This window comes from Podarcis pityusensis (genome assembly GCF_964106645.2).
Source record: "Podarcis pityusensis genome assembly, chromosome: 8".
Taxonomy (NCBI): domain Eukaryota; kingdom Metazoa; phylum Chordata; class Lepidosauria; order Squamata; family Lacertidae; genus Podarcis; species Podarcis pityusensis.
In genome coordinates this window covers 87,492,019-87,634,241 of record NC_138033.1, presented here as the reverse complement: position 1 = coordinate 87,634,241, position 142,223 = coordinate 87,492,019, and the positions used below count along the sequence as shown (strand labels likewise).

Below are 142,223 nucleotides of genomic sequence, written 5' to 3'. Positions count from 1 at the left end.
CTGTGCAACTATCCAATGCAGGGGGGGGGGGTGAGTAGCAGCCCCTTGTGGAGTAGGCTGTGCACCCCAACGTTTGCGTGCCTATGAGACTAGATGGAAAGGAGGGTGTTGTAGCTATATTTAAGTTAAGAATACAACAAGTGAAGCCTTCTTCCTTGTGCAAATCCCTTCAGAAATTTTGGGTGTGATTGAAGTTCTGCCTGTATGCAGTGAACTCTTGTTCTTGCTTTTGTTAATGTATTTTGTGTTTTTGGCTTGTATTTTTGTGCTCTGAACTGCCCTGAGATCTACAGATGAAGGGTGGTATACAGATTTAATAAATAATACAAAAAATAAACTGACCAGCAGAGTGCCTCTCCCTGTGACTGGGTGGGCTTTTATGTTGGTATGATTGGGGCACATTGGTGGTGGTTGCAGTGTATTTCTGTGCACAGAGCCTCATGGCACGTTCTGTAGCATCTCTACCAGCAAGGCCTGGGCCACCAGATTGGGGCAAGCAACATTCTTACTCTTGCTGGGTTAATTGCCCTCAAGTGAATTAATGCACTTCTCCCAGTAGAAGTGACTGTCAACCATTCACCTGTATGGGAAAACATAATGATGTGCTGTCCCCAGTCACTGAGAAAACAAGTTGGGTGCTGTCTCTGTATCCTTTCAGTTGCAGATTCATTGTTGCTTTTGTTTCTTGGTTGTACTAAGCTGTGATGAAATAGCTGTTTTTAGGATTAGGGCTTAAATGCTCTGCTCCTCACTTTTTCAGGTGTAGGATCAGCCAGCTCCTCTCTGTGGGAACTTATGGGCAATGCGATGGTGATGACCCAGTTTGTTCGTCTCACTCCAGATATTCAGAGCAAGCAGGGCGCTCTCTGGAACAGGGTGGTAAGGCTTATTTTCCTCTAATTGCCTGCAGGTGGCCTCTAGGGCTTCATTACACCAGAAATAATTGCCTTTTAAATTCTTCTCCTGTTGATGTTATCCTTTCTGAAAATAAAGCAGTGAAAGGTGAGGCAATTCATAGTATGATAATGAAATCCTGTGAGGATTAATATTTAGAGTGTCTGATGTGCCGAAAAATATTATGGAGTGCAGGCAAAATTAGATGTGAAACGAACTATGTTTCAAAGCCAAGTTGTGTTGGTTACAAAGTTCTGTTCATACCAGAGCTGTATATTGAAGAAGTTACTGTGTGGCTCATGTTTATTTTCAAGATCAGAGATGACTTTAAAAGTGAGCTTCCAAGCAGTAAAGCCACCTTCAGCGATCATAATGCTTTTCTGGTGCTGGGCTTGCTGACTGATGTGCCAGTCTCCGTTGCTGCTTTTGTAAACTGGTATTTTAAAACCAAAAAAGCTAGCATCAGACGCCCATGACAACACAAGAGCAGTGTTAGGAACGTTGCCAAATAGCTCCTGAAACCAGGGCTGCAGTCACCAGAACGGAATGTCTAGTTGCCATTTTTGGGTAAGGCAGCTCTAAAGTCTTATTTTTCAAATGATGGACTGATTCTCAGTTAAACATCTGGCTAGTTCAGATGACAACCTTGAGCTAAGGCTTTTAGAAGAAATGACTTTGGGAAGAAAAGTCACCTTATCCAGGGACAGTCCACATATTCCAACCTCTTTTCTTAATGGTGACACAGACCATTCATAACATAAGAATATTCTTCACAACTGTGAGCAGGGCAGTGGGGTGGGGTAAGGGGAGACAAACTGCAACAACAACTAACTATACAGTAACATTGTTCCCTGCTCCTGCTCAGGCCGCACAGAAAAAGCATCTGTTCCTGAAATTCATTCTGATTGTGCAGATAAAATGTAACCGACAGAATTCTACACGATGTGGTATTAGTGTGTGAAACAGTCAAGATTCAATGATTCCCAGGCCTGCATCTCTAGGTAGTGGAGATGACAGGTGCCATTGTGGTGCTCAGGCATCTTCACCTGGTCACAAGCCAGGCTATTCTCCCCACAGTCTTAAAACATAGAGCTGTGACCTTTGTCTCCTTGTTTACTAAATTGGTTTTGCCAGTGCAATATTAGTCACTAAAATGGAAGAATACCGGGGGGGGGGGGTGCAAGTTGCTGGCAGAAAGAAATGCTCTCAAGGAACAAGCGATTCTAGGGAAGGCTCAGTGAAGACCTTCAGCAGTGGCACCAACTCTGTGGAGTATCTTTTAGAGTATTTTGGTTGGTCCCTCATCTTGCTAAAACATTTTTCTTTGCTGCTTAAAATGTTAGTGTAATTTCCCGTGCTTTTAGGTAGCTCCTTCTGCTTAGGTTTGTTTTGCTTGGTGTTTTTTTAATGCTTTGCACAAAGTTAGGTTATTGTATAGTTTTTAATTGCTGTGCAACACCTTGAATATATTTTTTAATGCAACCTTTTTGCTACGCATTTGCTGTCTTGAGGGATTCCCTGTTTTGCTTCTAATTTTAAAGCTTTCGCTGCCAATTATATTGTATCGTTCTCATTAACTCTGTGTTTCTCGGCTCTGTACTCTGCATGGCTTTTGATCACGTATTTTGCAAGTGTAAGACTTTTTGTACCTTAAGACCAGGGTTCGAAACTGGAAGGGCAGGCACATTTTGTGCCTAAAGATTCTCCATTTGCGAGCACCTCAAAAAGTCTGGGTGCCATTTTTTGTGCCTGGCTGACACTCAAGGATTACGGAAATTTATGTGCTTTGAAGCCTAAAAGTATATGTTAAAGACAGACAATATGTTAAGGAGGTTAACAATAAAGAGTAGAGTGTTTTGAAATCTGAAGTATGGTACCAATATTTTTTATTGTAAATACCAAATTAAATACGTATTAACAATTTATGTTAAAAGGTAAAACGTATCGGACCCAGGGACAGTTAAGTCCAGTCAAAGGCGACTATGGGGTTGTGGCGCTCATCTCACTTTCAGGCCGAGGGAGCCGGTGTTTGTTCACACAATTTGTCACTTATGTGAATTGTGCATTAGTTCATGCTTATCAAAATAATAAATAAAAAGTGTTGCCAACCCCAAATGGCACCTAGACATTCTGTTTTGGCTCCTAGCTTTTCTATCCCAGTTTCTAACACGGCTTAAGACAAAGATGTGTTTCTGAATCTCTATTAATTGCTTGTTTCTGCCCAAAGAATATAATTTAAGATAAAAATCAAGCATGAGCTAAGCTGTAGTTTAGCTTAGCATGCTGACTGAACATGGCATCTCTGGAGGAAACAAACCATAGGAATTCAAACCATTTTGTAAAAATGTTGCAAACAAAAAGTGCTAGAATGAAATAGGAACATCAGCAAAGAAAAGTCAAGCAGCATCCACCCTCTAGTTGATTATTTTCTTTTTTCTCCAACTTCCTTTATGCTAATCTTCACAAACAATTTCAAAACTTGAAAGCCTTGTTATTACTTCATTCACTTGCCAAGGCAAAGGTCCAGCAGATGTTATTGCTCCTGTACTGAAAATTCCTGGAGGTGTGCTCCCTCTCCACTGCATGGCTACCTGTAATAATTATGCTGAGGAGGAGATTTGGGCAGGGTGTAGGTTGTATCATAATATGAATGATTTCCTAATATCCAGAGCCTCTGCTTTTCAGCTTCCTAGGGAAGTCTATCTGAAAGCTTCTGGAAATAATGCAGGATTGGAGGGGCATTGGTTCTGATCCAGCAAGACCCTCCTTTTGTTCTTACTTCAGTAAATGTGATAGTGAATATCGACCCATTAAGGTATTAAATGACCTGGACTTTGCAGACACCAGAAACTGTTAGAAGCTCAGTGTTTATTCATACTATCCAAAAGCAGACTGGGTTTCATCATTTGTGTGTTAGGGTTAGGGTTAGGGTTAGGGTTAACTCCCTTTTTCTGCCTGCTGTCCCAGAGCTTCAGCAAAACATTGGCACTGGCCACATTCAGTGTAGAATTTTTCAGGCATTTTACCAGCTGGCTGCCTTAATACTGTATTTTAGTGGCAGAAGGTTCATAACTTGACAGTAGTAGGTTGTCAGCTGTTTGTGGAGTTGACTATCAAGGCACTGGGCTAGTCAGATCCTGAAGTCTTCCCACTTGGGAAACTGTCTTGTCTTTTCCTTAAACTGATGCCATTTTGCTCTGTTGTTATGCCTGTGTGCAGTTCCCCATATCTTAATAACACCAGCTGGGATTAATTTCCTTGGCACTCAGTTGGCAAGGGAATGTATAGATTATTGGCAAGAGGAATCACGAAAGCACTCTTCTTTGCTGTTTGCGTTTTGTAAAGGTTGATGCTTGTTTCTGCTAATGCGCATTTCTTCAGCCTGCTTCTAAGTTCTACCTTTCCTTTCAGTAGACGTAATGGAGACAGTTGAACTCCTTTATAATTCCACTTGTGCGTATTCAACAGACTTCAGAGCTGTGAGAAATCGAACCAGGTCCAGGTCCCTGCTTGATGGCTTCCAATCAGTGTTGACAAGGTGGAGCTAGGGGTGGCGTGTTAAGGGAATACTACTGTCCAAATTGGAGCCAAAGTTGCCAGCTTGCAGTTAGCGGCTGCTTTCTTGGGCTCTTGCGCATCGGTAGCTTGAGAAATAAAAGGACCTTGTTCCTTCTGGTTTACAAATGCCTTTCCCTCCCTGCTTACTGGATCCTTATTTTCTTCAAATGAGTAGCCTAAACAATGAATGCCTTATTTGTTCTTGCATCTTCACAAAATTGGCAGTTTCTACAAGCTGATGGGAACTTCCTTTCTCCCTCAATTTTTTGGTGTTTGTTTCTTTTCAGAAAAACAACAGAGAAATATTTAGGGGAGAACAGCATCAGGGTTGAGGGGCATTTCTGTTTCCCTTCTAAAACTAAAGAGGGTAGCATACAACAAAGGGGACGCCATTCTGAATACTGAATTCTTCAACCCACCTGCACAGTACACACTTTTCAGCTGCACTGTTCTTCATTGTTGGAGTAACAGAAACATCTGTGCTACAGATTCCCAAGCCAACCTCATTCACGTTTACTCAGAAATAAGCCCTGCTAAAACTTCCTCTTGAGCTGCCTGTGTATGTTGGGTTATAGCCTTAAAACTCCTTTGAGCTGTCATGGCTCACCACAAACAGCATGGGGCCCTGGGCTGGATTTGTGCAAGGGGACTAAGGATGTGCCCTTTCCCCTTCCAAGGTCTCTTGGAACAACTGTGGGATGTCGTGCCATTTTACTGCTTCCAGAAATCTCACCACTTCTCTCTTCCTTCTTTTAACCCTGGGCAGTGGGGTGGGGTGGAAATTAGGGCTGGATGATATATAGATACATCGGCCAAAACTGATTTGAAGTCCATATCATGATATTGGGGGGGGGGGGGAGGCGGTTTGAGTTGTTTTTGTTCAAAGTATTTTATGGTTTTATATTCTGATTTTATTCTGTGAATCATTCTGAGACATGTGGGTACAGGGTGATAGATAAATTTAATTAATGTTAATAATAATAAAATTGGTTTCAGAATTTTTGACCCAGCAATATATCGTAAATCATGGTGTGTGCACGCTATGCAAAAGTCACAATGTGAGGAAAACTGTGAAGCCAGCCAATGTCTCTTCATAGCTCCATCCTTATTTCAGACATTGTGATACATCAGTATATCATGATGTTTAGCTGTTGATATGTCATGAGGTTGAAAACCAAATATTGCCTAGCCCTAGTATAAATTTCTCCATGCAAAATTCTCCAGTGCTTTTTTATTTTTGACAAAAAATATTGTTTCTTTTTTAAAGCTTTGTTTTACTTGCATTTAGTCAACAAACACACTTAATTAGATCAGTCTGTAGGGCATCAGAAAAAATTCCAAAGCAAATTACCCCAGCTTGCATAGTGAAATTTTCCAGTTGAAATTTTAATTCACAATGCTCTGGAAAATCCACATCACTGTCCTATGCCAAATTAGATGGTAAGCCTCTCAGGGCAGAGCCTGTCCTTTTGTGCTATGGGACACGGGGAGCTTCCTTGCTCAGAGTGTCTAGTTCAGTACTGCCTACTGCCCAGGGTTCAAGATGAGGTCCTCTTCCTGCCTTACCTGGGGATGGCAGAGATTGAACCTGGCACCTTCTGCATGCAAAGTAGATGCATTCAAAGTATATTAAAACTAAGGGTTGATAACAGAATTCGCAGTGCTTTTGGAATACTTTTCTTCCTGGCAGAAAGCCATTTAACAAATCTGGTTTTAAAACCAAATTAAATTTGTAGTGTAAATGTGACCAAAAGTCTCCTTTTTTCCTTACGTGCTTGTGTGGCAGATGTTGGAATAGTTGTCCCTGATATCACAAATACATTGTCTTCTCCCTGTCCCCTTTCCGCTTTTTGCAGCCTTGTTACTTGAGAGACTGGGAGATGCAGGTACACTTCAAAATCCACGGGCAAGGAAAGAAGAATCTGAATGGAGATGGCTTTGCAATCTGGTACACAAAGGACCGTATGCAGCCAGGTAAACGACTTTTCTCTCGAGTGCATTGCCAAACCACAAGCCTCTGCTCAAGGGACCGAATGCATGCAGATGCATAGCAGTGAGCCACCTGGCTGCTTTGCGCCCGTCTCTAGATTCTGATAGCACAGATCAGCTTGCTGTGGATTGGGGTTTGTGTGTGTACAGTGGTGCCCCGCAAGACGAATGCCTCGCAAGACGAAAAACCCGCTAGACGAAAGGGTTTTCCGTTTTCCGATGCGCTTCGCAGGATGAATTTCCCTATGGGCTTGCTTTGCAAGACGAAAATGTCTTGCGAGTCTTGAGATTTTTTTCTCTCCCCCCCCTCTTTTTCTAAGCCGCTAAGCCTTTAATAGCCGCTAAACCGCTAATAGCGCTAAGCCGCTAAGCCGCTAATAGGGTTGCTTCGCAAGACGAAAAAACCGCTAGACGAAGAGACTCGCGGAACGGATTAATTTCGTCTTGCGAGGCACCACTGTATATTCACATCTTCTCTTGCATTTGCAAGGGGAGACGACTTGTCTTGTGTAATGGATGGGAAGTGAGCTAAAAGCTACCTCAAACAAAGGCTTGAGAACTTTATTGAATGGAGTACCATTTTTCCAGTTTAGGTTTTCTTCTTTTATAGTGGCTGTAAGGCAATATACTTAAAGCTGCTGAGTTAAAACCCCAGCTCCTGCATTCCCCCCCACCTTGAGTAATAATAATAATAATAATTAATAATAATAATAAATTCCTTCTTACTGTTTTCTTGCTGCAATTGTTTTGCACTGCTAAAGTTGGCAAGCTAGTACTAGTTTAAGTTGTGAACATATCCGGGAAGCAGGTTGCCTCTTCAGTATGTAGTGGGAACCCCAAAGAATCTCTTCAGATTTTTTCATTGTGATGTCAGGGGATTCAACTGAAAGTGCACTGGGAGATAAGTAATGGTTCCCACACCAACGTCTGCTCATCTGGTTCTAGGCTAGTGGCTCTAGAGTGTGAGGAAGGACAACCCCTGAGATCCTGTGCTTTGCCTAATGCCACATGATAAATTTGTTTTGGCCCTAAATGGATGCCGATCACTTCTCCTGCCCCCAGTAACTGGATGCATTCACACTGTCTCTCTCTCAAACAGGTTAATGTAGAAGAGCCCTGAAGAAGCCAGGAAGTTGGCACTTAGGACGTCAGTGGGGAACCTCTTCTTAGGCCCTCCCAGCCTCCACGTTAGGCCTTTGAGGCTGCTTTGACTAAGCCATGCCCAACCTCCCTTGCATCTGATGGCGTCTATGAAGTTGAGTGTAGGGCAGGTAAAGGCACGGCTGAGTCGAAAGTGAGTTTGCAGGCACCTGAACAGTAGCACCTGCAAAACCCCTAAACAGCACTTTGCTTTCATCTGATTGTTAGGGCTTGCAAAGCACTGTGCACACAATGGTCAGCTGATTGTTGGCTTTGCAAAGTACAGGGCTGTGCCTTTGACCACATGGTTTGGTTTCAAACTACAAAGGCAAAAATAGATCACCTGACATTGTGATGTCAGAGGAGTGACCCTGCCCATCTGTCAAACTTGGCCTGTGGGCAGGTGGCAGGTAAAGGAGAGAGGAGGGTTTGGCCTGCCTGCTGGATCCTATTCCTGACCCCTGACTCGGGGGATAAGGTGGTATTTTTTTCAACTAAAACCAGTTTGACTGAGCTGTAGCTTTAAATGGGAGAGGCAGACCTGCATTCTCAAGAACCATACTTTTCTGGGCAGTGAGCCAGAGTCCTAAAGTGTGAGTTGCTGCACAATAGCCATCTCCAACCTGGTGCCTTCCAAATCTTTTGGTCTGCCTGTAGCCCAAAACATCTGGAGGGCATCAAGCTGGAGATGGCTATTCTACAAGAACAACGTCCATGAATGACTAGGTTACTGCCCCCTCCTTGATTAATGTACTTGTATTCATAAGCATTTGAATGTGGGTGCTTTTATACTCTGAAAGCACTTCCCCTTGGAGTTAAATTTGTATCTCTTGCTCAAAACCTGACTAAAGTCTGGTAAACCCACCAAGAATCATGTTGGATTGCTCCAGGGTCCATTTCAGGGTTAGCCATCACTGACTTCAAAATGTGCTGATTTGGGAGATGGATGACTATTGAATACAGGCACGAGAACCTTGCACTTCTCTGCTGTAGATTTGCATTGTTCAAAATAAGCTATAAAGTTGAAATGTGTTGTAATGGGCATCCATTAATAAGTCTTTCCAAAAGTTGTGTAAATGGGAAGCCAGGTCTTCTGTAGTTTGGTTGTGGGGAATAAGCCTGCTTAGCTCAAACTTCTGCTTGCTCCACCAAGTGGTGGAGTAAAATGCTAGAAAGAAGCAGCTGGTGGAATCTGATGGTGAACACACTGACATCTGTTCTAGGGCCTGTCTTCGGGAGCAAGGATAACTTTCTAGGGCTGGGAGTGTTTGTAGACACCTATCCAAATGAGGAAAAACAGCAGGAGGTAAGGTGGCTTTGGAACAGCGGTTATAGCAGTGAGAAAGCGGGGGGGGGGGGGGAATCCTTGTTGTTCAGTGTCCCGGGGTGTCCATTGCAATGGGATGAAGGTTTTGGTTTTTTAAAGTGCTAAGTCTGTTTTCTGCTTACTAGCGGGTTCAGGGTCTGTAATTGGCCATGAATGACATAAAATGAACCACAAATAGCATGATCTGTGTGTTTAGAGTGCAGGATTTTAATACTTCCAGCACAATGTAAATTTGTCGTGGTCTCCATCAATTCAGTTTTTCATAAGCATTGCTTTTTGCTACTCATCTGAAGGGCTGAGAAACTGTGCACTGAAGCCACACACCCCAATGACAGGAAATATATATTTAGCTTTGCTTCAACCAACTTTGCCCATGTGCTTCCCTGTATAACTTTATATCCATTGAGCATAGCTCAGCTTTCTTGAGCTTCATGTCCACTCAGTGTTTTGGATGACAGCTCCCCACAGGCTCCACCAACATGGCCATGGTTCCTCATGATCCCCAGCAAAGTATTATTTATTATTAAATACGTTAGTTGCTCTGTCTTGCCCAGGGCAACTTAAAGTGACTTACAACCAACTAAACCCCCATTAAAACCAAGAGGAGAAAGAAATACATTAAAAAACATCTGGCCCACCTCTAAAAGGCCATAGATAGTTAAAGGCCAAAGACCTGGTTGAAGAGGAACATTTTCACCTGGTGCCTTAAAATGTATAATGAAAGCGCCAGGTGATTCTCCTTGGGGAGAGCATTTCACAAATGGGCCACCACCATAGAAAAGGCCCGTTCTCGCGTTGCCTCCTTCTGGACCTCTCATGGAGGAAGCACACAAAGGGCCTCAGATGATGAGCATATGACCACGTTGTGGCTGGTGGTAGATGCAGTACCAGATACCTCCTGGGTACCAGGCTGACAAGGGCATGACTAGAATTGTGGTAACTCCTCATTTAAAAAAAAGATGGTCTAGCCCAGGGGTCTGCAACCTTTAAGACAAAAAAAGCCACTTGGACCGAAGAAAAAAAAACTGGGAGCCGCAAAACCATTGCGACATTTAAAACAGTGGGGAGTGTCGGGGCACACAGTGCGCCTCCTCCCCTCGCTAGTATCCGCCCCGGAGCCGTGGCAAAGGTGTAAAAGAGCCACATGCGGCTCCGGAGCCGCGGGTTGCTGACCCCTGGTCTAGCCAGCTATTTAAAATACGTTCCTTAACTTGCAAGATCTTTATTGGTTTCTGCCTTCTTTTCTGAGATTGATGCAAATGTTTTTGTACATGGAAGTGTGCATGCATCGTATATCTGAGGAACTATGAAGGAACCTTGTCTTGAATCAGTGACTATTATATCTGCCTCTTTTTCTTTTTACCAAGTCAGAATTGAGGAGCTTCTGTCTGGTGCCCTAAAGGACATCCTGCTAGCAGGTTTGCTGCCATATTGCAGCTTCTCTGTCAATGCGAAATCTTTTCTGAGTTTAATCCCCAACTCTCATCCTATTACTGCCCTGTCTTGGTTGAGATACGATAATGTGTAACCTGTAAATCCCAAACCCATCTGACTAGTTATTCCAAGCCAATGCTGCTTGCTTTTGATTCTACGTTTTCAATTCTATTTTTGTATGTGCAGAGAGTTTTTCTTCATTGGAATCAAATGTTTTAATCCCTTCCTGCAACCTAAAGCTGTACAATCTCGGGAAATTTTACCATCCGATTCTATTCTAAAAGTTAAACTGGTTGGAATTGCCAGATGTTCTGTACAGCTGTGATGTGCTATGTTGAATATTCTGTCCAGTGTTCTGAAATTGCCATCTCCAGCCTGGTGTCTTCTAGGACTGATGTGAGTTGTAATCCAAGGCATCAGGAGGGCACCGGGTTGGGGAAGGTTGTTCAGAACAAGGGTGGCCAAGTTCAGTAATACAGTTGAACTAATGACCCCATTCCAAGGCCATGGAGCAGGGTCTCCATCTCTTTCTCTCCCTCCCCTCTGTCTCTCTCATTCCCTGTCCACCACAGGTCACTTTAAATCAAGACCTCTGAACATGGCTTCCAGAATCAAATGGTTTCTACCATGGACCATCCTTGGCAGCACGTGGCATGCCCTGTAGCGGCTCACCTTATTGTGGAGCAGAGCAGCTCTGTGACAACAAAACTACCCCTTCCCATCTTTACTTTGGATCTCTCCTCTTCAAATGGCAAGCAGACTTGCTGCACAATGAGGCTCTGCAGTTTCAGACCTTTTAAAAAAAAATCTGGTTGGCCTTGCTGTGGAAATACTGAGCAGTTGTTTTCCCCCCAAATAAGCCGATATTTGCTCAGGTTTTCTAATACTATTTGAGCTTTGCTTTTGTTTGGCTACCTGAGGAGGCTCTTTGTATTCCCTTTTGAAATGTCTCCCTTCAGTGGAGCTCTGAATTTGCCTTAAATGGCAGTGAAAGCCATTCTTGAACCTCTGGTAGTAACCCTGCTGGGCCCTCCCATGAAAGGAAGTTCAGTTTCTCTTCCTGCTCCCCGTGGTCTTGGCCAGTGTGAACTTGGGTGGGGAAAGTGAAGCACCTCCTCCCCCCCCCCCATTGAAAAAGAAGGCTCATTTTACTTGTACGCGCAAGAGAGTTTTATTGTAAAGTCACTTGCCTGCCTCAGAACAGCCTCACCTGCTGTGCCTCTGCATGAGCTGCTGATCTAGGCATACCTCAGGCAGGGAGCAGGCAGCCTCCTTGAAGGGTGAGTCACTTTGGTTCCTCCCTGTAGTTAGGAATGAGGAGAGTGATCCAGTTGCACCAGATTCAGGAGTAGCAGCATTGCCTGTTGCCAGTTGAGGCCAGCAGTGGATGGAGGTGAAGACGCCCCTCTGGATGAAATGCTAGTCCAACAGGGAGCCATCACTGTAGGCGGATCTCTAGGGCCACAGGTGTCCTTGGCCATCTGATTCAGTTGATTTCTCCTGGACGTTGTCTGGTGCATCTGGCAAGTGTGCAAAGAACCTGGTGCACATGACTTGCTGGGGGATGGCGGCACTGCTTACGAAGCATTTGGCTGGTAAGCTCTGTGGGTCAAGAAGTATCTTGATACTGTATGCAACATTGAAGTCTGTAGAAAGGACTTCAAGATCTGAAAACAAACAATATGTACTTTTGTAACCCAAGAAGATATTTAATAAAAAATTTTAAAAATAAAGTATGCTGGGCAGGATTTAAAAGCTGTCTTTTTTTAATGTCAGGATTTGCAGTTTGAAAAACACAACCCGTTCCATTGCCTATATGCAAGCACATGGTTTGGCTGGATTCCTGCTTGGTAGTGTTGGGTACTTGAGTTCATATCATTGAGCCCATTTGTGGTTAAATTTCCTCACCTGCGCTTTTAGAGTTTCTTTAGATTTGTATCAAAATATCCCTGACCATCAATTCCAGGAATATGAATAGTTGCCAAGGCTTTCCCCCATATGGATCTTGGTCACGGTTGAGTGGTGGTGTGTAGTTTTACAGGTCAATGTTTAACTGTCTGTTGGATGACTGTCTCTTGCTTCATTCCCTCCCTCTCTCCCTTGCTTTGCAATAACTGTTCTGGATTCTCAGGCCCAGAAGAAGAGGTATTCCTCAGGAAACCAGGTACTTGAAGATGCTCTCCTAGCCTTGCATCAAGCTTATAGCGTTCTCTTTGCCAGTCTGCCTCTCTTACTGCTTTTGGGTTTTATGTCTGCCAATATCCCAGGTCGGAAAACTCCAGTGCTTGGAACCAGAGCGACAATTATTGAATGACAGCCTGTTTTACTGGACCACCCTCTATCTTTCCATTCTTCACCATCCTTTCCCTGCAGATCTGGCTTTGCTATATGTTTAGTTACTGGGATATTTTCCCCTGCCTTCTCTTGTGAGTCTCATCAGTTTAATGCATTTGGAGCATAGGGACCTCTGGGTTCAAATCTCAGACTCCTCAGCTGGCCTTGGGCAAACCACAAATTTCAGGCCTCATTTCATAATCTGTAGATGGGGCGATTGTCCAAGATGAACTTGGACTAGTAAAAATGAAAAGTGACACACTGTGACCTTCCGAGAGCCACTTCCACTGTTAGGCAGGGCACAGTTGCCTTTGCAGATACGTAGTAGGGTCCTTCTGTGCTAAGATGCAGACAGGGCTTTATGGTGGTCACCTAAAGTGCCTGGGAAGAGGGAGAGGTCTTTTAACCGCTTAAGAACATAAGAGCCTGTTGGATCAGATCAGTGGCCCATCTAGTTCAGCATCCTGTTCTCACGGTGGCCAACCATATGCCTTGAGGAAACCCACAAGCAGGACCCGAGTGCAAGAGCCTTCTCCCCCTCTGTGCCTTCCAGCAGCAGACTGCCTCTGGCCTTGAAGGCATCAGTAGCCCCCTCCTCCATGCATCTGTCCAGTCCTCTTTTAAAGCCTTCCAGGTTGGTGGCAATCACTGCCTCTTGTGGGAGCGAGGATGCTCCGTGTGAAGGAGGACTTTACTTTATCCATCCAGAGTCTTCCAGCATTCAGCTTCATTGAGGTCCATGAGTTCTAGCGTTTTGAGAGAGAGCAAACTTTTCTGTTTGCCTTCTTCATGCCATGCCTGAGTTTATAAACTTCTTCCTTCTCACCTCTTCCCTTTAGCAGAAGACCTTGCATGGTGGCTTTAGGACAGACAAGTGTTTTGTTAAAAATTATGAAACTCACAGTATTCAAAGTGTGGCGATGGTCACTGCTTTAGATGGCTTTAAAGGGAGTTGAGGCAAATCCATAAAGGAGGGCAGGTCTAACGGTGGATTATCCAGTAGTCACAACAGCGAAACAGAATCTGTGCTTTTGACTGACTTGATGCTGCCTGGGGGATGGGGCTCTTACAGGCTTTCAAGCATATTTTTTATAAACCATGGCTTAGAAACTTGAGGATTATTATTATTTTAAAAAACTTGAAGTTTTGAGAAATGGAATTCTGTGCCCAGTTCCATAGTCTATATGTTTCTAGGCTTGTGCTGAAAGGTGGTGTACCTAACAACACTTGATGCAGATATCAGAAGTAATACACTAATGTTGCCTGGTTAGAAATGTATAGTCTAAAAGGGCAAGATGCATCTCTTAGAAGAATTTCATGGGGCACAAGCCTCACGGTTAAGTTCTCCCGTGAGGTTGGCAAAGGGCCTGTGTTCTCTCACGACAATCGAACCATTCATGGAGAACTGCACTCTACGTCTGTAGCCATCTTGCAGTAACCAGGAAGTCTCCAGCCTCTTGTTTAGTCAAGTGGAGCAGCCTGTTGGCTCAGGCGGTGCTACTGTTGCTTAAGCTGGTGGTGGGCATTTTATATCTTTGTACATTAGTTAGTTTTGTACCTATTTGCTAGGTGAGACTCAATGTGTTTTGAGAGCATCAAAGCACACCCTTCCAGAATTTGGGGTGTGCCTCTCCTATTTCTGCTGTGCCTGTGGGTAACCTGCAAGTAACTGAGCACAAGAGCACACTCTCCTGTGACTTCCAGCAACGGGCATTCAGAAACATTACTGTCTCTGAACGTGGAGGCGGAACTTTGGCATCATGGCTGGTAGACATTGATAGCTTTCTTCTCCATCACTGCCTCCTTTGGGAGTGAGTGCTGTTGTCTAACCCTTTTTTAGACCTTAACTTTTGCTCAGATGTAGGAGTAGTTTGTGCTGATCTGTGCTTGCTTGTCCAGAGTAAGTCCCAGCCCTGCTAATGCTCATTCTGGGTTCTGTCTCTGTCCTGCTTGGCTCCCTGCATGCCTGTTTCCCTTCCCTTGTCCACTGGATGTGACCAGACCTTTGACAGAGCAGTGTGCAAATAGCTGGCTGACCTGCAGTTCCTCCCTTCTCTTCCAGCGGGTGTTCCCATACGTCTCTGCCATGGTGAGCAATGGGTCCCTCGCCTATGACCACGACAGAGATGGCAGACCCACTGAACTTGGTGGATGCACAGCAATGGTGCGCAACTTGAACCACGACACATTCCTGGTGATCCGCTATGTGAAGAGGAGGCTTACGGTGAGTCTTTCTCTGTGCACTTTGTCCTCTGCATTCCACATTCCCACCGGCATTCCTCAGGTGTGGCCTCAGAAAGGAGTAGGTTGGATTGAGTCTTCTCTCTTTTCAGGTCTTGCTTGATATCGATGGCAAGCATGAATGGAGAGACTGCATTGACATCCCAGGAGTACACTTGCCACGCGGCTACTACTTTGGGGTCTCTTCTGTCACCGGGGACCTGTCGGGTACTGCTTTTAAGGCCGGCGGAAAGCATCCTCCTCCTCCTGCTGCTGTGTTTTTCAAGAGTCCAAAGCCAGATCTCCTAGAAGCAGAAATGAAGAAGTTCAGGGAAAAGTGAACCCATAAATGGCTGCTGGCTCTCATGTTTTCCTGCAGTTCTGTTTGTAGATGCCTAAAATATCTTTAGTCTTTCTCAGGCATAGGCAAACTTAGCCCACCAGATGTTTTGGGACTACAATTCCCATTATCCCTCATCACTGGTCCTGTTAGCTAGGGGTGATGGGAGTTGTAGTCCCAAAACATCTGGAGGGCCGAGTTTGCCTATGCCTGGACCAGGCGAGGGCAGACTTCAGGCTTGTGGGATCTACATTACAACTCACAGATGCATCAGCTGTAGCCAGGGGCTAAAGATGTGCACTTAGAATTAAGAGAAAATTGCACCTAGGAACATCTTGAGTTTCAGAATTAGAACTGAGCTCACAGTCCTTACACTTGCAAACATACCTGCTGTATTTTCATGGGTCTCATTTTCAAATGGGCATCACTCATGTGCCTTGTGTGGGTTCCTCTCACTTAGACATGGCCTCTTACGTGCTCCTAACTGGGCTCATTCACCCTTTTTTTACTCATGTCTCACCAAAGTTTCTATGATAAGTTATTAATTGCTTAGCGGTGACCTCTGTCTGCCCATTGCACCCCAGTGGCCTAAGGGCTGCACAGCTTCTCCTCTGAAGATGCAAATCCTGTCCATAAGTCAGAGCTGGTTGTTCCTCTTTAATCTAAAGGAATGGCTGGCTGTGCATGGAACATGGGGAGGACTCCAGGATGGATGCCTCGCCCAGGGCCAACTGCCATTGCACAGTGGGAAGGAGAGGGTGGATCTAAGTTGACCGAAGGGATCTGCTGTGCAGTTGTGTGCTCTTGCCGTTCTGTGAGCATGTTAATGAAGTCTAGCTTAAAGGACTGCCACACAGCCGCTGGTGTTGGGTCTGTTTAGGCAGCCTAGTTCCACAAAGTTCGCTCCAGTCAGTGATGGGCAAAGTCATTCCTATTTGTGAGGAGTTTGGGATGAGCTATCTGTCTACTCTTCCCCAGATAGAATTGACAAAATAGAGTTCTTGAACAATGGTCGCAAGCCATTCCTGAGATGTCTGTGAGAGCCAAGTGGGAAGGCTACCTGGCCAACCAGTAGAGGTTGTGCTCCCTCCCACGCAAGGGGGAATTTCAGCAGGTGTGAGGGGAGTGCCTGCCTGCCTGCCTGCCTGCCTGTTGTGCTCACACTCTTCCTTCTCCCTATTCCTCTTTTGCCCCAGATAACCATGACATCATTTCCCTGAAGCTGTACCAACTGACTGTTCAACGAACACTGGAGGAGGACAAGCGGGACAAAGAAGTCTTCTTACCTGTGGTGGAGAACATGAAACTGCCTGGAAGTAAGTGTGGGTGGGTGGGTGGGTGGGTGGAGTGATGGGGCTTTAGGGCTGGAGTTTCAGGAAGAGATGCTTTAGGGATGCAGATTTTTGGTTGCTTGCAGAGGAGTCCTGCTCTTTTGATCTTAAGATACTGATATCACACAGTTAATTCTTACCTGTGCAGCAGTGGGCCTTGTCTGCAACACTGACAGAAGGAGGTCAGTTTCAAAGGTCAGATGTTAAGTCCCTGAAGGCTTAACTTAAGAGTTGTCCAGATAATTCACATGTGCGTCTGCAGCATGGATGCCACTTCCCTGACTTGTAATTCAACACTCCTTGGGACCAGGAAGATGAAGCAACTTGGCTGCTGTTCGTGGGGAAGAGCCACAATTCACTGGCATAGCACATGACTTGCATGAAAATAGTCCCAGCTTCAGTTCCCAGCATCCCCAGGAAAGAGTTTGCCTCAAACCCCGGAGAGCCACTGCTGTGCAAGTAAGTGAAAGCCAGAGGTGGGGAGCTGTGGCCCTCCAGATGTGGTTGGATTCCAACTCCCATGAGCCCCAGCCAGCATGGCCAGTGGTCAGGGGTGATGGGAGTTGTAGTTGAGAAACATCCAGAGGGCCACCAGTTAGGCACCCCCTTCCCTGGTATAGAAAGCACTGAGCTTAGATGGACCTTTGATCTCTAGATGAGCCCCTGCTGCTGCTCTTCCCAGAATCTGTTACTCAAAGGCACAATACATCTGAGATTTAGATCCCATCTAGGTATTCTGGCTAATAGTCAACCACAAGCTAAATTTGTCCTCCATGCCTACTCACTCTGCTAACCTTTCTTGACGTGAAGCTAAGTTTGGCCAAGGAATTCAGCCAAAGAGGCACAAGGTTTTTCATGGCTATTTCTTGGTAGCTGAGCCTGATCTGTGTTTCCATCCTTTGCAGTAGAGACTCCAATGGAACCAATGAGTGGCCTTGCTCTCTTCTTGATAGTCTTCTTCTCGTTGGTTGCCATCGTGTTTGCCATCGTCATTGGAATTATAGTCTACAACAAATGGCAGGAACAGAGCCGGAAACACTTTTACTGATTTGGAGGCGTCCTGTTGCATTCCTCCTCCTTTGCCTTCTGGAGGGTCATTGGTTTTGTTGGCATGGGTGGTTGCCTATGCAGGCAGCTAGTTTCCAGAAGCCATGCTGTGAGGACTCCTGTCCATCTGGATCTTATACTTCAATGGCAGCCTTTGGATTGGTGGTGGGCCCCCAATGATGGAGGCAGCCATATCACTCTGCTCTACTTTGACTGCTTTGAACTGTGAGTTTTCAACACTGGCATTTCTACAAGACTTTATAGACATATCCTTGATCATGCAATGTGAAGTGAACATTCATCACATCGCTCTATGTAGATGGGAGAGACGTTTAGCCAATGAGATCTGGATTTGGTAACCTCTGCTGTTCCCTGTGGAGACTGGTTGGAAACCAGAGTAGTTGGGTGGGTGTCGACACACTGGTATGTTGATCAAGGCTGTTTGGTCTGGATGTTCTACTGCAGGGGGTGGCTAAGCTGAGTTTTGCAGATGTTGTATTCCAGCTCTTGTCAGCCCCAGCCAGAATCGCCAGTGGTTGGGGATGATGGGAGTTGTAGTCCAGCAGTATATGGAGGGCCACAGGTTAGCTAACATTGTTTTACTGGGATGCCTTAACTAGCATGTAGATCAGTCTTTGGCAACCTAGCACCCTCCAGTTTTGGACTACAGCTCCCATCAGCCCCAACCAGCTAGCTTGGCAAGGGAAGCCGGGAAGCTTGTATCTATAAGAAACCAAGGTATCCTTACCTTATGTCCCACAAATATACCTTTACTCTTATTTTTCCTCTAGTTTACAAAGACACCACCCTGTAGAATAAACAAATGTGAATGCCCTCCCTCCTAAAATAAATGGCAGCCTGTCCCTCCCACTCCAAATTGAGACCTTCTGGCTTTCCTAACTGGACAAACTGCTGTATGTTTTTATTCAGGTGCTACAAAGCAGTTGACTCCTACAGCAGCTAAAAGGCAGCCCCTATGTGTTCTTTCCTCTTTCCCCTGGTTGCTCTGCCTCTGCTAATGGAGGTTGGGTGGGGGAATACTAGCTGCTCCATTGACAGGAGCTCAGCTGAGGGGCCTCCCTTGCCAGTCTTCCTCTGAGCCTTGCTAGCCAGCTGTGTGATGGAAAGGACAGGATGCCTCTTCTTCCTAGGTCCCACCAGAAGCCTGGTGGCTGGTGGTTCCAGAGATCAGTACTGGGAGCAGTGGCAGACTTGAGGCTAACGTTTCAGAGGCACTCTGTGCAATGCCAAAATTTGGTGCCCCCGCCTCTTGTCTTCTGTTCTTCCTCATTGTTGAAGCACCCGCTGTGGAGCCCTCTCAGCTCGGCGCCCAGTGCAGGCGTTTCCCTAAATCCGCCTCTCCTAGTGGCCTCACTTCCCTGAAAGTCATCTTTTGCCTGCTGTTGTTTTCCTGAGCACACAGCTGATCTGCCGAGTAATGTGGAAGGCAGTGCACTATGCCAGAGCACCTAGAAGCTGATGTGAAAAGTGAAAGGTAGACAGGATGCTGAGTGGGGATTTATTTTCTTATTGGCGAATTACTGTTTCAGACAAAATGCTGCTGACATTTATAGCTGCTATTACCTCCTTTATATATATATGTAAGGTGACTCTTCCCAGTTCTCTGGGGAACCTGACCTCCATCGCTCTCCAGCACTGAACACACTCCATACAACTCAGAAGTCCCCTCTTTCCTCCCTACTGATGGGCTCCCCCCCCACTTTTTAATGGTCAGATTGGTGTCATCATTTTAACGTTTGCCACGGTTCAGCATGGCAGGAGGAAAGGCCCATTGGCATCAGGACCGTTTTCCACCTGAAAACTGATGCTTGAAGGCTTTATTATTTACAGTGAATTTGGCTGCCTGACCTGACCTCTGACCCCCCCCCCCGAGGCAGAGGAGCCTTACCTTGGGGTGTGCATGGGTGGAAGGGAGGATGCATCTGCTTGCACAAATGTTGACTGTGAAGTGGGGAGAGCCTGGTCACTGTCACACTGCGCATATTTTCATCTTTGCACCCCTTCCAACTTCTAAAGTTTTATAATGACATTCAGTGACTTTGGTGTATTGGAACTCAGGTTGTGCTAAATATTCTTCATTTCAGCTTTGAGAGAGCAAGGAAGGGCAGAAAGAAAAACGTTTCCCTAAACCTGTTCATGGTCATCTTGCCTTTAGCATGTTAATTTTCTTCCTTAGTTACCATTTTTTAAAAGCTGGCTCTGTGATCTCTTTTCTCAAGTAATGCCAGGCAATCAAGGATCATGTAATGGACCTGGTGATGGCCAAATCTGAAGGGTGAGAGCAAAGAAGTCCAGTTGAGAGGGAGGGCTGGACTTCCGGATCTGGCTGTGTGGGACACAGACTGCTTTCCCTGCACACAGCAGGACTTGCTTTTCAATGCTGCTGAAAACAACCACAAATCCTGCCTCTGCTCTTTTGGCTCAACCCTAGTTTGAAAGGAACTTAAAAATGCTTTGACGTTTGTCCAGATCATAATTCACTACACCTGGTTTTTGTTTTTTTAACACGTAAGTTTAAAATGGAATGTGAAAAGTTATGAGCCAGCTGCTTAGAAGATCCCCAAGATGGAGTCAAATAAGCCAAAAACTCTGAAAAGGCCAATGCTTAAAAAGAAAAGCTCAGGATTTTGAGAGAGCCTAAGTGTCTTATTGGTTTGCATCTTACCTCATCCCAATTTAGTTAACAAATTATATTGCTTTTCAGGAGCCTTTTCTATTTAGCGATAAACATGGGCTTGTCTCTATCTCTGATGCAATTGACCTTTTGTATTAACTGCAATAAATACTATGTTCATAAACTTGTCCTAGTTAAAGGGGAAACAGGAGAGAAGTGGGGGATCTCCAGGAGAGCCTTAAAGAAGAAAACCACGTGCACTGCCCTGAATAATTGTGGGGTGGAGGCACATTGTGACCTTGCCCCCAAATGTCTCTGGCCCATGTTGTCTGCAGTGATCCTGGGCTAGATTGCTCTTTTGCCCCGATCCCACTTGCCCTACCCACAGGGAACACTTCTTATGAGGGAGCCTCTGAGGGCAGAAGTGTGGAGTCTGCAGAGTGGTGAGCTTGACTTGATTATAAAAATAGATCCTTTGTGGAAAGAAGAAGAAACCACATGGGGGGGGGGAGTCTAGTTACAAGGATGATTTTGAGAGTTGCTGTGCTAAGCAGAATGATCTCGTAATAAGTTTTTTTTAAAAAAAAACTTTAACAGCCTTCAGAGCTGGGATATGAAGTACAAGTATTCCCTTGCTCATAAATGATTGGTGAAGTTGCTCAGAAGCAACTAGTGGATTTTGGGGAATTGGCCTGAGGAACTCACAGGGAGCTTGTGTTCTTCTCATTGGGGATGTGTTTTAAATCTTGCTGCTATCTGTCACAAGCTGCTTTTCAGAAACAGGCTGTAATTTTATAGGGTCCTTAATATAAACAAGTGAATGTATTTTTTATTGTTTAGGGAGGCACTTGGTGGTGGTCACATGAGACAACAGCATTCTGTATTGGCCTGGTCCACACGTCTTGCAAGCCAAACTATGGCTTAACGCAGTTACGCAGGCTGTGCAAGAAGAGCTTTGATCCTCCCTGATTGTGTTGCTGCTGTGCTGTGCTGAGTGAACCCATAGTTTGGCTTAGTGTGTTGTCAGATTTAACTCTCTCCTGGCTAACCGCAAGCTGTAACCACGGTTTACCCTATGGTTTGCTGCTTATGGTTTGTCCAGGTGTGCTTAGCTGGGCAAAGCCCATCAGCAACGTGCCCAGGCAGGCGCACAATGGTTTGCAGAACCTGCATGCTCACACCCTTGGATGTTGGATGCTGCACTCGACAGCAGCTCACCAAGGTGAGGTGCAGCTTCCGGCCCAAGACTCAGCAGATCTTTGTGCTATCAAGGGGGAGCCTCCCTGGTTGCCTCCAGTGGCAGTTGTGATAGTGAGCAGTGGAAGGAGGAGGAAGATGGCATGCTTTCCCCATTGTTTCAATAAGAGTTCTGGATTAGTGACAGTGGATCCCTAAGGGGTGAGACCTGCCACAAATGCTCAAGTGGGTTGCGCAGTTTACTTCTATATCAGTGTTGCAACCTCCACAAACGAAGGTAGAACTAGGGTTGCCATATTTCAAAAAGTAAAAACCAGGGCACCCCAAAAGTTGAGCTTTTTTTTTTACACAAAAAACCCGAGATTTTTCAATTGACTTACCTAAGATCCAGCAGGACAAAGCACCACCTTTAGGAAATTCCCCCCAGATATTAATTCCACCTTTGAAATCCTGGTAATGTCCAGGAAGACCTGGATGTGTGGCAGCCCTGGGGAGATCACATGCTTTGCATACAGGAAGCTTTGGATCAATTCCTGGCACCTCTAGTTTTTAAAAACAAAATGCTGCTTTAAGGCTTTGGAAAAACACTTCATTGGGTGGGCAGACTTCAAGCTTCCAGGATCTATTTTGTTTTATTTGAACCCCCCAAGATTCACCACCTGCGCTAAGTGGAAGACTAGTTGCTTTAAGAGCTGGGTGCACCTGCATGAACAGGGTGCCTTTTGCTCACTGCACAGTGCAGTAATTTGAATTTAGTAACAAAAGTGAGCTTCTGGGTCTTGTGACCCACAAACACCAAGTGTTCTTGAATTCAGTGGCCTAATTTGTAGTGAAGCAGCCTTTTGCATTTGTTGCCATCGCTAAAGGATTGAGAAGCAAACACTTGCCAAACCGGCCAGAGATCTACTCCCCCCCGGCCTAGACAGACTAATGCTCAGCCTTGGTACGATGTAGAATTGGGGGAGCATGTGAGCCTCCAGAAGCTGCTCCAACAATGCCAAGCGCCTTTCTGTATTCTGGTCCTGGGTCCTAGAGCATCAAGCAAAGCATGACACGAGGGACGCCAGTACCTTCCTTGCTAAAGGAAAACACCCACTGCAGTGTCCTGCTTTTTTAATGTGGGGGCTTCACTTTCACTGACGCCCAAATGCTGTGCTTCAGCAGGGTCAGCATCTGGCTGTGGGGCTGCTGCTGAATTAATGGCTGCAGGAGGACCCTTCCTCTTTCTGAAGATAAGTTTCCTACATCAGCCTTTGCCAACACGGTGCCCTTTGGATATTTTGGCTGACAACCCTCATTAGCTCCAAACAGCATGGCTGGAGCTGATAGTAGATCTAGGCTCAAAGATCTACTGAACACCTGCTTGGTGAAGGCTGCTTGAAATAGTGATGAAGCAATATTGTAGCCAGGAAGCATTGCCTCTTTCAAAGACCCCCCCCCCTTTTTTTTTGCCTGATCTGGTAAAAAGATTGTATGCTCGTCTGCCTTTTTCTCTGTATTTGTTTTTGTGTCTTGACAATAAACACAGATGCTGAAGTCTCTTTGCTGCTGTATGCATTGGTGGCTTAATTTAGTTCTCTTTTACTCTATCACAGTTGGGATCTCTAAACAGCTCACAGAATGAAGAATGAGACGTTAAAATACAAAAAGCCCAGTAATTAAAAATGCAGCAACTTGTAACATAGAAACTTCACTTTCCAGTGGAGGAAAAATAAAACTAGTTAGCAGCTTGGACAATCAAAGAAGCAGAACTCTAACGTTAAAAGAGCACAGATCTGTTTTATTTTTGTAAAGAGTATGGGTTGCTCGTGCGTAAGTTGCCGCCTCTCCTGGCTTAGTTGCCTTGTTAAACCTTTCAGTCTGGACAGCCCTTCACTTCGTGGCTGCCTCAGTCGCTAGCAGAATCCGTCAGTGGGCGTTTCTTAAACCGTTTCCAACATAAAAGTTGTTTGACACCCAGTCTCCTCCTGCTCTCCCTGCGCGGAAGTCTTCTGCGCAGGGAGGGCGTGGGTAGCGGAGGACCCGTGCTCTCCCCGCTGGTGTCCGGTGAAGAGTCTGGGAGCCCTCTCACCGATTCCCCCATCTCCCCCTCTTTATTCCTGGTGTTGCGCTGAATTGCTTCCCCATCTGCTGAGCTGCCTCTCTCCTGGCTGGGCCCTTCTCCAGCATCATTTGAGAGCCTTCCCTCCACCTCTAGCTCCGATGTCAGTTCCCTGACAATTTTCAAGTGTAAGTTTTTTACAATGCTTGGGTGGATAAAAGGATCTTCATCTGGTGCCGAAAAGAGCAAAGAAGATGCCAGATGTGAGGCTATTCTGTAGCTGAAGTGCTGATCTCTTCGCAAGGAGCCATGCACATCACTTCACTAGAGTGTTGGCACATGGATCAAGGGCTTTGAGGAGGATAATACGGTTTGGGTAAGTGTATGCAGGAGAATGTGATGTTCTGAGTAACCTTTATGCTGTTAAGGGCTTTCAACCAGCCCCGGAAGCAGCCTGGCATCCAGTGTGGCTGATCAGGTACTGGCATAAGATTGAACAGCTCAGTCCAATTAATAAATATACTGGCCTATTTTGAACCAGCTGTAGTTTCTAGGTAGTTCTACTTACAGTGCACTGTAGTCCTAAAGGGAGGTGACCAGAGTGTCCCGGTCTGTCTAAGCTGCCATATCAGTTGGAGCTGATAAGAGGCTTGTTGAGCTATGACAGGGAAGGTGAAGCCACTGGCTCTCCAGGTGTTCCTTGACTCCAGCTTCCATTAGCCTCAGCCAACATGGGGGATGGCTAGATGTCACCAGTCCTGATTCAGGGGTTGCTGCAAAGCAAGCCCTCTCCTAGCTTGCCATGCCCCACATTTGTGAGGGTGGTAGAGTTCCCAACAGGGCAACTCCATAGCCCCCAGCCTCCGCCAGGGGCACCACATGGAATGAACATGTGTTGGGACTGACTGAAATCCCACAGGCAGTCAGGGGCTTCCACCTGTCCTGGAAGTTTGATACAGTCTGCTTATTCCAAAAAACCCCCCTCAAAATGGGACATCTTTCCTTTAAAAGGGGAAGGGGAATCTGCCTCTCTCTCAAAACGAAGAACTCCACATTGAAAGCTCATATTTGAATACCTCCAATTTCTCTCTTCTGTTGCTTCCCTGTGTCTATTTTAGATTGTGTCTCCTTTGGGGCAGGAGCCTGTTAGGACTGCTCTTTGTTGTCTTGTGCACAGATGGTGCAATATAGATAATACATTCCAAATTATTTTAAACAATGTTTTAAACAGCACTCAGTGTAACCTTGAATATAACAGCAGCAGGTAAATGTTTGCTTAAACATAAGCCCATAAAGAAGCTGTCCAGAGTGGCTGGGGAAATCCAGCCAGGTGGGTGGGGTATAAATAATAAATTATTATTATGTCTGCATCAGAGCCAGTCTGTAAACATTGCTCAGTCTCAGATACAAATTCATGTAAATATGTTTCAGTAACAAGTATCACCTACCTGTCTTGCATGTTCCATCTGACAAGAGCAGTGAAGAGCAGGTAGGACTCATCAACCTGGGAATCTAGAAGCAGGAAAACTGATCCTAAACCTCCGCTGCTTTGCAGAACATCTTTGGGAGAAGAAAAGGCTCAGGAGTAAACCCTACGCAAATCTGGAGTCCCTAAGTCAGTTGGATGGTGCCTCGTACGCCGCCTTTAAGCAGCTCCTGCAGCCAAGCTGGTGCCAAACATCTTGCTCTTCTTGGGCCCCATCAGTGAGGCCGAGAGGATCACTTTGTCTTGCACCTTGGGGAGGTGACACTGGTGCTACTAATGCAATGGTTTGAGCTCATCCCTGGAAGCACGCTCCATTGTCTCTTGAGACACACAGATGCGGTCCGTGAGTGTGGTGGTGTAGTGGATTGGGTGTTGGCCTAGGGCCTGGGAGACCAGGGTCCAAATCCCCACCCAGCCATGAAGCCCGATGTTGGGCCAGTCACCTACCATATCTCAGCCCAACCCACGTCACTGGTTGTGGTGAGGATAATACAGGGAGAGGGAGAGCAAATATGACACCTTGAGCTCCTGAGAGGAAAGGGGGGTTATTAAACAAACAAAAACAAACAAACAATAAATAGCTGCCTGCCCTCCAGTGCTGTAGAGGACACCAATACTGAAGGAAAAGTCAGCTACTGGAATGAGGCATGTATGGACTTTCACCTCAGGCAGGAGGATGTCTCAGGCAGGTTTTTATGAGTGCAGAGGACCCTTCAGATAACCTGGTCCCAAACTAAGGTTTAAAGGTCAGTGGCAACACCTTAAACTGGGGTCAGAAGCAAATAGGTAAGCAACATAACTGGTGCAAACAGGTCCCGTGTGATCCAAGCATTTTAGCTCCCACATATGCCACCAAATAAAGTTTCTGAACTGTCTTCAAGGGTTACTCCATGTGAAGCTCATTGCAGTAATCTAACCCCATCCTGTATCACTGAGGCAAGGCATGCCTTCTCTTTAGTAAGGCCACAGACGTTGTTAGTAAGACATGGCTGAAGATGTTGTTCCACCCCAAAGAGTGCCAAGCCAATGACCCCCCCCCCACCGCAAGCTGCTTGCCTGACCCTTTAGGGGGAGTGCAGCCCCACCCAAGCCAGTTGCACACCCCACAGGATTGCTCAGCAAATACCAACAATCCCACTTCTAGAAGCAGCGAGACTTAGGGCTTAACTTTTATTTTTTTTATGGGAATATGATAGTCTGTGAGAGTGAAATATGCTAAAATATATGGTGATGGATGGGCGGGAATTGAACATAAGTTTGTTTGGATAGTCTGTTTCTACAGTGGTGCTTTACCCCCTGCTTCCCCACCCCAAGCTAGTTTTATTCAGTGATGCTGCTGTAAATTTGTGGTTGGGATCAGAAGGCCTTCATAATTGTAGGAAGGCAAAGATTAGGTGAGGATTGTCTGATGTAGGCTTATGATTTAGAAGCAGCTATGCTCCATTTTTGCCAGATATCTGGAGGCAAGATGGAGCATGAACAGAGTGGTCCTCTGGTGCAAGACATTATAAGCAACAGCATTTGGAGATATAATTTGCTTCCACTGCAGCTAACTACCAGGTACGCCTTTTTTTGCGAATCAGTGGTGGCTTCTTGGGAGTGGATGGTTGCTTCTTGGGAGCTTTGGGTGGTTTTGTGGGAGCTGGAGGTGATTTTTTGGGAGCTTTGGGTGGTTTCTTGGGAGTTTTGGGTGGTTTCTTGGGAACTGGAGGTGATTTTTTGGGAACTGGAGGTGATTTTTGGGGAGCTTTGGGTAGTTTCTTAGGAGCCTTGGGTGATTTCTTGGGAGCTTTGGGTGATTTCTTGGGAGCTTTGGGTGGTTTCTTGGGAGCTTTGGGTGATTTCTTGGGAGCTTTGGATGGTTTCTTGGGAGCTGGAGTTGATTTTTTGGGAACTGGAGGTGATTCCTTGGGAGTTTTGGGTGGTTTCTTGGGAGCTGGAGTTGATTTTTTGGGAACTGGAGGTGATTCCTTGGGAGTTTTGGTTGGTTTATTGGGAGCTTTGGATGGTTTCTTGGGAGCTGGAGTTGGTTTCTTGGGAACTGGAGGTGATTCCTTGGGAGTTTTGGGTGGTTTCTTGGGAGCTGGAGCTGGTTTCTTGGGAGTTTTGGGTGGCTTCTTTGGAGCTGGTTTCTTGGGAGTTTTGGGTGGTTTCTTGGGAGCTTTAGGTGGTTTCTTGGGAGTGGGAGGTTTGAGAGTAGTGGGTGTTTCCTCGGGAGTTGTGAGTAGATTTTGGGGAGTGGGTGGCAACTTATTGGGAGCTGGGAGTGGTCTCTCAGCAACTGGAGGCAGTGTTTCAGGAGCTTCTTCAGGTGGCCTCTCAAGAGTTTCCTTCTTCTTTGGAGGCATTTGGTATATTATGGAGCGTCTCCCTCCCATCGGATTGATTATCTTCATTGCCAGGTAGCCCTGAAGGGGGAAAAACAGGTAATAGCATCCCACCCAACTGCCCCAATTTTACTGGGATATCATGGATTTACAGAAGCCACCTTGGCTTCTGAAAGTAATCCCATTTGTCCCATTTTGGGCACAGTACTATGGCTTCTGCCTGTGGCCCAGGCCACTATCTTTTCCAGAAGCATGCTGATGATGTGCTTCTGGCATGCTGTAGCCTCTGTTTCTACAGTTGGCAGTGTGGGGAGAGGGACAGATGGCCAAGGTGAGGTGGGAGGGGGGCAAGTGGTGGCGGCAGGATGGGGGGAGGCTGATGTCCCAAATTCCTCTCAGGAAATGTTGCAGCATCAAGCAAAACTGTATTCTCAAAACAATGGACCACAACAGGCTTTCATTGCCTCCAGAGGCCCATTCCTACCAGCAGATGAGACCAGGTTTCAGACAAGCCTGTGAAGCTTTCCTGGACAATTACTTGAGGACACAGTGGAGGCCATGCCCTTGATGCCACATGGGAGGTGTGATTATGCACTTTAATCATTGTTTGCTAGCCCTTGGAACAAGATCTATACCACCAGCACTATAGCAGTCATCTAGCCTGTTTCATTGCACACAACTCCGTAGAATACCGGGGGACATTGCAGGCTCCACAGTGCCGAAGAGGATACTCAGGAGTGATCATGTCAGTAGTCCTCTGCAATAGTTCTCTTCATTCCATAGTGAGACAACAGCCTCAACAGGATCACCTGCTCTGTCCACCAGAAAGTGCCCCAGAGCATTCAGGAATCCACCAGAATCCGTAGCTCTCAGAGGGTGGAACACCTTAATTGCAGAGAGGGATAGCTGCTATGAGTCCAACCTGCATCAGGACGTGATCCAACCATAATGATGGAATGACATACCCAATTCCAGATCACTTTTCATCCCTTTTGGAGCAAAGACCAAGTCAAGGGTAGGTCCTTTGTGCATTGGGTTGAAGATGACCTGAGACAGCACCATGGTTGCCATGGAATCCTGAACCAATGACCCAACGGCAGCATTGGCGTGAAAGTTGATGTCACCCAGAATTATCATCTGGGATTCCATCAGCACACTGCTCAAGACTACCTCAGCCAGCTTGGTCAGGGAGGATGTTGTTGGTGCTAGTACACCAACAGCACCCCTAAGTCTCTAAGCCCAAACATGAGATGCAGGCCCTGTAGTCCTGCTCTAAGGCAGAGAGATTTCCCACTGAGGATGAATGAAGCCTGGTGAACTACAGCAACCCCACTCCCAGACAGTCTAGCCTGCATTGATGCTGCAATTAGTCGGGCAGAGCTGGGTAAGATCTAGCAAGGTATGTGGCTGAGCCCAAGCTGCCTGATCCCCTTTGCTCTTCCTGAGCAGACTCACAGGAGCTGCGTAGATGAAGGCTGCGAACAGCAAAATCACCAGCACACAGCAAAGGAAAATGAAGAGCTTCCATTTGCTCTTCTGCCACACAACGAAGTGGATGCTCTTCAGCGGGGCTGTAAACCACAGGAAAGAGGTCTCTGGTCTCCTGGTCACGGGGAGAAGGAAGGGGCAAGAAAAGTTAAGCAGATGTTGCCCACAGCAGCTGTCTCCATCTTCCCTGGCTTAAGAACATGGGGAGCTGACGTACACTGAGTTAGACTGTTGGCCCACCTAGTTCAATATGGTATACATCAGGACCTCTGGGCCTCCAGATGTTGCTTAACTACAACTCCCATGATACCTGCCCATTAGCTGTGTTTGCCTGGGGTGTGGGAGTTGCACTTCAGCAACACCTGGAAGACCAAAGGTTCCCTGCAACTGTTCAACGCCGACTGGCAGCAGCTCTCTAGGGTTTCAGGCAGGGGATGCCCCCAGCAGGGGTGCCAGCTTGAATAAAACAACAATTTTAAAGTCAAAGACACAAAACAGTTATAAACAGTTCCATGCATAAAAACAATGCAAACATATAAAAACTATACCATGTAGTTTCAATATGTTTGCATATAAAAACGGGATACCAAGCAGTATCCAGAACCTAATGTCTCTCGTGGAAAATTCAAAGGGTGGCTGCACCTAGGTGCCCAGTGCTGCTTAGAGCGGTACCAGTACAGCTAGGAAAGGTCCTCAGGGCCCACACAGATGCCAGGCAGGCATGGGCAGGGAGAGTGCCAGAGGGCACAGTGCTCAGAGCAGGCTAGCCAAACTGGATGCATGTGGCTTAATTGGTGTAGCTCTCATACTGAAGCCTCCCAGCCACCAAATCTTTGGAAACATGCTCTGCCACAGCCTTTGCCAACCTGGTGCTCTCCAGATGTTTTGGACTGCAGTTCTCATCAGCCCCAGCCAAGCACAGGGCTGATGGGAGCTATAGCCCCAAACACCTGCAAGGTACTAGATTGGCAAAGGCTTCCTTCTTGACACAATGACATCCCCTTCCCCATTTCTACCTCCCCAGTAGTTCATGCAGCAGGGGGCACCACAGGCGCTGCAGTCTTACTCTGGTGGCTTCAGAACTGGGTTCATGTTGGGCTCCTCTCTTCCTTTCCCAGCTGGCCGCTCTTCAGCCTCCTTTTCTGTCAGCAGCTCCAAGGACATTTCCACCTTGCCCTAAGAGAACGAGAGAGGATGGGCAGAGGGGTTTCCAGGGTATTCAACGGAAAAGAGCAATGACTCAAAATTGCAAAGCGTAACTTCTACTTTCTCCCCACTCCCAACTGGCTGGAGAAACCTGTGGATCAGATTTAGGTGGTGGTGGTGGGGAGGGCAGGGAATGGGGGTGTTAAATTGCATAGCTGAAAGTCATTACACTAGTGTAACTCCTCAACTAAATACCCAATGTATGCATATTTTTCAATATATGGGTGTGGTTCTTCTGTTCATTGGGGTATCTTCTCTTCCAGCAATTGCATAGAACGGTGTGTCTATAGTGCCACCATTCTTAATTTGGCATTTCCTGTTAGTCCTGTTCAAGGCATGCCCAGCCTTGAATACTTGGAGGGAAGGAAAGGTGGAGAATGGGACACATGGTACATTTGGAAAACCTTTTGCTACGGCAGAGCTGGGAAGAGTTAGAGAAGGCCCAGAACAAGACAGGCAGAGCTGAGAGCCCTCCAGAGGCTCCACCCACCAGCCCCAGCCAACGTGGCTGTTTTTCACAGTCCAAAACTTCTGAAAGGCTGGCTTAGGAGTCCATGAAGTGAACTCCTCCACTCCCCTCTGTTCTACTTGCTATTCTTTGCTCCCCAGACCCAACAGGCAGAGGTGTGGTAGATCTGGCTTATGATGCCTTACGGACCGACACGCGAGGCTTGTCTTTCTCAAAGACGATGCAGGGCCACCATCCCCTCATTTCCCTCTGCTTGAACAGGGAGACAGGTTTCCGTTTGCGGCGATGGAAAAAAGAGGTGGAGGTGGTGGCCCCGGTGTCCTCCAGCAGCATCTTCACGGTGCAGTCGCGCGGACGCTTGGCGGGGCTAGGCATGCTGTTCAGGTTCAGCTCCAGGATTCCTGCAAGTGGAACCGGGTGCTCAGTCTCCATGCTTTGTGAAGGACAGGGACAGATGGCATGTTTGACGGCAGGGGAAGGCAGGGGAACCTCAGGCCAGGGGGGAAATGCAGCCCTCCATCTGGACTCTCTTCAGGCCGCATCCTGGCCACAGCCACAGCCACACTCCCCAGGCCACACCCTGCACCCTCCATGAGTGTTTTTGCCTGGTGTCAGGAGCAAGCCAACAATAAATCACACTGTGCAAGTTGAAGCTAACTTTTTATTTGGAAGAACATGATCTGCACAGACTTGGTGGCGTATCAAGCCCAATGAGCACAGCAGCCCGTCCCTGGTAGGTCTTGCCCCATAGTTCAGTTGCCAAGACTGAAAGTCCATCCGTACCCCCCCCCCCCGGTCATCTGAGTATCCTCCTCTCCAAGGTTTTTCTCAAGCATTTAGAGACTCTGCCTCCACTCTTTTCATGCGTCTTCTGCTTCTGGGAGATCAGGCGGGAGAAGAGCTTATCTCAGCAGAAGGGAGAGGCCCTCTTGCTTCTTCAGCAACCTGACTTCTCTGCCTCTTAGAATCATAGAGTTGGACGAGACCACAAGGGCCATCGAGTCCAACCCCCTGCCAAGCAGGAAACACCATCAGAGCACTCCTGACATATGGTTGTCAAGCCTCTGCTTAAAGACCTCCAAAGAAGGAGACTCCACCACACTCCTTGGCAGCAAATTCCACTGTCGAACAGTGGCCTCCCTCCTCCCCTGCTTCAGCTCTTGCCTCTGATTCTGGACTTCTGTCTGCCATAGACTCCCTCCAGCTCACTAAGCCCTGTTACCTCTCCAGCTTCCGACACCTGATCCTCCCAGTCTTCTCCCTCATCCCCTTCTGACCACCCATTGCTGTCCCATCACCCCTCCCTGGGCTCTGAGCCTTCTTCCCTTGGAGGGTCCCTCAGCTGGTTCCTCCCACTGCGTCCAACCAGTCCATGATACCTGGCTAGAATGCAACTAGGGTCTCTGTTAATGCTTCTTGCATCTCTGGGTGGAGGACAGTGTGCATGTGTGCATATGCACAGGGAACCTAGCCGACTATACAAGCCAAAATCCAAAGCTATGGCTTTGCCCACTGTTGGCTCTGGCCCTGCCTGCCACTTGCATGTGGCCCCTGGGAGGCTGCCCAGAAGGGAAAGCGGTCCTCAGGGTGAAGAAGCTTCCCCACCCTGAAATAGGACATGGGGTGAAAAGCCTTGTCTTGCCCCCCAGGTGCAGGATTCTTTTTACCTATAAAGTCGTCAGCTGAGAACTTGTCATTGTCCCAGATCTGGATGATGAGCTTGGGGGGCACTTTCTGCATGGTCTCGTCAAGGCTCCAGAAATGTTGCTGCAAACAGGGTAGAAGAAGGGCTGTTGAAATGGGAGACGCAGGACAGGCGTCAAGGCAGGACCAGCTCAAGTCAGGACCAGCTCCACCACACCTGGGAGCTGGCGCCGAGGCTGTGGGGCAGGAGCAGAGGAGAATGTGCACAGAGGAGGGCAAGCAGGACAACTAGGGGTTGGAAACCAAGCCTTATGAGGAACGGTTGAGGGAAGTGGGCATGCATAGCCTGGTAAAGAAGAGAGTGAAAGGAGATATGATAGCCATGTTCAAATATCTAAAGGGCTGTCACATGGAAGAGGGAACAGGCTTGTTTTCTCTGACTCTGGAGGGTAGGTCTCAAACCAATGGCTTCAAGTGACAAGAAAGGAGATCTTGACTAAACATCAGGAAACACTTTCTGACAGTAAGCGCTGATCAACAGTAGAACAATCTCCCTCGGGAGGTGGTGGACTCTCCTTCCTTAGAGGTGTTTAAGCAGAGGTTGGATGACCATCTGTCATGTATAATCTCGTTGAGATTCCTGCATTGCAGGGGGTTGGACTAGATGGCCCTCAGTGTCCGTCCCAACTCTACAATTCTATGATTCTATAATATAGCAGCATAAAACAGTGCTTTCCAGAGAAAGGAGTGTGGTAAAACACTTGACACTAGGTGGCAGCACCAACTTGGAGTATTCAAGTTTAGTAGCTAGAGAAGCCGGCCAGTTGCTCCAGGGCTATTCACTAGAGGAAGCACATTGGGCCCCCTGACTATTTTCACAGAAATTTAGATCATGAAGCTGACTAGGGACATGGATCATATTCCTGGTGATGAAGCAAGTTTTTCGTTTGCTTGCAACAAAAACGACCGCTGTGTGTTGTGCTGGGGTGACTCTCAAAATTCACAAGTGACATGCCAAATCATCATCATCAACAACAGTATTAAAGTAAACTGATGAAATGGAGAGGGAATTGTTTCAAGAAATGTGCATTTCAAGGGGGAAATGTGCATTGTGAAAAATTAACTAAGGCCCATGCCACCGCTGCTGCTGCCATGATGTGCAAGATTTTGATCTGTGGCCTGGGACTATTGGGAAAGAAGGAATTGGCAACAGCAACCAGAATGGAATCTTACTTTTGATATGTGCAGCGCACAATGTTGTTATTACCAACACACTCGTTCAACAACAAAAAATAAATTTAAAACATCTTGGAGGCATCTTCGGTCAAACCACTGGCACCTCTTAGACTATGTTATTGTCCGTGCTAAAGATCGCCGTGATATGCTCCTTACCAGAGCTATGACGAGCGCCGACGACTGCTGGACAGATCACCGACTAATACGCTCCACGATGGCTATCAAGATTATATCTCAATGCAGGCTTCAAGGAAGGAAACCAAGGTGCAAAATGAACGCTCAAGCCCTTCAAGATCCCATTAAGCAGGATTGCTTCCAGACAACTCTTAAGGACCACCTGCTTTCAGAATTCCCTGATAACATTGAGGAACGCTGGACCAAGCTAAAAACATATTGCAGCCTGTGAACAAACTATTGGATACCAAACCGAAACACCAGGACTGGTTTAATGAGAATGACAGTGAGATTGGACGCATGATTGACAAGAAAAGGAAGGCCTTTCAGATCTGACAAAGAGATAGAAACTGTGCCACTAAGAAAGAAACCTATGCCAACGCTAAGGCTGAGATTCAAAGAAGAACCAGAGAACTACAAAACACCTGGTGGATTAAAAAAAAAAAAAAGCTCAAGAGATCCAGCACTTAGCTGGCACTCATGACGCACAGAATTTCTTTAAAGCCACAAAGACCATCTATGGGCCAGTAAATCATGGCATATGCCCCCTACACTCAACAGATGGTACCACACTTCTAAAAGATAAAGAAGCTATTGCACTGCACTGGAAATAACATTACCAGCATCCCCTTAACCGTAACTTTCCTGTAGCTGCTGAGGTCCTCTCACAAATTTTGCAAAAACAAATTAGAGATGAGCTTGCAGTATCTCCAAATCTGGGTGAGTTATGTACAGCTATTAATCAAATGAAAAACAACAAAGCCAGTGGACCTGATGGGATACCTGCTGAAGTCTTCAAAGTGGGTGGAATTGAACTTACGCAACAACTTCACAAGCTCATCGAAAAAATGTGACAGAACTGATTGCAGAAACTATTGAGGCATCTCTCTGTTAGCTGCAGCCAGTAAAATTCTTGTAAGGATCTTAGCAAACCATCTCTTAACAATATCTAAGGTGACCCTTCCTGAATCCCAGAATGGTTTTAGACCTTTTAGGGGGACAGTGGACATGATTTCCACTGCTCAACAGCTTCAAGAAAAATGCAGAGAGCAAAGCCAATCCATGTATATGGCATTTATTGACCTGACTAAGGCCTTCAACATTGTAAATAGCAATGCGATTTGGACTGTGGACTGTTCTTCTGAAAACTGGCTGCCCAGATAAATTTGTGAACATCATTCAGCTCCTCCATGATAAGGGAGAAATGTGCTAAGAGGAAGGCACATTTGGCAAACCCTCATTGTGATCTACTCCTGCCCAGAAACCTATGTCCCCACTGTGGAAGGACGTGTGGATCCAGAATTGGCCTCCACAGTCACAGACTCACTGTTAAAACAGTGTTCATGGAAGACAATCCTACTCGGCTACCAGGGATTCCTGAAGAAGAAGAAGAAGAAGAAGAAGAAGAAGAAGAAGAAGAAGAAGAAGAAGAAGAAGCGCTTTCCATATAAAGTGCTTTGTGGGACTGGAGCATCCCCAGAGACAGAGCCCCTGTGTTTCATGAGGCAGCTCCAGATTCTCAGCAGCAGCTAATGGGAAAGATTCCCTGTCTGCCAGGGAACCCAGAGAGCTCTTGCCACTCAATGCAGAACAGGGTTTAGGAGCCATTTTCAATTCAAGGGCCAAATTCCTTAAAAATCAGTCTATTTTTTGGGTGTGTGTGTGTGTGTGTGTGTGTTAGAATATGTCATATGAAAGCCAATGTTATTATTCCACACTTTCCAGGGCACTTTCCTGTCACTTCCTTTATTGCAAAAAGTCTGATCTTTTGGGGGAAATGGTTTTATTTACTTATTTGTTGCATGGGACCTCCTAATCAGCTGTGATTGCTGCTACATGATTGAAACCCACTAGGCAACAGCCTGGAAGTGCCCTGCATCTGAGAACTATAAGTGCTATTAAATTTACATGGACTAAGTGTGCCAGAATATGAATGAGAGTATCCATTAAAATGATGTGTGCACCACAGAGAGCCGTGTGCCTGTCAATGTGCCTCTGATTATCCTCCAGCAGATGATATGCAGAGAGATATTTTCTGTGAACCACCCTGAGACCTCCAGCTATAGGGCAGTATATAAATTCAAGAAATAATAATATAATCATAATCTCTTGAGTTGGATTTGTGAGATGGAGGATAGGAAGGGCTCTGCTGGTTGTCCATACACAACCCTCCTTCATTCATTCATTCATTCAAGTTTAACAAAATTTATGTACTACTTAGTCAAAACAAATAATAATAATCAAAGCAGTTTGCATAAATGAATATAAAATATTCACAAGAAAACACCAATAAAATAAACTGATTTTTAAAACAAATAAAAATATTAAAATGTTAAAATGGGAGAAAAAAACTACATGCTATAAATTTTCATATCTGTCTAGGCGTGGCCTACGCAAAAAGGATTTTTTAAAGCTGGTATCAACAAGAGTGCAGCAAAGGTGCCTACAGAGAGTTCGAAAGAATAGGTGTTGCCACACATTAAGAGATTGATTCCTTGCAAGTGCAGAGCAGGCCTGATATGTCAATTGTAAAGGTGCCAGTTCTGGCGGTCCACGTGGTTGAGGGCGCTCCTATGGGGTAAGGTAAGCTTTGAGGAAGCCAAGGCCACCTCCCTTTTTCTAAATTGGAGCAATGCTCTGTTTCAGTTTCCACCTACCTTCTTGGTGAGAACGCAGACCTGCTCCATGGGCAGGTACTCCAAGGTAAACACAAAGCGCCAGTTGAAGTTGCCTTCTCCTGTCAGGGACCTATAATGGATATCTGTCTTCTGCTTGTCCTCCTCCAGGCCATCCATCCACCTGGAACCAGGGCAAAGGAGATGCTGGAGTTGTTCATAGGAACTCTTTTGCCCCATCCCAGATTTCTAGGGCACACTTGGGTACATTGGCAATAAAAAGCTGCATCATCTAGTCCCGCTGGCAGCTTTGGGAGAGATGTCCCTCTTCCTCCATGACCCTTAGGCAAGGGACAGGCGGGAGCTGAATGCAGAGCAAAAAGTCCAGGTTCCCCTGACATCTCTGCTGCTGGAGTGTATCATCCAGCCCAATCTTCCCCAACCTGAGGCCTTCTGAATCTTTTGGACTCCAACTCCCATCAGCCTCAGCAACACAAGGCCATGCAGGCTGGTGATGATGGGAGTTGCATTCCAGAACATCTAGAGGACACTAGGTTGGCAAAGGCTATTTTTCACCCCTTTAAGGTGCCAGAAAACCCATCTTTTATTTCTTGCATTAGACTATTGGGGCAACCCTTTCTGAAGGCTGATGGGAGTTGCAGTTCAGCTACAAATGTGGCAGAGGAGCAAAGGTTCTCTATACCAGGAGAAGGAGAAAGTTCTGGTGCACAAGTTGATGCAGAAGCACCAGCCAAATCTTTAGCTACTAGTCTCTCCTTTGTGAACTGCTGCTTCATTTGATTGTTGTGAATCACCTTGGTTCTTTGGAGAAAAGCAACACAATTGATGAATGAATTCATGAATGGTTTTGTTATGCAAATGGGGCTATAACAGTTTGGGAATCATAGCTCCATGACACCTCAAAGGAAATATGGCTAGGGTTGGTAGATAGCTCTCCATCTCCAAATAAGACCAGTTGTTGGTCACTTGCCACCACAGGAGTTGGGCTGCCATAAACCTTCTGCCTCTGTTCTCTTGTACCCTTTCACATAGATGTCACTCATCCTGTCTCCAAAAATGTTGGTGTCTTCCAGATCCACATCTTTGGTGTTCCAGATGATGCAGCGAAGTTCGTGCCTACAGAGGAGACGAACAGGAGAGTCTTGGTGCTACTGGGAGGGTGCTTTAAGGGATTCCTCTTCCTTCTATATACAAGAACAGGGCAGGCTAACAAGGACTTTTACTGGAAAACTTTCTGTGCAACCCCGCTCTAGTCCAGTGTGGAGATGCCAGTGGGGTTTGGAGCTGGAACCTTCTGAATGCAAAGCAAATGCTCTAGCACTGAGTTGTAGCCCTTCCCTAAGAGCAGGGGCGCCACCAGTAGATGCCTTTGTGAACCAGCTTCCCCCTTGTGTCATGCTCTGGGATTAGAAACAATGACAAGTATGCAACAGCGGACACGGGGTGGTCAGATCCAGCATCCACGTCCACCTGCACCCTGACACACTCATTCAACCATCCTGAAAATGTGCTACGCTGGTGCAAATAGTTCTGGGTCTTTAAAAGGGTTGGGGTGGCTGTGTTTGGTGCACCTACTTCTTGGGCTTCCTTGGGGTGATGTCAAAAGGAGGTCCTGGCTCACCTATGTTTTCTGGGAAGATGTCGACCCACATCTGCACTTTCCCCTGGATATGAAGAGAGGCACATTCTTAATGTTTTTCAGTTGGTACTTCAGTGATGTACATAAAGTATAGTCACAAAACAGACAGTGAACATAACAAGAGATAAAAAACAACAACCACATCCTCCTCCCTATGCCAGAAACCAGGCAAGTAATTGTATTCTCATGTATACTCACTGTTGCCTATTTCATTCATTTTCTCTGCTGTTCTTGCAGGGACCTTACAGAGCATATTGCCAGGATAATGTCACCATTTTAACTGGCCAGAAGAGACTGAGATGTCCAAGGACAAAGTTAGGAGCAGAAACATAACAATGGCATCCGGATTTGTGCTGCTGCTGGTGACAAGGTGTTTTGTAAACCATATTACATGTTGGCCTATGTAATAAACTGCCGCCAAACAGCCTGCAATGCAACTGGTTTCTTTTTCCCCTTCAAGATTGCTACATCACATCTTATTTCTTCAGCAATTGCTAACTTCCAGACTTTCTTAAGCCACAATTCTAGTTCAATGCCCTGCGGGGTCCTCCAGGTTTGGGCTATAGGGCACAAGATTTATAAAGGAGTCTGCAAATTCAGACCTGCAGGCAAGAAGGCTGGTCTTTCTTTCCAATTCCAGTGTGTGCCACTCTGCTTCAAAAGGCAGGTTCCATTTCATCTACCAGCACCTATTTAGGATATTACAGTACTTCAGCTTGTCTGAAATGTCTCCTGGGGGTCAGTGCCAAACTTATCCTTGCCTCCAGCAGCCAAATGGGGAGGAAATGGGTCTGGGGCAGGAGTATTTAGGGTAACATCTACTATACTGAAACCAGCTTCAACTCCCACCCAAAGAACTGGGAATTGTAGTTCTGTTGGATGACGGATTTCTCACAAAACTATAATTTAGACTTCTGCGTTGGCGCCTCTGGCAATGGCGGATTTCCTCCGATCGGGAGGAATCCGCTCCATGGAAAACAGGGTCTGAACCGCCACGGCGAGGCGGAGACCCATCAAAAACCACAGGCGGGAGAAGCCTGTGGATGTGGGATTCGGCTGGCACCTTTGCGCCCCCCCTACTCGCGGGGAAACCCGGTTTCGGGGATCCGGAGCGACGTGGGGTGAGTGGTGCGGTGCTTTGAATCGACTGCTTCTTTCACGGAGTGAAGCCGCATTGCTGTTGCCGGAGAGCGCTGACTTTTTCCTGTGGACAATTGGATTTTAAATAACTGCCCGTGAGTAGAACGGAAAATTGGATTAAGAAATTACTTTTAATTTGGCACTGAAGCAGGAAGGTCTAAACAGGAAGTCCGCCTTCCGCTTTTGTAGATAGATTGAAGCAAAGACACGGCAAGCTAGAGTTTAGAAAGTCGTCTGTAAATGATCAATGTTCATCATTTAAAATTACTGAACCCCCCTTGGAAGCTGGAGAAGAGGGGGGAACTTTTTCTGGACTGTTTAAACCTGCAGAAGAGAGAGTAAAGAAAAGCAATTTTCCACCGTCTTGAACCTGGGAGCGGGGTGTCAGGACAGACGTCCTTGGGAAGTTCATTGACTATAGACAAACGTTTTTGACAGATAGTTAAAAGAAGAGAAACATATTGATTCCATTGTTCCCCTTCGCATCTAAAAGGAACAAAATATTGACAAAACATCTGAAAAAGGAAACTTTGTTGTTAGATCTGCTTTAAAAAAAAAAAAAGAGATGGATACAAATAGAAGCTTTTTCCCCTAGAGGGAGCTTGTGAAACTGTTATTAAATATTTAGATATTTCTAGATTTGTCTGGCAGGGCAAGAAGCCTAGAATAAAATTTAAAATACTAATGGATGCAAAGAAAAGAGGTGGATTTGCCCTGCCAGACCTTAAACTTTATTATGAATCAGCAGCTTTTTGCTGGCTGAAAGAATGGCTGCTTCTTGAAAACACAGACATTTTGGATTTAGAAGGCTTTAATAATGTATTTGGATGGCATGCATATCTGTGGTATGATAAGATCAAAGCACATAAAGCATTTAAAAACCATATTGTCAGGAAAGCATTGTTTAATGTCTGGATAAGATATAAGGACCTACTTGAAAATAAAACCCCAAGGTGGCTGTCACCGATGGAAGCGAAGGCTCTGAAAAAGCTCAATATGGAGGCCAAATGGCCGAAATATTGGGAAATTTTGGAACAAGAGGGAGATAAATTGAAATTGCAGAGCTTTGAAAAACTAAAAAATAAAGTGCGAGATTGGCTTCATTATTATCAAATAATGGAGGCATACAATCTGGAAAAGAAAATTGGCTTCCAGGTGGAAAAATCAAAATTGGAAACAGAACTGTTAGAACCCAAAACCAAGATTCTATCAAAGATGTATAACTTGCTGTTGAAATGGAATACTCAGGATGAAACGGTGAAATCTGCTATGATTAAATGGGCACAAGATGTTGGACATAACATCATGTTTGCTGACTGGGAACAGTTATGGACCACAGGTATGAAATTTACGGCTTGTAATGCCTTAAGAGAGAATATAATGAAAATGATTTACAGGTGGTACTTAACCCCAGTCAAGCTAGCAAAAATCTATCATTTGCCAGACAGTAAATGTTGGAAATGTAAAGAGACAGAGGGTGCTTTTTTTCACCTTTGGTGGACATGCCCAAGGATTAAGGCTTTCTGGGAAATGATATATAATGAACTGAAAAAGGTATTTAAATATACCTTTCTGAAGAAACCAGAGGCCTTTCTTCTGGGCATGGTCGGCCAATTGGTGCGAAGGGAGGATAGAACTTTCTTTATGTATGCTACAACAGCAGCAAGAATACTCATCGGGAAGTACTGGAAGACACAAGAATTGCCCATCCGAGAAGAATGGCAGATGAAAGTGATGGACTACATGGAACTGGCTGAGATGACCGGCAGAATTTGAGACCAGGGAGAAGGGTCGATGGAAGAAGATTGGAAAAAATTCAAAATATATCTTCAAAAATACTGCAATATAAAAGAATGTTAGAAAGAGGTTGGAAAAAGAATACTAGGTCGTTCTGGTAGATATGATATAATGGACTAAGCAAAAATGAGTTGATGAAATTGATGAAATAGAGGAGGTTTAATTACATTACTTTAATTTTAAAATACGTGAATGAAAATAAGGTTAGAAGGATTTGCTGGAAATACGATTTGAACTAGAATACAAAATTGGGAGGTGAGAGGAGGTCATGGAAATAAGTTAATGGAAAAGGTTATGTAAAGGTTTAATCTGTTTTTGTTTTATGTTTTTTTGTTTAATCTGTTTTTGCTTTATGTTTTTTTGTTTAATCTTTTACTGAAATTTTAATAAAAGTCATTTAAAAAAAAAAGGAATTGCTGAATTAACTAATTGAACTGGAATACAAAAAAGGGAGGTGTGAGGAGGTCAGGGAAACAAGCAAATGAAAGATAAGATATGGAAAGACTGATTTGTTTTTAACTGTTTTTACTTTGTATTTTCATTTTTGTTTCTTTTTTCCTTTTTTTTACTTTTTTCTCTTATTTTTGTAATATCTCGAAACTTTAATAAATATTATATATATATATATAAAAGAAACTGTTATTAAATCCGAACTAGGGAGCTTTGCAGCTGCAATAGATTAAGATCGTGGGACCAGACTTTGACCTTGAACAAGAATGTACTCGGAGGCTCTGGTGCTTGCCTTTTGCAAGACAAGTGCTTTATTGGAGCAGTTACATGAGAAGATGGATTTGATGACTGTTGTGATTGGAAATTTTGGACAGGCAGTGGGTACCTATATAGAACCCACTCAGGAATTAATCCAGGAGTGTGCTCTGACAGATCAGATGAGGGAGGAGGTTGTTGCTGGAGCCTCGGGAGGCAGAGATGGAGGGAACTGTGGCCCAGCAGGAACATGAGTTGTTGGATTTGACGAATGAACCTGGAAAAAGCCAGATTTGGAGAGATAGTGTTTTGTTTGGCTTGGAGATGGGGGGCTGGATAGACCCCCCCTATGCAGGGATGTTTTGACCTTTCAAGTCTGGCTTTGGGCCGGGAGGAGTTCGGAGTTGTGGGGGCCCTTAACTTTGGAGGGACCTTGAAACATGCTTTTAAATACCACATGGAGTTCAGTGTTGACTATGGAAAAGGGGTTGATCTGTCGAGAAGGGACAAAAATATTGTCAAGCTGGAGTCTCCCCGAGTGAAAGGAGCAGAAGACAAAGTAAAGTACAGGTATAAATATGAAGAAGACCTGCGGAAGGGACATGGAAGAGAATTAAGAGCCTCGGACATAAGGTTACCAGGTTAATGGACTAGATGGATGGGATAGAAAGGACTGACAAAACCCGAGACCAGGAGGAAGAGACGTTGGTTGAAGATTGGAAGAAAGTTTTAAAAAAAATTATTTAGGAAAGTTTTGTAAAAGTAATGAGTACAGTGGTGCCCCGCAAGACGAATGCCTCGCAAGACGGAAAACCCGCTAGACGAAAGGGTTTTCCGTTTTTGAGTTGCTTCGCAGGACGAATTTCCCTATGGGCTTGCTTCGCAAGACGAAAATGTCTTGCGAGTCTAGAGATTTTTTTTTCCGCTTCCCCCCCCTTTATCTAATCTGCTAAACCTTTAATAGCCTTTAATAGCCTTTTAGCAGCTAATCCCCTAAGCCTTTAAGCCTTTAATAGCTGCTAAACCGCTAATAGCGCTAATCCGTTAAGCCGCTAATAGGGTTGCTTTGCAAGACGAAAAAACCGCTAGACGAAGACTCTCGCGGAACGGATTAATTTCGTCTTGCGAGGCACCACTGTATTAGAAAAATGTTGGAATGAAATTATTTGGCTTTAGCAGAAATGTTAAAAAGAATTATGTAAGAATATGTTATGGTTAAGAGAATTTGGTATACATAAGATTTAAGTTTTAAATTTTAGGGCTTTTTATGGTAAGATAAGGTTAAAATAGATTAAGGTAATTTAATGACAGAATATTATGAAAGATGGAAAGGATTTGCTGAGACAACAACTAGAATAAAAAAAAGGGAGGTGCGAGGAGGTCGATGAAATAAGGTAATGACAGTTAAGGATTTGGGAATATTGCATCTGTTTTTAAATTTTTTGTTTATTTTTGCTTTTTGACTTTGATGTATTATGTGTTTTGTTTTCTCTCTTTGACTTTGATTTTTATTGATTTGTATTGTTTAATTGTTACTTCTTCTTTCCTTCTTTTTTTCTTTGTTTCTTTGTAATTTTAAAATTCTCAATAAATATCATTAAAAAAAAAAAAATTAGAGTAATCCATGACATATACTGGGTTCAACCAGATGTAGATTTTCTTGGGCACCAGTAAAATTGCTGGTTGTGAGGCAAAATGGCCTGGGACCATCTTGGCTGAAGGATCAAGTTCTCCTGCACAAACCAACCCAAGTCTTGAGATCTTCTTGAAAGGTCCCCATCTCAGTCCTGCCTAAGGCATGTAGATAGCATCTAAACATACTGTCTAAGGCATGTTTGGCAAGGGTGCAATGAGAGGCCTTCCTCACTCACTGGCTGGGCCTTACCTCTGGGATTCTCTCCTTAGGGTCTCTGCAGAAGACCTATTTATCAGGCATCCATCCTGATCCTCCTGCACAAAGCTTATGTGGAAATTTGGTTTTGGTTTGTCAAGCTGCCTTGGCTTTTTAAATGCATGGCTTACTTTAATATCCTTTAACAGGGCAGTTCTTGTTGGTTTCACCTGTTCTTATTTTATCATCACACACTTTTAAAAATGGGTTTATAGCATTTTTAAAAATCATAACCATCATCACTTGGTAAGCCACTTTGAATGCTTTGCATAGAATGGTTGGATATATATTGCAATTATAATAAATGAACAGTAAGTCAGACCTGCAGGAAAATCTTGCTGACAGATGTGCTTCTGTTCAGATTTCCTGCCAGCCACCCCTTTTACAGGATACTATTCTTTTTGTCCCTCCATCAACTCCCAGCATTCTGGGGTTTAGCCAACCAACTTCTACTCAGTGAGACCCATTGAAATTAATGAACATAATGAACATGCCTATTAATTTCAATGGGTCTACGTTGAGCACGACTGGCATTGGACACAGTCTTTGCCCGCTGAGCATGCTCAGTCCTTATTGTGTTGTTTTGGAGACTCCTTGCCCCCGATCCTTGGGATTAAGCTCTCTTCTGAGTGGATGGTACTGTTTGGGCTACGTAAGTGTCAGCACTTGGAGAATGAGTTTGCTGTAGTTTTATGTAGGATAAATGAACATGTCAGCCTAGTGTGTAGCTGCTCTAAGCTTCCCACCTGTGAAAGGGAGCCAGACTACAGGGGCAAATAGTGAAGCTTCTCTCTTCCAGCAACCACCAAATGTGTAGGCTCAGCAGCAGCTAACTTGGCACCCTTCAGCAGTTGTCAGGGATGGTGGGAGCTGCAGTTCACAGCAACTGGCTACTCCTGGTGCAGTGGGGAAATGGAGGCAGGAAATTTACCTGCTGGATCCCGGGATTGGTAGCGCTGTAGATGCCACGAGTCTCCACGTGTTCAGGCACCAGCCCACAGGTGTGGAGGAGATGGAGAGCCATGCGCTCTTTTGGAGGCCCCAGGAAGCCATGTGAAGGTAGTTTAGTCTCTGAAAGGGGAGTGTCAAGTACAATAGAATCAGCACTTATTCAGCCAAATGTATCACAGACTTCCATGCAGGGCAAAGGGGGCCACAATTATAAATAAAATTCTGCTCCAAGGCAGCCTGTGTTCTACAATTTATATGCATTGTGCAACATGAGCACATTTGCAGAGTGCTTCTTCTGGGGGAGCATTTTCCCTTGCATTATGCTCTTCCCACAAACCTTTGTGGGGATTTATTGGGTGGGGATTTATTGGATTTATTATTATTATTATTATTATTATTATTATTATTATTATTACTATTATCATCATCATTATTATCTTTCTTTGTTTGTTTATTGTGATTTTATGTTGTAACCACCCTGAGGCCTGTGGGTATATGGCAGTATACAAATGTTAATAATAATAATAATAATAATAATTTGCTGCTTGGTGAATGTCAGACAAACCATGGTTAAGGACAGGTGCTGGGTTCACACATAATACCAAGCTATAAATAAAACAAACCATGGGCCACCAAATATCCATGGCTTCAGATCATGCTTTGTTGGCAATAAACAAACCATTTTGTGAAGTCATTGGGCAGGGTTCACACATAATGCTAAGGCATAGAGTAACAAACTATAGTTTAATTAATCTTCCTTTAGCATTAAATATGTGCCGAACCATTGCTCTCACACCCAGAGAGGACAGGTGAGCAGGAAGCAACAACGAGGAGGAGGAACAGCAAGCCAGAGCTTCAAAGGATTGGCAGTGGGCTCCCTTTTAGCAGGTGCTTAGTGATGCCAGTGGCAGGTGCTGACCTCGGGCTCAACCTTCAGAGCAGCTCAAGCCCCCTTCTCTCTTGCTCTGTGGGAATATTTTGAAGTACTTACCAAAGTCAGACAGCTGATAAATCTTGCTTCGGAAAGTGGCTCTGCTGCCATCTTCACTTATATCTGGCTGAGGTATGTTCTTGGTCCGAGCGTAATTCTCCAAGAGCTGGCTTGGAAGAAGCTGGTCTCGCCACTGGGTGGGGCCACATCTGTACGAGAAAGGAGCGATCAGGAGGTCAAGTGGCATCTGCAGGGGGGGCTACCTGAGGGATTTAGTTTCTCCTAGACTGCAGAAAATGTTTATTTCATGAACTGGTTTAATGCCCTAAAAAAATGTCTACAGGGCAATTATTTTTCTGCTCTGTTGGGAAGAAAGATTAGCTAATTGTTCATTTTCATTTCACCTACTTCATTCCTATCTCTGGAAAAGTAAATAGAGACTTTAAAGAGAAGGAACTTGTTAAGCTAATATTAATATTGCTTGCTAAAACGGTAAGATGAACACATAGTGGAAATATTTCTGGTGCTCCAGGGCAGGTATATTGTGGATCACAGAGAGAAGACAAACATGACCTAAAAACCGAGTGTTTTGTTGATGAAACATTGATATGTAGCTTATGAAATGACCACTGGCAGTTCATTAGTTAAGGCTGGTGCTCCTGCCCTGCCAGGGGACGTGGCAATGACACTGCTGTTGGGGAAGGCATCTCTGTGGGGCTGCCCCCTTGAACTGGCTGCTCCCAGCTCTTGCAGCAAAACCATGGGCTCTGACAATGAGCCCATCTGAAGCAGCTGCCTGCATGAGTCCAGAGGGCACCCGCTTAACACCTATGCTCATTGCTACTTACACGCAGTAGGACTGTGGAAGGCCACAGTTGGCTCCATAGCGGGACAGGATCCGGTCCTCCAGGTCAATGGTGGTGTCTCCAATTACATCATCAGGGGAAAACATGTCAAAGTCATAGAATGAGATCTTCAATTCCTTTTCTGTTGGGATGTTGCACATAATCTCAAACATCCTGTGGCGGTCAAGGAAAAGAGTAGAGGAATAAATAAATATGTATGTATGCCACTACTGCGGCCCGCGTTTTCTTAGCTCAAAAATGGAAAATGAGTGAGGTCCCAACTAAAGAAGAATGGAAAGCATAAGCTGATGGAATATGTGCAGCTTGTGGACCTAACATAGAATAAGAGAACAAGAAGAACATACATTTAGAGAAGATTCGAAAATATTTATTGAATATACGGGGGGAAATTGTGTACACTTGAAAACGTTGGCAACATTAAGATAAATTCAACAGTGTAAATAAGTTTTGATGGGTGTAATAATGGAATATTGAATGGTTTATAGTTTACGTAAAATATGTGGTGCTGTGGGTTAAACCACAGAGCCTAGGACTTAGAATCATAGAATCATAGAGTTGGAAGAGACCACAAGGGCCATCGAGTCCAACCCCCTGCCAAGCAGGAAACACCATCAGAGCACTCATATGGTTGTCAAGCCTCTGCTTAAAGACCTCCAAAGAAGGAGACTCCACCACACTCCTTGGCAGCAAATTCCACTGTCGAACAGCTCTTACTGTCAGGAAGTTCTTCCTAATGTTTAGGTGGAATCTTCTTTCTTGTAGTTTGGATCCATTGCTCCGTGTCCGCTTCTCTGGAGCAGCAGAAAACAACCTTTCTCCCTCCTCTAGGTGACATCCTTTTATATATTTGAACATGGCTATCATATCACCCCTTAACCTCCTCTTCTCCAGGCTAAACATGCCCAGCTCCCTTAGCCGTTCCTCATAAGGCATCGTTTCCAGGCCTTTGACCATTTTGGTTGCCCTGCTCTGGACACGTTCCAGTTTGTCAGTGTCCTTCTTGAACTGTGGTGCCCAGAACTGGACACAGTACTCCAGGTGAGGTCTGACCAGAGCAGAATACAGTGGCACTATTACTTCCCTTGATCTAGATGCTATACTCCTATTGATGCAGCCCAGAATTGCATTGGCTTTTTTAGCTGCCGCGTCACACTGTTGGCTCATGTCAAGTTTGTGGTCAACCAAGACTCCCAGATCCTTTTCACATGTACTGCTCTCAAGCCAGGTGTCCCCCATCTTGTATTTGTGCCTCTCATTTTTTTTGCCCAAATGCAATACTTTACATTTCTCCCTGTTAAAATTCATCTTGTTTGTTTTTGCCCAGTTCTCTAATCTGTCAAGGTCGTTTTGAAGTGTGATCCTGTCCTCTGGGGTGTTAGCCACCCCTCCCAGTTTGGTGTCATCTGCAAATTTGATCAGGATGCCCTTGAGTCCATCATCCAAGTTGTTGATAAAGATGTTGAATAAGACCGGGCCCAAGACAGAACCCTGTGGCACCCCACTAGTCACTCTTCTCCAGGATGAAGAGGAACCATTGATGAGCACCCTTTGGGTTCGGTCAGTCAGCCAGTTACAAATCCACTGAGTGGTAGCATAGTCAAGACTGCATTTTACCAGCTTCTTTACAAGAAGACTTGCTGATCAGAAGGTCGGCGGTTCGAATCCCCGTGACGGGGTGAGCTCCCATTGCTTGGTCCCTGCTCCTGCCAACCTAGCAGTCTGAAAGCACTTCAAAGTGCAAGTAGATAAATAGGTATCGCTCTGGCGGGAACGTAAATGGCGTTTCCGCACGCTGCTCTGGTTTGCCAGAAGCAACTTAGTCATGCTGGCCACATGACCCGGAAGCTGTACGCCGGCTCCCTCGGCCAATAAAGCGAGATGAGCACCACAACCCCAGAGTCGGTCATGACTGGACCTAATGGTCAGGGGTCCCTTTACCTTTAAAATATGTAGGGATTTATGGTATGCAAAATGAACCATAAAAGAAGAAGAGAAGTCATTGATATTTTAAGGATGTTTAAATGTGTATTTAAAATTGTAAAACAGAAAATTTAATAAAAATTATATATAAAAAAACGGAAAAGAGGAGAGGAAATAATCCCTTTCCCTTCCCACCTCTGAACGCTTGTTGTGCTCTGTACATTCCAAGGATAAGTCACGGTAGGGATGCACCTGTGTCTTAACAACCCTTTCCTATCCCAGTAGCTTCCTGCCCTGCCCTGTACCAGAGGTGGGGACAGCATCCGCAGAATGAGCGCGAAGAGATTAGCCTTGGCAGGCAGAGGCTCTGAGGGAGTGTGCCAGACCTACCTCCCAAAGACGGGCTCCAGAGTGTTGGGAATATACTCCTCCCTCTCTCCAACCTTTTTCTTCCCGACCTTGATTTTGATGTAGGGGTCACACTGTAAGGGGACACAGTTCAATGCAGAATGTTAAGAGACCAGACCCTCAAACAGGGTCCAGCCACACCTGCTGTAGAGGAAGCCTCCTATCACATAACACGGGGAAGCTCAGAGCAGGAAGCGAGAACCGCAGGCAAGCAAAGAACACAGCTCTTGTGATTACCAGACCATTGCTGTCCTTTGGCTCTAGGTTAAAGGCTCGGATGATGTAAATCCGGACCAGACATGACTCGCAGACGTTGTCGGGAAGTTCCTGGAATTGGCGTGGAGGGGGTGGGACATTGGGATCTTCTGGTAAAGGATAGATCCGGAAAAGTCCCTGCCGGAGAAAGCACTGTTTCATTTAGTTACCAGCTCCACTGCCCCCACCCCAGAAGTAGCAGCTGGCAAGGCCACATTGTTCTCCTGGCTGCCCAATGCTCATTGCTCTGTGCTCCTGTGCCTGTTCCATGCTGAGCGCCCTGCTCTTGGCAAGGGGTGCAAGGTGTTGGGAAGCTGGGAGAGCAATGCAGCCCCACCTACACCCCCCCCCCCAGCCGCTACTGCCTGGAAAGGCTTCAAGAATACAGCTTGTTGTTGCTCGAAGCTGCCATAATCTCTCCCCTGCTGATTTCCTGCTTCTCATGCAGATGCCAAGAGACCAAGAAGCCTTGCACAAAGAAAACTGGACTCTAGTCCATGAAAGTGTGCGCCACGACAATTTGTTAGACTTTAAGGTGCCAAAGACGTTGTGCTGCTTTTGCTGCAACACTGGCTAGTCAGGCTACTCCTGGGGATGAAACCCACATGCAAAACTTGGCAACTCTGCTTCTGAAGACTATATGTTGTTTAATATACACCTGAAGCAGAGTGGGAAGTCAGTCTCCTGAAAACAGTCTCCAGGGTGGAATTTCTGTGGATTTTTATAGATGGCTAGAAAGCAGGGCCACTTGGGGCAGGCCCTCACCTTGAACTGACCCCCCACTCTGGGGTCATCATCTTTCACCAGCCCTCGGTGCAGCTGAAAGGTCTGGCAGAAATCCTGTAGGCCATGGAATTCAGGCACTTCTTCCAGTTCACAGCTATACATCTGGGAGAAGGGGACACAGACGCTGGCTTAGCACCTTGGCTGGGTTCCCTGCAGCGTGTACACCTGCTCAGTGCTTCAGCCATCTTTCCCCAGGCATTGAGTTAAATTCATTTTCTTACATTTAAGAACATCAGAATGTAAGAGCCTTCTGGGTCAGGCCCAGCAGCCTGTTCTCACAGTGGCCAGCCAGAAGCCCGTGGGAAACCCGCCAGCGCAAGAGCATCCCACACAAGGCCCAGCAACTGGGATTCAGAAGCAACTGGGATTCTGCCTCTGACTGTAGAGGCAGAACACAGCCATCATAGCTAGTAGCCATTGATAGCCCCCTCCGCCATCTTTTAAATTCATCCAGATTGGTGGCCATCGCTGCCTCTTGTGGGAGTGAACTTCCCAGTTTAACTATGCAATGTGTGAAGAAATACATTCATTTGTCTGTCCTGAATCTTTCAACTTTCACCTTCCTTCAACATCCCTGAGTTCTCGTATTATGAGAGAGGGGGAAATACCTTTCTCTAGCCACTTTCTTCCCAGCACCCACAATTTTATATACCTCTATCATGTGTCTTCTTACTTGCCTTTTCTTTAAACTAAAAAGACCCAAATGGGTATTTTGTTGCCCTTTTCTAAATATTTTCCAACTCAACAATATCCATTTTGAGTTGAGGCATCCAGAACTGTACACTGTACTCCAAGTGTGGTTGCATCATAGATTTGCATCATGGCATCATGATATTGGCAGTTTTATTTTCAATTCCTTCCCTAATGATCCCTATGTGCATCATTCACTCTTGTTTACACAGAATGGCAGCGTTTGCCATTTTGCTGCCCATTCATTCAGTTTGGAGCGATCCTTTTGGAGTTCTTCACAATCCTTTTTGCTTTAATAACCCTAAAAACAACAACTAGATCCCTGCAGTATCTCTACAAACATGAGTTTGGGGACAGATGTTAGTTGAGGAAACCTGCCGTTCTGCCTTGCATTCTGCTTGGGCTGCTACCCCTCCCCCCACAGCACAGGCACCTTCAAACTATCAAAGCCCTTCTCCAGGTAATGTCCACTCTTTGACAGATCTCCCATAGTCACGTAGTACTTGCTCCACCAGTCCACCTCCTCTTCCTCTTCTTCCATCTCCTATATGGGGAGAAGTAAATTCAGTTCACCTCCACATCACATGCTCTCAGAGCAAAACAACATTCGTTCGGATCCAAACTTGACTTGTGGGATCTGATCTGTAGAATATGTTCAGATTATAGGAGGCAGCACAATAGCCCAAACATTTTGCGATGCTCCCTCAGCTACTGTTTCTACACAAGTTTTTTACTAAAATTGGAAGAAGTCAGAGGGGTGGGGCTTGTGGGTTTTATGACGGATCCTTCTACGCCCCCCCCCATCTGAATTGTCACCAGTCTTTGTTTTGATGACTGAAGCACCACATCACAATTTACCCCCCTCCCTAATCAACAAGAAATCAAGCAGGGGAGTGGCTTGGGAGCCTCCAGATCTGTACGGATCCAGCACCCACGATCAAGATGACCCTTAGCTTTGATGGCATCATGACTTACCTTCTCTTCTTTCCTAAAGGGCCTTTTCCAGAACCAGGCCTTGTAGGCTTTGCCCAGCTCCTGCAAGAAGCAGCAGAATAACTCTCACAAGCCCAACAGCCATCCGACTTTGTTCCTCCTTCAAGGGAACCCCATAGTTTCTCTCTTCCCTGGGAGACTAGGCTTTTTTGGCTACCACTACTTACATGGCAGCATCTGTGCCATAGGCTGTGGCCTGAAAAGTGGCTAAAGCTAAGGAAGTGAAATGCAAAACCAAAAGACAGAAGCCTTAAAAAGAGAGAAAAAGGGAAAGGAAGGCAAGGAAGAAGAAAAACAGGAAGTTTGGCAATAGCTTAACCTGCTTGGATGAAGGACCTAGAAAGAATTTGCTCCGTTCCACCTGCTATGGTGGCTGAATGAGAACTGAGCAGGAAGGTGTAGGATCTATGCTTTGGGGCATGCACACAACACAAATGTGTAGGCTACTCCGCAGAGCTTCCGAGCCAGCACAATCCTTGGGGGTTTGCAGCCCACCACTCTCTGTCCCCAAACATCTGCTGCCTGAGGTGGGTGTCTCACTCTGTCTAATGGTAGGTCCAGCCCTGAATGAAGAAGACCTGAGCTTCCCTGGATGAGGCTTTCCCTCCTGCTACCAATCCATTGCAGAGGCATGTGCGGTGTGCTGTTGGGGGATCACTCATAGTTGACGCAAGGTTATGCTGAGGCCCAAGAAGCCCAGCCAGCACCCCATGTGAACATGCTTGCAAAATTCATGAAACCAAGAATACTTTCAGAATCTCAGAGATACCAAAATACATTGATATAGAACATGGGAAGTTAGGGCTCACCCACACTTACCTTCCACCCCACACTTTCTAGGCACAAGTTTGTGCTTTAATAAATTGCCGTGTCCAAGCACTTTTTTGGCCCACTGTTTCCCCCAGGAAAACCTGCTCTTTAACACTAATTGGAACAAACGGCAATTTGGATGGTTGTTTGCTCCAATTCAGCAGTAAAGAGCATGTTTCCAAGGAGAAAGCACTGGGGAAACAAACAAACACACACACACACACACACACACACACACACACACACACCTGTGCCTAGAAACATGGCTCAAAAGGAAGTATCAATTAGCCCTTGGAAACCCACCATCGTAGGAGGAGACCAGGGCTCTTAAAGGTTCATTCTTTCCATCGGCCTGTAGAGAGCCTGATAAATGTAGACCTTCTTCAAGGAAGGAAGGAAGGAAGGAATTGAATCAAATAGTGGCAAAACAATGAGATGCAGCAACACTTACCTTCTTTCTCTTTGTCTTGGCAATGGCTGTTTGGGGAAGGGAAAAATTGAGAAGACGTGGAATTAATAATAGCAAACTTTGAAAGGTTTGACAGTGGAAACAAGCAGGAACAAAATTGCTTGCAAATGCTTTTAGGAGGTGGACAGCCATTAGTTTAGTATAGCTTGCTCATCCTTTGGAAAGCTCAGAGAGGCTTCCACGAAGCTCCCTGGTTCTCTCAGGCAGGGATCAATGTTGCTGAACTGAAACTCCCATCATCCCTGGCCATTGTCCATGCTTGCTGTGGCTGATGGGAGATGTAGTTCAGCAACCATCTGGAGGGCTACAGGTTCCTCACACCTAAGTTACAGCAACAACCGGTGTTCCCAGACCATGCAGCTGGCATGCAAGGCCAGGTAACCCACAACACAGATGTGGAAGCAACCCATAAGGCACTTCAGACCCACCCTTCCCAGGAGTGACTTGGGCAGTGGCGCAGCAGGAGTAGCCTCCTGGAAGTGGCATCGCTGCCGCTTACTGGGAAGGACAAGGTGGCAGTGAGGTCAGGGTTGTGCAGGTACACTGGCAGAGCCAATTCAGTCCTTTGGCACAAACCAAACCTTGCTAAGCGCCAGTGGCACTGCTGCTATGGGCTATTGCTGTGGCTCTGCTCCACTGGGCAAGGCACTCCTGTTCCCCGGAGCTGACAAAGACATACATGAGGCTATCCTTTTTCTGTCCTTGCAGTGGCCTTGAGAGTGTGTGGCTGGCATGGAGACCTATATTTCCTGTGCTGCAACCAAAAGCAGCTGGTGGAAGGAGGAGGAGAAGTTTGCAGGGAGAAAGTGACAGGTGGGAAAGGGTTAAGCACACCCTGCGGCTCCTCTGCAGCCTCTCTCCCCAATTGCCACTTTGCAGCTGTTTGGAGGCAACTGGGGAGTCCAACGCCATGTTTGCAGCCAGGAATATAGCTTTGTTCAGCCCTAAGAATAAACTCTTGCAATGGAACTCAGCAGCACTTAAGTTTGTTTTTGGTTGTTAGTTTGTTAATGTGGCTAATATTGTGGATTATGAGTGCTGTAGTGCTTTGTGAGTCTTATAACATGACCTGTGTTGTGGCTGTGCTGTTTAGCTTATTTTTTTAGTTGTTTTGTTAATAGTGTTTTATAGAAGGTGCTTGTTTTACTGATTATTTGTTAATTATTCTATAATTGTGGTGTTCTATCATGTTATTGTCATTGATTGTTTGTGAGCCACTTTGTGACTCATGTGAGTGAAAAGCAGCATAGAAAATGAAATGAACTCACTCCTGTAAGGTGGAGCCTACCTCTGACAGGGAGATTATGGGCCTTCCTTTCTTCCCAGGGGTCACAGTAGTACTGGCTCATGGATCTCACAGTCGCTTGGCCCACCACAGGCTTAAATCCAAACTCTCTGTGGTCTACCACCTTCAGTTCGATAGGAAGCGCATAATCTTCATCCACAGGCAGGTACTAAGAGAGATCAGGGGGGGCTGCATGAGGTTCTTCCAGGAGAGGAACGGCTGGGGGATCCATTTGAGGAATGATGAGACAAAGACAGCTGGGCACATACTGTCATGCTGTTCAAGGGAGGAGATTACACCTCTAAGGTTTCAGTATAGCTAGTAATTAAAAAGATGCCTATTTAAATGAGCATGCCTGGCCTAAAGATGCTTGCTTAGATAAGCATTCGTGGCTCTTGACGACACACGCTACCAATTTGGCTAGAGGCAGGGCAGGCCCAAGACATTTTGTCACCTGAGGCAAACCACAAAATGGCATCCCCTCTCCTCCCACGAGGGAAGAAAGGGTGAGAGAAGATCTACATCTGGAACAAGGGTGGGAGGAGACCAGCAGTGCCTCCTGTTCACTAAGATCCCATATGGGACAGCTGAATATTCCTGCATTGCAGGGGGCTTGGCTGGATGATCCCATGGGTCCCTTCCAACTCTACAATTCTATAGGTTTCTAAGAAGCTACTGTGGAGGTGGCATGGGGGGCCTGCTGAGGAGGCAGCAGATCCAGCCCCCAAGGAGCACGCTGCAACTGTTGGTACACCGTGGGGGCAGCAGTGGGCAATGCATTCCTTGGAGGCCAGATTTGCTGCCCCTGTGAATCCTGCTGCTTGAGGCGGTCGCCTCACCTTGCCTCATGGGTGGGCTGGAGGAAAAGTATAGCTAGTAAAGGAGACATGAGGCAAAAGGTCACAGTGAAAATGTGGATTTCAAAATCTGATTAGCAAACTCTAAAATGGTGGAGATGATGATGATGATGATGATGATGATGATGATTGGAGGAGAGGTTAGTTTCATCTCGAGTCTTAAGATTTGCCCTTGGAAACTGTCTATGCCAGGGGCCCACTCACCACTTTCATGAGGTAGATATTGATTGGAAAATTGGAGTGCTCTTGCAGATTCCTGATGACTGGCGTCTGAAGCGTTTCTCCTCCACACTCTATGATGAGACTCGGATTGCTGATGGCCAGCAGATTGTAGGTCTTCATGTCCCGCAGGCCCCAAGCCAGGATCTGTGGGAAGATAGTGATAAATATTTATAAAAGCAACAGCTCAGCAGAAAGTGGGGCCACAGGGCCTGAGGCTCTGCTTTCTGGATTGGCTGCAGGGTTGGACCAATCCATCCATTTTACTTCCCCTGAACCTTTGAAGAATTAAATGATAATTGTGGGGTTTACACCCCCCCGTGCAATCTTTTAAATTCATGATGCTTTATCCCCCCCCCCCCAATGCATGCTGTAAGCCACCCAGAGTGGCTGGGGAAACCCAGCCAGATGGGCAGGGTAATAATAATAATAATAATAATAATGATGATGATGATAATAATAATAATAATAATAATAACAACATCATCTTGTGGCTTTACACTCACCTCAATGGCCATCAGCCTTAAGATGGGCCGGATTCCTTTTGGGATTATGTATGTCCCATCCTTCCATGCAGGCGGTGGAAGCTTTCCTAAGGATCCATCCTGTAGAGAGGATGAAGAGCTCTGCTGAACAGAGATCTACTTTTCTTTTTTTAGCCAGTGATAAATGACATTTTCTCCTCAGTCTTTAGTTGGAGGATAACTATTGGCTTTACGAGCCCCTGAGAGCAAATCTGGAGAGTAGAAATCTAGAGAGTAGGGTGTAGTAGACAAATTTCTTTTGCCCTGCTTAGACATGCTGGAGCTTTGAGACACTTGGTTGCAGAAGGCTTTTGAAATGATGCCGGGGCAGCAGGTTGCTCCTTCAAACCTCCCAGATGTTTTGAATTACAACTCCCATCATCCCCAGGGAAGGTGGCTGTGAGGAGTAGAACTGATGGGAGCTGTAGTCCAAAATATCTGGAGGGCACCAGGGATAGTGAAGGCTGCTTTAGAGCCTCTGGGAAACTCAAAGAAAATTGTTGCTTGCGACTGCATGACTCTTTTATCCAGTTTTTTAAAGGAGTTGTAGCTTAATTTGGGTTTATTCCGGTGTAACTAAATGTCAGGAGTGAGCCAGCAGTAAATCACACCGCTGAAGCTGGAGTGAACTTTCTGTTAGCAAGAACAGAGTCTGCACAGATTTGGAGGAATGCCAGGCCCAGTGAGCACAGCAGCTCATGTCTGGTAGGTCTTGCCTCCTGGATCAGTTGCCAAGCCTGAAAGTCTCTGCCTCACCACAGCCACCTAAGTTCCCTCCTCTCCAGGACCTTTCTCAAGCAATTGGAGACTGTGTTTGCATGAAGTCAACCTCTCCCCCACCCTTTTCATGCTTCTTGTGTTCCTGGGAGACCACAGGAGAGGGGAGCTTGTCGGAGCAGGAAGGGGGAACGGACTCCTGTCACTTTGCCTGACTCATCTCTGCCTCTTGGCCTCCCTCATCCCACTTTCCTGCTTCAGCTTATGACTCTGATTCTGGACTCTGCTACAGACTCTCCCAGCTCACTGAGACCTGTTACCTCTCCAGCTTCTGACACCACTTTCCAGGCTTCTCCCACTTCTCCCAGTGACCACTCACTGTTGTCCCACCACCACTGCCCAGACTCTGTGCCTTCTTCCCTTGAGAGTTCTCCTGCTAGTTCCACCATTCCTCTGCATCACACCAGTCCATGATACTAACGCATAACCTGCCATAAGGCATAATTTAATTTGTTACCTTCTTGTCCAACAGAAGCTCAAAAGCAGCCAGGAGCTGTCCGGAATCCTCCTGTTCTTTGATGATTGTATACTTCTGGAGGCGGGGTAGTCTTCGTGAGCTGAGATCCAGGTGCACACTTGGGATGCACAAGCTCCTTCCCATGAAATAATGGGAGTGGCCCTGAAAGAGACACAGAACAAGGGGTGAAGGTTTTCCAGGCTAGGTGCGCAAGAGGAGTGGTCAAAAGCCAATAGTAGATTTGGCTGCCTGTATGTGGGCAATAGTGTAGGGTCAGAAAGCAAACAGACAGGAAATGTTGGACATGCTGAAGACTGTACTTGGTGATATAATCTAGTTGTTCCCTTATGTGGAAATTACAGTCTGAAGCAGCTGGAGGGCACCAGGATGGGGAAGGCCAAGTTTAAAAGAGACTGGGGTGGGCGAATCCATCAATTTCAGTTTCTCTCTTTTCTGATCTTACATTCAGTTCTCCCCATTTCCACATTAGTTTGTGATTTTTTTATTTTCAAAAAAGTTCTCATGAAAATTCATATGCATCTCAGTGCAAATTTCTCCTAACTGTATACATTTTTGCCTAACACTTACATTTCTGCAAAGCAGTGTTTCCTAATATAATGCATTTTTCTATGTTATTTTCACATATATTTTTATGAACACTTTACTCAAACATATGCATTTTTGTACATGTTACATGGAGGGAGAACTACATTGCAAAATTCAAAGAAGTGTGAATTCTGAAGGGTGTGTGTGTTTCTGTTTGTGTGTTGTTGAGAAGTGCTGCGAATTAGGTAGATTTGCCTTTAAATGTGAACCAAATCAAATTTCTTCTCCATCCTTACCAGAGAGCAATCTCCATTTTGAACTGGACTTATGGATATTTGTAACATTTAAGGATTGCTTGCCTTATTTTCAGCAGTATAGCTCTTGAATTCTGGCAAGTATTTTGATATGAGTAAACATTGTCTTTTTCTTGTTTACTCAGTAGTCTGAGAGTGATTTCTTTGTTAAGAGGGAAACATAAAACAGGCAGAAGGTAATCCAAGTCTATCAAAAGCATCCTTGGAAATCACAATTACTCTAGAAGGTTACCCTGACCTGTGGCCCCCGGAGGGTGGACCAAGAATGAATTTGGCTCCTGGGCTGGAAAAAAATTAGTCACCCCAAACTAAAGAAAGTGTTTGTTGACATATGTTGCATGGAATTCACTGCCATGAGATGTGGTGTTTTGTCACATTTACAAGTTGACTAATTTATAAAAGGATGTCACATAGAGGAGGGAGAAAGGTTGTTTTCTGCTGCTCCAGAGAAGCGGACACGGAGCAATGGATCCAAACTACAAGAAAGAAGATTCCACCTAAACATTAGGAAGAACTTCCTGACAGTAAGAGCTGTTCGACAGTGGAATTTGCTGCCAAGGAGTGTGGTGGAGTCTCCTTCTTTGGAGGTCTTTAAGCAGAGGCTTGACAACCATATGTCAGGAGTGCTCTGATGGTGTTTCCTGCTTGGCAGGGGGTTGGACTCGATGGCCCTTGTGGTCTCTTCCAACTCTATGATTCTATGATTATGGAGGAGGGGGTCTTATCAGGGACCATTACAAATGATAGCCAAATGGAACCTCCACGTTCAGAGGTAGTCTACCTCTTAATATCAGATACTGAGGATAAATGAAAGAGGAGGGCTGTTGCCTTCCTGTCCTGCTTGTGGACTTCCTAGAGATAGATTAACTGGGAAACAGGATGCCTGAATAGGTGGGTCTTTGGTTTGATATAGCAGGGCTCTTAAATTGTTACTCAAGATAAAAGGCTGGAGGGAAAGCACCGGGAATGCCTTCTGGACTGCCCACGGTGCTGTTATCACAGGTTAATAATGCCAGAAAAGAGATGCCTGAATTTCAGTTGCCCTTTTGCTTGCCACCTTTTTCTGTTGACTTCATGGGCCTGTGAAGAGAGCCCCATGCCTATCTCAGGGTTAGGTCATTGGCTTTGCATGCAGAAGTTCCCAGGTTCAATCCCTGGCATCTCCAGGTAGGGCTGGGAAAGACTGTGTTGGAAATCCGCTGCCAGTCAGCATACAGATAATATCATGCTAGACGGGCCAATGGTCTGGCTCAGCGTAGGGAAACTTCCTATGCACATACACTTGCGTCAAAGTCAAAGACCTCCAAGGCCACCACAGGCGGCTCTTGCTCAGTTGCTCGAGGGTCTCCATAGATCAAGATGTTTTCAAAGATAAGGGTCTGGTCCCAGCAGGGGTGCAGCGTGCCAGAGATGGTCTGGGTATGTTGGCTCATGTGAAGGAAGGAAACGTGGGCCAAAGGATCTAGCAGAGAGGAAATAACAGGAGATGGAGGAATTACTGATACAGAGTCAAATATCACCTACATGTTTTCCAAGATAACACTACGCTATAAGCTTAAAATGGATGAATAGCCATTCACACACCCCTCTTTCTTGGGAATTCTGGGAACTCTAGTTTTAAGGTGGGTGAGTCTAGGGATCTCCAACAGAGAATTCTCAACATTTGCACTCCCAACCCACCACTGGATTGGCCCAACTGTACTGTGCTGTAAGCATCAACTCTTTCCCCCAGGCCACTTTCCTGCTCTAAATCCCTCCCTGCAAAAGCAGCTGTTAAAGCAAATGGGGAGGGAGAGGAGAGAGGAATGATCTACAGATAGCTGTACTTCTTCCTAAGTGGAGCTAAAAGCAACATTGGGAGGGTGTGTGTGTGTGGGGGATGTTAGATGGGGAAATGGCTTTTAAAAAAACAGCACTGTTGCCCTGATCCAGTCTAAGCATGATTTGAGGATAAGAAGACAAAGATGAAGATGATGAAGAAGAAGAGGGCAGGAGATCCAATACTGGATCTCTTGCAACACAGCTTTTTTGCCCTGACCTGAGCTCCAGAAAAATAATAATTACCTTGGGAGGGGACACCAAGATTCTGCCCCTCCTAAATTCAAAGCGTAACATAGGCATTTGAGTGCCTCTGGGGAAATGGCCTCTTGTGAGGAAAGAGATGAGGACAGGGAGGAGTGAATGATAGAGGGCATGGGAGGGCAGAGGACTTGGAATCATAGAATGGTAGAATAGCAAGGGACCCCAGGGGTTATCTAGTCCAACCCCTGCAATGCAATTACTTGTTTCCATTGCACCTACCTGCAGAACTCTTAGCACTAGTTCCAACTAGGTCTCTTGCCTGGTAGATGTAGCAGCGCAACTGGAAATAGACAGGATCTGAAAGGAGGAAGGAAGAAAAAAGAACTGCACTTTCCTTTTAGTTTGGCTACAATATACCACCCAGACTTGCAAACAGGGATGTAGGAAGGCAAAGTTTTTCCATTTCGCTCTGTATTCATAGCAAGCCGCTGCTCATCTTCCACCAAAAACCTCGCTGTCCATTGTGGTGAGCTTATGTAATTGATTAAATAAATTGCACAAGTTATGTTGTCATTATGTTATTCCACCCCATTCATTTCAATGCAAAGGAAATGCATTGCAAATGGTGGAGTGGGGAGCACCGTTCCAGACATGGGATGAATTTGCAAGCACCAGCAATTTCTGCTCCTGCTTTTGTTTTTGTCCGAATTCTCTGCAAACTCCCTACTTGCTCTGTTAGAGAGTCTCCTTGTCCACAATATCATTCCATCTCAGGGGATGAGTTATGCCCCAGAATGCTTGGGAGAACCCCAAGGTTTACAGAAATAGAAAAGAATCTTTCAAAATACAACCACCCCCCTATGGATACGTCTGCCTCAATACAGCCCAATAAGTGCTGAGCATGCTCAGTGGCCGTGGAATGCCGAGTGACCACTGAAAACGAAAAACAGAACAGGGAGAAAATATCCAAAAAGTGGCACAAACAAGGACACTCTAGGCATTTTGATTCATCAGAAGATCAGCTTTCAATTCATGTCAATGTAACTTGCATAGATTTAAAATACATTGGTTTAGCAAACAGGTTTTGCATTTGCTCTTGGCAGGCACAGAACAGCCAAGTGTCACAGCTGAAGGTGATCCAGCAGTTCGGCCAAGTCCTGAAGAAAGGGGAGAACATCTGGGAGGGGTAACAGCAGGGGCAGACTTTGGCCTTTCATATTTCAGCAGTGCCCTATGTGAGCCCAAAGTTCAGCACTGCCCTCCTCTCGCCCTCCGTTCTGCTCAATTCACTATGTTGTACTTGCCAGCCCTGTGTCACCCTCTAGGCTCAGCGCCTAGTGTGGTAGAACCAGATGCGCTGCTTTAAATCTGTCTCTGGATAACAGTCCTTTGTCTTGGATACCCCTAAAGCCCACGCCTGGCTCATCATTTTACAGTTCCTAAATTCATGTTTTATTAATTTTTTTACTTACTTTTATATTCCATCTTTCCTCCAAGGAGTTCAAGGTGGCATACATAGAAACCATGGCACGTATTCTATAGATTTATGACTGCTCCATGTAAGCTTTGAATGCACTATTTGCCAAAGAATTAATTATCATATTTGGGGAAATTTCTGGAGTTCAGGAATCAATGTGGGGTCAATCAGGGCTACCAGTGGTTTCTTTTCTGTCACTTTTCTTTCCACTTGATTCTGTTTCTTGACCATTGTATCTGTCATGGAATCTGATATTTACTTGTTATTTTATGTGCAGTAGGACAGCCTTCTTTTTCCATGTGCTCTTATTTGGACAAACTGTTGGAGAAAAGCATATGCATTTCCTTCTCTTGAGTTTGTAGTTAATGCATGAATTGCTTTAAACTGCAAGAGGGCACTTAGTGTGTAGCTATTTAGCCAACAGTGTTTGTAAGCCTCTATGTCTAATTTAACTCCAACCCTAAAAGATGTTTGTTCTTCTCGCCATAAAATATGTCTGCTGTTTCTCTCTTATATCCACTCATCAGGTAAATAGTTCCTGCATGAATAAAGCCTTCGAACTCCAGAAAATGTAAGTCATTCTCATTCACCCAAGCTGCTAAGGCCTGTTAACACAGACTACTCACTCTTGAACATGCAGAAGATAAGTGGGGTGTTCTTCTTCAGGAGGGTTTGAGAGGGAGCTTTTTCTGGCTCTTTCTCATCTTTCTTTTCTTCTCTCTTTCCTATCTCAATTTTCTTATTTTTCCATTGGCTTTCAATTTCCACACCCTGAAAAGAGATGTCATAATTTTTTTTAAATAAAAAAATATGCCATAAGTGTACACTTTAAAAAAACCCTGTTACCCATACAAATCATGCAAATAAAGCACAGGAGCACAATTTCTTTTATTTTGCATTTTTAAACATTGCCTTTTAGCTATTTTGCCAAATTTATTCCAGTTTTGCTAGTCATGGTATGTGTGTGTGGGGGGGAGAACCCTGAAACCCCACCCCCTGGTGACGGGAAAACTTGTTTACCTTCGTGTGTGTGTGTGTGTGTGTGTGTGCTTGTTGAGAAATGGTGGCCACACAAAAAGCAGTAGAGAATATTCAGAAAAAAATGCAAATCTTTTTCTAAAAGGGTGGAAAAAGAAGAAATTCAGAAACACTTCTAGACATTTCAGCTTAACTCTGCTTGAGTCACACTGTGACTTATCCCAAGACTTCTCTGTTGAATTTTACTGAAATGAATGGAAGCTTCTGTCATGGATGCACTGAGGATAGAATTGGTGATGCTGCTCTTGAACCATTTCTGTCTCTCTCCAGCAGTCAAGATTCAATTTAGGGCTCACCTGTGGAATTGGAACAAATGTCAATCCATGGAAAACCCGTTTGACATTTGGTCTGATTCAGCTATAAATAGCATGTTTCCCTGGCAAAAGCGGTAGGACAAAAAAACCCCTGCTCAGACCCTTGCCTACACATCATGAACCTGTGCCTAGAAATTACGTGGACGAGTCCTTTGAAAGCCAAAAGACTGACTTCGTGTCCTCTGAATCACTTGCCAGCTGTGCCACAGCTGAGGCAGAAGGCACCTGCCTTTTCTTACCAGTGAACCCTCCAAGAGAAAAATGGAGGCCACGCCGCTGGGCGACATCGGGATGAGCTTCCTGTGCCAGCATCGCCGGCGAAAGATGTCGCTGGGATGCCGCTGCAGATGGAACCTCCAGCCATGGAGTGGGGCATATTCCCAAGTCTCTTCTTTCAGCCTTAACTCGGAGTGCTGCAGGAAATAGATGGAAAGAGAGGCTTGAAGTGAGCTGGAGAAAAGATAGTGATTAGGTCACCACTAATGAGATCATGGCTAAACTTCTAACAAACAGGAGAGTCTTCGCTGCTTTATCAGGCTGCTCGCCTGCAGAGGTCCCTATAGTAGGGTTAACATGGAGGAAGAAGAGTGATAACAAATAGTTTGGTAACCCTTCCTAGCAGGACAGCGTACTCTGTGGTCTTAATCCCTTCATGGATTAATTATGTTGGTTATATGAGGCTGGACAGCAAGCACCCTCCCTTTTTACAAGCAGGCACCTCTTGAATGCCTTTTTATGTCCCTTCTCTCTGTGCCAGTAATTTTAATAATCATTTTGTACCCTTTCCATGAAGTATTATATTTTATTGTTTTTATTGTTTTGTGGGCCGTGTCTAAGCTGCACTACCAGCCTGCCTGAGTGTCCTGTCAGTTGGCATCCCCCCCCAGGGGGTGCCAATCCCTGTCCACCTGGTCCCCATAAAAGTCCTGGCCTCAAGAGTTTGCTCTGCATTTATGGCTGACTTTTAATCCCTGACATTCTCTGAACAAGCCCTTGGGCACAACAGCTGTGAGCACCACTGCCAGTTACCAGCCGAAGGAAGGCGGCCATTTTTCCTTCTTGGTTCTCGCTGGCCAGGTTCCGGCAGCGTTTCCTGAGCCAGCGCCGCCGGCGGTGGGTGTGGTAGGTCTTCTCGGCTGCATTCCAAGAACGGGGGAACTCAGCGGGTGGGAGAGCAACGCCATACTCCCAACCTAAGGGAGGAAATGTATTCTCATGAGGCTCCAGGCAATGACCCCAGAAGATATACAGTCATTGTTCTCAGGAGTGGCTCCAGGGCCAAGACAAACACAAATGGAAAACTTGCCAGCATCGTCCACAGCACGATTCTCCTCCACTTTCCAGTCTTCCACAAAGAGCCAGCCTTGGGGGCACAAAATCTCTTCCTTTGGAGGGGCAGGGGAACCACTCTAAAACAGAGAGGGCAGGGGGCAAAATGGGTGTCTAAGCAGCAATATTTAAAATGTGCAGGGCATTGCAAATCTTGGGGGCTCCAGTGCAGGAGAGGGTTTTGAGGTACTATTGAAAGCCAACCTTTTTAGGCTTGAGGGCATGTTAGAATATTTGAGTGAGTGCCATAGCACCCCTGCCCTCACTGACCAGCTCTCTTCTTCCCCCTTGCTCAGTCCCTCCCTCAAGAGACAGAAAGAGAGTCAGTGTACACCTGCATGCACACACTGCACTTTCCCAAGGGATCTGGGTAAAGGTTGGTTAAGGCAGAATTAACCTGAGACTTTAAAAGCACATAAAGCTGAAAGAGAAACTTCCTAAGCATTTTTCAAGGGAGGAAAAGATATTCATCTTCTCCATCTAATGGCTAAAGGGGCAGTGGTGGTGCTTGGAGGCTTTGGGGCACCAGGGGAAGACCACAAGGGTGCCATCGCATTCCTGGGCACCACACTGTTGGTCCCTGAGTCTTTTTTCAGATTATTGACCCCCAGCCTCAGGAGGATATGAAATTTAGGAGTGATGGTGGTGTGTGTGTTCCTGTGGTATAGAGGTATCCTGCTCAGTAGTGTGGCAAGACTCATCCAGGGTGTAGGACAAGGTGAGGTTCATGCTGGACACAAGGCAGGGTTCCAGCTGTGCTCTGGGAAACACAAAGCTCTAGCAAGGGACAACCTGAGCACATTTGTAAAGGCAGCAGTAGGTGTAGTCTAATTGCTAGCACCATCTGTGCTGCAAGAGGCTGCCCTACTTAAAGGGGCCCACCTGTCCCTCGTAATCTCCTACTGCGAAGGAGCCAAGGAGGACCCAGTCTTCTAGGGTCTTATACAATGAAGTCCTTGGAGTTGGAGGATGGCAGAGACATATCCTTGGGCTTGGGGGTGGCACTGGCAGCAATGGTTCTGGAGCTGGCCCTGCATGATCCCAGGAATGGGGTGCTATAGTATGTGTGCCTTGCAGTCTCAAGGAATGTTCTGTGGGGGTGGGGGGTCTCCTCCTTCTTTTGGAAGTTTTCCCCCATTTTGGATATGGCAGGTTCTGACAGGGGGGGAATCTACGGGGAGAGCATCTTCCAAAGGTAAGTTTGAAAACCACTGGCATCTCCCAAGGATGTCCAAGCCTCAAAGAGTCTGCCCTCAGACCCAGGCTGAAGCTGTCTGTCTCTCCCCTCACTCACAGCATTGCTATAGGGGACTGGGGCCGGTCTCCATCGACGCCCAGGTTGCCGGATCTGGTTCTCATACACTTCCTCTAGCACTTCGGTGTGGTTTGTCTCTTTGTCCAGCAAGAGCCTGGTCAGATGCAGAAGGGGCAAAGGTCTGGTATGTTTTTGGTATGGTGTGGTTTATTTACATACTGTTTAGTGACCCAAGGGCCCCAGCAGCGTGAACCACATGAATACATTGCAAAAGGAATAAACAAAGTTTGTATCTACGTAATCTGTGTAGACACATTCTATTTTAGAATCAATGGAGACCGAGTGCTTTTCCCCAGTATGGAGTCCATGCATCACTGAGATCTGTTGCATATTCTTTTTTTTTTTTTTAAATAATTTTTTATTAAGGTTTTAAACAAAGAAAAAGAAAAAACAACACACACACAAAAAAATACAAAATTTAACAATAAAAACACAAAACATAACAATTAAAAACAAACTCTCTTTTCCATTCCCAATTTTGAGTTACTTATTTTCTGGACTTCCTCATACCTCCCTCTTTTGTATTCCAATCTGCATTATTTGTCCAGCAGTTTCTTTTCCACTTTTTTAAACCCAATCTTTAATTTAATAAAATATTAAAATATATAGCTTCAACTTTTTTAAACATAATCCTTGTTCTTAATGTCATATACCTTTAAATTTTTCCCTTTTATTATCAAATTTCCATTTCTTTAAACATCTTTAATCTTGATCTTTAATCTTAATCTATCCTTAACTTTAACCTGTACAGCTGGAAACCACTTATTTTCAATCCAACATCACTCTAACATTCCTTAATTTTGCAGTGTTTCTGAAGATAGTCTTTGAATTTCTTCCAGTCTTCCTCCATCGACTCTTCTCCCTGGTCACGGATTCTGCCAGTCATTTCCGCCAATTCCATATAGTCCATAAGTTTCATCTGCCATTCCTCCAGCGTGGGAAGTTCTTGTGTCTTCCAATACTTTGCGATGAGTATTCTTGCTGCTGTTGTTGCATACATAAAGAAAGTTCTATCCTTTTTTAACACCATTTGGCCCACTATGCCCAGGAGAAAGGCCTCTGGTTTCTTGGGGAAGGTATACTTAAATACCTTTTTTAATTCATTATATATCATTTCCCAGAAAGCCTTAATCTTTGGGCACGTCCACCAAAGGTGAAAAAATGTACCTTCAGTTTCTTTACATTTCCAACATTTGTTATCGGGCAAATGATAGATTTTCGCAAGCTTGACTGGGGTTATGTACCACCTGTATATCATTTTCATAATATTCTCTCTTAAGGCATTACATGCCGTAAATTTCATACCAGTGGTCCATAACTGTTCCCAGTCAGCAAACATAATGTTATGTCCTATGTCCTGTGCCCATTTAATCATAGCCGATTTTACCGTTTCATCTTGAGTATTCCATTTCAGCAGCAAGTTATACATTCTTGACAGATTCTTAGTATTGGGTTCTAACAATTCTGTTTCTAATTTTGATTTTTCCACCTGGAAGCCAATTTTCCTGTCTAATTTAAATGCCTCCATTATTTGATAATAATGAAGCCAGTCTCGCACTTTGTGTTTTAGTTTTTCAAAACTCTGCAATTTCAGTCTATCTCCGTCTTGTTCCAAAATTTGAGATCTGTTGCATATTCTTTGCCCTTGAAAAGTGATCCTTGAGAAACTGGTTTCATTCTGAAAATGAAAGCTAATTGCAGACTGATTCTCCTTTGCCCTGCTGTGGGCCTATTTGAAAACAGAAGTCGGTGGTCCTGGCTTTGGGGTGGGTGTATCCACACCTACCCAAATAAAATTATTATCATTACTATTTATTAAATTTCTATACAGTGGTACCTCGGGTTACATACGCTTCAGGTTACATACGCTTCAGGTTTCAGACTCCGCTAACCCAGAAATAGTGCTTCAGGATGAGAACATAAATCGTGCTCCAGTGGCGCGGCAGCAGCAGGAGGCCCCATTAGCTAAAGTGGTGCTTCAGGTTAAGAACAGTTTCAGGTTAAGTATGGACCTCCGGAATGAATTAAGTACTTAACCCGAGGTACCACTGTACTGTCCTTCATCTGAAGATTACAGAGCAGTTTACAATCATAGGTTTCTCTGGAGAGAGGGTCAGAGCCATGTTTTGGAGCATGTTTGATTTCTGTTGGAATTCAGGATTGGGTCTATGGGAGAAGAAAGACCCTTTTGGAGTGGCAATGCTCTGAACCCCTCCACAGTAGGCTCAGGTTGTTTATATGTGTAAATAAACCATATATCACGAAGACACTCTGCTGTGCCTCATTTCCAAATGGAAACACAAACCCTGGGGAAGCGCCTGGAACCCCTGGAATTTCACGCTGCTGTGGAGATTGGGGTGGTGCATAACCATATAAAAACAGAAAAATACATACCATAATAACAAACAAAATCAAACCTCCCCTCACAGACAGTTACTGTGTTTTATTAAGCATTGTGGATGGGTGTCCACCAATTATTACTTTCTTCTTCATTCACCTGGGGCATGTGCGGTGATAAAAAGGCCTGGATAACCCAAAGAAGGGGGCATCCAACAGCCCCCCCCCTGCCCTTGTGGAGGGCAGGGTCCAGAATCACAATTTAGATTGAAAGAAGAACGCTGAGGACGAGCGCGAATGATTCCAGACCACGTGTGTCTGCAACCTTAGTCATCAGATGTTTCCTGCCCTTCCTCTCAAAGCTGCCCAGCGTGGCAATCATCTAAATGTTAAAACATCTCAGTTTAAAATAAAAAACAAAAGCACATTTAAAGCATTTAAAAACAACTGAAAAACATTTAAAAGCAACAGCATGCCCTCACAGTTGCTAATGTCAAGGTTGTCATGGCCAGTATCTATCAACCATCAAATGCCAGCGTTAACAGGAAGGTCTTTAAATTCCTCTTTTTAAACACCCTGTTTTAACATTCTGTCTCCCACTCCCCCATCTGATGGATTGTTGGTTACTGAGTCCCCCCTGCTTTGTTTTAGGCTGTCATTTGCACTTTAGATTCTACTGAAAGCTATTTTGACGTTTTTTCTAAGAAAAGTGTGGCATTTAGAAAAGAAGAACCATGTAAGTAATCTTGAAATTATTATGCGCACACTTACCTTCTCTGGGGCTCCACGACCCACTCGCCATCCCACTGCCATCCCACAGGCGGTTGGAACTTTTCTTTGGGAAGGCTGACCTTCCCAGTGACATCTGAAAAGGCGGGGTGCTGCATCAGGTCCCTGGTCCCCCATATTCCGTGGGTCTTCTTTTGATTTTCATACTGCAAGCATGAGAGTTAGAACCATGGTTATTTTCATCCCCCTCAGGGCAGCACGCATGGTGTCTATCAGCACAGCCAATTAAATGGCCCAAGCATAGTCCAGAGAGAGAGGTCTGGAGGAAGGGGGCCATTGCTCAGGGGTAGAGCATTTGCTTTGCATGCAGAAGGTCCCGGGTACAAGTCCCTGGTATCTCCAGGTACGGCTGGGAAGCTCCCCAGTCTGAGACCATGGAAAGTCACTGCTACCCAGTGTAGGCAGCCATGAGCCAGATGGTTCAAAAGTTTGACAGCTTCCTACAGTCTTAAAAACATGCTGGTGAGCAAACTGAACAAAAATACTCTATGAGAAAGGAGTCTAAGGAGAAAGCAACAGAGAGGTTATGTCTTTTTTACTTCAGGCTTTGTACATATCATGGAGGCATTCAACCAAACATACAGAAAAAATTCTCTCAGAATTACACAGCCAATCAAAGCACATGATGCCTCAGTGATGTCATGCCACCCTCTTTGCTTGTTAAGCAACACCTCCACCTGTTTCCCTCTTGGCTAGCTGACATTGACAAAATTAACCTTGAAATTATGAACGGAATGATCCTTATGACTGCATTTCCAACAGTGCCTCCCCCACTCCCATACAGCCCCCAGCATAAACCTGTGAGGAAAGGTTATGCTAGGAGATAGTAACTACCCCAAGGTCACTCGGTAAGCACTGTGGCTCAGTGAGGAGGTGTCTCCTGGAATCAGGTTGAAACTGGACCCTTCCCATGCAGCTGCTTGGCTTGCAGTCTCTCACCGTCTCAGCGTAGATAAGGATTCTCCCTTCACAACATTTCAAGAACTCTGCACTATCAGCCAGCTCTCCAAGCCACATTCGCACCCGCAGCACAACAGGAATGGGAGCCGCCTTCCCTTTGTTTTGTGCACTCTGTGGGATAGAAAGGAAAAGAGTTATGCATATGCATTCCTTCCACCACCATCCGGACTGCAGACATAACAGTGGACACAATGGCTAGATGAAGGTCTACCAGGCTTAGGTGGGCATCCAATAATGTGGAGCCATATGAAGAGTCCTTTTTGGCTGATGAAGCCGGTTCCTGTGACACAAGGGCAGTAATGTAAGGAGGAAAGAAAGCACAAGAGGCAGGGCTAGAGAAGTGCCAGCAGCTCCCTTGGGCAGACTCGGAGGGGAGGGCATGAGATGCTTGTGGGTACGGTGCCTCCTGGGTGACCCCAATAGCTTTAATTCCTATGGTTTTTGCTAAGAGAATTGGCAAACAAATGAGCCAAGCTTCATATATCTTTCTATTTGTTATTTTAATTTTATTTAAAGCATTTGTGCTCTGCTTTCCAGACAAAAAGGACTCCTAGAATGGCTATTGTAAGACCAGTAAAAACAAAACAATTCCAGCCTGCAAGCTTACAATCTAATAGACACAGCAGAAAAGAAAAAAGGAAAGAGGAGGGAAGAGGAAAACAAGCAAACAGAGACTCCATTTTCAATGTCAAAAAGTAGTTCTTTTTACCTGCAGGAAGATGGTCTGGGTTTTGCCACACATCCTGCCCCTGGCATGGGGGCCAGCTTTGGAGAACATGATTGTATGAGACCTGACCCGGGTGTGGGCCACCCGCTTGTCATCACACAGCATCCAGATCATGACATCCGGCATGCTGACCTGGGCCTAAGGGCAGCAAGGAGGACAGGGAGCCAGAGGTCACTTACTGTGGTCGTGTTTGTACTTATAACACTCAGGGTATGTCATATTAGCAGCCTCAAACACAGCGCAGTTGTTTCCACCCTGAATGTTTTCAAGTCACATTTGCATGGTGTTGGTCACATCAGAGAGCATCCCTTCCAACATTTCTCCAATGAAAGTAGGGACATCCTAAGGAAAAGTGGGACGTTCCAGGATCAAATCAGAAACTGGGATGGCTTCTCTAAATCAGGGACGTCCCTGGAAAATAGGGGCACTTGGAGGGTCTGAGTGAATGGGGATGTCTTCACCCAACAAGCATGACCTTTTGGCTCCTGCAACCCCCTTTCCCCAAACTCCTATTCATGAATCTGTCATCTGCGTATGTGCTCTTCTCTGTGGATGCGCAATGACTGTCTCAAATGTACACACCATTCTTAAATTGGAGGTGAATGCAGCTTAAGTTTGCTAGTTGGATAGAAGCTGGTTTGAGGGGGGAAACACATTAGATAACAGCATTTGTCAAGAAACTACAGGATGGCCATGGATTGTGGCTAACGTCATGCAACTGTGTCTTTAACTAGCACTAGGAGTGCACGAGATGGGAAGAAGATGCTATAGCTGTTCCGCTAGCTACCAGTTGGTTTCCAGGCACAATTTTCTATGTGATTACCAGTCCTTATTTTTATCTGTAAGCCGCCTTGAGTCCCCTCAAGGAAAAAGTTGAAGTATAAATAAATATATCAACAACAACATTTTATACCACACATATTCTGGGTTTTTTCTTCTTCTGTTGCTTTTGTAGTGCAAGAATGCCCCTGCAGCCAGCAATAATGCAGAAACATTGGGGAAGCATCACATAACAACCAATAAACTGGAATGATGTGTGAATGTTCCAGTATAAATCTACCACTAATGCACTATTATGGCATCCATTACAGGATGTGCGATACTGAGGAGATTTCACCCCTCCCATACCCAAGAATCTCCTGATCATCTCCTGATGGTCTCTGCTGACTCTCCAGAGAAGAGGAGGCGTGTCCTGCCTATCTACTTATTCTGCCCAGCAACATATCTGTGTGTGTGAGAGAGAGTCAGTCAGTCAGTGTATCAGAGAAAGTGAGAGGGTTAGAGATCTTAGAGATAAGATTGCTGCTAAGAGCAGCTGCAGACTCTCAGTGTAGCATTGATTTATGCTTAGAATATTCAGCTCTGTATATAGTTTTGTACCATAGTTGTAGTTATAGAATAAAAGGAAGATATTCTACAGAGCTGCTCTCCGAGTGGTTTATACTCTGCAAGACTCTGCAAAACTCTGCTGCGCAACGACTGTATTATTGAGACAGTGAATCCGGTGCTCTCAGCTCTAAGCTGTGAGTCCACAGCACTGTGACCTGTTCCTGTGGGAAAGGAGGTCTCTGGCGGTGCTACCCAGCTCGCCTAGCCCAGTCGGGGTTGAGGTGCATGAGTCCAGTTGGCGCACTGGCTCTAGGGCGATGCTGACATCGGTTATGGGCCCAGTCGTTGTTCCAGTCGTCTGACCTGGCGTTGTTCCAGTCATCCCAGGCGTCCCAGGCGTCCCAGTCGCCAGAGGTTTCTGTTGCTGATTGCCGGACGGTGGAACGGACGCTGCATGCTGGACTGATTTGCGGTGCCCAGAAGCAGAGCTGTTTTGGAGCAGAGTGTTCAAGCTGCCGCTGTTGCTGTTGCTGCTGCTGCTTGATTTATGGAGGTATGTTGCTGACTGCCAAAGAAAGAAGATAGCATCCCTGTTTGCCTGTTAATTGCGCTCTGAGTGGGAGAGAGAGTGGCTGAAGGAGTCAAGGCTTTATCTGTGTTGCACGAGGGAAGTGTCTTGCTCTAAGTAATAGCAGACATGGCCTGTGCACATTCTGGCCAGATGGCTCTGTCCTTTCCTCTCCTCACGCCTGAAACCTATGCAGTTTGGCAAGTAAAGATGAAAGCGCTTTTACAGAGGGAGAAGCTATTTCACACGATAGAAGATGACCCTCCAGATAAGGATGATGATGATTGGGCTGAGTGGCATGCTGCAGACATGAAAGCCCGAGGGACAATTGTTTTGAGTGTTTCAGACCACTTGCTGGTGAACTTAGAGGGTCAAGAGACTGCACAAGCTGTTTGGCATAAGTTGAGAGATATGCATCTGAGGCAAAATGCTGGTTCCAGTGTGATTTTCTTTAAGAAGCTGTGCAGGCTGCAGTTGGAGAAAGGTGGTGATTTGCCTAGCCATCTATCTCAATTAAAGCGTCTCAGACAGGACCTTGTTCAGCGAGACCTGGCTATTTCAGAGGCTGTATTTGCAATGCTAATGATCAATAGCCTAGATGAGTCTTATGATGGAGTAGCTGCCCAGATTTCCACAATGCCTTCTGACCGGCTAACAGAAGATTATGTGTCTAGCGTGCTTCTGAATGAGTGGGATCGCAGACAGGCTGTTAAAGAAAGCCGGGACTGTGCTGTTAAAAATATGCTTGAAAATGTGCCTGAGTCTTCAGCAGGGGAAAGTGAAAGTGAAACTGCTGCTGTTAAAGCTTTGAAATTGAAGCGGTGCTTTTCGTGTGGAGCACAAGGCCATTTGAGTTTCCAGTGTAAGAAGTCTTCAAAGAAGAAGGGAAACTTCAGAGGCAGAGGGGGAGGAGGACGAAATCCCCAAGCACCTGCTACTTCAAAGGTCTTGATCTCTCGCTGTTCCAGTCAACGTGGGCGGAGTTTCTTCGTGGTCGACTCTGGCTGTTCAAACCACGTGGCCAAAGATAAGAATCTCTTTGTTCAGCTTGAGAAGCAAGAGAAAGAAATTCATCAAGCAGATGGGACAGTTCTCACAAGTGTGGCTCAGGGAACTGTGTTCTTAAAGAGCCTGAATGCAACTATTAAGAATGTCCTGTATGCGCCTGATATTCAGGACAATTTGTTGAGTGTTTCCCAGCTTGATCGTCAAGGGTTTAAGGTGGTGTTTGCTAAATCTCGCTGTGAAATTCTTAGAGATGGCAAGCTCATTCTGTATGCAAAATGTGTAAATGGATTGTACCAATTGCCTTTTGTTTCAGGTACAGGCACTGCAGAAGCAACTGAGAAAGAGTGTTGCAATTTATCTGTAGATAAGAATGAGAAGTTGCATGACCAATGTATTCATTATTACCATCGCGTTTATGGTCATCTGAATTTCCAGGCTGTGGCAAAAATGCCTGATATGGTTCAGGGTATGAAGTTGAAAGAATGTCCCTACCACATGAAATGTGTTTCTTGTGCTGAGAGTAAGGCAAGGCAAGCTCCCAAAGGTACAGAGTCTGGGAGAGAGGCCAAGAAACCATATGAAGTCATTCATGCAGACTTAGTGGGGCCTCTAGCGCTCTCTAGAGGCAATTCAAGGTTTTTCATGGTTCTGATAGACTCCTATTCGAAATATGTTTGGGTCTATATGCTGCAGAAAAAGTCTGAAGCCTTTACCAAGTTTCACCAGTTTTGTAAATGGCTCAGAAATGTACATAATGAGAATGTACGTTTTCTTTTCACAGACAAGGGTGGAGAGTTTTGTTCAGAAGAGTTTGAGAGTTTTCTTTCTGAACAGGGCATTGAGCATAGGACAGCCACGCCCAGATCACCCTGGCAGAATGGTTTATGTGAGAGAGTAAACCAGACTCTGCAGCAAGGAATCAGAACGCTGTTACATGATTCAGGGCTGCCCAATCCTTTTTGGGCTGAAGCTCTTTCGTTTTTCTGTCATGTGTATAACAGGAGATACCAGTCTAGTGTAAATTGCACCCCATATGAGATGCTTCACGGAAGAAAGCCATGTGTAAAGCATTTTAAAATTTTTGGTTCAGAGGTTTGGGTGCACACCTCGCAGGGTGACAAACTGAGCAAGCGTGGAGAACATGGTGTTTTCCTAGGATATGAGAAAGGGTCTTATCGTGTTCTGATCACAGACACGAAAACCATAAGGCTGACCAGGAGTATTGATGACAATCCACAATGGGACAGAGTTGGCGTTTTTCAGTGCCATCCCATTTGTGATGATGGTGCAAAAGGGGCAAAGAAAGTTAAGAGGGAGGCAAGTGTTGTTGGTGATGATAATCCTGATGCCAATGTAGTTCCAGATGATGGCACAGATTATCAGAGCCCAAAAGCCTCAGGTGAGTCTGACGCTGACTCAGACTTAGCAGCTTCATATACTTTAGCTCCCCATTCTCCCAAAGAGGAGGAAGCACCAGAACAAGAGGATCAAAGAGTTCTGCGCAGGTCCGAGAGAACAACCAAGGGTGTACCACCGAAAAGGTTTTCTGAAGAGTTTGCAAAGACTGCGGTCACAAGCAACTCTGGTGGAGTTTTTAAACCTAGCATGAAGTGTGCTGAGAGTAATAGCACAAAACGCTTTATTTATTTCCTTACCTGATATTTGAAGGAAAGCGTGTATTTGAGTTCTGAAAAGTGGTTTGTTCAAATCTGCCTAATTAGAGATGTCAATTTGCATTTGAGAGGAAGAAATGTGTGTGAAGATTTTTCCAGAAGCTGCTTATTCAATGGTATTGTAAAAGTGTTTTATATGCCGGGAAAAGAGATACCTGCAGATATGTTAACCAAGGTTGTAAGCAGAGAACAACTTTTGGAGTGTGTGTGTAAGTTGCAGTTATGTTAAAGATTCTTGAATGGTCGGATGAAATGGGGGAGGATGAGGAGATTTCACCCCTCCCATACCCAAGAATCTCCTGATCATCTCCTGATGGTCTCTGCTGACTCTCCAGAGAAGAGGAGGCGTGTCCTGCCTATCTACTTATTCTGCCCAGCAACATATCTGTGTGTGTGAGAGAGAGAGTCAGTCAGTGTATCAGAGAAAGTGAGAGTGTTAGAGATCTTAGAGATAAGATTGCTGCTAAGAGCAGCTGCAGACTCTCAGTGTAGCATTGATTTATGCTTAGAATATTCAGCTCTGTATATAGTTTTGTACCATAGTTGTAGTTATAGAATAAAAGGAAGATATTCTACAGAGCTGCTCTCCGAGTGGTTTATACTCTGCAAAACTCTGCTGCGCAACGACTGTATTATTGAGACAGTGAATCCGGTGCTCTCAGCTCTAAGCTGTGAGTCCACAGCACTGTGACCTGTTCCTGTGGGAAAGGAGGTCTCTGGCGGTGCTACCCAGCTCACCTAGCCCAGTCGGGGTTGAGGTGCATGAGTCCAGTTGGCGCACTGGCTCTAGGGCGATGCTGACAGATACACACACAACACCCCAAGCCTTCCTTCTCTTTTAAGGCTCAGTGCAGAGCACCTTTGTCCAAGGAACATGGGGGACTATCCCAGAAACATCTGAGAAAAACAGTCCTTGAGCTTCCATTCCTTACAAGAGTTGTCCCCTGGAGGTACCTCGGAAGTGACGGAAGCGATCCTGTTCAGCCAGACCTCTGCTTTGGCAATCAGTTTCTGCAGGGGTGTCTTCCAACTTGTCTTCTCTGCTGCCTTGCTGGTTTTCAGGAGGAGTTGGCTGCGCAGCTTCCTCAACTGCAGATCCAGCATGGTAGGGACTGTTGGGGCTTCCCAGCCAGGAAGAGGTCTCCTGAGCATGGAGGAAGTGGAAAAAGTTCAGTGCTCCGCGTGGGGAAAGAGGTGGACAAAAGCCGTTCATTGCAACTGTGGCTCTGGGGGCAGAACTGAAGGGAAGGTAAAGAATGGACACTACAGTAGTGGCCAAAATTGTGGAAACGTTTAGGAAAAGTTATATATGAAATGCCCTTTATCATGGTTTTCTGTGTATAACATCTTTTATTTTGGCTATAACTTTTGATAGGATAAAAGTAATGCAACACAGCAGAATATATTGCAACAAATTAACTTTCTAATGATATACAAATTCATGGCATTATTCTAAAAAAGGTTTATGGTGTGAGTCATCATACCTCAGAAATACATATTTTCCAAAAAGTTCTCACAGTTTTGATCACTAGTGTCTCTTTCTCCTGAGTACTGACAGGCTCCAGGTTTTGAGGGGACCTTCTCACCAACTACTGCAAGCTAGGAGGTGATGGCAGTGGGTATATTAAGAGAAGCCTGGAGCCAGTGTAGCAGCTGAGGGACTCACTTTAAACATTGGGAAATTTAAATGCACCCACTGAAGAAATAGGAGATTCAAGTGTTTGGAAGTAGTTGCAAGGACACAGAACATGCTTTTGGGATGACTAGTGCCACTTTAAAGTCTCACGCTCTCTATAAAAGCCTGGTTTGGGGAGGGGACACCTTCTGCCTGGGTGTATGACCTGCCCTGCAGACCAGGAACACACCAGCTCTGCGGCCCACTCCCCTGCCAGAACTTCCACAGCCTTCTTCCCATTGCTCACTTGCAGTCTTCCACCAGTTCTTTCTGGAGCATTTTCCAAACAGCACCCACAACTGGGTCTTTGGGAGAGCTGATGGCTTTAAGAATGTCCAGGTTCTTCTTCTGTTAGGGAAGGAAGCACATGGTGATAGCTGGGCAGCCTATAAGCCAAAACCAACAGCATATCATAGTATAAAGTATATTCTATGTGTCTTCTACAATAAATAATAATAATTATGTAAGCCATCTTACTATGCGAATATGGGCCCTGAGAAGAAGGGCAGAGATCATTACATTACAACAACAACAATACAAATAAAAGGATGTATCCAGTGCTATTTCTACTCATAGTAGACCCACTGAGCTGAATGGACATGACTAAGGTCCCATTCACACCATTCATTCAGAGCACAATGACACCACTTCAAACAGCCATGGCTCCCCACCCCCCCACCGAGTCCTGGGAGACAGAATTCAAGACTGTTGAGAATTGTTCAGAGAGCACCCTCTTTCCCCCTAACAAAGCTACAATCCTCAAAATGGTATAACAATTTTTGCACGAGACTCTGGGAATCATAGGAGACCCCCAGTCCCATCCAAGCTATCAATTCTCAGCACCCTTCACAAACTACAGCTGCTAGAATTCTTTGGGGGAAGTCATGAGCATTTAAAGTGGTATAATGGATCATTAAACATGTGGTGTGAATGTGGCCTAATTTAAGTTCCTTAATTCCAATGGGTCAACTCTGAGCAGTGCCTACTTGCATCCAGCCCAGCAGTCACTGGCCTGTTTCAATGCTTTACCTGGCTTTTCACACTGGAGGTGCATGTTTTTAGAAACCACTGTATTTTTGTGGTTGTAAGTTGTTTTGAACTTATTTAACACCATGTTTTATTTAATGTTTTAACTCACCCTGTGACCTTAGGGTGAAAGGGGGTAAATAATAATAATGATTATAATAATATGGCCCAGAATCACACTATATCTGCTCTGCTTCTTCCTTACAAGATTGCCAGTTCTTCTTACTAAGTTATCGGCACCAGGATTTGACCACCTCTGCCAGGTCACTCTGTCAGAACTCAGGAATCTCCTGCGGCTGAGCTCTGATAAGAACCCTATGAAACAACAGTGGGACTTCCCGCCCTCCCTCCGGCATATGTACCCTCATCTGACGGGGCACGGCAACCTGTGGCTTCTTCTGCAGGGAAGCCGTCACTGCTCTTCCCTCTTCAAGCCCCTTCTGGCTCTAGGAGACAGCGGGGTGGGAGATGGCAGGGATTTGACTGCCTCGTCCCTCACCTGCACGGCCTCTTCCTCTGCCTCTGACACATCCTGCATGTTTTCCTCTGTCTCTGACGGCTCTAACCCTTCCTCCTCCCAGCTTCTGTCTCACAGGCAGTGCCAAATCCCATAAATTGCTGGCCCCCTCTTCTGGGTCAATTCCCTGGCCCCTTGCCTCCACCACAAACTGCTCAGAGCCCTACCAGTGCCTGGCACAGGGGCTTAGACTAGAAGACCCTTGATGTCACTCTCAACTCTATGCATCTATGATGCATGGAGATAAGGCAAACCAGAGGCTATGGTCCATGACAGCTAAGGACATAGCCTCCATGCTCAGAAGTACTATGACACTGGTATTGTGGGTGGCGGCTTCCATCATGCAAGGGGTATATAATTGGCAGCCGTAGGAAATGAGAAAATAACCTGGGATACACATCCCTCTTGCACACAGGCCATTCCACCACCCCCTGTTAGGTGTTCATCCCAAACATGCCTGCTCCCTCCAATCACTGGTTCCGGGACTTACCAGCCTGTTGTGAATGAATAGCATGGCGTTCATACTGGCGATTCGGTAGCTAATGTTCTCCCAGAATGAGGTGATGGCAACCATGGGCTTTGTGTCATACCATGGCAAGTAGTAGTAGTGGTTACCTGGAAAGGAATTGCCTGGTTTTGCACTGGGTCTTGTCTTGTCATGAAGCTGCTTCATGAGCAGTCAGACTATTGCTCCATCTAGCCCAGTGCTGTCTACTCTGACTGGCAGCAGCTCTCCAAACTTGCAGACAGAGGCCAGCCACTTGAAAACCTTTGTGGTGTAGCGATCAGACCAGTGCTCTCTTCAGCTACAAAGCTAATTGGGAAGACAACAAAGAGTCTTGTGGTACCTTTTAAAGTGTTAACAAGTTTATTATAAGCTTCCATGGGCTATGCAGATAATGGATGACTTATGCCATAATGAACTGGTTAACTCTTGATGGTGCCAGAAGATTCTTTGCTCCAAGACACTAGCATGAGCACCGCTCTGCAAAAAGTTTATTCGGTGAACTTCTGTGTATCGGTCCCAGCCTCCAACCTTCCTCACAAGACTGCTGTAGGGATACATGGGAGAAACCATGTCTGAGCCCTTTGGAAGAAGGAAGGGAACACACGACACTCATAGCATATGCTCTACCCACTGAGCTCCTGTACCTTCTACCTCTAAATAGTATTTCCCTTCACAGTGAATCCTTTCTTTTCCTGCCCACCCCCATCTGCCAGTTCATTTCCAGGCCCAATTCAAGGTGCTTGTGTTAGTGTGCAAAGCTTGTAAATGATTTAGGCCCCAAATACCTGAAAGACTGCCTCCTTTGCTACAGTTCCTCCCAGGTGTTAAGTTTAGCAGACAGGGCACCTCCTCGCTTTCATAGAATCATAGAGATGGAAGGGACCTGAGGCTCATCTAGTCCAACCCCTGCAATGCAGGGATATGAAGTAGTCCCTTACAGGAACCAAACCAAGCTTTCCAGCTCCCTCAGAGCTTTGGGGTAGATGGGTGTGATGGCCTAGGAGAGGGCATGACCTGTGGTGGCCCTTAAGTTGTGGAATTTCCTCCCCAGAAAGGTGTGTCTGACTTCTTCACTATGCAGCTTTTACTGAATGCTGAAGATCTTTACCCTGGTCTTTGGCACCTGAGATGTGTATTTTCAAGACCCACCCTATTTGGGGGAATGTAACATGCTTCATCTGTTTTTAATTCTGGATTTTAAATTGTTGTAATCCAGCCTGGGATCTGCTGGTGAAGGATAACTAATAAATTTCACCATCATCTCTTAGTCACTTGTTCCTTACCATCATACACAGCATGGCTGTACTGAGTAGTTGAGGCAGAAGGTTTGCAAGTCCCATCAAATTTGTTGCCATAGTTCCCAATGCTGACCTCAAACTGGATCTGTTCCTTGATATCAGCCAACATAGTAGCTGAATAAAAGATGACACATAACCCATACCGGATTTGAGGCAAATAGCGCTGCAGAAACAAACAAACAAATCTGTGGAACTGGCACAGTAACAAATCAACCTCACACACTTTGGAACTCCTATTGACATCAGACAGACACCTTCACTGGACTCTTTTCAGCACCTGTTGAAAACATTTTATGTTTAGACAAGCTTACTAAAATATGTAGTATGTTGACATCTGTTTTAATCTGTTTTTACTTTATCTTGGAATCTAATTATCCTTTGGATGTTTTTTATTAATAATTTTGCTGTTTTATTCTTTTTGTAAGCTTCTTTGGATTCCTGTACCCAAAGAAGTATACAATGTTTTTGAAATAATAAAAAAGGTTTATTATGAGAAGAAGGTATTGGCCAGTATCTCCCACGCATCTGAGCACAAACCTATCTATATACTTATATATAATATAATAATCTTGAGAAGCAATTAGAGTGCATACAAAAGATCCTCAAAATTTTATCAGAAGAAGAACCACCATCCTGTTCTTACAGTGGCCGACGAGAGGCCCCAGTGGAAGCATGCCAGCAGAACTTGAGCACTCCAGTCTGGCACAGCCGGCATGGGAAACCCTCCCGGTCTTCTTGGCCTGCACCTCCCATCATCCTTGGCCACAGGCTGCGCTGACTGGAGCTGATGGGAGTCCAAGAACACCTGGAGGACCCAAGTGACCCAGTGCCTGGATGGAACTTGGGTTCTTCAAGCTCTTGGCCTTGCATTTTCCAGACAGCAGAGAAGGCATGCCAGGTGGGCAGGGAATGACAGGTCAAGAGGCCTTCTCTTGCTGCATGGAGCTCACAAGCAGATCTATTATGTTATTCATTTACTAGAATAATTTATGCCCTGTCTTTCTGCTAAAAAATATAGGAAGCAATCACTGAAATATCCTGGTCCGAGAGTTTTGAGGGCCCACTTGAAAAATTTAGGCCAACATTGTGAATTGGGCCCAGAAACAAAATGGCAACTGGTGACACTGTGATAATACTGTGGTAATATGGTCCAAACATCTCACACCACATAGTCCAGCTTCTGCATTCTGGGCCATGTGAAGTTCCTCAACATCCTCCAAAGACAAACACAAGAAAGCTTCATCTGTAACTAGATAATAAAGACTGTTCCTGTTGCCAGCTGCCCGAATCCTGTGTTTCTATGATACTACAGTCTTCCAGGAGAAACATGGGAAAGTAAGAAGGGAGGAAACAACTACTGCTCCTGCAAGGTCCACATCTTCATGGTCTTATGAAACACCCCCACCCCACCTCATACTCCTGTTTACACATGGCAAGAAAATAACTTGTATATATTTTGTTCTTTGGTTACCTCCATTCTTGTAATATATTGTTCAGGAACAGCTTCTATTCTTTGAACGGGGTCCGGATCCATGTAGGTAGTCAGCTCCACTAGGACTCTTCCCTGGTAAATTATCCCTTCCTTCTAAAAGAGAAGAAGAGTTCGTGATAGAAAGAGCAGAAGGACAGACAATGATGAGGAATAATTGAAAATAAAGAGCAACGTTGTGATGCCTGTGCTACCCTTTCCTTACACTCTTTAGCACAGCCTAAAATAGCCCAGCTCAGAAAGAGTGTGCACATTCTCAGTGTTAAGAAAGAGACCCTTGGAACACAAAAGCTTGTTCTTGCCAAGGTGTACATGAGTGGTACTTTACACCGAGGAAATTATCCCTGATAAACCCTATTCTTTCTCCTTCCACATTTGAGAGGCTGTGGTATGGTTGGTACATACCTCCACATGCCCCAGGGATGGGGATTGCCCCCAGGGACAAGGGTTTTGGAAGCTCGTGTGCCAGGAGACCAGTGAGGCTACTGGTCAATGGGTACATCCATCTCTGACACTGGTCTTGTTAAATATGTTTCTGGATAGAAATTGATATCTTAATCACAAAGAGCGGCTGTGTCATTCACTCTTGGTAATTGTTGTAGCTCAGCATTAGAAAACTATTTTAGGTTTGAAGTGTTGGTGCCTTGCAGAACAATCACCCTCTTGCCACAACTCCTAAGAAGTTGAATGGACAACCAAGAGACAGACTTACACTCCCAACATTCTCTAAATTGTCCTCTTCGTTCATGAGCTCTGGTGGCGTCCTGTAGAGGGTCACAAAGCTTGGCCCGAAGCACGGCAGGAAGCCTGGGAAATTCTCTGAAACCAACAAGAGCTTGAGGGGAGGAAGAGTCTCTGCACCACCAGCCTAGTCACAAGGCAAGGCAAGGGGGCCAGTTTTGGGCGCTCTTCAAGAGGACATCAGACAGATCTGATCCCCAGGGCACAATCCATTGGGAAGTCTTCCTGCATAATCTTCCACTGAAACCAAGGAAGCTAAAAGGCAGCAGAGGGCTTAAACCTGGAGCTCTATGGGACTCCATGCCTCTGGGGTTGAAGACCAGGGGAAGGCACTGGAGGCAGCTCAATACTGGACACCACTACCCAGAATCCTCTTGGTCCTTGATATCATGTGATTGTATAGAGCCAATCCCGTAACACTATCTGCTCTAGAGCATGCCCTCCAACAGTTCCATTCCCCAAATCGGGACATCAGGAGGGGTGCAACTTCCAGTCCGGTGCTCTGGCAATCGTCTGGAGAGTTGGCAGAGTCTTGCCAAAGTACTGAATCAGAAGACGCTTTGGCGTGACCCTGCTGATGAGTGCCAGAATGCACGTCTTTAACAGGACATTCCAGGATCCAAACAGAAGCCAGGATTGCCTTCTATGATGTGGGATGTCCCACGAAAGAAGGTACAGTTGGGGGGTATGATATAGCTCTAAGACAGGGGGGGAAACTGTGGTCTTCCAGATGTTGCTGGACTCAGGAGCAGACTTTGGTAATATGGTGCCTTGAGTGAGGACAAAATTTTGTGCCTCCATCACATATTTCATGTTTTCGCAGTAATACCTTTTGTTACAGGTGCTTTTTAAATGGATCTTCTCAGTAGGTACCCGTAAAAATAATGGTTTTAGTATTATGACTATGGCTATTATTTTCTGCCCCCTTGGCTGGGCACCCTGTGCGGGGAACCAACCGCACTGCCCTAAAACCCAGTGTTGCTGGGCTACAACTTCTGGCATCCTTGCCTGCTGGCCATGATGGCTGGGACTGAAAGGGCATGCAGTCTATTAATACCTCCATGGCCACAGATTCCCCACCCAGTCTCTAAGAACTGCTAATCTTCCTCATTCTGGGCGACTTGGTCACCAGGTGGTCCCTCCAAGCCAACGATTATCCTTTTCAGACTCAGGACCTGGACCTCACCTGCCTTTGGTTCTGAGGGGGACGTAGGATAGTGTGTTCCCACTATTCCAATACATTTCAATGGGGCTTGCACCAGTGCACAGCAAATGCCAGAAGCCCTGTGACCTGGGAGGGCCCACTGTGACTGGTGCCAAGTCCCAGGCCGTCCTTTGAATTTCACCAGAATGCAATATGATGTACATGCAACGGGCATTGCATTTTGGGCAAATTAAAACGGTGGCTATAGCAGTAAGTCCAGTCACACAGCCTTGGAGTCTCTGACAACAAAGCCAGGAGGCCATCCCCTGTTGGTGCCTGCTGTCCAGGATGCCTTCATCGCCCAGCGAAGGGCTTGCTACCAGTGGGGAGGGGCCATGGAAGGCACTTCCTCCAGGATCTTCTGAAACCTGGAACCAGCTCTGCTTGCATAAGATCAGAGCTTGCACCGGAAGATTGTGCCTTATGCTAATTGAGAGGAGTGGGTTGCTGTCAGGTGGCCCAGATTTGCAGGGTGTGTGTTTGTAAAGAATCAAAGCTTGCTTACTTCCCATGTCATTCCCAGCTGAAGAGATCTGGGAAAGGCTGAGAAATGCTGTCCCCAGAACACTGCTATCTTCATTTTGTTCCCTAGAAAACAAAATAGAAGGCTCCGTGGCAGCGGGGAGGGGGACACCCCTCCCCCCCCCAGTGGCACTCCAGGTCTCTTCCTAGCCCCTGGAACTCTTCTCAACTGCACCCCATCTCCCCAGAACAGACTCCTCACTGCTCTGCTCTGTACCATCTCATGTGCCTCTCACTTGCTTGGCTGGGGGCTAGAGCAGGGCATCCATGTGCAGAAACCTTTGACCTTTGAATGACTGGAAAGCAGCAATATATCTTGGACTGGCAATGTCTTTTGGGGGCATAGTATATGGCCTAGATACTGTCCCGCATTTGAGGTGCACTGGCAGCACTCACCCATCAAGAGCACTGAGTTTGATTAGATCACACATGGAAGGCATCTGCAAAGGAAAAGGCAAGTTGGTAAGGAAACCTCTCTGCATCTGTGCTCCATGGACCACCTAAGATTCCATCAGCATCTCACATGACCAAATAACAGAGCCCAACTTCAGTCAAAGTAAGTTAGAGATGATGGGCTGTATGATTAGTTTTACCCAGCTCAGGGAACGAACTTCTCATGCTCCTAATGCCCATGTGTCCCAGAGAAGTTCTTCTCCAGCTCAGAAAATAAAACAAGCTGTTAGGCATGTGCAGATCAGAAAGTAATCAGTGATGAAGTTCAGGTGCCATGGAATTGACACGTCCCAAATCTCCTTGCACCTGGGATACCAATGAACATGCTCCCATTTCAGCACCCCAGGCATCAGGGATAAATGGAGGCCATTATAGCAGCTAAGTAAAGTTTGCATGAGGGAGAGGTGGTGGCTGAGGTCTTGGGCTTCTATTATTGTTATTGGGAACCTAACAATATTCTGCATTTTGGAAAGCAAAAGGACTGAGCTAATTTCTGGTTTTAGGGCCAGAGGGCTCTGTTTGCCAAGGCCAATTCCAAACTGAGCCAGAGCGAGGGTTTGCATGTCAGTGGTGTAAACAGTAAATAGTAGCAGACATTTCATCCTGATAGTAACAGACTGCAATCTGGGAGGACCCAGACAGGAGAGGGGGTTAAGTAACTAGCCCTCCCCTCCCCAATGAAACGTGGTGTCATGAGTGGTAGGAAGCAAGCTCAGCCCCAGCCACAAAGTGCACCCCTGTGCTCTCTCCCTCCTCACCCCATTTCTGCATAACAATACTCACCTGCATAGGAAAGAACATCAGCTGGTTCCACACAGGGTTGGCGTCTCTGAGCACAACTCTGGTCTTTAGCTGAACATGTGGGTAAAGGGAGCAGGTCAGTAAAGAGCCACCATTCTGTAGAAGGTTTAGCTTTCAGCACATGCTAGTGCCAGGTAAGATACCCACTTCTAGATGACAGGGGATAGCTCAGTCGGTAAAGCATGAGACTCTCAGTCTAATGGTTGTGGGTTTGAGCCCCATGCTGGGAGAAAGATTCCTCTATTGCAGGGACTGGACTAGATGGTCCTTGTGGTCCCTTCCAACTCTACAATTCTTTGATCCTATGACTATCTTATGAAACAGGATTATATATATTCACTTGTCTCTGACATGTAAGGCTGAGCTGCAGGGAACCAAGCCTGAAAGCTCTGGAGAACTGAATGAGCAGCGGTTCTTGCTGTCTTCAGGCTATGAGTGTACTATAGATGCAGGAGTAAGTGTGGGCAAGCAGCAGCTCCTTGAGGTCTGGTAGTTTTCAAGGACTTCTTTCCAAGGCTGAGACGCACCCATTTTGGTTCACGGCAAGTTCTCCAATGTGGTGATCAAGGCAAAGAGAAGGCTCCCTGCTACTGTCAGTGTTGCATGGTCAGTCAGTTTGGAACTTAAATGGTTATTGATGGAAATGCATTGCTAGGGTTTTTTTTTTTTTTAAAAGAATGACACTTGGTTGGTTTTTGCTTTGTGCATTTTGGAGAGGGAGAGGGAGTACCATGGAGTCAATGCGCCAAATATTACAGCAAGAACGCTGGAAAGGAGATGTATTTAATTTTTAGCTGTATAGAGAGAATATGGCACATCATCTTTTATGCAGATTATGATTAGAGCTGTCATTCAATTAAATAAATCTTAGTCGATGAAGAAATCAGTTTCTTGTTTAAATCTGCATATAGCTAAAAGCAATGGTTCTGAAGCAAACTTCTTGTGTCTTTAGAAGATAGGTTCCTCTATCATCAATGGCAGGTAATGCCTTCAAAAAGACGTTCCCTCCTATGTGAGGGAGAAAGAAAGGGTCTCTCTTAAGTTGTAGCTTGCCCTGGGATCTGCTGGTGAAAGGCAGGTAATAATTTATTAATTAGCCCCAGCTTGGATAGCTCAATTGGTTAGAATGTGGTGCTGATAGATAACGCCAATATTGCAGGTTTTGATCCCCATAGAGGACAACTGCATATTCCTGCATTGCAGGGGGTTGGACTAGATGATCCCTAGGGTCCCTTTCAACTCTATGATTTTACTAATAACAGTAGTGGTTGCCCTCTGTTGTTTGTATAAACATTAATTTGCTGCCTGAGTAATTGGGAGCAGTTTTCCAGTTGACAAAATGTCTGTTTAATCAATGCACATGTTAGATTAATCAATTAAATATGGAAGCTCTAATTATGGTTTTAGTTTCTAATTTTCCAGATATTAAGTTTGGTTTGCCACAAAAAGCAGGATTTCTACTAAGACTGTATACACATTTTTGAAAGGAAGTTTCTCTAAAACAATGTACTGCACTTTGGTATTATTTTCAACTATATATGCATTTTTATGCACACTTTCCTCCAATAAACACATTTCTGCACACATTTCTTGGGGTTGGAGAACTGCATTGTAAAATTCAAAGAGCTGCTGATTTCAAAGCATAACTACAGTTTAGTTTGTGTATAATTTCAGGAAATATGAATTAGGTAGAATTTCTCCCCCATCCACAATTATGAACCATGTACATTGATAGTGCTCCATAAAAATATTAATATTACAGAGATATTAATAGCCAGGCTCCCAGGTGTCACTGGTAGCTAAAAAATGGCACCTAGCCCATGCTGAGGATAGCTGGAAGGAGGGTGCATTGCTTTGTGTGGGGCTTGATTGCTGCCACCTCCCCAATTTCCTTAGGGTCCTCAATGGCAACCAGAAGCAGCTCACCTGCAGAAAGTGAGTCCAGTGCTATGATTTCCAGCTAAGCCTGAGGCTGAGCATGTGTCAATGAAGCACTACCTGGAAGAAAATGCCTCTCTGTGTGGAAACACCAGGACCTGCCAGCAAGGCACTCGCGTCACTGGCATGCTTGGGTTTCTGTGTCAGCCTCCTTCCAAACTGGCACCAGAGTTTTGCAAAATGCACCCTTTGACAATTCTAACAGACACACCTTCAAGTCATTCTCAAGTTGCATCTTTCCATGCAAGACATAAAAATGAGTTCCCAGGTAAATAGGAGGTAGTTACCCTGCTTTTGTTTTGCATTACTGCAACTTGTCATTTCCACCAAACACTAGGCTTGCAAACAACCATTGGCTAGGCTATTTCTGGTGAGCATCAGGGGCCTTCAGGTGATCAGGCAAAGATGGATTGAAATATTGGCCCTTTCCTCCATTTATGCTACTAGAGATTAACATAGACTGTACAGGCTAGTAAATTCAAAGGCTGTAGAATACAGAACCTTATTGTATTGTTTATAAGTAGCAGATGTTATTTTCTTAAGAGGCTACTGTCTTCCTTTAAGGAAGAATAAAATAATTAGGGCTGCATTTTACATACCAGTTTCCCTGCAAAATCAACTTCCAGAGAAGGGTCAACTGAACCGCCAGTGGGATCAACATCCATGTTGCTCCGTACTGTTGAGGAAAGTAAGAGCCCTATTAAATCTTTTTTGATGATCCCATTTTACCAGGGTGTTAGCCCTTCCTTACTCTCTTATCTGCTAGACAGCTCTAATGGGAATGTGTTGACCGCATAAAGGAACCTGGAGGAACATGAATCTGAACTATCCACCTATATCATTTAGAAGAAACGATTCAAGCCTTCTCACTCATATAATAGCCTAACAGAAACAAACCCTTGTCTGCCTGTGTTTTGACCTCTGAGCCACTTATCTGAATGTTCTTTGTTAAAAATTGTTTTTGTTTTGTTTTGTTGGGTGTTTTTTTTTGAAAAAATTATTGATTTATTTAAGTAAATCATTTCCCCCCTTGTTCTTCAGCCAAAAAGCTTCCTACAGCAAAACCCAGTTGAAATTAAAAAAACAAAACAGCAATTATCCTGTTTCCCAAGTTTTGAGAAAAGGTCAGAAGAAGCACTTTTACTTACTGTGCATGCTTGAACTGTGGAGGCCATGCATGCGCACTAATGCACCACTGCAATGCATGCCATGGTGGCTATGTCCTCCCTCCATGGTTGGAGTCAGTAGGTCTCTAAATACCACTTGCTGGGAATTGCAGGTGTGGAGAGCGCTATCGTACTCAGGTCTGGCTTGCAGGCTTCCCACAAACATCCAGTTGGACACTGTGAGAATGCTGGGTCAGGAGGGGCTTTTGACCTGACTCAGAAGGCTCTTCTTCTGTTCTTAAGCCAGGACAAAGCTTAAGGCGATTCCTCGATTATTGCCTTTCCCCCCTGCCCCTTCACAAGCAAAGGCTTAGTCCACTGTGTCCACCAACACAAGAGCAAAACTGTGCTATTATCCTCACTCTCTGGCCCACCAGTTTAACTGGGACTCCATTGTCTGGCCCAGCCCAGGCATAGAATTTCTGAAATTACAAATTAACAAGCATTTTTGCTTGCAAAAAGCAGCAAAGCTCATTAAGTTCTTTACAAAGCCTGGCATACTGCAAAGACAGAGGCAAAGTCATAACAACACGTGGGGAAGGACGTGGGCTTAGCTCCTGAAAGGACACCCCAGCCCTACTGCTACCCTATGTATTTAATTAATTGCAAATGCATATGAAAAATGCAAAGACTTTCCCCCACTGACCAGGGCTACTTCAAACATTTTTCCATAATAAGTGTGTGGTTTGTTTGTTTTTGTGGGTGGGAAGTTTTGTGGTGCTTAAATCTGTTACATAGCTTTTTAAAAAACATAGCTTTGTTTAAAAACAGCCTAGTATACAAAGGCAACATTTATATCCACTGCTCCACCATCTTTTCCCTGGAGCCCTGCACACGGCTGCCATACAGAAGGCTCCCCAAAGGAAACGTGGCTCTCTGGCTGAAAAAGCTTCCCCATCCTTGTTATACACCACAGGAAGCTAACCCATTTTCACGCCACTTTCAGTGCTCTGGAAATGCTAAGTCTCACATGAAGGGAGAGACCCTCCCAGAAGCTGCCCCTTAAGCTCTTGTCTATTTTTACTGGTCCAAACCTCCTAGGGGTGGAGGAAGGGGGTGCGGTAGGTGCGAGCCACCCAGGGTGTCCCCACCAAGAGGGGTGACAAAATGCTGGGCGGCACTCACCGCAGGGCTTGCAGTGCGCCCAAGCCACTCGTCTCTCCTGGGAGAGACATGGTGGCTTGGGCGCGTAGAGGCTCCACGCTGCTGAAACAGTCCATCCGCTGCCCCCTCCCCAGCTGTAGGGTGGCTGAGTGGGAGGAGGCAGGCAGACTCCGAAGGCCCTGCCCTCACCCTGCCCCTATGGGCGGCTGGTCTTGCCCTCATCCCGCTCCTATGGGTGGCTCACGCTGCCCCTGGGCGCACCGCTCCAGGCGCCCAAGCGGTTTCCTCTGCTGCGGGAAACCACCTCCACAAATACCTTATTAATTTCCTCTTGGTTGCAGCCTGATCAACAGATGGAGGCTGGAAAACATCCTCTGAATTTTTTATTGCAAATTGGTATAAGTGTGTTTGGCATCTCACTCTCATCATGCAAAGATTAACACATGATACGAGGAAACCAAGGGACCAAGCTACATCTACTGATCTTAATGGTTATCACTTCAGTCTATATGAGATCTGTAACTTTAAAAAAAAAAATTGTGCTGCAATTTGCAAAATAAAATCAGTCTCTCTATAGAAAAAGACAAAAAAGAGAAAGGGGCCATTGTCCCTATCTTGGTTTCGCACTGCCACCCCACTGTGACAAAGAGGGCACTTTATGAGTGTGGTACAGGGATGCAGAGTCACCAAGAGGTTTTTCCTTTGTCCATTGTTTACTGCTGAATCAGAACAAACACCCATACTCAAAAACCCGATTGGGGTTTCTTCTGATTTAGCAGTAAACAGTGAGTTTTCTGGGAAAAGCAGATGGGCAAACGAAAAACTTCTCGAACTTGTGCCTAGAAAGCACTGGCCAAACAGAATATTGTGTTTGTGTGTGTGTGTGTGTGTGTGTGTGCGTGTGTGTGTGTGTGTGTAGAGAGAGAGAGAGAGAGCAAACTTACTTGGAGACAAATCTTCTGCTCGGTATACAAAGAGCTGGAGCATGGCTCTGCGTACTGCTGGCATTACTGCTGCCTGCAGGAGGTTGGCCTCCAAATCGCCACTGTCTGGCAAATGGGCTGCATCCTTGGAGAAGAGAAAGGCGCAACATAAACCTGTGACCCAGATGCTGGTGGCTGGTGGCCCTCTAGATGTTTTTGGCTCACAAGCCCCATCAGCCGCAGCCTGCCCCAGCTGTGCTAGTTGGGATGGATGGGAACACAGGAAGCTGCCCTATCATGGATCAGGCCATTGGCCTACCTGGCCACACTGACCAGCAACGGCTCCCAAGACTTTGGATGGGAGACATTCCCTGCCCCACCTGGAGATGCCGGGGGTGGGGGGCAGGACTTCCTGCAAGCAAAGCAGGTGCTCTGTCAGGGAGCTCCCTTCCCCATAATCCTTTTTCAGTCTCAAATATAGGGAGGGCCCTAGGTGGGTGAAAGCTGTCACAGACCATCCCTACAGAACACGGAGGGAGTTTCAGATTCAAACAGGGCACTTTCTGTGTTCATTTCAGTGGCAGCTGCAAAAGGAGCACAAACACTGTAGCAGGAACAAATGCAATGTTGGAACCAGCCCACAGTTTTGCAAGGAAAGCTGTGGAAAAACTCAACCCAGTTTAACAGGCATGCCGTCTCCCAAGAAAACAGTAGATCTGGCATATGGGACCTGCTGTCCTATAGCTTCTCCCTGTGGTGAGCCACACAGGAGGGCCACATGGGGGCAGGGAATGGTGTAAGGTGGGCCTTTTCCATTTGGCCAGGTACTCAGAGTAGAATTCATGGTTCTATTCTCAAAACAACCTTATGAGGTAAGGTAATGAATTAATTATAGGTCTTTTTCCGCTGCTTGTTCATGTCCCTGGAAAAGTTTGCAACAATTCAAATATAGGCACAAACAAAACTTAAATAAAGCTAAAGACTGCTCTGGTGGTGTTTCCTGCTTGGCAGGGGGTTGGACTTGATGGCCCTTGTGGTCTCTTCCAACTCTATGATTCTATGATTCTATAAAGACCACAGAATTGCAAGAGCAATTAAAATTATCTGCAAAAGGTGAGAGAAGAAAAAGCAACAACAAACAAAAGACAGGCTTCAGGCAAACTTCTCTGGGGAGGGTGTTCCATGCTGGAGTGCTACTACCCAAAAGGCCCTTTAGATAGTGGGGGAACCCCAAGCAGCTTTCCTGTGAGGTTCTTAATGTAGGGGCAGGTGCAAATCGAGACAGGTGGTAAGGTCAAGATGGAGCAACTGGACCCCATTCACCCACTGAGCTTCAGGGCAAAATAGGAGTTTGAACCTTGTTCCCCACAGGAATAAGTCTAACACTCCATATCCACCATCCCAGTCTGGCATAGGAATTTGGGTGGGCACCCCACATAGTAGAATCATGGAATCATAGTTGGAACGGATCCTGAGGATCATCTAGTTCAGGAATATGCAGCTGTCCCTTACTGAACCCGCAACCTTGATGTTCTCAACACTACACTCTAACTAACTGAGCTATCAACTGAGCTGCTGTTGGCATCCTGTAGCAGGACCCAGGTATAGATAATATTTATCTTCTTAAGAATGTTGCTGCTAAAATCCCAAGTTCTTCCTATTTAGGCTGCTGGTACAAGGCCACCAAGAGTTCTGCTTGTCTAGTCAGCCTGTCCTGCTCTACTAAACTGTTTAGCAAGTTGGCGTCTGACCTACCAGTCTTGAAAAATGATGCTTTATTCCATTATCCAAACAAGGCACCCCATCATTTTAATAGCTGCCAATGGCATCACATGAACTTGAATGCCCGTGACAAGCCTCTGTTGAGGTGGTGAAGATGTTGTAATGTAAAGATTTTTACCGGCGCCTGATCTCCAGCTCCAAGGACACAGAGGTTAACTTTCACATAGCCCCTTAGTCCGGCATTGAGATTAGCTGGGTCATAGAGGCTCAGCCATTTGCCCATCAGAGCATGACCTAGGGAAAAGAACAAGAGCCAACATTCACACCATCCAGAAGTGCCATCTAATTGTGGATAGACATTCATTTTAAAAACATTAGAAGATCCTGCTGGATCAGGCTTGGCCAGAATCCTGTTCTCACCAGGGCCTGCCAGATCCCTGTGGGAAACCTGCAAGCAGGACCCGAGCCGAGAGCCCTCTCTCCCCCGGGGTTTCCAGCAGCTGGTCTTCAGAGGCCTTGCTGCCTCCAGCCATAGTCATCATGGCCAGCAGCCATTGATTGCCTTTTCCTCCATCGATTTGCCGCATCCTTTTTTAAAGCCATCCTCAATGGCGGCCATCACTGCCTCCTGCGGGAGTGAGTTCCACAGTTCAATATTTTAACTGTTTAACTGCTTTGTGAAGAAGGGCTTTCTTTTATCTGTCCTGAATCTTCCAACATCATTGATTGTTCTTGAGTTCAGGTGTTATGAGAGAGGGAGAAAAACATTTCTCTGTCCACTTTCTCCAGGCCAGGCATCATTTTAGACACCTCTGTCATTTCACCTCTTGCTCACCTTTTCTCCTAACTAAAAAGTCCTCGCAGGGGAGTTGCTATGAGTAACAGTATCACAAGGATGCTTCCCTTCTGTCAAATGTCAATATAAAACTGTGTGACCTGGTCAGAGTCCCTCTTTCCTTACTCTGTAGGTAATATAAGCTGTCAAGCCCTAAATCTGAGGTCTGAGCTGAAACTTTTCACAAGTTTCCATGAATGGTTTTGGTCCTGTTGATGAGGGCTTCCTTTTCCAATTCTTTTAGGCACTCCTTGTGAAAAGGTTAATCTGATTGCTTACATTGCCTCACTAGCTCTCACTCTCAATTGCCTTCAATTGCCATCACCATATACTCAAATCTGACGGGCTCTATAGCGTAGTAATACCATCCCATGTCCTACAATAGCCGGTTTACATTTCATTTCCCACAAATATACATAGAAAATAGGCAATTTAAATATAGTAGTAGCACAACAGCTGTAATATGTAATACAAATATAATGCACTACAATATAAAAAGCATATTAGCACAAAACAACCAGTAGGACAATTAACAGGATCTAACACCAAAAACATCCATGGAGCTTGTGATGTGAGGATGGAGCACAAAGCCCAGTGGAGGGCGGAGGAAGGGAACAGTGGCTGAAGGGTCTTGGACACCCTGCCTCCCAAGAGCCCTCAAACTCGCCACTGGCTCTAGACAAAAGTACCTGGAGATTCATACACAAGCCCGATCTCAATCTGCAGAGAGAGAAAAACAGAAGGAGTTACAGGAATTGTCAAGGTAAGGAAAAATTGAGCTGTGGGAAAATTTCAGGGCAATTCAGAATATTGCAAAGAGTTTGTGGTTAGACTAAATTGTGGTGGTTTTTCCTTTTTGCGGGAGGTGGGGTTCCCTTCCAATCCTGTGATTTTATAACTAAAATGGGGTTCCACAGGAATAGGGGAGATTGCTAAAATGGTCAAATGCTTCTTTATTAAGGAAATAGCATAGGCAGGTCTATTAAGTATCTGTATTGTAATGTATGCTAATGTGTTGTCACAGAAACTCTAAATCTCTGGAGGCTCTTCTGGGTGGTCAGTGGAAGAGGGTGTATCTCCCTCCCTCTCCCTGGCTAAAGGGGATGTCTTCAAGATATCTCTGTGTGGAAAAGGACACAGGAGAATGGCCGTCTAGGGGCTGGAGCTGCAGAAGAGACACAGAGGCCTGACTTGCTCTCTGCAAGAATCCAAAGCTATGGCTTTGGTGACCCACCCCAGGAACCTAAAGTAGGAGGAAGAGATAATCAGCTGGAAGATTAATGCTGTAAACCTTCCAGAACATGCTCAGCCTGTGTTTATAAACCTTCTACCACAGAAATCACCATCAGCCTTCCGTGGCCTTCACTCCAAGGAAACCAACCCAAGGTATGAGCTGGGACTAGGGATTTACAAATTCTGGTTTTCTAAGTTTCTCCTTTTTCCAATCTTAAATTCAGTTCTTCACATTTCTGCAGCAATTTGGTTTCCTTAGTGTGAATTTCCCCTAATTCTTAAATGCAGTTTTGACAAATATAGACATGTTTGCAAGCACACTCCCCTATGGTAATGCATTTTTGTATGGCATTTTCACTGATGTATGCCTTTATAGGCAAACGATACCCTAATATAACATTGCATTTAGTAGTTGTTGCTCTAATGTAATTAGCTGCCATAAATAGAGCCTGTTTAAGCGTTGGATGTTGCCAGATGTTGAGTGCTACCAGTGGTAAAACAACAAACAAACAATGAATGAATGTCAAAAGCTTGGCTGAGAGATCAGCACTTCTAAAAAAGACTCTTTCCCTTGTCTCGGGGGCCAGCCCAGAGCAGCTCAAGGCCCAGTCCTGAGTTCAGGCCCACTGAGCATCACCAGCAGGGAGGCACCTCTTGATTTCTGCCTCTCTGTAGATATCAGCCAAAATTGCATCTGCTCACCCTGAAGACCCCAATGAGGGAATCGGCCCGTATTGCCTTGGAGTTCAGCACCTAAAAAAAGAAACACACATAAATTCCCCTCCCCTCCCACAAAGCTGCCTTGTCTGTCTAGTATAGGGGTTGGCAATGCAGTGCCTCCAGATGTTGAGGACTACAATTTCCATCATCCTTGATCACTGAAATTGCCATGCCGGGGCTGATGGGAGCTGAACTCCAAAATACTATATGTGGAGGGGCCCCCACCACATTGGTTGTGTCTGGTCTGAGTAAGAGGCAATTGTGGCCTCAGTCGCAACTCCACTCTCCCCCAGGCAGTGACTAAAATAAGGAGTGATAAAATAAACTCAACCAGACAACAATCTGGATTAAAAATGGCCACAACTTTACAGAAGTAGGTGGAATTTTGGCTCAGGCATCGGGTGTACTATATATTTGTTTTAGCCTCCTGCTGGAGGGCTGAAACATTTTCAGGGTTATGCCAAGGACTTTGGCCTCTCCAAGACACCAGGCTACTGAGGTGGCCATGCTAAGGCCATTTGCTGGAAGCTCTAAGGCCCGCCTGCCCCATGCCTGGCTTCTGGACAGAGACTTCCACCCTCTAATGGTGTGTCCTGAATACGCTGCTGGTACTGGACTGGGCGATGCACCTTCACCCAAAACATATGGAGGGCACCACACCACATGGGTTGCCCCTAGTCTAAGTGAGATACAATTAGCAGCTGCGTTATCCTTTTGCCACTTGCATTGGGGCTTCTTTTGTATCTTCGAGGAAAAGGAATAGATTTAAGGGTTTAGAATGCAAAACAGGCAACCCAGGAACAACACACTGTCTGCGCAGAGGGTGTGGAAGAATGGAAAACATAATCAATGGGAGCTGGAGGAAGGTGACTCAAGAGCCACCAGCCCACACCACTTCTTCTGGTGTACACACCACACTTGCCTACCGTCAGGCTAGGCGGGGAAAGGGCCACAGTCCAGAGGGAGACTACCTGCTTTGCCTGCTGAAAGTCCCAGGTTCAGGAAACTCCAGGTAAAGATGAGAAAGACATCTGTTTGAAACCCTGGAGAGCTGCTGCCAGCCAGTGTATAACAAATACACCAGCAGCCTGATTTGATACAAGACAACTTCCTATGTTCCTGACTTGAAAGAGCTAACAAAAAGTGTCAGGGTCAAGCTTGGACTTCACCTGGGCAATAGTGTGTTGGTTTTCTATCCTTATTTCTGGTTCCCCTGCCTGATGGCTTCTTCTTAGGCCTCAGTCCCAGGAATGGGTGTCTCCTCCTTTTGCCCTGCTAGCTCTCTCAGCCCACATCCACATCATAAAGTGCTATGATACCACTTTAAACAGTCCTGGCTTCCCCCAAAGGATTCTGGGAGCTGTAGTTTGTTAAGAGTGCCAAGAGTTGTTAGGAGACCCCCATTCCCCTCCTAAAGTTCGGTTCCTACAGTGGTTTAACAATCCCTCTTCACAGGGAAATCTGGGAATTATAGCTCTGTGAAGGGGAGAGGGGCCTCCTTAATAGCACCCTTAATAAAGTACAGCTCCCAGAATCCTTTGGGGAAAGTCAGGACTGTTTAAAGTGGTATTGTAGTGCTTTAAATGTATGGTGCGAATGTGGCCTAACAAGTGAAGGAATTCCAATGGGTCTACTCTGAGTGGAACAACCTAGTTGCTTAACAGTCATTTGTGGCCTTTTAGGTGTTGTGACCTCTTGTGAGAAGGAAGCGTGGCTGGGGAGTGGCAAAGAGTGCCCACAGTCCATGGGCATGCAACGTCTCAGAAGCAGCTCATGCAACCTCTCACCTGGCCAGGTTCCCTGGAGCTGCGATGAATGACCCTGGGACCTTGCAGTGTTTAGCTGAGGATGTGGATTGAGGACAAGGTTCTAGCTAATTGCTGGGGACGGTGGTGGGATGGCCTTGTTCCTATATGCTTGGGAATCTCTGTTTGTTCTTGTATCCACTCCTCAGTTTCTGCTACGGCTCCTTCTGCCTCCTTGTTCCACTAAGACTCTCTGAAGATTCCGGACTAGAAGTCACTTTACATCTGGTCTGCTTCTTCCTTTATAAAATTGCCAGTTCTGCTCCCCAGGTTATCAGCCCTGAGTCCGAATGAAGCCTGCCAGAGCTACAATTCTCAGAGTTCCCTGTGAAGAGGGATTGATTGTTAAAGTACTCTGGGAATGGTAGCTTTGTGAGGGGAGCAGGAGTCTCCCAATAACTCTCAGTGTCCTTAGCAAACTACAGCTCCCAGCATTCTTTGGGGCTGTTTAAAGTGACACGATAGTGCTTCAAATTTATGGTGCTAATGTGGCCCCAGTTGCCGACAACCCAAATTGCTGCTTCTTTACAAGAATCACAAGGTAATGCAATCACAAGACGTGTCTAACCTTTTGTCCTCCAGAGGTTGCTGGAATCCAACTCCTATCATGCCAGACTTTGGGGGCTGCTAGGAGCTGGAGCCTGCCAGCCTTTGGAGAGCACCACACGGGCTGCTCTTGAGGACATGGGATTCTGTTGAAAAGGAAGGACCAGATGTCGCTTTCTCACCTGGATGTCAATGAACTGGTCGAATAGTTGCATAGGTCTCTCATCAAAAGTCTGAACGAATGTCTAAGGAAAATCAAACAAATGTGAATGAAGAGAGGTACCTAGGTTGCAGTAAGACAGGCATAGGCAACCTCGGCCCACCAGATGTTTTGGGACTACAACTCCCATGATCCCTAGGTAACAGGACTAGTGGTCAGGGATAATGGGAATTGTAGTCCCAAAATATCTGGCGGGCCGAGGTTGCCTATGGCTGCAGTAAGATGACAACCTTGCAGCAGAGGCAATATTGAAAAGTCCTTGTTACAGCTTCAAACCCATTAAAGGGCTTTCCACCTGAGTAATCATTCATGCATAGTTTCTACTTTTATGCAGCTATACTATAACAGGAGTTCTCTGGGTACTCACAGGAAGCAAACCAAAACAAACCTAATAAAACAACAAGAAAAGCAAAACACAGAAGCATAATTTAAAACTCAATTATAAATAGAGTGGCCCAGAGGTAAAATGTATGTCATTTAAAAGGTCTGGGTGAATAGGCTTGTCTTCAGCAGGTGCAAAAAAGGACCATAAAGATGATACCACCATCATGCATGTTGTTGAATCCCCTCCAAAACAGTTGTCTTACGTGCTGATAAAGAAAATAGAATATTGTTAGAAGGAGATGCTGTGTTCAGTCAAGCCATGGAGCTTGCTTTCCAGGAGGCAGTGATGGCCACCAGCTTGGATGGCTTTAAAAGAGAATTAGAAAAATCCATGGAGGAGGAGAGGGCTGTCAATGGCTCCTAGTCATGATGGCTTTATTCCACCTTCACAGCTGTAGGCAGCAGTGCTTCAAAATGCCACTTGCTGGAAACCATGGGAGGGGAGAGCGCTACTCTTGTGCTCAAGTTCTGCTCCCTCGTTCGCCACTGTGAGAACAGGATGAATCAAAACAGTCCCCAAAAGCAAAGGTGTGAGCATTTACTCTCATGTCCCAAGATAGTTTATTTTTCACCAGTTCCAACTGGTCCCAACTGCTTGAGCGACTAAAGGTTAATTGGTTAGTCTACCAATTATATCTAATCATTTTGGACAAATGTAGTTGCCTTATGCTGAACCAAACTATCCCAGGCAAGAAAGGGTTTTTCCTGTCTGTTATTTAAATGGAGGAGGCGGGAAACTGTTTAACTGAACATGCCAGTTTGGATCTGATATCTGCATGAGCAGGTTGTTAATAATAATGTTTGATGTTTTATTATTTATTTATTTTAAATGTGTGTTTGAAGCCACCCAGAGTATAAATATTTATTTATTTATTTATTTTTATTATTATTATTATTATTATTATTATTATTTTATCCCTAAGCTCAGTGACAGAGAATGCTATGAGTGCAAAAAAAACCCAGGTTCAATCCCTGGCATATCTAGGTATGGATGGGAAAGACTGGAGAGCTGCTGCCAGTCAGTGTTGACATTACTGAGCTAGGTGGACCAATGGGCTGACTTGATATAAGATCACTTCCTTTGTTGCTTTACCAATGAGCTATAGGCTCTCTTTCATTTTCTTTGGATTGCAGTTGACTATGGTCTGGACAATAACACCATTTACTTATATTGGACCAGGAAAGTAGCTTTCCTCTGCCCAACTGGCTTCCTCCACTCGATTTGTATAGTTATTGAGCTATTGCTGCTGGATTGTAGATAGGAGGAAAGCTGTTCCTCTTACTCTCTACAGCAGGGGTAGCAAACATGTTGTCCCCCAGATGTTGTTGGATTACATCTCCCATCATCTCTGAGCACAGACCATGCTGGTTTGGGCTAACGAGGGACAGAGTCCAGCAACGTCTTGAGGACCACAGGTTCCCCAACATTGCAGAAATGACTGCAAACAGCCTCATAGTGTGTTCATTCTAGAAAGCAGGTGGTTCATAGTGCCTTTCCAAATACAGCATCTCTTCCTCTTAGCAAGCCAGCACCTTCAAGTCCTAAGATCCTGCTACTGCACAATGACTTTTTCATTTGAGCCCCAGACAGGAAAGCCCCTGTCAGCCAAGGACAGTGTTTGTGCATGCCACCCGAAAGCTCACAGAATACCAACCTCATTGTAGTAGGGGCTGATCCCAAATTTAATTCTCGTCCTGAACACGTAATCCCCAATAGAGACTTTGACCACCGGCTTGATGTTGTTTTCTTGCAGCTGCCGGCACTCTATTATTCCAACTCGCACCTAGAATGAGAGAGACAACATGTTGGCCACACTCTGAAAGCATCTGTGATCTGTTGTCATAGTCTATGGCCAACAGGCAGGTGAGCAACACCCAGAATGGAGACATGCTTGGAGAAAGGGCCAAAATAAGAGAACAAAGAGGTGGAGGTGACAAGGGATAGTGGAGCTCAGACTTCAGGATGTAAGCCAGTGGGTAGGAATGGAAGAAGGCAGCATTTTCTGGTTCGCCACGTATATGTCACACGCTCCACTGTTCCACTGCAGTTCATCTTCTGCCCAAGCCTGCATTACTTCTCTCACTATCCACTGCAGTGAAATTACATAACAAATGTAATCTACATAATTAATTAACTGAATTGCATTGTCACTACATTATTACACCCTATTCATTCTGATGCAAAGGATATGTAGTGCAAATGGGGAAGAAACGTAATCAATGATGTATCATTGGTGGACTGAAAGCAAAAGCAAATACTGATTGTATTTACTAGACTGATTTACGTCCCAGATATGGGACAAATAAGTGAACACTGACAATTTATGGTCCCACTTCCATTTTTGTTGGAATTCTCTGACATCTTTACTGGTGAGTTACATCCAAGGGAAAATAGTTGAGATAGAAAGAGGAGACTTTATAGCAGCGGAGGCCAACTAGTCATCATCCAGATGTTGTTGCACCTGATCTCCCATTAGTCCCAGCCAGTATGGCTACAACTGGATGGCATCAGGATGGCAGAGGATGTCTTAAAACAATGATTGTTCCTACATTTTGACCTCAGCAGTTGGACCACCTTACCTGAAAGACTTGCTTCTTGTCGACCAACACTTTCTTGGGTGTGGGCATTGGCGTTGCCTCTTGGATATCTGTTTCCTTTGGAACCAGTTCTTCCGTTTCAGAATCCTTTGCAAAGATGGGGCAGCAAACTGGTGAAGACCAGAAATAACAGTGCTGTAACGTCTATTGTTTCCATAGCTTTCCCCCCTAAATATTTGAAGCAATATAATGCACAGAATCTCTGAAATGATACAAGAATTAATCAAAGGCGAAGAGAAATCTTTCCTTCTGGGGATCTCCTGGGGCAACACACACAGGAGTGAAGGTGGTGTTGCTTACATTGCAGCGCAGTCTGCTGCACACACATGAAATGTGCAGACGTACGTATGAAAAACACAGACAAAGTCAGTGGGACCCGTAAGGGGCATAAGAAGGTGAGCAATATAATCTTTGAGCAATATAATTGATAGAAATAATAATACAAAGGCACAGCAATTGTACATAAAAACACAAGCAAAATAGACTCACCTTGTAGGAAAAAAATCAAATAGACTGAAAATATAAATTTCCCTAGGAAGCTAATGAGGTGTTAAGATTTCATTGCTTCATCAAATCATCTTAGAAATGATGACTTTCTCAGGGTTGGCAGTTGAACTTTCTGGTTCAGTATTTAGAGGCCCATCATGGAATGAGGACCCAAGCTTGTGGGCTGGTAATCAATACTAGGTAGGCATCAGTCCCCAAGCCAACTGCATACTTACTAAATTTCCTGAAATCATGTTTTTTTGATGGCAGATCTGTTACAGGTTCTGCAGGGGAAAAGCAGATCTTCACAGTGATGGTACACTGAAATGTTGAGTCAGGTGAATGTGCATTAGTTTGCAAGCAGCTAAAGTGAAAACAATAAGGGGTTCTCAAGCAAACCCCACCTGAAACCTAAAGAAAGCAGCCTGGCCTGCTCACATCCCTAGATCAACAGCCTGAACTGCAGAAATCACTGGGCAAGTTTTTAACAGTATGGATATAAGAATCCTTATCTTCTCATGTCTGCTATAGCCAGTGTGCACCCACACTGTAGATACCAGGCCCCCTAAGAAATATTTGTGGATTCTTCTCTGAATGTTACGTTTTCCTTTAGAAATAATTATTTTAGCTTTTCTATGCAGGCTGCTATATTCACTCATGGTAAGGAAGGGTTTTCTCAGGGCAACCAGATGAGAATTTTCTGTACGTCAGATGAACGTCAGCTTCTTCTTAATTTCTTTCAGGCTGCTGGTGTGCCTCAAATATCTTCCACATTGTGAGTTTCGGTTGCCTTTATAATTACTTAGAGGGCTATTAATTTTGTGGATTTATCTGCAAGACTGCCTTCTGCACTTTCTCTCCAGCCACACTTGCTCCGGCCTGTCACTATTTTGGCCATTGCCAGAAAAGTTGCTGGGATGGCTGACAAGCACTGAGGCTCTTTCACAACTGGGTCTATGGCTGCTTTTAGCCTTTTACTCTGGGACTGGCATCCTTCACTCACTTAAATTTATGGATAATACAGATCCCATCACCACATAATTGCATTTCAGTGTTTTTATTCTACTTATCCGCCCTGTGGAATGCCCTCCCATCAGATGTCAAAGCGATAAACAACTACCTGACATTCAGAAGGCATCAGGGAAGTTTTTAATGTGTGATATTTTAGTGTATTTTTGGTTTCTATGGAAGCCGCCCAGAGTGGCTAGGGAAACCCAGCCAGATGGGTGGGGTACAAATAATAAATTATTATTATTATTATTATCCTACCTTTATAGACCCAATTTATGGTTTTTGTGTGTGTGCAATAATAAGAAATTGCAGCACTGTCCTGTCCTGTATAGACTGGCAAAATGCTACTGAGGTGTCTTGGGACTCCCGTGCCTTTAAATAAATCTTCCATTTTGCACTTTCCGGCCTTTTTAATCATTTCTGTTCAATTAAAAAGTTGGGCCTACAAAGAGGACATTTTAAATCAACAAGGAATGGACTGTCGCTGAATAGACTTGTGAGTAAATATTATAGGAAGATTTAAGTTATGGGAAGAGCATTGCTGGACAATCTAATGCTATCTTTCAGTGCCATGTCCTTCTTCATGACCAGTGTTTACAAACTTCTAAATAAGTCCACTTCAGCAAAGGTCCCTTCTAAGGCTATTTAAAAGCACCCTGTTAATTCTACTTCCAAATAATTATGGAAAAGCAACACCACAGCAGGGAACGCTAGAGGGGAGGCAACCCACATCAGCATTGTTCAAAATCAAGGAATCTAGAGCAGTATTTTCCTATTTGGTGTCTTCCAGATGTGCAGCCAATTCCTATCAGCCCTTGTCAACATAACCGATTCAGGGATGATAGGTGCTGGAGTACAGAACATCTAGAGGGCAGAAGGTTGAGGAAGGCTGATCTAGAGGGAACTCAATGTAATCTTGTCCTGGGCCCACTGCCTCTCACTACCGCTCAGATGGACACCCAGATCCCCTCATCATTCACACACAGACTCCCCTTTCCTGGCATACCCCAGTTGGTTTCAGATTGTCATCCCTCAGTGCCAGGTTCTTGATGTTGATCAAAGTTCTGGGTCTTTCAGAAGCAGCTCCTAGGGCTATGCTAGCAAAGCCAAAATTCCTAGAGTAGGAGATATAAGGGGAAGTCGTCAAAGAGCTTCAAAGCCAGTGCAAAAGTTAGCAGTGTGTTAGAAGGAGACCCCCTTCCCAACATGGTGCCCCCCAGATGTTTTGGACTACAACCCCACAGCATCTATGCTGCCTGTGCTGCCTGCGGCTGATGTGAGTTGTAGTCCAAATCATCTGGAAGGTTCCACGTTGGGCAAAGTTGGGTCAGGAGGAAGCAGACAGGAGTCAGATCTCCCAGCCCACCAAAATCCACATCCTTCCACAAAGATACAAATATTTTGTAACACGTAAATGGCTGTGACATGCCAGGTTCCCCTGGCAATGTCAAGAAGATGCTAGAGTCAGCTGTTAATTTAATAATAATAATAATAATAATAATAATAATAATAATAATAATTTATTTATTTAAATTATTTAAATAATTTATTTAAATTATTTATTTATTTATTTGAATTATGGTGCTGGAGGAGACTCTTGAGAGTCCCATGGACTGCAAGAAGATCAAACGTATCCATTCTTAAGGAAATCAGCCCTGAGTGCTCACTGGAAGGACAGATCCTGAAGCTGAGGCTCCAATACTTTGGCCACCTCATGAGAAGAGAAGACTCCCTGGAAAAGACCCTGATGTTGGGAAAGATGGAGGGCACAAGGCGAAGGGGACGACAGAGGACGAGATGGTTGGACAGTGTTCTCGAAGCTACAAACATGAGTCTGACCAAACTGCGGGAGGCAGTGGAAGACAGAAGTGCCTGGCGTGCTCTGGTCCATGGGGTCACGAAGAGTCGGACATGACTAAACGACTAAACAACAACAATTTATTTATACCCCACCCATCTGGCTAGGTCCACCCACTATCCCCTGGAATTTGATGGCAGTGTGTGCCTGAGACATTAAACATGGAGTTTACCCTTTTGTACATCTTTCTTAGTATTGTAATAACTATAATTTGTTATTTGTACCCTGCCCATCTGACTGGGTTGCCCCAGCCACTCTAGGTGGCTTCCAGCATATATAAAAACATAGTAAAATATTAAACCTTAAAAAGCTTCCCTATACGACTCAGTAGTTGTCCAGATGAGAACTGGGGCCATGGTGGGCATGGAGGGGCTTGAACTCTGCCACATGCCTGACAAAAGCCCATGACTTACTTGCACCAGGAAGGAAGCTGCTGTTGTTGCAATGTGTAGCTGCAGGGGGGTGGCAAGATTTGTAAAAACTTTAGCAGGGGAGGGAGGGGTTAATACACCAACCCATGCACCATTCCCAATTCTTCTCTCCATCATAGAAGTTGCGTATTTTAAATTTTTTTTGGATTTTATTGTGCTAGCTAAAGGCCATGGCAACATCCAAAGAAGGAAAAGGAAAGAAAAGGAAACAAAAACAAACAAACAAAAACACAGCAGTCTCTAAATACTACGGTTCCATTAGATGGTACACTTCATGTGACCTGCAGGTTTGCCCTGAAGGTAGATGGATCTTCATTCCAGTTTACACAATTAGCAAAAAAAAGAGATAATCCCCCTACTGCTCCCTACACCTTTGCATGTGTAGAAGAATATACCATATTTGAATACCCCGCCCCCTCAAAAGACACATAGAAAACCAGCACATCGTGAATAAAGCTTCAGTCTGATGCCTGTAGACGAGACGGAACAAGTGCTCAAGGTTAAGAAACAAAACAGAAACCGGGGCTGGATGACTGTTGAGAACACACTAGAACTCAGGAATGGGTTCTTAGCTCGCTTTCTTTCTTTCTTTCTTTCTTTCTTTCTTTCTTTCTTTCTTTCTTTCTTAAATATTTATATACCACTGTAGCATAGAAATAGACCACAGCAGTTTACAGCAATAGAACCATATTAAAAAACATCCAGTAAAATAATAAAAAATTTAAAGTAAGTTAAAAGCAAACAAATTAAAACAAACATCTGTAGACTGGTGTGGAAGATGAGGTACTCTGAATTGCCTGTATAGGCCTGATGGAACAGAAAAGTTCTTAGCAGGCATTTGAAAGTACAAAAGGCACCTGCTGAATCTCTATTGGCAGTGGTGGACTGATGACACTAAAGGACCTGTTTCCTGTTGTTGAGCCCCACCAACTCTGGGAATGGTCAGAGATGTTCCTGCAGATGATTGTGGTGGGATACAAGGGTTCAGGCAATCCCTGTGGTATCCTGAACCTAAGATGTTCAGGGCTTTGTAAATTAATACAAGAAGACTGAATGTGGCTCAGTATTAGACGGGCAGCTCATGCAGCTGTTTTAACAGTGGTGCCACATGTTTTCAACAAAAAGCCCCCCCAGTGCTCTGGCCACAGTATTCTGCACTACCTGGAGCTTCTGAATGAGGCCCAAGGGCAGCCCCACATACAACGCTTTACAGTAATCTAGCCTCAGAGTTACCAGTGCATGGATTACAGTGATCAGGAAGTCTATTGATGTGTAAAACTAACATTGGTGTGTGTGCGCGCAAATGTTCAAAGGTCCATCCTCCCTCATCACCCCCTCCTGCACTGTGGAACCTCTCTGCACAGTTTAGTACTCTGATCTTCCAGGGTTCTAAATCACCTGGGGAGCCTCCACTAGGGATGGATGAATTAGTACCAGGTTCTCTCAGTTTCTCCTTTTCCCACTCTTAAGTTCAGCTTTGCACATTTCCACATCTATTTGTGGTTTGGCTTTGTTTTCCTTGTGAAAGTTCCATCAGAATTTTAGTGCAGCGTTTTCCTAATATAATAATGATGATGATAATAATAATAATAATAATAATAATAATAATAATATTTTATTTATACCCCGCCCTCCCCAGCTTGTATGCAATTCTGCCTCATATGCCCAATTTTGCAAAACAATTTCTCGTGGCATAATGCATTTTTTTGGTTATATCCCTAATATATACATTACTATGCATACTTTACCCGAGAACATACATTTCTGTACGCATGACCTAGCTAGAGAATAGCATTGCAAACGGGTCCTTCAATGGTGTATGCAAAGCAAGAATGGTCCCTGACCCCCAGATGCTCCATTTTGGCTTTCTTCTGGTGGCTCACCTGTCAACAGCTTTAGTGCTCCACTCTCGGAGGTGGACAGTCACAAAAGGGTCGCTGTCCAACAACTCTCCATCCAAATACCACACCAGGGTCTGCAGGGAAAGCAAGAAAAGCAGTCAGCGGCTGATGGTGCTAGTCACTCACCTTGCCCTGGACAAGATGGTCCTGGGTGGGTGGTCCTGGCTCCTGCACGATGTGCCAGTTTTGAATGGGAGCTGAGTCATTGCTCAGTTTGTATTGGAAATGTGGTGTCTGCCTGCAAAATGTAGTGCCCAACTTGGTGTTGCTGCTATCCTCTAAAGAACCTCTTTGTTTAAGGGGGTGGGGTGGAATGAGGTGAGCAGGAAAAGTGCTATGCTGCGTAAACTGACAGGTTGGCTGGGTTGGAACTGGCTGGTGATGAATCCTTCTGAATTATAATCATAATCATAATCATGATAATACTGGGTCCTTAGCAGATGCTTGATTATTTTGGTTGCTGATACTGGGCCTGAGCAAAAACATATTTTATTTCTGTTTTTTCCTCGGGAGTTGTCTTGTTAATTTTTTTTTTTGATACGAGTTCCTAGATTAGTCATTCTTGCTCCTTGGGGTCTCTAGAAGTTTAACCCCAAAGTGCTGGGTAGATGCATCTGATCTCTGAAGCATGTAAACAGGAACAACCACCCAACAGTTGCGATCTGTGGAACTGTCCCTGTCACATGTGCCACAAAATATTCATTCCTTAATTTTATGATCTTTTAGTGTGGCACCACTCACACTTCAGAATTTCTTGCCTCCTCTTTGTGGCTGCTTCAAACATCTTTGTTTAGGCAAGTCTATCCAAACATTTTATTTTATTGTTTATTAGGTTTTAATAGCTTTAAGCATTTTCAACTGTTTTTATTGTTCCTTTTAATATTCTGAGTAAATCAGTTAAGAGTTTTACTACAATCAAGCAGCTTGCAGTATCTATTTTGTTAAATATAAATGAATGAATAAATAAAACCCCCTTTTCTAGAAGGTCTGCTTGTCTATGGTCAGGTGCCAGGGGGCCTGGATCAAAAACTCCCTGAATCTAGGTTCTGTGCTTACTGCTAGGATGCTTGAACAACAAACCAACATCCCTCTGGCCTAGGGAATCAGGTGGTCTTAGAGGGACAATCACTTGCTCCTGGGTGATGGGAGAGAGCTCACCCAAAGGTTCAACTGCTTTCCCTTATGAGTGAGGGAGACCACCATGCTGGTCGGACTAGCAGTCTTTGGGATGCCCACTTGCACGTTGCACAAAAGAAGAGGGACGCAGATCTGCATCGCTGCTTCATAATGTAGGTTTATGGATGGGAAAAACAGACCACATTGTTTTTAACTATGCTTCATTTTTTAAGCAGCTCTTGGTCCCCACCCCCCATCCCAAACACATTTTATAAATCTGTACTGCCAATCTTTTAATATCTTTGGTGACACTCTATCTTTGGTGTTATCAAAAACAGGAATTAAATTTCAGGAAGTGCTACCATTTTTAAGGCAGCCATTAAAGGTTCTTTAGCTTTAAACAGGGCAGCCGGCAGTCCTTCAAATGTGTCCTTTTGCAGGGTAGGGCACATGGCCTCCCAGGCAGTCTTCCTGCCAGTCTGCTCGTGTTCACACCATACATTTAAAGTGCTATGAAATCTAAATTCAATATCGATATTCTAGAAGGTAAAAATAAAGTACTATCAAAAACATACGATTTATTATTGGATTGGTATACGAAAGACGAAGAGATAAAGGAAGCCATGGTTAAATGGGCTATTGATTTTGGCCATAATATCGATTTTGATGTGTGGCAAGAACTATGAAATGTAAACATGAAATTTACGGCTTGCACTGCCTTAAAGGAGAATTTGTGGAAAATGATCTACAGATGGCATCTAACGCCAGTAAAGCTAGCAAGGATGTATAGAACAAAAAATAAGAAATGTTGGAAGTGTGGAGAGGTGGAGGGTGACCTCTACCATATGTGGTGGACCTGTAGTAAAGTGAAGGGCTTTTGGGAATTAATCTATAACGAACTTAAAAAAATCTTTAAATATACTTTCCCAAAAAGACCTGAAGCTTTTCTACTGGGATTGATTGGAAAGGAAATTGAAAAAAAAGATAAAAACCTCTTTCTATATGCCACGACAGCAGCCAGAAATATGTTAGCTCAGAATTGGAAAACAGACATAATACTGAATATAATGGACTGGCAGGTTAAAATGATGGATTACGCAGAACTGGCCAGACTATCAGGAAAATTAAGACATCAGGATGAGCAGAAGTTTCAAGAAAATTGGAGTAAATATTTGATGTATATAAGAAACAATTGTAAATCTTTGAAGACACTGGTAGGGTTGGAATAACTCTTACAGCGTGTAGTTGATAATATGATATATAAAGTACGCCACTGTTAGGTGGTGGGTTGACATAGCAGCCGGCACAGCGATTTCTTCAAGTAGCTCTTTATTATGGTAAGCTGGAATAGAACTAACTGCGAACAGCTCAGCCGGCCTGTATTTATAGGCAGCCGGCTGTCAACATTGTAACCACAACAGCCCAGAGTTCCCGCCTAAAATAACTGCCGCGGACCTGAGTGAAAACTATCTGCAGACCTGAGTGAAAACTATATACAGTATCCCCCTGTTGGCCCAGGGTGAAACTACACTACATAACACCCCTCCCCACCGAGATAAGGCGTTAGTTACAATCGTAATGGTTTCCTTATATACAGCACTACGCGTAATGGTTCAATTAAGCACAAAAGCATATCGGTTACATTTCCCATACTTAGACCAACAGTGATACCTGTCCAACAACATAGTCCTTTAAATAAGTTGGGCGCTTGGAAACTCTGCCAGACCGCCGGGGACTGGTAGCCAAGTCCGGAGGGCCACACAGTTCTCGCTGAGGCTGTGGTGCGACCCTAGGTGGCGTTGGAACCAACTCCCCTGGATCCGCTGCTGTGGGTGGAGCCTCCGCAAGTGGAGTGGTCTGAGTCTGTTCTGAAACGGCTTGGTTCGGCTCCACGCTGGCAGTTTGTGAGGGAGGTGTAGGTGGGGCCTCGCCATCTGTACGTGTCTCTTCTGGAGCCGCAAGCGCAGTTGGGGGCACCTCGGTAGTGTCCAAGTCCCCAACCCTGCGCCTAAGCTGGTCTATGTGCCGTCGCCACAAGCGTCCGTCTTCGAGTGCCACCTGGTACGAGCGAGGTCCAGTGACTCCCACTACTGTGGCTGGCACCCAAGGGATGTCCCCCACATAGTTCCGGGCAAAGACCTGGTTTCCTGGGACAAATGACCGTGGTGCGTTGGCACAGCCTGGGGGTTCAGCCACGGCAAAGTCTGGGTGTAGCCGGTCGAGCGGTGACCTGAGGCGGCGGCCCATAAGCAGTTCAGCAGGACTCCTCCCTGTGGCCGCATGAGGGGTGATGTGTTGCACGAACAAGTATTCGGCGACCCGCTCATGCCAGTCTCCCCGGTCCAGGCGCGCCAGTGCCTCTTTTGTCGAGCGCACCATTCTTTCCGCTTGCCCGTTGCTGGATGGATGAAAAGGTGCCGTTAGGGCATGGCGGATGCCCAGTCCCAAAAGATACCGCTCAAACGTGCCTGACGTGAACTGCGGTCCGTTGTCAGAGACAAGGACATCAGGACACCCATGCGTTGCAAACAGGCCTCGCAGCACCCGGATGACAGCTTCGGTAGTGGTGGAGGGCATCAGGGCGACCTCCAGCCATTTGGAATAGGCGTCCACCACTACCATAAAGGTCCGGCCGTGAAAGGGGCCAGCCAGATCGATGTGCACCCTCGACCAGGGTGTCTTTGGCGTCTCCCAGGTGTGTCCCTTAGCTGCCGGTGGTGCAGGCCTCGACTCCTGGCACGCTTGACAGGCGGACACCCAGGCAGTGATGGCATCGTCCATATTAGGCCACCAGACGTAACACCGAGCCAACGCCTTCATTTTGACAATTCCCGGGTGGCCAACGTGCAGAGCCTCCAGGACGCGCTGACGGAGTCCCTGGGGAATCACGATGCGGTCTCCCCACAGCAGGCAGCCACGATGAGCTGAGAGTTCATGTTGTCTGGTTGCGAAGGGCTGGAACTCCGATGCAAAAGGCCCTTGTGGCCACCCCCTCCACACCCAGTTGAGCACCCGGCTGATGGTGCGATCCTGGGCAGATGCGGAGGCCACAGTGGCAGCCGATACAGGCGCTGCCGGAAGATCCTCAATCAGAAGGAGCGATGAAGCTGGAGCCGGGTCTTCCACAAATGCTGGAAGAGGGCAACGGCTGAGGGCGTCGGCATGGCCCATCGATTTCCCCGGGCGATGGATGAGCCGGTAGTGGTAGGCAGCCAGGAAAACAGTCCATCGCAGCATGCGTGGTGAGAGGACCGGTGGAGTTGGACGATCACCGGCGAGGAGGCCCAGGAGTGGCTTGTGGTCAGTGATGAGGTCAAAAGTCCTGCCATAGAGGTATTCATGGAACCTCTTCACTCCAGCCACAAGTGCCAATGCCTCCTTGTCGAGCTGGCTGTAATTCCGTTCCGTCGGAGATAGGGTCCTGGAAAAGTAGGCGAGCGGTGCTTCTCTTCCATCTGGAAAACGGTGACTAAGGACAGCCCCGATGCCAAAAGGTGAGGCGTCGCAGGCAAGGACCAGTGGCCTGGATTCACTATACTGTACCAGCACACTGTCTGAAGAAAGGAGAGCCTTGACCGCGTTGAAGGCCGCCGTCTCCCGATGACCCCAGGCCCAAGGCGTCTTAGTGCTAAGGAGTCGGTGAAGAGGCTCAGCCACTGTGGCTTTGTGGGGCAGGAACATGTTATAAAAGTTCAGCAGCCCCAGGAATGCCTGCAACTCCGTTTTGTTCTTTGGGGTGGGGGCCTGCTGGATAGCGCGGATCTTGGATGTGGTTGGATGAAGACCGGAGGCATCGATAAGATAGCCCAGGAACTCTACCTGTGGAACGGCGATCTGGCACTTCTCCCTCTTTACCTTGAGCCCGGCCTCCTGGAACCTGGTCAGCACGGCACGGAGGCGCTCGAACAGCTGCTGGTGTGAGTCTGCAGACACCAAGACGTCATCAAAATATGGTACCACGCCCGGAAGCCCTTGCAGGAGACGCTCCATAAGGCTTTGGAAGATGCCAGGAGCCACACTCACCCCGAACTGCAACCGGCGGCAACGGAAAGCCCCCCGGTGGGTGACGATCGTCTGGGCTTCAGCAGTGGCATCATCGACTGGCAGTTGTTGATAGGCTTGGGCAAGGTCCAGCTTAGCGAAGACCTTACCCTCACCCAGGGAATGCAGCAGGTGTTGGACAACAGGAACCGGATAAGCGTGCTGCTGAAGTGCCTTGTTGATCGTGCACTTGTAGTCAGCGCAGATTCTCACCGACCCATCTGGCTTGACAGGCGTGACGATGGGGGTTTCCCACTTTGCGTGGTCAACCGGCTCCAAAACTCCTTGGGCGATCAGTTTGTCCAGTTGTTCATCCACCTTAGCCTTGAGAGCAAAGGGAACCCGGCGTGGCTTTAGCTTGATGGGGGCGACTTGTGGATCAAGGCTAAAGGAGATGGGCGTACCTGTATATTGGCCCAAGGTGCCGTCAAAAACCTCGGCAAAGTCTTTGACCAGACCCTCAGTCTCTGCGTTAGAGATGCAGTTGATGCCGGTGACTTCCAGGCCGAGGGCATCAAACCAGTCTAGTCCTAGGAGGCTTGGCCGCTGACCTTCGACCACCACCAACCGGAGCAGGCCCGAAAAATCCTTGAAGGCGATCCGGAACCGGCCAACGCCTACCACGGGAATGTCGTTTCCCTGGTAGTCTCTCAGGTGTACGCGGTGAGAGTCGAGTTGCCTTTTGGACACTCTGGGTACCAGTCTTTTGATGGTGCTCCATGACACGATGGACAGGGCAGACCCGGTGTCGATCTCCATGTCACATGGAGCTCCTTCAATGAGCACCGTGACGTTCAGCTTGCGTCGCGTAGGCGAGTCGGTTTGGCCAATCGTGGTTCCAGACGGGCAGCGGCAGTTGGTGAGAGCGAAACAACTTTCCTTGGCAGACTGGAGTGAAGACTTGGACTTGCGAATCGATGAAGGGGGGGTGTCAGACGGAGCCGATCGGCAGACCTTAGCGATGTGGCCCCTTCTGGAACACTTCCTACAGATGGAGTCTCTGAATCGACACCTGGCACGGGAATGGTTGCCTCCGCAGCCAGCACATTCCGGTTGGCCCTTGGACTTCTGTTGGAACTTCCTGCGCTCCCGCTTTGTCTGGTGCACGTCATCGTCTTCACTGGAGGATGCCTCCTCACTGCTGGGCTTTTCATGATGCACCGGAACTGGCTCCCTAGCAAGACGCGGGCTGCTGGACTTGCGGATCTCCTGGGCGGAGCGTTCAGCAGCTTCTGAGGCCACAGCCTCCTCAATGGCTTTCTGTAGCGTGAGGTCTGGCTTGGCTAGGAGGCGCCGTTGCAGATGGATGTCCCGGACCCCGCAGACGATTCGATCCATCAGGGCATCGTCTAAGTCTCGGAACTCACAGTGCATTGCAGCCTGTCGCAGGGCGGTGGTGTAGTTGTTGATTGACTCCCCCTCTGCCTGGTTCTGGTGGTAGAACGCATGGCGGGCAGCAATCTTGGACGGCTTTGGTGCGTAGTGGTTGCGGAGCTTCTCTTGGATCGTGTCCCATGGTGTTGCCTGGACTGCTTCAGGCGCAACCAACGCTCGGGCCGTCTCAAACACCTCAGGCCCACAGAGGCTGAGGAATAGGCCCCGCTTCCGCTCCTGTGATACTTCTGTCAGCTCGTTGGCTTGGAGGTAGCAGTCGAACCGAGCGAGGTAGGAGTCCCATGATTCAGAGGCTGGCGCAAACGGCGGTAGAGGCACAAGTGAAGCCATGATTCCGATGCCGGCGTGAAGGGCGATGGATGGAACACAGTGCTCTAGCCAGAACAGTCAGCTCTGAATTGGTTCTGCCCAGTGATTTCGCTCAGTGATTTCGCTCTGTGATTCAGCTCAGTGATTCAGCTCAGTTCAGAGGCTGGCCGCATCTGGCTGTGCTCTGATGTCCATCAATCCCACCTTCGTCGCCAGTGTTAGGTGGTGGGTTGACATAGCAGCCGGCACAGCGATTTCTTCAAGTAGCTCTTTATTATGGTAAGCTGGAATAGAACTAACTGCGAACAGCTCAGCCGGCCTGTATTTATAGGCAGCCGGCTGTCAACATTGTAACCACAACAGCCCAGAGTTCCCGCCTAAAATAACTGCCGCGGACCTGAGTGAAAACTATCTACAGACCTGAGTGAAAACTATATACAGTATCCCCCTGTTGGCCCAGGGTGAAACTACACTACATAACAGCCACATTAGAATTTTATTTGATACTTACCAAAGAAATGGAGGGAACTCAGAGGCATGACAGAGCCTAAGTTAAATATGCAACCTATATTTGTGTAATTTATGAATGTATGTATGTTTACTGAAAATCAATAAAAATTTAATTTGCAAAAAAAATAAAAATAAAGTGCCCATCCCCTGCAAGTCTCCTAGAAAAACTGGGATATCCCCTTTTGTCTTGCAAGAGAATGGCAGCCATTTTGGGTGCTGTGATCTTGTGTGATTTTGTGCCGTGATTCCATCCGAAAAAGCACTTTTTTCAGGGCTGCGATCTTGCGCAGCACCCCAAAACACGTGTTTTTTGGCACAATGCCCCTAATGGCCGCTGTTCTCTTGTGAGAAGGAACAAGCAGATGGTGTCTGGGAAGATGGCATCCTGGTTTTTACCTTCAAGGAGTTGAGGGATGTGCAGTCCTGGCTTCCTCAGAAGCATCATGGAAAGTAGCTGTTAGGAGACCCCTATTCCTCTCATAGAGCTACAATTCCAGGAGTTCTTTTTGAAGAAAGATTGAGTGGTAAACCACACGGAGAACGGCAGTTCTGGGAGGGGAAACAGGGATGCCCTCAGAACTCTCAGCACCCTTAACAAACTACAGCTCCCAGAATTCTTTGGCAAAACTGTGACAGTTTATAGCACTTTAAATGGATGGTGTGGCCACAGACAAGTGACAAGACAGGATTAAAGAGTTTACCTCATTCCAGACGGGATTCTGTTCCTTCTGCACAACTCTGGTGTCCCTGTGAATATCTAAAAGGGGCGGGGGGACACTCTGTCAATGAATATGACTAGCATAGGTCTCCTTGCTCAGTACACCTGACAAACAGCCATGTCCATGGATCATCCCTGTGTTCTTTTGAGAGAAACCACATCCATTCCCAGGGAGCCGACTGGCCTCTGGCCGCATTGGGTTGTATTCAGAGTAGCTCTGAATAACAAGTCCACTCAGTACACGGATTTCCACTAGCACCGTGGGATTTCCTCCTGGTTTTCTCTTCTGGGTCCCCCCTAAACCTGTTTTAGGGAGCAGGAGCAGATTTGGGGCAGATGAGTCTTGTTGCAAAAGTGGAAGTCCTTGTGTTGGTTGGAGACTGCCCATTCTGTCCTAGTGTTTGGCAGACCCCAGGATGGAAACAAAGTTATACCCAACAAGGATTCCAACTCACAATAATGCAAACAAGACCCGGAACTTTGTAAAAATGTAGTGTTGTGCACACCCCAGTCTCTCTGAGCAGCAAGAATCCCAAAGTTCAGCTTTGGGTCCAGCACAGAGAAAGAGCTGCTTCTGGGTCTCTAGCTTCCAGTATCAGCTAAAACCTTCTTTAAAAAATGTTTTTTTTTTTAATGGACAGGGCAGTTTGTGAGAAATTTAGCAAAGTAATGCCAAAGTAACATTTTGTTCACCACCTTGTTTCAAAATAGTGCCCTGTGTCCAAGCATCAAGAAAGGCAGCCTCTGCCACCTCAGGAACCCACATGCCAACTTTGGCAATAGAGCAATTTGTGTGAGATATGGGAAAAGGTGGGATATGAATGGCAATGAATCAATCAATAATCAAACATTTATTGGCCTCTTCTCTCTTTTTTCCTATACCTCGGAATAACTGCTAGCAGAATTTGGACACTGCTTTAGACACTTGTACCATGGTGTTACCTTTGTGACCTTCAGTTCATGGGCTATTACCTTTAGATATGTAGTTTTATATGACGATAATCTACCATATTGGGAAACTTCATTCCTCCTTCAGCTCCGTCATTAGAGCTTTTTTCAAAGGTTGCCATGGGAACGCTGGCTTTTTTATTATTATTCCACACAAAGTTTGAAAGTAGTTCTTGCCAGTTCAATAATAGCCCTTTGTCATTCTTTATAATGACAAGTAGAAAAAGCATCCTAGAAATTATAGTCATTTTTAATACCGCTTCTTAACCTAACCATGAAAGATCAATCTGGGACTATTGTTTAAAATCTTCTGTCGCTGCGGCCATCATTGGTTCATAATTTATTTTTAAAGCAGTGCTTTGCTTATGCTCTTTAAACTTCCTTTTACAGGACTAGCAGGATTGCAAATGAGATCTAGAAGTTTGACTAGCTCAAGGGAGAGGGAGTTCACTTGCATGTAAATCAGCAATAATCAGAGATGAATGTAATCTGTGTTTTAAACATGAAAATGACATTTTTGCTCCTAAGTTCCTCCACATAGGGATGCTGGTGGTGCTGTGGCCGATTGGAAGGTTGGCAGTTTGAATCCCTGTAACGGAATGAGCTCCCATTGCTCTGTCCCAGCTCCTCCCAACCTAGCTGTTTGAAAGCACGCCAGTGCAAGTAGATAAATAGGTACTGCTGTGGCAGGAAGGTAAATGGTGTTTCCGTGCGCTCTGGTTTCCGTCACAGTGTTCTGTTGCACCAGAAGCAGTTTAGTCCTGCTGGCCACATGACCCGGAAAGCTGTCTGTGGACACTTGGCCTGAAAGCGAGATGAGCACCACAACCCCATAGTCGCCTTTGACAGGACTTAACTGTCTGGGGTCCTTTACCTTTTTACCTTTTGCATCAGCCTTCATCAGCCTGTTGTCCTCCAGGTGTTTAGGACTACAACTCCCATCAATCCCAGTCAGCAAGTTGTAGTTTGGACACCTGGAGGGCCCAGGTTTGATGAAACACAAAGCTGCCAGACCATCAGTTCATCTAGTTCAGGGTTGTCCACATGGATTGACAGTGGCTGTTCCATTCACCTGATACTGGAGCTTTTTAAAATGGGGGATGCCAGGGACTGAGTCTGAGACCACCTGCTTTCAAAGCATGGGCTCTGCCACTGAGATGTGGCCCCTTCCCACACTCCAGATGTGTGACAAGAAAAGCTGGTTGGTTGTTGTTGTTGTTTAAAAAAAAAAACCTGTATTATGCAAACAGCACATTTGAACAATCTCTCCTCAAACCTTTTACCACCCAGATGTCACCCAGCTGTTCCTCTGGGTGCTGGGATTCTATCTGGCTGTTTCCCCACACTTTCCAGTACATGTTTGCACAAGGCCAGCCCAATACATTTTGACACCTGAGCTGGATCCCAAGATGGCACCTCCCTCCCCGCCAGGAGGGGAGGGAACAAAGAGCGAAGAAAGATTGACATCAGGATCTCCTGCCCTGATGAATCTTGCTGCCAGAGGCAGTCACTTCACCTTGCCTCGTGGGTGGGCTGGCCCTGTGTTTGCAGTCCTAAGGTCTAGAATCTTTGTTGCAAGTAATCAAGCTGAGATTCTTAGCAAGCTGAATTCTGCAGCTAACACAATATTCAGACGTCCCATGGTAACATGACTTACTTATAACCTTGACAAGAATACAATTGTTCAAAGGCAAGTGGAACTGCATTATTGCTTTACCTCTGAAGGAACCAGTCACATACGTATCAGGGCGATCTTCCTGTTCAAGCTGTAAATGAGCAGACATAACAAAAACACGCAACATCTTGTGCAACTTCCTGCTTTCCCCTCTATTTCTGAAAAAAGCTGATGATGATCCCTTTTGGTTATTTGCCAGGGATCTCTTAAACTATAGATGTCCCCTTAAGTCTCCCTCTCTTCCTCCACTGTTAATAGTCTGCTAATGAGGACCCCAAACCAATCCAATGGTTGATTCCAAAAGCCCCCTTTAAAGCCTGTCACTCAATTTTCCCATTTCAAAGGGAATGGAGCCTTCTTTAGCATGCAGATCTAAGGACGGTTGACATCATAAAGGAGAAAAATGGAAGGAAAACTTATAAAAAGTGAGGTCACAATAGGAAGGCAATAAATATTCCATATGTGAACTGCTCTAAGGATGTAACTTTTATGCTTTTAACTTCCTGTTTGGCTGCCATGGCGAATGGCTGTGCCCATAACAGCAGAGCCCTTTTGTGCGAACAATGAGGATAATATGGGAGTAATTATCCTCCCCAAACCCCTCAGGGCCTGGGCTCTGATACCTGCTGCCTGTTCTGAAGGAATGCAGGGGGCAGGGGGCACTGGGCGCAATGCACCGAGCATCTCAGCAACACTCCAAAGCCGACACCATGAGCAGAGGACACCTGTTTTTTAAGATAAATATTCAGATTTAATTAACAGGCATGCTCTGAACTAGTGGAGATAAAATAACTTGCTAATTTAACCAGCCACTGAGAAGGATTCGATTGGAGAAAAGACTTTTGTCGCAACTAAAGAACAACTGTTAGAAATACATGAGTGGAAGCTAAGCTTAATTACGAAATGGACTGTGCAAAATTTTGACAATGATTCTGGCAATGACCATTAACGAAAAGATGAAAGGAATTCCTGATTGGAGCTAATGTGTTAGTGCAGAGGTACCATCTCATTAGAAGTTGGTAGGAGACCAAAGAGGAGAGTTCTGGATATCTGCCCGGGACTAATGATGGTCTGTGATGCAGTTAAAATTATCCCTGTGAGCAGAAAACAAAAGTAGCTTCGCTGAGAAGCAAGACAGCACAAAGGACTGGCCCACTTGCTAAATTAACTGATGGGATTAATTGTATAGCCCCAGGGGGAGGTGAGCCTTTATTATTCTCTTTTGATATATTTGTACTTGCAGTTTTACCTGGTAAACCTCCCCCGAAGGGCAACTGTTTGAAATATGCAAGCGGGCTTCAAAGAGCATTCTGCTGCCATTATGGCTTAAATATAATACTGACTGGGTGAAGATTTTGGCAGCTACACTCAGCGGAAGGATGGAAAGAATTCTGGACTGGAGTTATTGTGTTTTTGCAGAGGTACCAGCATCCTGGGAGATGGAGCAAGATTACAGAGGGGAATTCTGGATGTCTGCCCGGGGCTAATGGCGTCTCTTTGTTTAGGATGTGGCATATTACGGCTCCTGAGAGCAGAAACTGAAAATGGAATTGCTGGAGTGTGGATTACAACAGGGAAAAATATTTCACACAGAACTACAAAGGCGAAAGTTGAACTGACCACTGGTTGCAAAAATAAATGAAAACAAAATGAAGGATTAACATCGGAATGGTTTATTGACTAATTAAGATGATCAGCACTTCGTGAAATTCAGAGCATGGGTCACCCAAAGATATATAATTTGCCACCTATATCTGGCTTTTTTATTGTATTGTAATTTGGAATGTTTTAATGTGGTTTTTATTGGATTATTAAAATGGAAAACTTAATATTATTATTATTTTTAAATAAAGCTTTTAAACTATTTGGATTGGCTGAAAAGGTCCCCTGAATGGTCACATTGTGTGTGTGTGTGTGTGTGTATGTATGTGTATATGTGTGAGTGTGTACACACACACACACACACACACACACACACAAACTTGTAGAATTTACATAGCCAACCTCAGAAGAGGGAAGTGACCCTTTTAAGATTATACCTGCTGTGACATTTAAATGAAGTAGACATTTCCCCCCTTATAATTATCGCTTTTATCTTATGCAAATGTGATCAGTCAGTTGACTAAAAGCCATGTGATTAATGGACTTAGGACTGAACTATGCATCAAGTCGGCTGTACCCTTTGGCCTTTTTAAACCTTAAATGGGAACCTGGGGAGGAGGGTGCTGATCAGGAATCTCAAGTAGGATCTTAGGCACCATTTCCTGTTCTGCCCTGTGTTTGTTGCATTCCACTGTAGTTCCTCTTCTGCCAAAAAACTACTTGCTGGCTGCTGCAGCACAATTGTAATTGCATTATTCTGCTCCATTCATTTCAGTGCAAAGGAAACACGGTGCAAATGACTCAATCAGTCGTGAATTATTTGTGGACTGAAAGCAGCAACAGTGAATACTCACTGGACTGATTTCTGTTCTGGATGTAGGATGAACCTGAACATAAGAAGAACCTCGTGGATCAGGCCAATGCTGCGTCTAGCCTAGCTTCTTGTTCCCAGTGGCCAGAAAACTGGCAAGCAGGACCAGTTGGCACAAGCTCTCCCTCCTCTCCTGTGGTTTCCAGCAACTGGTATCCAGAAGCATCGTTGCCTCTGCCTGTGGAGACAGAGCCATGGGAACACCAGCATTTCCACTCTGGTTTCTGTCTTCATCAGAATTCTCTGACATCCCTAATTTCAGGTCTTTCCCACCTGATCCTTTTAGATATCAGGCATGGGTTGCTGGTGGTCACTGTTGGGGGCTCTCGGGGCAGAGGTCAGAGCAACAGAAAGCATACCCTCCAACATTTCACCAATGAAAATGGGGAGATCATTTTCCATAATAATAATAATAACAATAATAATTTTATTATTTATGCCCCACCCATCTGACTGGGTTGCCCCAGCCAATCTAAGCAGCTTCCAACATATATAAAAACATAGTAAAATTTAAAACATTTAAAAAATTCCCCATACAGGGCTGCCTTCAGATGGCGCATAACTCCATGCCCTCCAACATTTCTCTAATGAAAATAGGGACAACCTAAGGAAAATCTGGGATCAAATCAGAAACTGGGATGGCTTCTGTAAATCTGGGGCTGTTCTTGGAAAACAGGTCTGCAAAAAGTAGACAGAGCCAGGAATAACAAAAGGCAGAGGTAATGGTAGGCAGAGGAAGCCTCAATGAATTTTGGCCTCAGCAGAATTTAGCCAAGGAGGTTCTTAGCTCAGGTCCCTGCCGACACGTACATCAGCTGACATAGAGCCTTATGGTGGAGTGCAGTGCAGGCAATGATCATCCCGGCCTGGAATGAAGCAAACTGCTGGCCTGTTTTTTGTTGCAGCGTTTTGCCACAGCTGTTGCACATCAGTCAAAAGTGCCGCCCAGGTGCATTTGCAATGCTGTGGGTGGGAATCTATTGAAACGGAAACAGAAAGGAGTGACAGGTTCTATGACTCTGTGAGGTTTAATGGAGGGTGTCAAATCTAATTGGACCTGTTCCTGATGGTTCTGTATGCTGTCAACAAGGCATTCAATTAAATCAAGGGAATAATAATCCCTTGGTAGGTGCTGTAGAGAACTGCAGTTTCCCCAGCAAAAGAGAAAAGTCTTGGTTGTGCCCCCTCAAGGACATAAAGTTGTGGAAAGATGTGGAGCTGGACTACTTTAGTGCCTAAGGAAGAAAATCCAGGTGGCCCCCTCCCTTCCCACTAGTTGACAAGGGGCATGATTCACCAGGCTGGGGGGGGGGTTGTCTCTGCCCATCCCCCCCCCCGGGTGCACCAGTGTGAGCAGACCCAACCTACTTGCAGGAGTGCCTGCTTGCTTGTCCCGTTGGTTTGGACCTGAAAAATACAAATGACCGTGTCCTCTCTGATCTTCAAAAAGAGGGCAAAGGGTGCTGAGACAAGTTTCATTGTGCCTAGTCGTGTATGTTACATCTCTGCTTTGAAGCACTGAACTGTGTAACCTGTATGTTTAGGCCATGTAGTGACTTGTGTAATAAAGCCTTGGGGAATAACTGAGCCAAGAGTCTGAGTCCTATGCCCACAAAAGGGAGCAAGGACAGGGAGGGGGTAAGGCAGGAGGCCAACAGTAGGTGGCACCAAAGCCAGTGACAGGCAGAGCCAACTAATTCTAGCTTTGTCTCCCTTCTCCTTCCTGCTGAGTTCTTTGTGGGCAACACAACTAAGGAAGAGGAAGTTTACAGGCAGATTATATGTACGAAGGCAGGAAGCTGGGGCTGGTTGTTCTGCTCTCTCTCAATGGCAATGTTTTCCTTGCACAATGCAAGAAAGAAGTGCACCCAACAAGGCAGATTCCTTTAAATGAATGCTTTTGATGAGGAGAGTTTTAAATCTATTGGCAATGGCAAATGGATTAATGACGCCATGCATTACACAACTGGGGGTACAGCAGGAAAAAACCATATCCAAAGCAGTTTCACATGGTCTTTCACCTATAACTGCTTTCCTGTAAAAGAACAGTCCAACTTCAGTGATGATTATCTGGAAAGTGATTTTATACATTGTGCTAAGATTCACCCAGTTTTCAAGCTACAATAATTACGCAATCATGTCATGACGGTTAAAATTAAGACAGAGATAGAACAGGGAAAAGAGCACTTTAAACCAAAAAAGGCATTCTTAAGCATCAAACACTGAGGTTTTTAATTCTCAAAGTGAAATGAAATGTATTCTGTAATTAGTGGAGCTGTACATCTATTTCAGTCACTCCAAGCCCTTCCCATCCACCAATCAGGTATTATATTTCAACAAAGCAATTTTCAAGGGAAAGACGGCCAGTATACTACAAACAGGAGCAATGATGTAAAATTACACCCCCCCCCCGCTTTCTTCCTTTTGGTCAACTTTTTTAAAAACAAGCACCCAGTCTTCATTCATTCTATCATAGAATGTTGCAGGAGTGAGAAGCAACTGCTGTCCTTTCCAACTGTGCCCCAGATTGCAGCCCATTTACTTTGCTCCACAGAATTCAATGGGGGCCACTGAGATCCAAGCCAGCCCCTCCTCACATAAGGTAAAGGTAAAGGGACCCCTGACCATTAGGTCCAGTCGTGACTGACTCTGGGGTTGTGGCACTCTCTCACTTTATTGGCCGAGGGAGCCGGAGTACAGCTTCCGGATCATGTGGCCAGCATGACTTAGCCGCTCCTGGCGAACCAGAGCAGCGCACGGAAATGCCGTTTACCTTCCCGCCGGAGCGGTACCTATTTATCTACTTGCACTTTGACGTGCTTTCGAACTGCTATGTTGGCAGGAGCAGGGACCGAGCAACGGGAGCTCACCCCGTTGCTGGGATTCGAACTGCCGACCTTCTGATCGGCAAATCCTAGGCTCTATGGTTTAACCCACAGCGCCACCCATGTCCCTCTTCACATAGTCTTTCCCTTATTTTTCACATAGTCTTTCCCTTATTTTCCTGTGCAGGTCATGTTCCTGTAGTTTGTAATCCATGAAATTTGGGTGGATTACTAATTCAGTTCCCTTGTATTACCAGAATGTACTAATTTGGAAAGTATATAAATTTTGACGTTTCTCATCAAAGCCCTGAATTGACCCCATGACGAAAATAAAGACACCTGCACCCACTGTATTAACTCCGCAAGGGACTTTTTTATGTGTTCTTATGACCTACTGGTGGCGGAAGGAGCGAGCCACATTCCAGTGAGTGAGCCTGTCCCTGGCTGTAATACTAGTGTTAGCCTGCTCACTGGTCAGAGCTGAAGGAGCTAAAGGGCAGAGTGATTAGGAGAGGTGGCTGGGGAAGATGAAACAGGTTTGAAAAGGCAACTGAAACCAGCTTAGGTAAGATTGCTTAACAAAACAATTGGGAATTTTTTAGAGTAAATGAAGGGATTTCATTCTGCTGAAATTCATCACTTACAACTTTAAAAAGGGACACATGTAATTTTTACCTGTGATCTCTGCTGTGGTTGATTTCAAATACTGTGGACATATATCTTATTCAGGTATTCATCTCTTAAAAGTGTTAGGAGAGGAATTAAATTTTACATTAAAAGGAAACTGAAGGGAAATAGAAAATCAAAGAAGACTTAATCCTAATAACACAGGGACAGTAAATTGTACACAGATGATGGTCCTTGAGAAAGTCACGCAAAAAACAGTTTAGCCAAGAAAATTTAAACTGAAAACTCAGAAAAATACCAAGATAAGATTGCCATGGATGGAGAGAGAGATGGGTAAGTTGAAAACTTGCTGGAAAGGCAAAGAAAGCATTTTGAAGATGAAGCTGCTGCTGGCGACTGGAGAGGGACTGCTCAGGGACACGGCAAGTCCAGGATCCTGTGGGAAAGTGCTTTCTCTGAGGGAAGTTGCTGAGAGTGGCTAGAGGGGTGGATTAGGACCTGGGAGACTAGAGTTCAAATCCTCCCTCTGCCATGAAGCAGCTCTCTATCTCTCAGCCTAACCTACCTCACAGGGTTGTTGTGAGGATCAAATGAGGAAGCAGACTAGAAGATCAACTCCACTCAGCCTTTCCAGCAGAACCTGCAAGATTACGAAAAGAGATGGGAAATGGAGCTCCAAAGGTAACTATGGAACAGGCCAGGCAAAATTACCCCTCATGCGTAACGTGGCTCTCTGGCGCTAATACCCAAGGTTTGGGGATTTCATCTTCTTTTTTTGCTGCATAGCTCGGGCAACACAAAGCGTTGACTCTCTGCAAAAAACCCTGGATCCTCCAGCACTGAAGGTAAGAGGTTTGAAATACCCAATTTAAAAGCCGATCTAGCAGTCAGCTTCCTTTGCCAGTAACTTTGCAGCCGGAAACTAGCGTTGCAGTTGAAGGAAGGTAACTATTCAATACTTTTCAGAGGTGGCGAGAGGTTGCGGCAAGCCCCTTCGCGCCCTGTTACCATAAAGGATTCTTCTGCATATGCTCATCTTAAAATGAAGCCTTCAACTCTGGAAGATGTCTCCAATGTGTCCTGCAAGTGGAGGATTCCAGTGGAGGTAGAACGAATGCTAGGAGGTTATAGAGTTGAACTGAAAGGCCTGGCCTTTCTTCCAGCAGCAATGACCAGATGACATAATAAATGGGAAACGGACGTCAAAAGGTAACTATGCAACAGGGCAGACCAAACTATCACTGATACGTGATGTGGCTGTGGGAGTAATCACTCTAAAATCAGGGCCTAGGATTTCATTGACAAATGCATTAATTCTGCTGTATCCCTCAGCGCTCCATGTGCGTCCCGCCCCAAGCGGTGCGCTCGGTGGAAGAGGACGACCATCCCAGATCGAAGGAGGGTCCCCTTCTTCGGTCAAGGGCATGCAATAGTTGCGTTCCCTTGCTAGAACCTGCAAACCTTTGGCTAAGCATCTTCCAAGAACACCATTTGAGACATAGTGCACCATTGCCTTACTTGGATGTGTCTGGAGTCTTGGAAGCTGGACTACCCTACGTTCTCCTACAAATGGACCTTCAGGGGTTTGCAGCTTCGAGCAGGGGAGCGCAGCTCTAGTATACCCTTGACTGAAGAAGGGTACACTCCTTTGATCTGGGATGGTCGTCCTCTTCCACCGAGCGCGCAGCTTCGGGAGGGACACACATGGTAACTAGAAAGTCCTCTTGAATTTGAAGAGGCGGTGACAGGCTCCGATACCTCCCAAGTCAAGCCAAAACGCTACATCACAATGATAGCAGCAATATAGATGGAGACATTCTGCCTGAAGGACATTTAGGTGAATATCCCTTTCTTGGCTGGGAAGAAATTTTGTATTGTGTTCCTTCTGCAACTTTTTGTGCTAAGACTCTTTCAGGTGGCGGTGACTGAGTCGTCAGAAGAGGCCCTATTCGGTGTCAACACAATGAAGCTCACCTGCAGGCAGGAGAACACTTCTTCTTTTGTTCCAGCTCTTTGCAGATTCTTGCCGAAAAGTCAAATAAAGCATTTTGAGGATCAAGCTGCTGATGGCGACAACTGGAGAGTGACTGCTGTCAGACACATGAAGTCACACTTCAAATGGACAAAGAAAATGGTGAGCATTGAGCAATCTTCCCTCTTTCCACATTAAGATTAATTGCAGAGATTGAATCTCATCTCTCTGTACTGCCTTGTAGATCATTGGCTTACCCAGCTTCAATCAAAAATCGCAGTCAAAATGGTATTCCATGGTTGATTGACATTTAGGTGAGTATCCCTTGCTTGGCTAGGGAGGTAATATGTATGGTGTTTTGTATGCAACTGGTTTGTGCTATCACTCTTTCACGTTGCAGGGAATCAGTCGCAGAAGTCAAAACCTTTTGCAGCAGATTTCTTCATAACTCTTAAGGGTTGTTTTTTTCCACGAGACAACATTTGCAGAGTGTTCTCTCGGGTTTTGCTTTTTGCCTTGTTGCATCACTCAAAAAACAGAGCAAAAGGCACCAGTGGTTGTCACTCCTGGTTCCCAGGATGGGATTAAAGTCCCTGCAGTGTCCTTGCTAACTTCCAAGGCAACTATCATGCCCCTCAATTTTCACCTATACCCCTCACTTCCCAAACTATTAGCATGGGAGATTTTTTTGGGTAGTGATTTCAGTGATTAAGCTTGGTTCTGGAATCCACCATAGCATCTAAGGACTAATTCAAGCCACCTTTGCTCTGTGCCTGCTGCTCTAACATCCCAGGTAGGCAGGTATTTAATTTCTATACCGCTTTATATTTTTAAGAAATATCTCAACACGGTTTACAGATTGGTCTTTTTTGGAATACTACCAGTCAGCTCCTGTTTTCAAATGGGTCAGTGGCTGCTAAAATGTTAAAGGAAAATACCAGTTTACCATCTTATATAGATCAGCCTTCTGCTCAGGGCCGTAGCTAGAGGGTGGCAAAGTGGGCCCCCGCCAGGGGCACAGGCAAGGAGGGGGCAAAATCAGCTTTAAAAATGTCCATAAATATGTCTATAAATTAATTGATTATTGCCTCATAAGGACAGGTTTTTAATAGGTGACTTGAATGGGTTGGGGGGTGGAGGAGAGGCGGAAAGAAGAGCTACAGTAATTTGTCCGTGGTGAGGGGGCGCAACCTGGATGGTTCCCCCAGGGGCGCAAGATCACCCAACTATGGCTCTGTTGACAACAGACCAATCTTAGTTGAGCAGGGCTACCATTGTCCTCATAGACTAGCCTCTACCAGCTTAGATGCAGATGGTGGTATATTTCTTGCAAATGTTTCTCTGTTTATTGGTGCTTTTGCAGCTCAATCCCACTAAGTAGCCATCTTTTTTATTTTACTTTTAAAAAATGACATTGGTTGCTTTTTAACAACAGCTCTCATTTAACTTCCTCTCTCATTGCCTCCACATTTGGGGGGAAAGCGTCCCCTGCTCAATTGTTTCTTCTTCTTCTTCGAAAGGTTATTAATTTTTTTTAAAAAAGGGAAAATTCAAACAACATTGAACTTACCAATACAAAAGGGGAAGAAAAGGAACACTAGAATGGGTTAAAAGGAGCAGAAGAAAAGGGAAAATAGTTTAAACAAAAACAACGAGACAATAACCCCCACCCACAAACACATTGAAAAGGCTGTAGGATATTATAAAATCAAAAAAACACAAATGCAAAATACATACTAACATATAGCACTTAAGAACAGTTTCAAACAGCCCTCACCCCAATAAACAGCACCCTCCCAAGTTAAAATCCCACCCCCATTCAAACCAGAATTTTAGCCAAGGGGGCTGGCCCTGGTTCCTGTCAGTGTTGGGGGGGGGGAGGAAAAAGGTTCTGACCTCCTTTGCCTGGTCCTCGGACCTTAGTCGGAGTCTGTAACCTGAAGCGTCTGTAACCTGAGGTACCACTGTAATTGATTTGTATGTAAGGTGCTCAGGGAGTACAATAGATCCCCAATAAATAATCCTGACAGGAGTTTCCAGTACTGATGGCATGCCAATGGTGTCAGAAGCCCAGCTGGAAATTTGCTGTATGTATCAGTGGCTCAGACTGTTGAGGATTGAAGCTTAGCTTCACTGATTAATCCAAATATCTACAGGACTTAAATGTTCATATTTTACCACCATTTGGAAATTTTGTTCTCCACACCCCCACCAGTCACTCTCTTTTGGGAGAGAAAAAGCTTATAACGTATTACACAGTCATTGCAATTAGAGCCCATATTTCACAGCCTCCTCCTCATGTGAAATGGCATATATAATTGCACAAATTACTTCGCTGTCTGTGCCGCTGATGTCAGAACCCACCACTGTGGCTCGACATTCTATTAAATGACTATAATGCTCAGCGACTTGTTAGTATTTGAGAGTGGGCCAATTCCATTCACACTGCACGCCTCTTCCACTAGCATTGTAATATCTAGCAGCTGGAAAATGAAGTTTAAAAGAAGTACTGGAGGGGGATTGAGATCATTACTGCTGCTAGTGATTCTCTTGAAATGTCCTTTTGATTTGGGCATCATGTGGGCAAAATGCAGAACCTTGCTTTTTTCTCACATTTGCTGCAATCTGGGGTGGGGACAGGTGAGAAGAAGGTGTGAGAATGGAGCTGTAAATAAAAACAGGCCTTGTGGGTCACATTCAGATCCACAAGCACACTGTTTGAGCATAAAAAAGAGTAGGCACATGTGCAGTGGAGGAGTCCCTCTCCAAACACCCTGCCCTGGATGCATCCAGAACAACATCTATGTCTGGGTTGTAGAGTCAATGACATTTCTTGTGGCATTAGGCCCTGGTACCAGAAATTTATCCCACAATGAGGCCACAATAACTGTCATTGATCCTACATTGATCCAAAAAACCAAAGTGCTGCACCAACAGGCACAAAACAACCCCTCTGCAGCGCCACAAATCCAACTCAATGGTGTAACATTGGAAAATGTCAGTCACTTCTCCTACCTGGGCAGTTACCTTTCCACAAGAGCTGACATTGATGCCGAAATCCAGCATCGCCTGAGCTCTGCGAGTGCAGCTTTCTCCTGATTGAAGTGCAGTGTGTTTGAGGAGCAGGACATTCGCAGGGAAACCAAAATGCTTGTTTACAAAGCTATTGTACTACCAACCTTACTCTATGCTTGTGAAACATGGACCACTTACAAACACCATCTCCAACTCCTCGAAAGGTTCCATCAATGGTGTCTCCAGAAAATTTTACACATCACTTGGGAAGACAGGCAAACTAATGCCAGTGTACTGGAAGAAGCAGAGATCACCAGTGTTGAAGCAATGATTCTTCAACATCAACTTCGTTGGAATGGTCATGTTGTTCGGGTGCCTGATCATCTTCCAAAGCAGCAACAACTATTCTGAACTTAAAAATGGAAAGTTTTTTAAAAGAATTTTAAAGACTTCCTCAAGGCAAATCTTTAAAAAGTAATATAAACGCTGACAACTGGGAAACACTGCCCTCGAGTGCTTCAATTGGAGAACAGCCTTTACCAAAGGTGTCATGGACTTTGAAGATGCTCAAACTCAGGAAGAAAGGGAGAAACATGCTAAGAGGAAGGCATGTTTGGCAAACCCTCACTGTGATCAACTCCCACCTGGAAACCTATGTCCCCACTGTGGAAGGATGTGTGGATCCAGAATTGGCCTTCACAGTCACCTACTCACAGACTTACTGTCACCTACTCACAGACTCACTGTTAAAACTGTGTTCATGGAAGACAATCTTACTTGGCTACAAGAGATCACCAAAGAAGAAGACTGATCCTACACAGCAGGATTAGATGCTGCTCAGGACATATTCATAGGCTGAAATGCTGAGCTGAACTAGTAGAGTCAAATGCAAGAGAGTCTGCCTTCACAGCACTTAACCAACATGTTATGCAATGCAATTTGGTTTGTTCTAGGATGCTTGGTTCTGAGAAAGCCTGCTTTCATTGTTTACAAAATCTTGACAAAGGTGGAATGGATCAGCAGTGAAGCAAACATCAGTTTTCAAAGCAGAAGGGAAAGAGAAGTTCTGACTTAAAAGCAAGAGGTTGCTGTTTGTTTGTAATATGGACTCCATCAAATAAAATTGGCCTACAAGGAAAAGGCAGCAGGGTAGTGGAAATTGTATACTGTAAAAAAAGAGAAAATTTTCAAAGTGCTGTCACAATAGAAACCATGATCAAAGGAAAACCAAACCTTCCACTGCAAAGACAACAGTTTGTTTTTGTTCTAGCCTATTGTGAATGAATCTCCCACAGAACTTTTATGATGGCTTTCCGTATTCTTATATATTTGGTTTAATTTCAAAGGCGGAGGTGAGAGTGCAAAACCCACCATCTAACTAACTGAGGTCTAATGAACTCTGAGTTCCTGTCTAGGATTCGTCTACTCCTGCAGCCCGTCTCTGTCCTATCCCCTCCCTTGGGGGTCCCAGTGCTGGCTTGAGGAAGACTGTGATTCAGATGATGCACCAGTCACTCCACTCAAGGGGGAGCCTCACCACCCCATCCTGCATTGCTCTGGTCTGATGCTGTTGCTCTTCCATCATCCTCCGAGCATGTATTCTTGCAGTCTCTCCTGCCCCATACTCTAACTGCATGAAGAAATGCTTTCTTTTATGTGTCCCGAATCTTCCAGAATTCAGCTTCAGTTCTAAAGGTAACGGTAAAAAGGCTTCAGCATCTCTTCCCTTCCAAAGTTGTGGACTCTGGTTCATGGGAGGCTTTTAATCAGAGATTGGACGGCCATCTATCATGGATGCTTTAGTTGAAATTTCTGCATTGCAGGGGGTTAGAATAGATGACCCTGAGAGTCCCTTCCAACTTTAAAATTGTATACTTCTGTGATTCTATGATATGCTATGGTGAATCTGAAGAAAACTATTGAGGAAGGAAGGTCGGTTGGAGTGTTAATGCTGTGAACCTTACATCTTCTGCTCAATCTGTATGTAGGCATAAGTAAAGGCACATCACACTGCTTTTGATGCAATTTGCACTCATATCTTTCTACAATGGGAAAATAACAGTGTACTTTATCCAACATACATTTCCAAAGCAGCTTCATCATTTGTTTTGCAGGGATCTGTGTTTAGTTGTTGTTTTTTAAGCTCCTAACTCTTTCCAAGAAGAGGGCCAGCAAATGAATGAATTAAAGCAGATTCTTCTCTGCATGCAAGCTAATGTTCTATGTGCAAGTGCGTCAGGATCTGATCAGCATATGATGCAAAGCTGGGTGGCAAGTGTGTTAATGACCTAGAAGTATATTAAGGTATCTTTTGTGGAAGCAAATGTTGATAGATTGTGGGTGGCAATGGTATCATATGTTACCTGCTCCCAGGTTTATGAAGTGAGGAATACAAGGCTGAGAGAATCCACAAGAAGATCAAATGCCATTCAGGAGAAAACATCAGATTTCAGCAAGGAGCAAATCTTCCTGTATCCGTGGAAACAATGTGATTGCTTTTTTTGCTGGGCAAATGGAACTGTAAAATCTGCTTAAGAACCTCCAGATAGACCAGAGTAGGGGACAGATATTACGAATGGAATGACCTCGGTTTAACAGGTAAGAGGTGCAAAGTGTATGCTTTCTGGACAAACTGGGGCAATTTTTGCAATTTTCTTAGTAAGCTGCGTTTTCCTGAACTGATGCTTCTGGCCTCTAATATTATGTGTTAAACAAGCCTTGAATCTGACTGTGCCAATAATGAAACATATTGAAAGAGTTTGGCTGGTGGGGGGGGGGGTGGGAAAAGGGACCCTCTGGGTCATGAGTATTACAGATTAGGAAAAGCTAATATTTAATTATCTCCAGGAACTGGAAATATTGATCAGGTACAAAAGGCTGCTTTGAATTCAATTGCTGCCTCTACAAGACGCTTTAAAACAAGCTGCATGTTGAAGATTCAGCTTTGAAATAAATGTGATTTATTTGTGAGAAAGATGTTCTTAAAATCCCAGCTGCTGTACTTTTGTTCCTGTGTCCCCCTTCTCTCCCCAACCCAGTTTATAGAGAGAGAGAGCTCACAAATTCTTTCCTATGATACTTTTTGGACTAAGGCTTATGCAAAAGAATGATTGCAGTGCAACCCTTTATATTTCTACTCAGAAGCAAGTCATATTAAGTTCAAAAGGACTCCTTCCCAAATAAGTGAATATAGGATTGTAGTCTAAATGTTTATTTTTATAATTTTAGGGTCAGACAAAGACATATTTGTTTTCACTGGCATTTTGGCAGCTTCAGTGATTTGTTATTATCCTGTTAAGTTGTTTTTAAATAATGTTTCTGTGAATTTTTAACTTTGGTTGTAAAACACTTTGAGACTTTTTTTAAAATGAGAAGCAATGTATTCATTTAAGAACCCTAAACCAAAAGCTTATCTGAATACAGAATGTGGGATCAGGCTGTGATTGTAACTTTCCTCCAAGACCCTCAAAACAAAAGGGCTATTGGAGACAATAAAGTTATTTATTTATTGAACAAAATACATATATTGCTTGTATGTGAACCTAAGTGGTTTACAAAAATGTAAACTCAAACATTAAAATTATTGACTAAAAACCAGTAAAACTTGGCAATTAAAATGTTCACAATGTGCTTAAAATCAACAGTAGCTAAAAAGAGATAAAACACATGTAACTTCTACATGTTTACATGTTTTAAGCAGGTACTAAAAACAAGACAGTGAAGGTCCCTGCCTGATGTCAAGAGGCAAGGAGTTCCAAAGTGCAGGTGCTGCCGCACTCAAATATTGATTTCTTACCAGTGCAGAAGGAGTGTCGTGTGGCGCCAGTAACAGTGTCAGTTCAGATTTCCTGATATCTCCCTACAATTTGAAATTTGGAAAGTTATGTAAAAATTTCCTTTTTTATATAATTTGTATTGGTTTATCACAATTTTATACATTTTAACTTTAACCATTTCAAACATTAATATAAAACTTTCTTTCTCCATCAGTTTCGTCTGCCATTCTTCTTTTGTTGGTACTTCTCCTTCTTTCCATCTCTGGGCTAGTAGCATTCTCGCTACCGTCATAGCATACATAAAAAGTCTTTTGTCCTCTCTTGGTATCTCTTCACCTATTATACCTAACTAAAAGGCTTATGGTATTTTAACAAATGTATTTTTAAACATTTTCTTTAATTCATTATATATCATTTCCCAGAAAGCCTTTACCAGTGTACATGTCTATCACATATGATAAAAAGTACCGTACCTTCCTTCCCTTTACATTTCCAACATAAATTTTAACTTGTTTTGTACATCTTTGCAATTTTACTCAGTGTTAAATACCACCTATACATCATTTCCATATAGTTTTCTTTCAACGAAGAGCATGCAGTAAATTTTATTTCCTCTTTCCATAACTTTTCCCAAGATGCAAGTTGAATATTGTACCCAAAATCTCTAGCCCAATGTATCATGACTGCCTTAACTTCATCATCTTTTGTATACCATTCTAATAGTAATTTGTACATTTTTGACAACACTTTCACATTATTTTCCAACAGATCTATTTCAAACCTCGATCTCACTGTATCAAAACCTTTTTTTATTTGGTCTACCTTAAAAAAATCATTTAATTGGTGATACTGTAACCAATCCATTAATAATTCTCTTATATCTTCTATGTAAGAATTTCCACACGCAATTTTGAAATGAGTTTTTTTCCTCTGTCCAAATTTAGTTTTGGTGATATTTTTATATGTATGTCTGTGTGTGCCTCTATTGCTGCATGCACCGTAATCTCCAACCAGTGAGACACTCCAGAGGTTCCTGTGCTTACCCAGAGTCCAGTTTCCTTGGAATGAAGGGCCATGGAAACTGTGGCATCTTTAGAATATGTGGTTTTATTTTCACATCTATACAACCTGAGCATAGGATGGAGGGGTTCACAACATTAACACTCCAGCAGATCTTGCTTCCCCATTTGGTTTCCAAGGAAGCTCACAACTTTAGGTCTAGCACAGATCAAGATGTCCTTTCCTCTCCAGGTTCCAGCATCTGCCCAATCTCTCCCTCCCCCCTCCCCCTCCCCCCCCCCCTCTCTCTCTCTCTCTCTCACACACACACACACACACACACACACAGCCTTGGCCTATTATTCATCCTAGGATGAAGTGGTATCTAGCCAGGTGAGGTGGGAAAAAGCCCACCCACTTATCTCTATGGGAGCAGGGCAACCTCTTTGGATATACATTTTTTAAAGTGTTTTGGTTGCTTTGTAGGTGAAGCTGCTAACAGTATGGAGATGAAGAACATTATCCAAAAGGAAACCTTGGCCAATGAGACTGAAATATGGATTGCAGGAAGCCACATCAATAGCACTTTCCTCCCTTACTACCAACATTCTCCTGCTGTTGCTGCCATTTTAATCATGGCGTACCTAATTGTCTTTCTCTCATGCATGGCTGGGAACGCCTTGGTTTGCATGGTGGTGGTGAATAATGAGCGTATGCGCACTGTCACCAACTTCTTCATCCTCAACTTGGCCATCAGTGACCTGCTGGTGGGCATCTTCTGTGTTCCACCCACTCTGATGGACAACCTGATCACAGGTGAGGGCCATTCTATGAGAGAAGTGGGGAAACTGGGCTTTCAGAAGTGGCATGCTGTTGCCTGCCAGGAAACCAGTTTAGGAAAGCTGGTCTAAGACTCCTCTCCTCTGCCACTTCAGTAAGCCCTCTCCCTATTGTGGTCTAGAATCAAGTGGCAGAATACAAACTTTGCATGGAAGGGCTCCATTGCACACATTTCCATGTGAAAGGCTCTCTTCTGACTGGGACCTTGGAGAGCTGTTGCCAGTCAGGTGCAATCAATGTTGGACTGGGTGGACTTGGAGGGGGGCAGTTTCATAAGTTCACAGTGAAAAATGGGGTTTCTGGTGGAGTCTTAGGACCCATTTTTTTACACTAGCCTTTGGGATAGTTTGATGCACTTCTAGATCAGATGTATTGGGAATGTTTTTGGTTGCATTAAGGTGATTGTTGCAAAGTATTGAGCAAGGTTTAAAATGGCTTGGTTGAATGTATTTTTTTAATTATGCTTTTGTACACTTATCTGGGATTCTCACTGACAAGGGTGATTAACAAATTGAACAAAGAAAAAATAGAATAAAACACATCTCTAAAGTGTTGAAATACCACTGCAGAGAAGCAGGACTGCCTTGCTTGTTTCTTATGCTCAGGAAGGCAGAATGCTCAGCTCTGTGATTTCTTCCCATTGTTCTTTGGTGTGGTAAATCTGCCCTAGAAATACCGTACTTACTCGAGTCTAATGCGCCATCGACTCTAATGCACACCTCAGTTTTCTGAACCTTGAAACCCCAAAAAAGTATTTGCTGGTGAATGTGAATGTGCCATCAAATCTAATGTGCACCTTAATTTCCGCAACATAATTTGGCCAAAAATGGTGAGCATTAGATTCAAGTAAATACAGTAAATGTCCAGAGGTGCTAGAGCTGATCCTTGCCTTCTAGACATGCCCATTTCCTCGTGTTTTTAATGTATCTATGTGGAGTTTATTGTCTGGTTGTAATTTGCTTTGGGTTGCCCTGGGCAAGGTAAAATGAGTAACAAATTCAGTGACAGATGATAGATAGATGGATAGATGGATAGGTAGGTAGGTAGGTAGGTAGGTAGGTAGGTAGATATTCAGGCTTATCAAGAATGCAGCACTGGGTTCCTATGGTAATGGAAACCTCTTTGCAAATTAAAATGCCTTATTTATGAATCACAGGAAGTTGACTTATTCTGTGTATCTCCTACATGACAGGCTGGCCTTTCAACCAGGTTATCTGTACCATGAGCGGCCTGGTCCAAGGAATGTCCATCTCTGCTTCTGTCTTCACCCTCGTGGCTATAGCCATGGACAGGTAAGGCTTTTGGTTTCATTGTGGGTATTACAACAAACGAGAATGAATTTGCTTTTGCTTTGCACACACTGTATATCCATGGGTCACTGGTGGACATGTTCCTTAGCTGAAGGTTGACCTGCCTCTTGACTTTGCAGCATGTTAGCCAATCAACTGTTGGCTCAGCCCCCAATTTTGCCCTGCCCGCCATGCTTTGGGAGGGCTGTCTAAACTTTTAATGGTTGTTGAAGATGCTTTGCATTGACATTATAAATAAAAAGATCAATGTTTAAGAAGTGCAAACCTTCCCCTTTTCAGGAGAGAGTTTTCATGCTGACCTTGTGAGTAGTCAGACAGCTGATGCAGCCAGCTTCTGGTTCAAGCTTGCTTGTGCTCAGAGATGAATAGGTGAGCAATGAGAGCACTCTTGGAACAGCTCCCTGGCTCTAAAGTTTTGACATGTGGTATCCTTTAAATCAAGCCACAAATTCAAAGTTGGAATCTCTAAGCTATAGATGGAAATCCAGCTCTTTGTTGCTGCCACCATCAAAACTTAATGGAGTCTCCATGCTAGGAAGGATGATGGTTGCAATGGCAGCCCTACCCACCCTCATCGCATGTTGATTATTCAGAAGTGCATTCCCTGGAGTGAAATCAGCATCTCAGAACTACTCTTGAATTTACACTAGACACTAGCAAAGTTGGAACTGACATTTCAAAGTGCTGGTTATGACCTGTAAAGCCCTACACAGCTTAGGTTCAGGCTACCTGAAAGACCATCTCCCCTTATACAAACCTGCCCAGGCTCTGAGATCATTACACGGCAGGAGGAGGAGGAGCTGCCAGACACTGAAGTTGTGCCCCGCTTGGCTCCACAATCAGCCTCCTCTTCCTCCTGCTGCCATCACCATTGGCTGTGTCTGCTTCCCCCCTCTTTCCCCTCCAAGGCAGGAGGAGGAGGAAGAGGAGGAGGAGGAGCCACACTATGCTAAGCTCCATGCTCTGCCTCCTCCATGCCCTGATTTTTTTAAAACATGGGGGCACCTCTCCAAAAATATTGGGCTCCTAGGAGTTGGCACCTGTACAGCATCTCTCTGGGTCTCCTCAACTCTGCAACCTGATATGCTCTTTAATCAGACATGGCAGCGATTGAATGGAGGGCTACCTGCATGCAACACATGCATTCTCCCGCTGAACTGTGGTCTCTTCTGTGCATAGACTCAGGTCATGTAGTTAGCAGGCTGCTGCCATCCTCCAGCTAGTGGCAATGAAGGTGTGCACTCCTTCCTGCTACACATGAGATTAATGTGTGAAATGGGCCTATTTGAATGGAAGTCCTGCTTTAAAACACATTTATTTATTTAACACATTGGTGCCTTGCATTTCTCCACCAGACCCAAGAGTTATTTACACAGCTCTTCCTTCCCCAGTTCATGGGAGGATGACGTGTCTGTGGTTTGCTCTTGCTAATGCTTCCTGCTTCTTACTCTTCCAGATTCCACTGCATTGTCCTGCCTTTCCGGGAGAGGCTCAGCCTTGTGAATGCTGTGGTGATTATTGTTGTGGTGTGGCTCCTGGCCATCGCCATCATGTGCCCTTCTGCCATCATGCTCACTGTTGGTCGCATGGAGGACCACTACATGGTGCGGAGTGATGGCAAGAATACCACCTACCCCCTCTATGCGTGCTACGAAGCCTGGTCTGACAGCAGCATGAGAAAAGTCTATACCACCATCCTATTTGTCCACATCTACCTGGTGCCCTTCATGCTCATCTTGTTCATGTATGGAAGCATCTGCCTGAAACTCTGCCGTTCCACAGCGCCCATCACCCAAAACCTGACTTGCCCTGTCAAAGCCAATGGCACGCCTAAGAAGAGAATCAAGGTCATCAAGATGCTGGTCTTGGTGGCCCTCCTCTTCATGATCTCCTGGCTGCCCCTCTGGACTCTGATGCTGCTGGTGGATTATAACAATTTGGACGATGACCACCTAGACTTACTGACTGGCTATTTCTTCCCTTTTGCCCACTGGCTGGCCTTCTCTAACAGCAGCATCAACCCAATCATCTATGGCTACTACAATGAGAATTTCAGGCGGGGCTTCCAGACAGCTTTTAAGTTCCACCTTTGCTCCCAAGAGAAGGTACACCAGGAAACTTACTCGGAGCAGTCACAGGGGCCCACCAGTTTTAGGATGTGCAACAAAGTCTTTGCAGAGGCAACTTCTTATAACTCGGTGTCCTCACGGCACTCTCAGAACACTGGCCCTCTCGTCTCCAGGAGCATTCAGCCCAAGTGCCCCGGCCTCAGCTTAGAGGACATTGATAAGATAATGACTTATCGTGGAATTAATCAGGCTTGGGAGAAGACAGAAAACTGCTAAAACATTGAGGGGTGTGTGTGTGTGGAAATAAGGCAAAATAAGAGAACAAAACTTATCGTGGACTATTGTGTGATTAATTTGAGGGGACAGAGAGTAACTCGCAACTTGCAGGCATTTAACTTGTGCACATTCAGTTTTATGCACTTGGCAATTTAAAAAAAAAATTAAAAGGGGGGTGGAAAGGGGGTGGGCATGCAGGGGAAAAACCCTAAAAGAGATATTAACTTGCAGGTTTAGAAAAGGTCCCAAAGAGCTGCTGCTAGTTAGATCCCTGGTGCTGTGGGATCTGACCTAGTGCACTCTCACCTGCCAGGCTCAAGTTCAGGGATCCCTTGATCACAGGGCCAGACCCAGACATTTTGGCGCCTGAAGAGAATCAGAACTTGGTGCTCCCCGCTGTAGTTTGTTAAGGGTGCTTTTTATATTCAGTCAAGGCTCCGCACGCCCCTCCATCCCAACACGAATCTTTGTTCTCCCCTTCATCCTGAGCTTCACTCCCCCCTCTCCCTTTATTTCTGATTCTGATCTTAACTTGAGGAATATTAGAAATAGCAGGGAGTGGAAATCAGCACCAGAAACAAGTGGGGAGTGAAGATCAGCATCAGAAACAAGGGAGGGAGTGGAGACCTTCACGCCCCTCTTTTTCCCCATGCTGATCTTCACTCCACACTTGTTTCTGGTGCTGATCAGACTAGCAGCTGTTGGGAACACAATGCAGGTTAGGCGGACCTTTGGCCCCATCTAGCAGCACACTAATGTTCATTCATTACTGTTCAGAATTTGCCTCCTTTGGGGTGGGGAGAAGAATTTGTTTTATTTTGTTAATAGCTTCCCATAAAACATTCCAAAGTGATAAAAAGACAAAATATATCTCCCTATATACATAAGAATATAAGGCTGCCATCCTGCAGCTTCCACTGGAGGATCTGTAGGGCCGCATCACAACCCTGGCTTTTCCTGAAGTCCTGGTGCATTAGTGGAGCAAAAGAGAAGGCAAGTTGCACAGCTACAGTGGCCATGGCATTGGAGTGAGAAGGGAGGGACACTGGCAGGGTGAAAGAGGTGATTTAAAACAGTGACAGAAGTCTGAACAAAGCAGGGGTGAAGGAAACTGAGAGGGAAATAATTGAGAGAGTTGAGTAATGTACATTAGTACAGTGGGATATTTGCGTATGGGAAGCTCAAGGGGATTTATGTGGGGGGAATGGCAGTGGGTTGGCAAGCAGAGTGAGCAGGGATGCATAATATACTGTAAATAGGTACAATTTAAAACCCAATACAAATACCGATTGGGATTACAAGCTTCACTTAATAGGCTTGAAAGGAAAGGAGGGTGTTCATTAGGTGATGAAAAGACCATAAAGATAGCACCTGTGTTCCAAAGACCACACTGAAGGTCTGACGCCTGTATTGTGCAGAAAACACTTCCTGATGAGATGACGTCTGCAGGAGGCAGAGTGCAGGTGTGCAATGGCTGGCTTGGTATACAAGGCATGAGATCATCTTTTGTGCCTCCAGTTTTAATTTGCTAAACAAAAGTTGTTTCAGCTGCTAGAGGTTTCTAACAGCAAACAATTCTTTTCCATAAAATAGAAATAATCCCCAAGAAGCCAACAAACTTTGTTACTCACTGAACAAACTTACTAAATGGGTAACAAAACATAGTCATGAATCATCTGGATCGACAAAGCTTGTACCAAGGCCTGTATTAAATAAACAACCCAGAAGGAGCCGTGAAAACAAAACATAAATCTAAGATTCTATAAGGTGCTGAGTGACATGTCAATTTGCAGATGGTGAGACTGTGGTCACTAATCCCCTTGCCAGAGAAAAGCAAGTTATTCCCCTTCCTAATCTCTTGTCATGCTGCCTGGATGAGAAAGGACAAATCTGAAACCACCTGAAGGTGACACAATGTCCAGATGGTAGTGCCCACATTGGTGTCTGCCTTTGTGACTCCATCTCCTGGAGAGAAGCAATGGGTTGATGGAGGATTAGAGGCGCACAAGGATCATTCCCATAGTTAAGGAGAGCAGAAAAAGCAAGACCCCATCATTACAAGTCTCAACATCCGATAGCTTATAAAGATGGCCTCTTTCAGGCAAATAACTTGAAATTTGCATTATGTACTTGCATTATGTACTTGAACACTCTATGCATATGCTAAACTTCAGACTGATCCAATAAAAGCTGAGAGAGATATAGCAAGTTATAAAGTGGTGACATTCAACACTTTGGCCCCTTATTTTTTAGTTATTAAGCCAGCGTATCATATATTTCTTTCTAATTTAAGTGAAAAGTACTGGTGTACACTACTCAGGCTTGTTACAGAACAGATCTTTTAACTGGTTTGGTAGTGAAGTTCTGATCAATGTTTGGAAAGTCTATGGAAAACAAGTAATTGCAAAATAGTATTACACATGACTGAAATCCAAAGTGAAGCCAAACTTTTACAATGAATACAGTTTTTAAAGTTTGAATCCGTGTGAGGGGGTGAGCTCCCGTTCCTCTGTGCCAGTGTCTGCCAACCTAGAAGTTCGAAAGCATGCCAGTGCAAGTAGATAAATAGGGACCGCTGTGGCAGGAAGGTAAACAGCGTTTCAGTGCACTCTGGTAAATGGCGTTTCAGTGCACTCTGGTTTCTGTCATGGTGTCCTGTTGTGCCAGAAGTGGTTTAGTCCTGCTGGCCACATAACCAGGAAAGCTGTCTGCAGACAAACGCCGGCTCCCTCGGTCTGAAAGCAAGATGAGCGCCGCAACCCCATAATCGTGTTTCACTGCACTTAACCATCCAGGTGTCCTTTACCTTTACCTTTTAATAAACACACACCACACACACACACACACACACACACACACACACACCAACGAAGAAACCCCTCTCACAAGAACCTCACCCTACACTGAAGCACACAGAAGTACACAAGAAGTACCCAACACATAGGTGAGGCCATGGACCCATCTAGCCCTGTGTCCTGTTCTGGGATGGCCAACAAGATGCCCCTGGGAAGCCCACAGACCCACCGACCGCTCCACAATGGCAATGCACCCCTGTCTGATATTCATGCTGTGTGTTTTTAATCAGTTCAGTGATCAAAACACCACAGGCAATCCTACCCCACAACCATGCATTTACCTTGTACAGCAAACCCCTAATCCCACCTCATGCTGCAAGCCCCTAAACACTCTGCCCCACACTGAATCCCCTACTGATCCTCTGCACACCGAAACCCACCCCCACTGCTGCACACTGAAACCCCTTCTACACACACCGCCCCAAACAACCCCCACATACCCCACATTTCTCTGATGAAAATAGGGACGTCTCATTCCATAATGATAATTTTACTATTTATATGCTACACATCTTACTGGGTTGCACCAGCCACTCTGGGCAGCTTCCTACATACATAAAAGCATAAGAAAACATTAAACATAAAAAACTTCCCTATGCAGGGCTGCCTTCAGGTGTCTTCTAATGGCTGTATTGTAACTTATCTCCTTGGCTCGGGGGTTGCATAACTCCATACCCTCCAACATTTCTCCAGTGAAAATAGGAACATCCTAAGGTGGTCTAAACCACTGAGCCTCTTGGGCTTGCCGATCAGAAGGTCGGCGGTTCGAATCCCCGTGACGGGGTGAGCTCCTGTTGTTTGGTTCCAGCTCCTGCCCACCTAGCAGTTTGAAAGCATGTCAAAAGTGCAAGTAGATAAATAGGTACCGCTCAGGCGGGAAGGTAAATAGCATTTCCATGCACTGCTCTGGTTCACCAGAAGCGGTTTAGTCATGCTGGCTACATGACCAGGAAAAACTGTCTGTGGACAAATGCTGGCTCCTTCGGCCTGTAGAGTGAGATGAGCGCTGCAACCCCAGAATCGTCTGCAACTGGACCTAACAGTCATGGATACCTTTACCTTTAAGGGAAAGCAGAATATCAAATCAGGATCAAATCAGAAACCAGGATGGCTAAATCAGGGGCATCCCTGGAAATTAGGGACACTTGGAATGTCTGTTCCACCCCACACTGAAACCCTAGACACAGACCAGGCCCCTGATGGAACCCCCACCCCCATCCCACTGCGCCACAGTGAAAAATATAAACAGCTTGTCCCATACTGAAACCTGCCCCATAATGAAGCCCCCACGCTGAAACACCCCAGCCATTTTTCCTTGAACCCTGCTCCCTTCCCAGCCCTTTTATTTTGCCATGCACTGAATGTGCAAAGGTTAAATGTGCTTAAGTTGTGGACTTGCTGTACTACAAAGATGCAAGAGTAGGAAAGAAAGGAATTACGGGTCAGAGACTTAACTCCTCTGGAAGTGAAGCCCATGGAACTTTCCGAAAGAGTTGGCTAGCCTGTGCTCCTGCGCATCTTGCCTCTCCCATAAAACCTGATCATTGGCCATATTGCCTGGGGTTTCAGGAGGTGCAGGGTAAGGACAAAAGCAGTTTCAGAAAGAGGGCTGGGAAGGGGGAAAGGGAGCTTAGTGTTGCATGGGAGAGGAAGGGGGGTTGGCGAGTGGAGTCAGCAGGAGGACAGAGCCCCCTGGTAAAAACATAAATACATGAAGACCCAGAGGGGGGAAATCCATATGGAGTGAGGCGGGTGGGCAGGTGGGCAACCTGAACACTAATGAGAAACTGGGTGGAGGACACATAGGAGGGGGGAAATAAGTGTGCCATCCAGTGGCACCGTAAGGGGCATCAGGGTCCCACCCCAAACACAGCTGGGCCAGCTTACCGCGTTTGAAGAGAGTGCAATAATACACACCACCACCTAAAGAGCCTCCCCCCCCACTCCCCCAGTAAGACCGTTAAGTTCAGAGCCTAAAATAACTGCACTACCAGCCCCATAGAGGCCGTCTATAGAGAATGCAAATCTGAAAGTCTTTTATCTAACTGCGCGCTTTTCAGTATCCACCCACCCCATACTAGAGACACTTCTCCACTGATCCAGGCAAATAGGCAGGCAGATCGACATTTCCCCTGAGGTTAATGGCATGGAAGAGAGATTAATGTGCTCCCGCAGGGCGCAGCGGGGCGCATCGAAGCATTAGTTTGGTGTGAAAGCCCACTGTTGATGCTTCACTGCAGTGACAGCTTTTGCTCTTCTTTTGCAGCTGTTTGGCAAGCTCAGGGGAAAGTGATACAGGAAACTCTGTCAAGCCTGTGAGAAGGAGTCCTTCCAGAGGCAGCCAGGGAAGGTGGACTGTGACGCTTGTATTCCTTGGGAAACATGTGCCCCATTCCCAGCAACAAAGCAGAACTTCTGACACTGGCAGGATATCAGGATGGGGCCAGGAAGTGCCCCACATCAAGTGAGTCATCTCATTTGAAGACTGACTTTACCAAGGGTCTAGGATGGGCATGCGTAGCTCAATAGGTAGAGCATGAGACTTTTAATCTCAGGGTTGTGAGTTGAAGGCCCACATTGGGGGAAAGATTCCTGCATTGCAAGGGCTTGGACTAGATGACCATTGTGGCCCCTTCCAACTGTACAATTCTATGATTTGATTACTTTTATTTATTTATTTATTTGTTTGTTTGAGATATATATATATATATATATATATATATATATATATATATATAAGCCCACCCTTCACCCAAGGATTCCAGGGCAGAAATATACACCATCTAAACAAAATTTAAACAATAGAATTAAATAATTACAATAATGAGTTCCAGGACCATGGAAAATACCCTCTGTCTTGCCAGCCTCTGTCAGTTCCTCAGGGGTGGGGAGTCTGTGGCTGGTGTGCCACCCTTTGTCCAGCAGGGGGCAGTCCAATCTGGTCAGTGAGACCATTTCCCCCAAACGACATCCACCTGTCAATCAGCCAACATCAAGTGCTATGTCAGGGAGAAAGAAGGCTGCTTATCGGAAACCCTGTCAATCATGTGTCATAATGCTGTTTTGTGATTGACAGCTGGGTTGTCTTGC

General features: G+C 45.4%; 3 protein-coding genes and 1 long non-coding RNA gene across 14 annotated transcripts in view; 2 read left to right on the top strand and 2 right to left on the bottom strand.

Moving 5' to 3' along the window:
- Positions 1-19,576, top strand: part of LMAN2L (lectin, mannose binding 2 like) — a 20,178-nt gene extending 602 nt beyond the window's left edge. The window contains exons 2-9 of one of the 3 annotated variants that reach the window (XM_081018178.1): positions 761-879; positions 6,309-6,426; positions 8,805-8,887; positions 12,474-12,506; positions 14,739-14,900; positions 15,010-15,124; positions 16,433-16,552; positions 17,473-19,576. In XM_081018178.1, coding sequence (XP_080874304.1) covers positions 761-879; positions 6,309-6,426; positions 8,805-8,887; positions 12,474-12,506; positions 14,739-14,900; positions 15,010-15,124; positions 16,433-16,552; positions 17,473-17,615 — 893 coding nt within the window. In that variant the 3' untranslated portion in view covers positions 17,616-19,576. Of the gene's footprint in view, positions 1-760; positions 880-6,308; positions 6,427-8,804; positions 8,888-12,473; positions 12,507-14,738; positions 14,901-15,009; positions 15,125-16,432; positions 16,553-17,472 lie in introns of those variants that run through there. The other 2 variants (XM_081018179.1, XM_081018180.1) reach the window with 2 other exon arrangements.
- Positions 19,577-26,129: 6,553 nt separating this feature from the next.
- On the bottom strand, positions 26,130-119,887 carry FER1L5 (fer-1 like family member 5). Of its 5 annotated transcripts, XM_081017232.1 has the most exons (54): positions 119,380-119,887; positions 116,139-118,747; positions 113,457-113,512; positions 105,367-105,458; positions 102,201-102,309; positions 100,420-100,504; positions 99,680-99,807; positions 98,755-98,883; positions 96,678-96,740; positions 94,127-94,177; positions 92,881-92,911; positions 91,535-91,650; positions 89,656-89,779; positions 87,041-87,117; positions 84,486-84,554; positions 83,646-83,689; positions 83,233-83,315; positions 81,495-81,601; positions 80,765-80,878; positions 79,279-79,456; positions 77,978-78,102; positions 76,192-76,292; positions 75,224-75,413; positions 69,674-69,829; positions 68,944-69,075; positions 67,987-68,150; positions 64,858-64,972; positions 63,541-63,643; positions 63,264-63,427; positions 62,474-62,647; positions 61,509-61,653; positions 59,685-59,762; positions 58,664-58,845; positions 56,524-56,685; positions 55,272-55,370; positions 54,751-54,912; positions 53,693-53,858; positions 52,387-52,412; positions 51,108-51,167; positions 50,566-50,676; positions 49,422-49,544; positions 48,639-48,794; positions 48,384-48,475; positions 46,056-46,226; positions 45,268-45,416; positions 44,257-44,396; positions 37,729-37,817; positions 37,174-37,269; positions 36,175-36,316; positions 32,131-32,230; positions 30,653-30,864; positions 29,855-29,964; positions 28,756-28,903; positions 26,130-27,381 (listed from the first exon to the last, which is right to left on the bottom strand). In XM_081017232.1, exons 2-54 carry the CDS (start codon positions 116,221-116,223, stop codon positions 26,527-26,529), a joined length of 6,939 nt encoding a protein of 2,312 aa, XP_080873358.1. In that variant the 5' UTR covers positions 116,224-118,747; positions 119,380-119,887; the 3' UTR covers positions 26,130-26,526. The 5 variants fall into 5 exon arrangements, with proteins under 5 accessions (XP_080873358.1, XP_080873357.1, XP_080873360.1 ...); XM_081017231.1 differs by having other exon boundaries at positions 116,139-119,887; XM_081017234.1 differs by having other exon boundaries at positions 58,685-58,845; positions 116,139-119,887.
- Positions 119,888-120,994: 1,107 nt separating this feature from the next.
- LOC308483477 (neuropeptide FF receptor 1-like) lies at positions 120,995-136,333 on the top strand. Of its 5 annotated transcripts, none has more exons than XM_081017451.1 (6): positions 123,157-124,155; positions 124,238-124,307; positions 129,382-129,606; positions 132,270-132,599; positions 133,816-133,915; positions 135,390-136,333. In XM_081017451.1, exons 4-6 carry the CDS (start codon positions 132,287-132,289, stop codon positions 136,276-136,278), a joined length of 1,302 nt encoding a protein of 433 aa, XP_080873577.1. In that variant the 5' UTR covers positions 123,157-124,155; positions 124,238-124,307; positions 129,382-129,606; positions 132,270-132,286; the 3' UTR covers positions 136,279-136,333. The 5 variants fall into 5 exon arrangements, with proteins under 5 accessions (XP_080873579.1, XP_080873580.1, XP_080873577.1 ...); XM_081017450.1 differs by lacking the exons at positions 123,157-124,155; positions 124,238-124,307 and adding exons at positions 125,490-128,703; positions 130,709-130,773; XM_081017452.1 differs by lacking the exon at positions 129,382-129,606.
- On the bottom strand, positions 123,006-123,327 carry LOC308483590. The gene is made up of 2 exons (XR_013989710.1): positions 123,195-123,327; positions 123,006-123,159 (listed from the first exon to the last, which is right to left on the bottom strand). It is a non-coding gene; the product is annotated as an uncharacterized lncRNA (long non-coding RNA).
- Positions 136,334-142,223: the final 5,890 nt, after the last annotated feature.

Bases quoted from the DNA above. Each gene is read 5' to 3' on its own strand.
- FER1L5 (XM_081017231.1), bottom strand. From the start codon at position 116,223: ATGTTGCGTGTTTTTGTTATGTCTGCTCATTTACAGCTTGAACAGGAA. The intron at 113,513-116,138 runs GTAAAGCAATAA...CGCCCCTTTTAG, and splicing joins TGTGACTGGTTCCTTCAGAG to ATATTCACAGGGACACCAGA. The intron at 59,763-61,508 runs GTGAGTAGTCTG...TCCTCCTTTCAG, and splicing joins TATCTTCTGCATGTTCAAGA to ATCCTGTCTATTTCCAGTTG.
- LOC308483477 (XM_081017450.1), top strand. From the start codon at position 130,743: ATGTCAAGAGGCAAGGAGTTCCAAAGTGCAG. The intron at 130,774-132,269 runs GTGCTGCCGCAC...GTTGCTTTGTAG, and splicing joins CAAGGAGTTCCAAAGTGCAG to GTGAAGCTGCTAACAGTATG. The intron at 132,600-133,815 runs GTGAGGGCCATT...CCTACATGACAG, and splicing joins GATGGACAACCTGATCACAG to GCTGGCCTTTCAACCAGGTT.